The sequence below is a fragment of the Tachypleus tridentatus genome, chromosome 9, assembly GCF_004210375.1.
Source record: "Tachypleus tridentatus isolate NWPU-2018 chromosome 9, ASM421037v1, whole genome shotgun sequence".
NCBI lineage: Eukaryota > Metazoa > Arthropoda > Merostomata > Xiphosura > Limulidae > Tachypleus > Tachypleus tridentatus.
Genome location: NC_134833.1, coordinates 67,591,084 through 67,721,551, shown reverse-complemented (window position 1 = coordinate 67,721,551; position 130,468 = coordinate 67,591,084). Strand labels below are relative to the sequence as shown.

General features: G+C 33.9%; 4 protein-coding genes across 23 annotated transcripts; 2 read left to right on the top strand and 2 right to left on the bottom strand.

The window, feature by feature from the left end:
• Positions 1-10,147: 10,147 nt before the first annotated feature.
• LOC143227388 (uncharacterized) lies at positions 10,148-65,140 on the bottom strand. The gene is made up of 6 exons (XM_076458840.1): positions 65,049-65,140; positions 59,025-59,174; positions 52,470-52,546; positions 32,230-32,339; positions 20,712-20,791; positions 10,148-10,549 (listed from the first exon to the last, which is right to left on the bottom strand). The coding sequence occupies exons 5-6, from the start codon at positions 20,769-20,771 to the stop codon at positions 10,148-10,150; spliced, it is 462 nt and encodes a 153-aa protein (XP_076314955.1). The 5' UTR covers positions 20,772-20,791; positions 32,230-32,339; positions 52,470-52,546; positions 59,025-59,174; positions 65,049-65,140.
• Positions 34,679-61,067, top strand: LOC143225396 (protein shifted-like). 8 transcript variants are annotated; one of them, XM_076454722.1, is made up of 10 exons: positions 34,681-35,093; positions 40,644-40,783; positions 43,142-43,247; positions 45,203-45,346; positions 47,272-47,376; positions 50,330-50,422; positions 50,728-50,823; positions 52,455-52,580; positions 58,481-58,600; positions 60,623-61,067. In XM_076454722.1, exons 1-10 carry the CDS (start codon positions 34,961-34,963, stop codon positions 60,661-60,663), a joined length of 1,104 nt encoding a protein of 367 aa, XP_076310837.1. In that variant the 5' UTR covers positions 34,681-34,960; the 3' UTR covers positions 60,664-61,067. The 8 variants fall into 8 exon arrangements, with proteins under 8 accessions (XP_076310842.1, XP_076310837.1, XP_076310838.1 ...); XM_076454723.1 differs by having other exon boundaries at positions 34,682-35,093; positions 47,278-47,376; positions 50,330-50,425; XM_076454724.1 differs by having other exon boundaries at positions 34,683-35,093; positions 50,330-50,425; positions 58,481-58,573.
• On the top strand, positions 64,639-116,104 carry LOC143225394 (DNA-binding protein P3A2-like). 10 transcript variants are annotated; one of them, XR_013013824.1, is made up of 12 exons: positions 64,639-64,738; positions 65,035-65,206; positions 68,267-68,434; positions 80,557-80,671; positions 81,322-81,448; positions 88,650-88,799; positions 95,044-95,202; positions 98,774-98,953; positions 102,241-102,399; positions 109,818-110,019; positions 110,589-112,207; positions 112,252-116,104. XR_013013824.1 is itself a non-coding variant. In XM_076454712.1 (11 exons), exons 2-11 carry the CDS (start codon positions 65,089-65,091, stop codon positions 110,819-110,821), a joined length of 1,596 nt encoding a protein of 531 aa, XP_076310827.1. In that variant the 5' UTR covers positions 64,639-64,738; positions 65,035-65,088; the 3' UTR covers positions 110,822-116,104. The 10 variants fall into 10 exon arrangements, 9 of the variants coding, with proteins under 9 accessions (XP_076310827.1, XP_076310825.1, XP_076310834.1 ...); XM_076454712.1 differs by having other exon boundaries at positions 102,256-102,399; positions 110,589-116,104; XM_076454710.1 differs by having other exon boundaries at positions 110,589-116,104.
• A 4,510-nt stretch (positions 116,105-120,614) lies between these two features.
• LOC143225393 (whey acidic protein-like) lies at positions 120,615-125,001 on the bottom strand. Of its 4 annotated transcripts, none has more exons than XR_013013822.1 (2): positions 122,563-124,012; positions 120,615-121,207 (listed from the first exon to the last, which is right to left on the bottom strand). XR_013013822.1 is itself a non-coding variant. In XM_076454709.1 (2 exons), the coding sequence occupies exons 1-2, from the start codon at positions 124,427-124,429 to the stop codon at positions 121,002-121,004; spliced, it is 393 nt and encodes a 130-aa protein (XP_076310824.1). In that variant the 5' UTR covers positions 124,430-125,001; the 3' UTR covers positions 120,615-121,001. The 4 variants fall into 4 exon arrangements, 2 of the variants coding, with proteins under 2 accessions (XP_076310824.1, XP_076310823.1); XR_013013823.1 differs by having other exon boundaries at positions 120,615-121,204; XM_076454709.1 differs by lacking the exon at positions 122,563-124,012 and adding an exon at positions 124,240-125,001 and having other exon boundaries at positions 120,615-121,204.
• Between the last annotated feature and the right edge of the window lie 5,467 nt (positions 125,002-130,468).

The window sequence follows — 130,468 nt, the reverse complement described above, 5'->3', positions numbered from 1 at the left end:
CAACTAAAAATTAACTTTTTATAATTATGCAACTGAAACTGATTGGTTGTTACAAAATAAACATAACTATACACACGACATAAGGAAAATTTTAGTCAAATTAATAACCTACACTATAAGAAGAAATAATCATTTAATTTGCCGTTGAGCCACCTAGGGGCCAAAATTAGCCAGGGTAATCAACAATTTTGTCAGAAATTGTGTTCTTCCATTGTAGCGAGTAAGATAGTATAATTCTGACGAGTAAATAAACGTTAAATGTTTGGCTAGCTATAAGCATCAGGTAGTCCAACTAGTTCAGAATTTGATATTAAATTACTAATCACTGGATCGAACCAATGTTCTCTTATGTGAACTCACTTATTACCTTTATCATTAACTGCTGAATATCTTTAGTCTCACAACTGACGTCATAGAAACACAAACATCAATGGGAGTTTTAGGAACACCATAGTTTTCAATGATGCTTCACAGGCCTATAACCACAGTTTCACTTTATACAAATTAACATTTGAATAAATATCTTTTACATTACCATATGTGCTTATTTTACTTATTTCATTGGGTAGTTATCTCAACTTTACGCTTGGTAACAATTGTAATGTCACAAGTCACTTCCGCGAGCGATAGTTTGAAAGTCACACTTTTTAATAAAAGAGTTGTACAACTGAACTTTCTAATTTGGCATCAGGAACAAAATAACCACAGGCACACTTCACGTGAACTTAGGCCTTTTATCTTGATTTCTTTCAACTAGGTTTAGTATTCACATTTTTCACTACAAAACATATCAATACATACAGCGACCTATTGACATGAACCTGGTGATATAAATAGGGCTCACCGAATGGAATGGCTGCATTTTGTTTGGCCTGGCATGGCCAAGCGCGTAAGGCGTGCGACTCGTAATCCGAGGGTCGCGGGTTCGCGCCCGCGTTGCGCTAAACATGCTCGCCCTCCCAGCCGTGGGGGTGTATAATGTAACGGTCAATCCCAGTATTCGTTGGTAAAGAGTAGCCCAAGAGTTGGCTGCCTTCCCTCTAGTCTTACACTGCTAAATTAGGGACGGCTAGCACAGATAGCCCTCGAGTAGCTTTGTGCGAAATTTCAAAACAAACAAACAAAATGCTTTGTTTGTTTGTTTTAACATTAAATTAAAATTTGGTAGAAAAATTATTTATCTATTTCATTCTGTTATTGATAATATAAAGAAATAAAACGTGTCATAGTATTCAGCAGTTACATTCTAAAGAATTGTTGACTTTTCAGGCCTGGGACGTGGATTGTTTGTTTGTTTGTTTTGGAATTTCGCACAAAGCTACTCGAGGGCTATCTGTGCTAGCCGTCCCTAATTTAGCAGTGTAAGACTAGAGGGAAGGCAGCTAGTCATCACCACCCACCGCCAACTCTTGGGCTACTCTTTTACCAACGAATAGTGGGATTGACCGTCACATTATACACCCCCACGGCTGGGAGGGCGAGCATGTTTAGCGCGACGCGGGCGCGAACCCGCGACCCTCGGATTACGAGTCGCACGCCTTACGCGCTCGGGCCTGGGACGTGGAATTACGGTCGGTAACCCTGAAAAGGTACTAGAACCAACAAAGAGTAAATGCTCAACAATGAAATAATTGGTAGGCAAAAATAAAAGTAATAATATGTGGGCAAACAACGATTTATAAGCACAAGTAAATGTTTTATTGATCGGTATTAATGATACAAAATTTATTAAACAAACATCGCTGGTATGCGCATACCCACCATTTATATGTTTGAAACATTTATTTATAAGTCCATATTATCTGTGTTTGGTTAAATTATATTCAGGGTTACTGATGAGGAGTGGAATTCTTGGAAACTGGCATAACCCAATAACAAATGTTGATTAAAGTATAGTTTAGTGTTTTAAAGTATAGAAGTAACAACTTCTCGGAATATAAAGTTTATTAAAGATGTATGTATCGTTAAAAAGACAAAAGATACAAAAATTAAAAGTGAAGGAAACGATGCCAGCAGGAGACAGAATATAGATAAAGGTCAAGTTTGGTCAAATGTATGTACGATGAACAAACTTTGTCAAATACGGCTGACGATACCGGGGTTATCATCAAAGTGCATGGTTTAATACACCCATGACCACCAATCACTAAACTAGTACGATGCTGTATGGCCATCTATGGATCAATATACTTACTACAGTTGGCTTAAAAAATAAAAATAAACGTTAATAGCCAGAGCGAAACAGATCCCTCCTCAACACAAATTAATTTATAATCCATGCTGATTAAAAGTTTCCTCATTGCAAATGTGAATGAATCTCGTGCGCTTCAACGTGTATGGGACTTAAATTTGTATTTTTATTGATACAGATAGTTTTATCTGCTTTCAGTATAAAATTCTTGCAAAAGTTCAACATAAAATTCCACGTGTATTCAAAAAGACAGAATTGTCTCGTCTTTTCAGTCTTCAAATGCATTAAAAATCCTACCAATCGTCTTCAGCCGTACCAAGTGAAGCTATTTAAGGAAATCAATCTCATAATCCAAGTGAGTAGAACAGTACTCAGCTGTCTGCTCCACAGAACTTATGTTTTAATTCTTAACTTGATAATCAGGTGAAAATCACGAGATGTCACACAAAAAATACCATCGAAAATCGTTCAATAACTCAGAAAGTCACAACGCTTTTTAACCTTAGATTTTAATCTCCTAGAAACCTTGTCTTGTTGAATCAACTGTTAGTGTTTTATGAAGTACCATGGAACTTCTATGGACCTTGTTTGTTGAACCAACTGTTAGTGTTTTATAAGGTACCATGGAACTCCTAGCGACCATCTTTCGTTGTAACTACTGTTGCTGTTTTATAAGTTACCATGAAGGAGCTAGTGTGGGAATATACGTGTCAACTAAAAAAGACTTCAATTAATCTTCATATTATTGCAAATACTGCTCATATTTGCCAATAGAAAGCTGTATTTCTATGTAAGGTACGGGGTTTTTTTTAGGTTTTGGAATTTCGCACAAAGCTACTCGAGGGCTATCTGTGCTAGCCGTTCCTAATTTAGCAGTGTAAGACTAGAGGGAAGGCAGCTAGTCATCACCACCCACCGCCAACTCTTGGGCTACTCTTTTACCAACGAATAGTGGGATTCCTCTAGTCTTACACTGCAAAATTAGGGATGGCTAGCACAGATAGCCCTCGAGTAGCTTTGTGCGAAATTCCAAAACAACAACTTTAACCATGACCTCTTATATTGAAGAAATACAACACAATGAACTTGGCAAAAACATTTATACTGACCAGCACGTATCAATTAACTTGTTTCTAGGTACTGAAACTTTGTTGTAACACTGAGTTACAATTTACCTAGATACCGATACACTTGTACAAACACTGAGTTAGTATGTACCTAGTTACTGATATATTTGTTTTAACACTGAGTTAGAATGTACCTAGTTACTGATACACTTGTTGTTACACTGAGTTAGAATTTACTTAGTTACTGAAACCATTTTTGTAACACTGAGTTAGAATGCACCTGGTTACTTAAACCATTTTTGTAACACTGAGCTAGAATGTACCTAGTAACTCATACACTTGTTGTAACACTGAGTTAGAATGTACATAGTTACTAATACACTTGTTGTTGCCCTTACTTAGAATGTTATAATGTATGTCTCTAGTTATGAATGTTATAATGTTTATCCCTAGTTATCAATGTTAAATACGTCCTTGATTATGAATGTTGTAACGTATATTTTTAGTTTTCAATGTTATAATGTATGTCCCTAATTATGAATGTTGTAATGTATTTCCCTAGTTATCAATGTTATAATGTATATCCCTAGTTATAAACGTTGTAATGTATTTCCCTAGTTATCAATGTTAAAACGTATGTACTTAGTTATCAGTGTTATAATGTATATCCCTAATTATGAATGTTGTAATGTATGTCCCTAGTTATCAATGTTATAATGTATGTCTCTAATTATGAATGTTGTCACGCATGTCCCTGGTTATGAATGATCTTCTGATTGGTATGAACCCTTGTTCTTCTGTCTGAACGTTTACCTTTGGTTAATCTTCAAGCAGCTTGTTTACGTCATCCAACTCCGCCCTCTTCAGTGACTGTAGTTGAATATTTAATTGCTCGACTTTAATTTTTGGTTTCCATCTCCTTTACTTCGCCAGACAGTTCCTGTTCTTTACAGAAACCTGGATTACATTCCAATGTTATGACATGTTTTGGTGGGTGTTTTCGTGTTTCTTGTGTGTATTGTTTTTTATTGACGGTGTTATTATGGTCTACATTGTGTTTTTTGCATCAGATGTAAATCCATTGTTAACGACAGTGTGTTTTCTTATAGCAAAGCCACATCGAGCTATCTGCTGAGCCCACCGAGGGGAATCGAACCGCTGATTTCAGCGTTGTAAATCCATAGACTTACCGCTGTACTAGCGGAGGGCAAATCCATTGTTAACTATGATATTTGAGTTAATGTCTTGTATTGTGTTAACATCCGGTGTGATGGGTGTGTCTTTAATTAAAATGTATATTTGTTTTTAAAAACTTCAGAACGGGTGTTAATCGACATTTTGCTAAGACTATTGGTAGATCACGTAACCTTTATTCCTGTTTTTATTAGCTTAAGACTGCTTGTGGATCACTTAAACCTTTTTTTTCTGTTTTAATTACCTTAAGACTATTGGTAGATCACCTAACTTTTCTTCTGTTTTAATTATCTTAAGACTGCTGGTAGATCACCTAACCTTTTTTTATGTTTTAATTATCTTCATGGCTAGATGGTTAGGGCGTTCGATTTGCAACCTGAGGGTCACGTGGTCAAATCTTCGTCACACAAAACAAACTAGTCCTTTTAACTATGGGGGCGTTGTAAAGTCACGATCAATTTTACTATTGGTAAAAGAGTAGCCCAAACGTTGTCTGTGGATGATGATGACTAGCTGCCTTCCCTCTAGTCTTACACTGCTAAATTAGGGACGGCTAGTGCAGATAGCCCTCGAGAATCTAAGCGCGAAATTCAAAACAAACCTTTTAGCTACATGTACGAGATTTTGACTTGCGCGTGAGTTATTATATCACGTTCTTTATTTTACGTTGACAGGAATACTTTCGAACAAACCTCTGGTTTTTACGGTACTGGAAATGTTGAAATATTATTCAATAGAAACGAAAAACACTCCGCTATTTATTTTTCGGCCACAGATTACTCCCCAAGTGTCAGAAATAAAATAAATTATTAAAACTATTCTAACACTAACAACAAATCATTGTAATAACTAAGAAATCATCCGTCCAGTGAGAATATTATTCAGTTGTTTAACGTATTTTGGCAGTTTTTGAAAATACATACAACGTTATATTTACTTGTCAATTATGTTTGTCGTTTTGAAAATAAAAGAAAAAAGATTATGTCAATTTTTAGCTTCATAGTGATCAAATTACGGGTTTTGATTGAATTTATTTATCGCTAACTAAAAAAGCTATATAAAGTTGGTTACAGAAACTTGAAAAAGGATACAAACAACATATGGATGGAAGTGAACATATCACTTGAGTGGCTGACGGTCACATAACAGACTTAGCTGTCTAGACTTTGTGTATCGACACCTTGGTATTTGAATAGAATCTCAGACTTCATCACTATACCTTTCACTAAGTTAAACTTATAATAGTACTTTAAGACTGTTTTACAATAAAATAACATTTTAGTATTGTAAGTTATGTTTGTATTTGTTTTGCCAGTAATGTAGGTATTTTATTCTACATGTAAAGTCTAGATAGCTTAATCCGATATTTGATCTTTAGCCGGATCAAGTGATATGTCTACTTTCGTTTGGTTCTTCTTTTCACCAGTTCTACGTAGATTTTTATTTAACGATAAAATAGTTGTTTTTTACTTTTTTATAAGATGACCTATGTGAGTTACTGGATTATAGAGTGTGTTCTAAAGCTTCATAAATTTTGTATATAATAATAATATAGGAAGTAAAACATCGTGAAGACTATTTTTTTTCTAGAAAATGATGATAAATAAAATTATAGTTACTGCTAGAACAAAGTAGGCGCTAAGCCTCTTGTAAAAAGATGATGATGAAAAAATAAGAAATATCGGTTTGGGGAAGCTCTGAATAGCTGAAGAGCGGCATATACACCGGAGATAGAGCGACAATACCAGTTAACTATTCATATTTAGCTTCTGATGACCTGTGGAGAGAAAAAACCTTGGTGTATTTTGTATTGCATAAGCCTTTTACTGATTGGTGTTCAACTTGTGACTTTTTATTATAATTTTTTTGATGGTAACCAAATCTTTTCCAAGATCATATTAAAGTAAATGTTTGCACAGTGATTTGGAACAAAGCAACATGGAGTTCTTTACTTACCTCCTGCGGGGAATCGAACCTTGGATTTTAGCTTTGTAAATCCGTAGAATTATCGCCGTCCCATTGGGGAACGTTTACGTGAAAGAATGACTAATGTTGTTAATAATATTTATTGGGTTTTGGTTTCGTTTTTATTCACCGTATAATAACCCAAGGTAATTTAGGTGTGTCAATAACACTATGTAACAAAACTTTTACTTTTTCTTGTTCCTGGGCAGAAAGTGTTATTTCCCAATTGCTTACGCCTAAAGTAAATGAAAAAGACCTATTTTTCTCTTCAAACTTTACTTTTGTGACCTGGGAGCGTATGACGAAAACATGACGGGAGACTATATTTAGGGGCTGATACATGAATATGATTTGCATTACAGTCGCAAATCTCGAAAAACTATTCACTTCTAAACATTTTTGTTCATTTTAGTATAAATACATGTAAATCTTGATTTATTTGTTGTTTTATTCAGACCTTATGTAAAAGAAAATAGGTTAATTTTTAAATTTCATTATCCAGGTCACAAAAGCAAAGTTTGAAGGAAATAATGGCCATTTTCTGTACTTTTACAGCATAAGCAATTAAGAAATAACGCATACTATCCAGGAACATAATGTAATATTAAAGTATTACACAGCGGATCAACTTTTTACGTCTTGTATTATAGATTTTTTTTCCCTCGTGTTTTAGGTCTCGTATGGCATATTTAGTTTTTCTTTTGGTAGAAAGAAAATAAATCTGTAATCAAACAAGTACACAGGGGAGGTTCGAGAGAGACAAGTAGAACCCTCTTTGTTTGTGGGGTACACAGATGCACGCGCCCTCCGCTAGTACAGCGGTAAGTCTACGCATTTACAACGCTAAAATCAGGGGTTCGATTCCCCTCGGTGGACCCAGCTGATAGCTCGATGTGGCTTTGCTATAAAACACACACACAGATGCAGTTATTGTTAAGTTTATATTGATTGAATAATTACCTAAGGTGTAAACAAACCGAAGAAAGACTAAGCGATCTAGATTTAATACATAACCATTATGACACTGTTATCAACATTGAAACTATAAACAGGTTATTTATGGAAAAGAACACCATAAGAACAGAGCATGTTATTTCAGCAGAACATACCTGTACGGATATAACCAATGACTGAAAAAGCTAATATACTATTGTTGTAGAGGGTTGTTTAAACTAGTGATGTAAATGATCAATCTGTATATAGATAGTATAGTACTTAACTATATAACAAAACATCATATTTATGTTGATTTAAGCCTTGATTAACTTCCTTTGAGTGATGATTTGTTGACTTTTCACTGAATGTTTGTGGGTTTCACGTGAACAGTTATGCTGCTGTTATATTTCATGCGAAATTACTTCCACATTTGATCTCATTGCACCTATTTTTTTACAAATGGTCTGGGGGACGTGCTTCCAGATCAACGTTACGTAAGTATATTTTGAACGCTCATTGCCTGCAGCCTGCTAATATTATTACTGTTGCTTTAGTGAAAGCAACATAATGAAGACAAGTGCCATCTGTCCACCACAGGAACCACATTATGAAGTTGTAGGTTTGTAAACTTACCGTTCATTTATCGGGGGTTGAATGCACATTCATGACACAAAGTCAAGCTCACGACAAGGTGTATTCGAAAGACCCACGAGTCAATGTGAGAACACTATATATATACACATGTACATGTATATGTGATGGAGAAGAAATTTTAAAATAAAATACGGAATTTTGTGATACAATGAGGACCTACAACAAGATTTATTTGAAATAGCATAAAGCAAGCAGGCGTGTGTTTTCTTTTAGCAAAGCTACATCGAGCTATCTGCTGAACCCACCGAGGGGAATCCAACCCCTGATTTTAGCGTTGGAAATCATAGACTTACCGTTGTACCAGCGATGAGCAGCAAGCAGGCAACAGCAATAAAATCGACAACAGGCACTTTTAACTATAACAAAATCAACAGTCGATGTGAGACTGAGGGTCCTTCAGGATGGCGGGGGATCATTAGATCCTATGCCATGATGTGGGGGAAACGAGAGAACCCGAGAAAACCCACTTTCACTTTCCGGACGCCATATATTAAGGGCTTAGACTACCTCACTGTGTGCGTATTTTTCATCTACAACAATTCTTATGTTGTGAATCAGTCTAGTGAACTGTGATTATTATCAATTGTAATTAAGTCATTCATTAATCAATATTTTACAAAATAATTAACAACTTAATATTACATATTTTAACACTGATCGTTTATCTTGAAAACCTGATAGAGGTCACTATTTGCTTTTGTCGAACTTCCTCGTCACTTCATCTCTTATTATAGGTGATGAATATTAGAACGTAATTTGTTTTTTTTTTATATTTTATGATCAAGATTTGTATAAAAGTGGAATCACTCAGTTCTGTTTCCGGTTCCAGGACGTCTATCTAATACCAGTCAGCCTGAGAAAGGATTCGAATAAGTGGGTGAAAAGTTTTTCCGCGTGTACTGATACTGGAAATAGAAACACAACTGATCGATTGTTATTTTTATTATAGTTATTATATTAATTTCATGAATTTTATTCGGTTTTCTGACGTGGCTTGAGAGTTCTGAAATTCATTTCACAACCTATGAATTCAAATCCTGTCAGTAAACATATTTGTCATTTCAGCCATGGGATCATTATAATGTATCGATCAGTTCCAATATTCGTTAGTGCAGACTAGCCCAAGAGTTGAAGGTGAATGGTGGTATTTATTAACTGCCTTTGTTCTTCCAGTCTAGCCCTCTAATAAACTTGATTTACTCGTATTTCATATAAAACTTGCATAATTTTCAGTGAGACTTCCTTGGCTCTGTGAATTCTGGAACACCAACCACACATATTTGAATAAATTATATATATATATAGATACATTATTCCTTATATCAACAACTTTTTGAAATAAACTAAAAGTAAATAAACTAAATACTGTGTGTTTGTTTCTTCCACAAAAAGAATTCGAACACTTGATTTTAAAGTTGTAAACACATAGGTTTACCTCTGTCCAACTAAGAAACAAATTAAATATTTTCAGTGACTTAACATCGAAGAATGGAATTTTAGAAAACGGTTGAGTTACCAGAAGTTTTTAGTTCAATATAATAGCTTTAAAATATTTTCTATGTTTCGATAAGTTTAAAGATACATAAATGACTATAAAAAATATATAAATTTTGTGCCCAAATTTTTGCACCACGGAATTCTTTGACTTATATTTGATTTAGGTTTTATTAAGATAAAACCTTTTAGCCCTCTTTGTTAATAATATAACACTAACTTGTACGTGTTGAAGCGTGCGACTCGTAATCTGAGAGTCGCGGGTTCGCATCCCCGTCACGCCGAACATGCTCGCCCTTTCAGCCGTGGGGGCGTTATAATGTGACGATCAATCCCAATATTCGTTGGTAAAAGAGTAGCCCAAGAGTTGGCGGTGGGTGGTGATGACTAGCTGCCTTCCCTCTAGTCTTACACTGCTAAATTAGGGACGGCTAGCACAGATAGCCCTCGAGTAGCTTTGTGCGAAATTCAAAAAAACAAACAAACTAACTAACTTGTAGGCGTTCTATTGTTTCACATACTTAAAACTACAGTCAACAAGCAAAGACATTTAAGGAAATATTTTAATCAAAAAAAGTATTTTTCACTATAGTGGGTGAAACAGTAAAATTCAAATGTTGGTTGTAAATTCAAACATCTGAAATATTTAATTTGACGTACAAGTTTTAAGAAACGTATGCTTCCAAACACATCGTAGCTGAACTGCTTGGTCATAATTTTCTTGGATATATGGGTCGTTCTGTATGATTATCGTATTTTCAGACCACCAATCTCGATTCTCTGATAAAGTCTCTGTTTGAGCTTCACTTCCGCAGTCTGTTAACGGAACTTGAAAGGTAAAGATGGATTCGATAGGCCTAATGGCGGGGGATTTAACATAAAAGCAGTTATTATTGTCGAAGAAACCTTTAGAATAAATGACGCCAAGAAAAGGTTTGTTGAATTCTACCGTAACATTTATTTCGTCCGTTCCACAGGAACCATGGATTTTTTTTAAAACGGGTAATATATGTGAAGGTGTTAACTCTTCCATGGAAGTCAGCGACACCTGCATGAAAAACTAAACACATTATTATTATTCATTTTAAATAAGACATCTATATAAAAATTTTAAAGTTCAGCTCAGTAACAAGTTGACGTCATAAAATGATTTGTTCGAAAAACTAGTTACGATTTGGGCATAAAAATCATTTGATATTACATAATCATCGATATTGAGAAATATAGTTGTAAATAATTACTGTTTGACGTGTTCACTTGCAATTGTAAATAACTACTGTGTGATGTGTTCACCTGTAGTTGTAAATAAGTACTGTGTGAAGTGTCCACCTGCAGTTATAAAGAATTACAATGACTTGTCTACCTATAGTTTTAAACAATAAATGTGTGGCTTGTACAACTACAGCTTTGACAACTACTATTTGACTTATTCACCTTCAGTTTTAAACAAGTACTATGTGATTTATCCATCTACAGTTTGAAACATGTAATATGCTACTTACACAACAACAGTTTTAAACAACTGCTAAGTGACCTCACCATCTACAGTTTTAATCAACTACTATGTAATTTATTAATCTACCATTTTAAACAACTACTAGGTGACTTATCCATCTACAGTTTTAAACAACTATTATGTGAATTATTCACCTACAGTTTTAAACAACGACTATTTGACTTATTCATCGACAGTGTTATCTATCATGTGAATTATTCACCTATAGTTTTAAATAACTACTATGTGACTTATTGATCTACAGTTTTAAACAACTGCTAGATGAGTTATTCATCTATAGTTTTAAATAACTTTTACGTGACTTATTCTCTTACAGTTTTAAACAAGTACTAAGTGACCTCTCTATCTACAGTTTTAAACAATTGCTATCCGTCTTCGCCATCTACAGTTTTAAACAAGTATTAAGCGACTTATCCATCTACAGTTTTTAAGAACTGCTATGCGACTTATCCACCTACATATTTAAACAACTACTATGTGACTTATTCACTTACAGTTTTAAACAACTCCTATGTGACTTATTCACGTACAGTTTTCAACAACTACTCTGTGACTTATCCACCTACAGTTTTAAACAACTACTATGTAACTAATACAACTACAGTTTTAAGAAACTCCTATGTGAATTATTCACTTACAGTTTTAAACAACTTCTATGTGACTTATTCATCTACAGTTTTGAAACATGTAATATGTTACATACACAACAACAGTTTTAAACAACTGCTATGTGACTTATCCACCTACTGTTTTAAACAACTACTATGTGACTTAGCCACCTACAGTTTTAAACAACTACAATGTATTTTTTCATGTACAGTTTTAAACAACTACTATGTGACTTATCAACCTACAGTTTTAAACAACTGCTAAGGACCTCACCATCTACAGTTTTAATCAACTACTATGTAATTTATTAATCTACCATTTTAAACTACTAGGTGACTTATCCATCTACAGTTTCAAGAAGTCCTAGGTTATTTATTCACCTACAGTTTTAAACAACTACTATGTGACTTATTCACTTACAGTTTCAAACAATTACTGTGTGACTTATCTATCTAAAGTTTTAAACAACTATTATGTGACTTATCCACCTACAGTTTTGAACAACTACTATTTGACTTATTCATCGACAGTTTTATCTATCATGTGAATTATTCACCTATAGTTTTAAACAACTACTATGTGAGTTATTGACCTACAGTTTTAAACAACTGCTAGATGAGTTATTCATCTATAGTCTTAAACAACTTTTACGTGACTTATTCACTTACAGTTTTAAACAACTCCTATGCGACTTATCCATGTACAGTTTGAAACATGTAATATGTTACATACACAACAATAGTTTTAAACAACTGCTATGTGACTTATCCGCCTCCAATTTTAAACAACTACTATTTGACTTATTCACCTTCAATTTTAAACAAGTACTGTGTGATTTATCCATCTACAGTTTGAAACATGTAATATGCTACTTACACAACAACAGTTTTAAACAACTGCTAAGTGACCTCTCCATCTACAGTTTTAATCAACTACTATGTAATTTATTAATCTACCATTTTAAACAACTACTAGGTGACTTATCCATCTATAGTCTTAAGCAACTACTATGTGACTTATCCCCCTATAGTTTCAAGAAGTCCTAGGTTATTTATTCACCTACAGTTTTAAACAATTACTATGTGACTTATTCACTTACAGTTTCAAACAATTACTGTGTGACTTATCCACGTACAGTTTTAAACAACTATTATGTGACTTATTCACTTACAGTTTCAAACAATTACTGTGTGACTTATCTATCTAAAGTTTTAAACAACTATTATGTGACTTATCCACCTACAGTTTTGAACAACTACTATTTGACTTATTCTTAGACAGTTTTATCTATCATTTGAATTATTCACCTATACTTTTAAACAACTACTATGTGACTTATTGACCTACAGTTTTAAACAACTGCTATATGAGTTATTCATCTACAGTTTTAAATAACTTCTACGTAACTTATCCACGTACAGTTTTAAAAAAGTACTATGTGTCTTATCCATCTACATTTTTAAACACCTACTATGTGACTTATCCATGTATAGTTTTAAATATAAGGAGTTTTGTGAGAAAAGTAAATTATAGTCGCTTGAAATATTCCGATCAGGTGTAATTATTAAAGTAATACCTCTTTTGTTTAATTCTGGCAGACAAAGAGAAGAAAAGGTTCGATCTGCCAGTTCGCGATTCAGTTCCTCCTTGCCACAAAAATTTAGTTTATCAGTTTTGTAGGGCTCTAGGAAATGTTAAGGCAAATCAGGCTATGGCTTGACCATTTTCTTATGATATGTATAATTTCAGCTTGCTTTTTCGAATTCAATACATTACTCTGTGCGTAAGCAGTATTTGTATTTAAAATGACTCAAGATTCAGTCACATAAGGTTAACTTTTCATAACTTATTAAACTCCCCTTGAAGTGGCAATGTTTTAGTGGATTATGGGAACGGTTTAAGAGTAATTATAAAAACCACCAACTGATAGATAGGAGTACCCCGAGATTTGGCGGAGAGTTATGTTGACTAGCTTCCCTTTTCTTTAGTACGTCAGCTCAAAATTAGTGACGATTATATTGAGAAAGAATTTGTGTCTCAAAGATATAAAGATTTAATTTAAACAACACTACAAATTGTTTGTTTTATTAATATCAGATTATTGTATTCTTTTATTTTAGAGTTATCTACATAGTAACAGAAGTACGTTGTATCTAATGATGCTGATATATTCGTTTATAGCACTTAAGACATTATTCCTCTAAGCCTATCTCTAAATTTTTAGTTTTATCAATGACAAGTAATGCAATGTGTTTTTGTATGGCCTTATGTATTCATGCCTACCTTGTTTCTATACTTTCTGGTTTTGCCATCCCTACATTGTATTTAATCGTTGAATATTTTTATTACTTGTTCCCTTTTTTAAAAAAAAATACAAAAAACAATTTCACCGAAGTAGGTTGAGAAGTGAACGTTTGTTTTATTTTTATAATTTCATGGTAATATACATTGTTAATATCACGTCAGTTTTGTCAGTTTCTTCATTACACGTGTAAAATGACCTAAGACATTTATACCATTCCATACAACTGGTTTGTCTTTATTGCACGTGTAAAATGACCTAAGACATTTATACCATTCCATACAACTGGTTTGTCTTCATTGCACGTGTAAAATGACCTGAGATATTTATACCATTCCATACAATTGGCCTGTCTTCAGTGCTCGTGTAAAATGACCTGAGATGTTGATATTATTCCATACAACTGGTTTGTTTTCATTGCACGTGTAAAACGACCTGAGATAATGATACTATTCCATACAATTGGCCTGTCTTCAGTGCTCGTGTAAAATGACCAGAGATACTATTCCATACAACTGGCTCTTCTTCTTGAGACTTAATGTTAAGGTATTTATATGGAAAATGTGTAACTGCATCATTCCAAATCCATCTTTGAATTCTTTTTGACACTGACATGCCAACATTGCTTTAAATTTACAAAGTGTGATTTTTTATTCTTTTTTTTTACGTGTCTTCTCCTGACAAAAAGTTGGTATATTATACGAATGTGTATAATAAAATTTAATATTATGAGTATTGTTTTCTGTTTTATTTTTACTCTTTCATTTAATGCATAATATAAGGGTTGGCGCCCTAAAGATACTGATGGTATAGCGTATAAATCATTGGATATTTTACACGTTACGGTCATCTAATCTTCATTTATTATTGGCTGACATTTCCTGTTTCATCCTGTACTTAAACTTTTAAAGGAACTCGAAGTTTCAGTGAGAAACATAAATTTAAAAGATTGTAATAATATCGTTAACACGAAAATTATCATTTATTTTTTTGCCTTATGCTTAGCACAACCGTGCTTAGCAATAGCCTCTCCCCAAGTGAAGTGCTCCTAAAATTCCTTTCTGTCGTACTAAACCAACGCAAAATCTTCATACCATTTTACGCTAGCAAGAACTAATAATATTTTTGGCTCTTTAGCTATTTCCCAGCTCTTCACATTAGCAACAATTTTCATGATATCTCTAAAACACTCAGTAGTGACATCTGGTGCTCAATAATGCTATAATTCATTTTTAGCAGCTGTAGGCATCATAGAGTAATAAAGTGAATATGGTGTCCATTTGTTTCTTGGGCTATCCCTAAATACTAAGCACTACGGTGCCTAATTAATATACTGTAGTGATTATTCCACATCTAGTAATATTATGTACTCATTATTCCATGTCTAGTGATATTCTCTAGTGACTAGTCCATGCCTAGTGATATTATATAGTGACTAATTCATGTCTGGTGATATTCTATAATGATTATTCCATGTCTAGTGATATTCTATAATGATTATCCCATGTCTAGTGTATTCTGTAGTGATTATTCGATGCTTAGTTATATTCTGTAGTGATTATGCCATGTCTAGTGATATTCTATAATGATTATCTCATGTCTAGTGTATTCTGTAGTGATTATTCTATGTCTATGATATTCTGTAGTGATTACTCTATGTCTATGATATTCTGTTGTGATTATTCGATCTTTAGTGATATTCTGTAGTGATTATTCCATGTCTAGTGATATTCTTTAGTGACTATTCCACACCTAGAGACATTTTGTGATTACTAAATTATTCTGATCAAGTCTTTTAGTAGAGGCGTCACTGGACATTAACACAAGGGTTACGTTCCTCGACTCTATTTGATGTTGTCCCGAATCCCAAGTTGGTGTCTTGAAAATCAGAATAGAAAACCATGATCAATATAATACAGAAATGCCAAACATTTCCACGCCCGTGGGTCCGACCTCCAAATCTTTTAAGCACCTAATGACGCATCTATTTCTTAGAAAGAAAGAAAAAAATGTTTAAACAAGAGGATCATTTGCTTGTTTTTGAAGTTCGCGCCAAGCTACACGAGGTTTAATTCTTCTCAGGCTGACGAACTGTGAATCTTTATGTTGGCTATAATTTTTTCTAAAGCTGACATTGGTTGAATTCGTCGAACACATGTATCTGTATTAAGTAGTTTTTTCATAACGAATTATATTAGTTTATCTAGAATAATATAATAGTTTTAGTCAATCGTAATAAAGTTTTTCACGAATACAATATCTTTAATGGAAAATAGAGCAGTAACTTCACAAGCAGCAAAAGCATATCTGTCTTGTCTTGCGCATAAATATTTTTTGTTTTCTAAGCGGTTTTACCGACGGAAATTCCACACGTAACTCATGCGTAACAATCATATACAGAGCCCTGTAATCAAGGTACCGATATACATTTTGCTACTAAAGTCATATCATGCAATTAACTGAATGAAATATTGCCTTTCCTTACAAGATGAAACCAGGTTCTCTATATACGTTTTGTTCTTCATATTCGAGAAACTGTTAGAGCGTAGGCCTAACAAGCGACACTTGATAAACAGAGATGAGTATAGTTCACGCAACAAACACCTGGTTAATATTGTCATTGAAATTAAATAATAGGTTAAAATTTATCAAATTGTATATACATTTTTATTGAGAAAATGACATTTCATCGGATTGTACTACTTTTGAAGAAAGGCGCAAAATTTATTATATATGTGCATCTCGTTGACAAAATAAAACACTTATATGAAATATGATGCGTTTTTGTTCTAATCTGTACAATCTGACGAAAATCGCTCGAAACATCATCTTTTCAAAATAAAATAATGCACAACTTGGTGTTACATATCCTTTAAGTTCTATATATTTATTGCCTGTGCGATTAAAATTATATTAAGTGTTTTTATGTTGTTGTCTATGTAACAACATGTAATTGTTCTTAGAATTGTATCGATATAAACTTCCCATTTATATCATAAGTTGTTTTATACCAATACGCAAAGTTTACGGTACACATTCAACTTGCCTTAACCCTGATAGTAATTTACTGTGTTGTTAAAATAAAATTATAACTGTTTTTAAATGGCGTTTCTGCAAGTGAACCAGACAGTATTGTTAAGATTAAAATCATGTAGCCTCCTTATCAACAAATATTTTGTCAAAATATGTGGTTTAAGATTGTTTCGAAGTGCTTTAGACGATATAACTTTTATATTTCTATAATTATTAAAAACTGAATAACTATGAAACAATATCTTCTATCTGATATGCGACCATTCACCAACAATCTATGGTATGTATGTATATATATATATATCCTTTTATATAACTCAGGCTGTGAAACGTTTCTAGAAACGTATCCATGAGCTATTGGTCACCAACTAGCGCAAAGAGACATGTTGGGCTGGCGAATAAAAGTTAAATTTGATAGAAGGTATTATTGTCACTATTAAGACACTGGTTCCACAACAACATTTCTTATTAAGATATATTTCACACCTTCACACAGTCTAGTTTCTAACATCTATTTGTTTATCTCTAATTTACGTTTTCTTCTCTTTATTTAGTGTTTCTCTGTTCGAAATGTTTAATTAGAACATCATCAGAAGAAAGAGAATATTGCTTCCTTTAGGTATTAAATTTACAGATATTTCTACATGTATGTGTTTGTATTTATATATGAGAGTGTGCCAGTGTATAATTAGGATGCATTTAGTTCAATTATCAATCACATTTATCAGTTTAAAATGTACTCATTTATCATACTTGAGTACTTTCTCAAAATTGTTGAGCCACATAAAACTGTGTTAGACGCGTATTACATGATGTTCCGCACTGTAACGTACCAATTTACCACAAACTGCCAAGATATGTGACATTTTTTATATATATATATTTATAGTTGTATAATCATGAGTCATTTATTACACAGAGAAATTTATAGATACGAATATGTCACGTTGTATCAGTTTAATCTCTTGAAACTTTGAATGTAAAAAGCTGAAAGGAACCTAAGGTTAAAGAAATGTGCGCTACGTATGCCTCATTGGAGGAAAGTACAACGTTTCGTGTATCCACATAGTGGTAGATGTAGTGTTTCGTGTATCCACATAGTGATAGAAAAAAGTTTCCTTTACTATAGCAGGAACAGAGCTAGTCTCTACGTTATTCATGTATATTATATTTTTTCACTAACATTAGTAGAGACAAAAATAGGTAGTTAATCTACAGGCTAGTACGTTAAAGCATTTACAAAAATTAACTATTATTCATGTATCTGGAGTTATTAGTAAATAGTAAAGAACTCTACAATCCCTCCAAATAAGTATTGATGTTTAGATTTCAATTATTCATAATAATTTTCAAATGAGTTTTGTCCTGTTGCTGCAAAACGTCGCTTCGCTGTAACAGAACAGTCAATTCTACTGTTTGGTCGCACATGAGGCACCCAAGATTGATTGTTGGCGATGCCTTCCCTCGCACTAGATTTGTCGTTTTAACAAACCATAAATAACTATCTATATTTTTCATTTCAACAGTTCATAAGTAACTATCTATATTTGTCATTTAAACAATTCATATTTAATACAATATATCTATAATTTTAACAGTTCATAACTAACACAGTATATTTGTCATTTTAATCTATAACTAACGCAATACGTTCGTCTTTATAAGAATCCATAAGTAACACACTGGATTTGTCGTTTCAGTAACTGCAATTAACAAGCTAGATTAGATTTTGATAGTCTTATGTCTTAGTAGGAGTAAGATAGGGTTATACAATCTCATATAACAAACAGATATTAAGTATGTATAACACGTATTGCTTCAGCCAAGTATTTACAATATCATGAAAGATGTCTTACTGGATTTCAGCTTTCTTAATTTTACATAATGTTTGATATTCTGTATCGGACAGATTTTCTACCCATATCAAGAGTATTAAGGTATAAAAGGAAAAGTGTTACGAGTTTTGACTGAGGCTAAAACAATAAAATAACTTTATTTCTTTGTGTGATTCTAATATTAGGGTTTTTTTTTTTGGCTTTCGAACTTAATATCTGATTATAAATAAAACTTAAAATCAAAATACAAACAAAAAGGCTAATAAACGTCTTTAAATCAAGCAAATAAATAATGTCCACATAAATATATACGTTTTCTCATTTCATCTGTAATAATTTAAACTGAAAACCTTTCGGAAGCTCTCCTGCAATAGGATTTTTAACATTTAATAATAAGAATTCTTGAACCTACGTGTTACATCATGAATAGAACTTTTTCATATGGTCAATTGAAAACTTTACTAATACATCTTGTCCATATTATCAGTTAAAAACTCTACTAATACAGCTTGTCCATATTATCAATAAAAACTTTACAAATACATCTTGTCCATGTGGTTAATTGAAAACTCTACAAATACAGCTTGTCCATATGGTCAACTGAAAACTCTACTAATACATTTTGTTCATATGGTCATTGAAAACTCTAGTAATACATCTTCTCTATATAGTCATTTTAAAACTCTGCTAATACATCTTGTCCATATGGTAAATCGAAATATACACTAATATATCATGTCCATATGGTAAATTGAAAACTCTGCTAATGCATTTTGTTCATATGGTCATTGAAAACTCTAGTAATACATCTTCTCTATATAGTCATTTGAAATCTACATTAATATATCTTGTCCATATGGTAAATTGAAAACTCTGCTAATGCATCTTGTCCGTATTGAAAACTTTAGTAATATATCTTGTCTATATGGTCATTTGAAAACTCTGCTAGTATATCTTGTCAATATGGTAAATTAAAAACTACACCAATATATCTTGTCCATATTGTCAATTGAAAACTCTACTAATACATCTTGTCTATATGGTCATTTGAAAACTACACTAATATATCTTGTTCATATTGTCGTTAAAAACTACTGATACATCTTGTCCATATGGTCAATTTAAAACTCTACTAATACATCTTATCTATATTGTCATTAAAAACTCTACTAATACATCTTGTCCATATGGTCAATTGAAAACTGTAATTAAAATTTTGTATCTGAATCCCCAGTCGTCACAAACACAACAGTATTAATATTTTATCCAAGGTGGTTCGAGTAAAATAAAGTTAAATTAACTGTGGTGACTTCAACCAGTTCCAAAAAGTTTAATGGAATTTTTTGGGTCTCTCTCTGATAATAATTGGTTGCTGGTCAGTATTATTTCAAATAGGGTTAATAAAAGATTACAATAACATCACCATATATCTGAGGAAAAGATATAGCGACAAATGATGCAACTGCATACGTCAAAGAAATTAATAGAATCTTTCCTCTCATGAGCAATGGACTGTGTCTACCAGATCCTCACTAAAGTATAACAATTCTAAGGTTAAAAGGAGTAAAGTAATTTAATGTTTTCAAGTCAGTGAAATCTATTCCACACAACTAAACAAAATGAATTATATTATATATATTACGCTACTTTATTTAATTCTGTCTCAAATTACACTGTGGATATATATTTTTAAAACAATTATAAACTGTCATATTGGATAAACAATTTCAGGTGCTTGATAGCTTTAAGATCATATGTTTACGTAATCAGTTTATAAATAAGTATATTATTTTATTTTGTGGATATTTTACTTTCAAAATCATCAATCATATAAAAATATCATTAACTGATAAGAAATGAAAGATGTAGAAATGTTGATAATGATATTAACAAATCTACCTCAAATTCACCTTACCTCAGAGAGTAAATACCAGATGATACAAGGTATCAGGAAGCATGCTTTTAGTCCTGACATTTTGACGACTTCAGTCTAATCTGCAATATATTTAGTAAGACGTTACAATTTATAGGTTTTCTTTCACGATGTAGTATCTTTCACTAAATAACTTTTGGGCAAGTAAACTTTCAATTCTGTATTTACTGGCAGATCAGCTTGTATTCAGTTCCATATATAAGCCTTGTTGTGATTGGCGGATAATCCGAAAATGCGCCCTCCGGTGAATATTTTTGTTGAAAGACCATTCCCTTAAACCCAAAACTCTATGAAAGAGAACTCTTCATGTGTCGTAAATTACGCTTTTTAATGCCAAATAAAAAAACGTTTAAGGCAATATTCTTGTATGACGCATTTCGTGTTATAAACCAAGATGAAACCATATTCTTAAATCTAATATATTTAAACTTTCCTTCCAATGAATTATTGGTTGAAATCTGATAGCCATAATATGGATTTGAATGAGAATTTCTTGCTATAATGTCTAACTTACGTTCATACGCCATCCTAAAGGCTTCTTATACATAAAAAAAAATTCATTCACAGTTGTAAATAAACACCACTGACCATACATAACAGTAACACCTTCTTTACGATCTTGACTTATAAAGAGAAAATTTCAGCATAAAAAGCCATAGTATAGTGTAATATAATATTAATTATTTATTTGTAAGGTTTGCTCTATGCACACATCTTATGGTTTCTTAGTGGAGGCACAATATTAAAAATATTAAAATACTAATTTACTTTTAAAACAAGAAAGCCATTCTCAGTGTTCCTATTCACGTAATGATAAACAACCAAATATTTAAGTGGAAACACTTCACAGAACAAAAAGAAATAAGATTTTATGAATCATCATCAAAATTTTGAATCAAAGTTTGATGATGATTTGAATGGATAACGAAGAAACCTCAATTACAAGTTTAACATTGTAAGAAATGTACCAAGTTTTGTACCTGATTGCGAGAGGCTTATAGAAACTTTATAGGTTTATTGCTGTGTTAAACTTGCAGTAATTTTCTTTATTAGCCATTCAAGTTGTCATTAAATTAAATTAGGCTTAGCTCGTTCTACGCCTAACATAAGTTGATTAAATTGATATAATATTTTTGTGACACGATTGTTATGTATAATCTATCAAGGAAATAATTGCACGTCACAGAATTTCGTAAGTGTTGGAACAATATTAAACTACAATATCTTTTTCGGTGATTTTCTTTTCTTTTGGGTTCTTAGCTCGCGATCTTTCAAAAACAATAAAGCTACAACTCTATTAATTTAACTTTGATGTAATAATCAGTCATTTGATGTTTTGTTTGCTGGTTTATTTCCAAATACAAAGCTATAAGTCCGAAAGCTTACAACATTGAAAACCACTGTGAGAAGTCATAAGATGAATTGTGTTAGATAATGTTATTTAACTGTACACTGTAGTGACATTCTTTAATTATAAAGAGTAATTTGTGTAGCCGAGTTTTCAAGCTAGATCGAAAATTAATTATAACTTTCATCCAGAAATGAAAACGTTCGTTTTAGAATTTCGCACAAAGCTACTCGAGGGCTATCTGTGCTAGCCGTCCCTAATTTAGCAGTGTAAGACTAGAGGGAAGGCAGCTAGTCATCACCACCCACCGCCAACTCTTGGGCTACTCTTTTACCAACGAATAGTGGGATTGACCGTAACATTATACACCCCCACGGCTGGGAGGGCGAGCATGTTTAGCGCGACGCGGGCGCGAACCCGCGACCCTCGGATTACGAGTCGCACGCCTTACGCGCTTGGCCATGCCAGGCCGAAATGAAAACAACAACGATTGTTTACAGCATTAACTATTGAACTATTGTTTTAGGAATTTATGTCAATGCGTTTGGTATCGAACTGTATACTATAGCTCAAATTTTAATATTATGTATTAGGCACTTTCTTAATTTAAAAGGGCTCGGCATGGCCAGGTGGTTAAGGCATTCGATTCGCATTTGAGAGTCGCAGGTTCAAATTCCCGTCACATCAAACATGCTCACCCTTTCAGCCATAGGGTAGTTATAATGTTACGGTCAACAACACTATTCGTTGGTAAAAGAGTAGCCCAAGAGTTGGCGTTTGGTGGTGATGACTAGCTGCCTTCTCTTATACTGTTAAATTAGGGACGACTAGCGCAGATATCTCTCGTGTAACTTTGCGCAAAATTCAAACTAAACAAATAATTAAAAGTAAATATTTTTTAAAAAGCCTATATATCGATTTTTGTGTGTTAGTGCTATGTTGAATGCAGCATTGGTTGAAATTACATGTTTTTGATGTTCAAGTAAAAAGAATATAGTTTCTTACGAATTACATACTCAAATAACCTATATTTACAAACTAAAATATAAAATAAGAATCACCCATCTTTGCTGTTTTCTGAAATATTAATATATTTATTAAATCAGCCTAAGGTTGCCTCAATCACTACTTTCATTTTTGAAAATACTTGCATACGCACACCTACTTTTCACGATAACGTGTGTGAAATGAATCGAATGCTTAGAATGTTCACCTGGTGGTTTTCTCAGCCTCTGTGAGATATCTATGCGTAAAACTCTTTATTTTGATGTTTGATTCCAATTAATAAGGTAAAACATTAATAAACTAGAAAAAATCATATTTTTAAAGACACAAATACAGCTTAGTTACTAAGCTTGATAAGTTAAAGTTATGTGACATTGGTATAGTGATTTATGATTGTCTGTTATTTCAAAATACACAATAAATCTAAAAAAAATTCATTTTCATCCTCAAGGTGCGAAATTTAACACAGTATAATGTTTTGAGACAAAATGGGACCTACTGGTCGATCTCACCTCTTCCAGTCTCTAAACAAAATTAAAGCTATTAATAAATATTTTTTTAAATCTTAAATCCAGCCCTTTTGATTCATATAGTTATAAAGATTTCATCTTAAATTCACTTAAATCTTTTGCCTCCACAACATCTAAAAGCAACCTATTCCAAAGGCTGACCACCCTCTTAGAAAAATATAACTGTTTTACTTAAACATTTCTCCTACCCTGCCAAACTTTATACTTATATCCTCTAGTCCTATTATTTTCACTGTTTAATAAGAAATGTGTGTGTTTTCTCATAGCAAAGCCACATCAGGTTGTCTGCTGATAAATAAGAAATAAGATAATGCATGAACACTGTATATTTTATTTACAATTCCTAAACGCATCAATTAGGTCTTCCCTTAATCTTCTTATTTCAAGAGGAAACAATTTTAGAGAATTCAACCTCTTCTTGTACGACAACCCCTCCATCCCAGACACCATTCTAGTAACCCTTCTCCGACCCATTTCTAACAGCTCAATGTCTTTCTTAAGGTAAGGAACCCAAGACCAAACAGAATATTTCAAATGTAGCTTAACCAGCCACAAATACAATGAACTTATAACCTTTTTAGACTTATATTCAATGTTTCTGTAGATACCAACTAAAATCCTATTTGCCCTACCACTAGCAACAACACACTGCTTGAATAGCTTTAGAGACTAATCGATTATTACAAAAATATCCTTTTCTTTCAGGACACTATTAAAGCTCTTCCAATCCAAATTATACTGATAATTCAAATTATGATAACCCATATTTGTTATCTTGCATTTATTATAATTCAAACCCATCTGCCATTTATTTTCCCAACTCACTAAATGGTCTAAATCATTTTGTAAATCAGCAGCATCCTCTTCACAGCCAGTAACACCCAAAAACTTGATAGCATCTGTAAATTTAAGTAATATATTGACCATTCCTTCATATATGTCATTGATGTAAATCAAAAACAGCAAAGGTTCTAACACTGAGTCCTGAGGTACCCCACTTCTGATATTAATCCAGTTTGGCTAAACTCCATTTACAACAACCCTCTACTTTTTTCCATCCATCCACTCTTCTATTTAATTTGCAAACTTATCCTCCACACCAATACAAACAATATTTATAATCCTTTTATGTGACACCTTGTTAAATGCTTTCTGAAAATTTAAATAACCAAATCTACACCCTTACACTTATCTACATAAGCAGTAACCTTTTCATATAATATCAAAATATTTACTAAGGAAAAAACATGCTGGCTATCTAATAAGATTTAAAAAATTTACAAAGCATATTTTGTCACACTTTCCAAAACTTTTTCCAAAGCTGGTATAAGACTAATTGGTATATGTTTACTGAGACAATTTAAAAAGAGGAATTACATTAGCTAGCTTCCATTAGTTCATTTAACGTCATTCAAAACACTTGGTGAAACACAGGGTGTTCGGAAAGTCACTGTGCACTTATATATTTATTAACAGACATGTTTCAATATAGAATATAGGAGGTAAATATGAATGACAATTATAAACAATGTTGAAAGTGACCCCCGTTGGCATCAATACAGGCTTGGATCCTTCTTATTTTGTTTCTAAACACCGCTATTAGTTGCTGGCTTAAAATAGACTGAATAGACATATGATTACAAAACTGCACAGTGACTTTCCGAACACCCTGTATTATCTGGCCCAGTAGCCTATCGTTTTTTAAACTTCTCAACTTTTTCTTAACTAGCTCAGCATTAATGCAGTCAACTTGTTTGATTTTGTTTCAATTTATCAATCTGTTCAAGATGTGAAATACTGCTTAAATTTTTATTAGTAAAAACTGAAAAAAAGCAAAATTTAGTAACTCAGCCATCTTATAATAATTAGATGTTAGCCTTCCTTTATGATGCCTCAAGGGTCCTACCCCATCCTAACATTTTGTTTACCTTTAATGTATTTAAAGAAATCCTTATTGTTAATTTTTACATTTTCAGCCAACCTTTTTATACATCCTTTTTGGTGTCCTAATTTCCTGTTTCGCCAGCTTTCTTGATACTTTATAATCTTTTAAGTTTCCTGTCCTAACAGTTAATTTACATTTCTTAAAATTATGATGCTTTTCTTTAATTTTATCTCTTAAAATCTTTGTGAGGTAATCTGTTTTTTCTCTTACAGCTACTCTTTTTTTTTCGATAATGAAAATGTTTACCTTAAATATTTAAAAATGTTTCACATCTAATCAGTGTCTCCAAATAATTCAGAGCAGGTAATTCTTGTCTCACCTTTTAAACGTTTGGTAGGGATTAACAACTTACGACAAGCAGAGAACAAATACAAAGTTCGTAACAAGAATACATAATTGTTTTCTATATTTATTTATGTGCCGTTATGTGTATTAAGTAAAGTAACTAAAACTTCAGACTTATCTGTAAATATTAATAATGTGTGTATGAATAAAAAGTGTTATAACCGAAATTTGATTGTATTTTATAAAATACTAGTCCACTAGAACACAGCCAAGACAGATCACTTTGTAAAGAATGAATAACAGTTTTATATTAATGGATAAGATAACACGGGCACTGCGTCATTTCAGCTTCTGTAATGTTAGCCAGGGACAACTAAAATATGAATAAATACAAATAATAAATATATATAGATTTATAATGTTGTGAGACTTAAGCTATTTAGACGAAATATTTGTGTTTTTGTGTTATAATCTTTAGTCATTCAAGAACAAATAAAAAACATAATTTACATCTATTTTTAATTTTTGGTGGTTACGAGGTCGGTCATATTGACAAAATCCGTAAAACATACAACAGTGAAAATAAAATATAAAATCTAATTTTTTTGCGAAGAAAAAGTTTGATAATTGCCTGGAAGTTATAGAAACTTAACATATAAAATTTGAAATGCTTCCGATGCATTAAACGTATTTTAAATTAAAATTAAAATTACTTTGCATGTTGGATAGTCAAGATTGGAAAAGTGTGTGTTTGTGTGTGTTTTCTTATAGCAAAGCCACAAAGGGCTATCTACTCAGCCCACCGAGGGGAATCGAACCCCTGATTTTAGCGTTGTAAATCCGGAGACATACCGCTGTACTAGCGGAGGGCGATTGGAAAAGAAAAATGCAAGAAAAAACACAATTTAAACAATCTTAAAACTTAATAACATAAATCTCATATCTTGCATACAAAAGCCTTCTACGTTTACTGATACACTTATTGCATTCGAGGTTATAGCATGAAAACTACAACAAGCACAAAATTGTTATGAGATCGGTCTGTGATTAATCTAAAAAAGATGCCACTTATATGGAACCGAATGTAATTTTGTAAGCAAAGTTTGATTTATTTATCAATTTTGCAAATATAATTACACTTTTCCATCAAATTTAAAACAGCAAAAATGTACATATACCTCACGTGGTAAGCGTACCTAGCTGATTGCAATATATTTAATTTGAATATCTGGATTAAGTTTTTCTAGAAATCTGGAAAAAATTCATATTTAAATTAATCTTCATATACTTGAAAATTAGACCTTCTACGATAGGTTTAACTTGTAGGTGATTTTTCTTCCTTTTGGCTCAGGTAGATGGACCAAACATTTCCATACTTTTCGCATTCACGCACACAAATTTGACAAGAAAACAAAGGCTAATGAATTAGGTGTTGTTCTTTTCATCCACGTCATTCACCTATGGTGTTGCTCAACGCTCCCACAAGATGTGTCGCTGTTTCGTATTATGTATATTCTTCAGTGAAATCAACCGAGTTCAGGTTGAGATATATTTGATGGATGATTCCTTGAAATATTTATTGATAGAATGAGTAAATGACATAAGTAACTAATTCACCTCAGGAGAAATGATCCCAATATGATTTATATATACTATATAACTCTTTCAGTATTTTTCATTGTTCCTTCTGGTAACAATTTGATAATTTTAGAGCAGTGATGTCCAGAAAATCATGCCCTCATCACATTTGACTTACATTTTAAGTAAATAAAACATTTTTTATACTGTATTGAGTCTCATTGCTTCCATTCATTCGACTCTGCTTTAATTTAGTACGTATAATGTTTCTAGCGGTTCCTCCTACCACATCTGTTGGAATTCTTAACTCTCAGGTAATCTATGAATTTAAGAATACTTTATTTGTCCAAGTAGTGGTGTTTTGGGATATTTGACATATAAACATTCATCTTTATCCAAAATATTGACGAAATAAGTAATATCACACTCACAAACTTCACCGTGAATAATGATTATACTTTGTAAGCGAAAGAACAACCATACTTGTTTACCTTAAATATAACGTTGTTCTTACATACCACATAAGACTTTTAAAAACTGGTTTCGGATATTTCTTATACTTCCTAATACATCCACATTGGTACGTTATTACCCCACCCTTGGATTCGATATATTTCTTACACAATAATATAATAAACAATGTTACAATATATTCACTTAGTCTCCTAACTTCTGGCAAAGAAAATAACTCGTTACTGATTGATTCATGTCAAGTTTTTCTCCTAGCATCATCAGTTTATTTTCCTTGACAAATTCATTTAAAATTGGTTACTAATTCTAAGATATCACTTGTGTAAAAGATAACGTTACTGTTGTGTATTAAGTAGTATTTTTACCAAACTGGTGGAACTTGGAAGTATTTTCTTTTAAAGCGTGTGTGTGTTTTTCTAATAGCAAAGCCACATCAAACTATCTGCTGAGCCAACCGCGGGGAACCGAAGCGCTGATTTCAGAATTGAAAATCTGTAGACTTACCGTTGAAGTAGCGGAGGTCCGTTTCAAAGCAGAAGACAAAATGTGAACTCTGTCGTTAATTCATTAGATGGCGCCACAGAAAAAATTTCTTTTGCTTGTAGGTACATAAGAATGTACTAACTAAATTTATAGATTTGCCACTATGTAGCACGGTACGCAAATTTTTGTTTTGGGAAATTTATAAATACACTTTTTCAGGTTCTTGAAAATTCACCCGCCATGGGTATGAAAACCCGATTTTTAGTGTCGTAAGCTATATAAAAGAAATATGTTGTCCATCGCAAAACATACTGAATCATGAATCAGGCTTTGTTAATGTTCTCAACCAACTCAGCAACAAGTCTCAGACTTTACAACCCTAAAGTTCTGGTTTCGATACTCACTAAGAGCAGAACACAAATAGCACATTGTGTAACTGTGTGCTTGATAACAAATAAGTTAAGAATTGTTCATTTTTTAACTTTCATGTTAGATCTTTAATCAACTTAAATATATTCATATTTATTAACTGTTTTTTATGTTGTTAAATAAAGAAAATATCATATTTAAGAACGTTATACGTGCAATATGCACTTTTGTTTTAAGTGGCTTGGCGTCACACGAAGGAGGGGTATGACATGTAATTTTACCTGGTACAATAGTTTACCATAAATATTACAAAACAAAACGTGCATTAATGAATTATATTCTTTCTTAACATCACGTAAGAAGAAAACGTTTTAATTGTTTAAGTAAAATTACAACAAAATACTACATGATTTTTCTTTATTGAATCTTCTGGGTTTCCTCAGAATAGTGTCGCTTTAGGACGCCATTTTAAGCTTCAAAATATCATATTCTTGTATACAGTATTTTCTTAATACAAACCTTAACATACTAGTACTATGCACCTTTTAATTCATATGAAGAAACAGTTATCATAGAAGCTAGAGCTAAAATAATATAGTTATAAAGACTATACTTTCGAAACTTCAAATATAAATTATTAATTGCATTAATGATTGAAATGTGCATCGGATCACAAACAGCAAAAGAAGAAACTCTTCAGACGTTAAAGATGACCCCAAGTTTCAATTGTTCAGGAACAATACACAAGACTGTTCTTGTAATGCAGAACGATATCACAGTCAATAAGCAACATGTATTGAAAAGTCTGGAGATTAACCAAACGAGTACGAGGCTGCATCTCACTCAGTTATGTTGGTGATCTACCCAAAACTGGTGGCATCCTGACTTCTAATTGGTACAGGCAGATTCTAATCTATCATGGTATTTTCTCAAACATACTACAACTGTGGTTAAACTGTAACAAATAAGCATTGTAAAACACTTCTAGTTGTGCTCGGCCTACAGGTACTACCGATATGAACATTCTTGATACTGTATGGGCCTAAGCTGGAACTCAAAATGTAACCAAGCAACTTAGTGGAGCGGAGCAATACGAAGTATTTGGAACAGAAATTGATCCCATATAAACATATTTAGTTTTGAAAATGAAAGTAGGTGCGGATAGTACAGGGAAAAAGTTCTAGCTATATTAATATTTGTATGGAAATGTAAGACCTGCCTACTTTTAATCTCTTGAGGACTTAATTATATTAAAGACAGTAAGGTTTGTTTAAATTTCAACATAACTCTGTTTGCTATAGACGAAATATTCATATTAAGCTTTATAAATATAGCTTAAAAATATGAAATATGGTAAAAATACTAAAAATTTGTTGTTGTTCTTAATACAACAGGTTTTTTTTTAGAAAACAGAACACTTGAACAAAATATGGTTGTGGTCATTGTTGTTAATGCAACAGTATGTTGAAGTAATAAACTGTTCTGTATAGGTTCAGTCGCAAAATTCCCACAGTTTATATTTACAGAAACTACAGTGATTCCGTTATGTAAAGAAAAGCTGTCAAGAGATAAACGTTTAAACAGAAAACATGAGCAATAAAGGAAATTTGATATACTGACTGATTCAAACACATAGCAACTTAAAGTAATTATTAACAAAACCAAATAAGATATAGCATATTAATTCATTTTATTATTTCAATATTAATAAGATATTCAAATAATTATTTTAAAACTTCATAGTACTCTCCCTCTTTCGCCTTACGAAAAATTCTCAGTTTCTACTCTATGTCGTAAAAAAAAACGCTTTAAAGTCTTGGTTGAGCGATATCTTGGCTTTCTTTAGAGATGGCGCCAACCAACGCGTTCTATACGAACTGATGGCGAAGATTTCTGGGAAATGTTTGTATATGTAATGATAGTATGTTTCATCGGAGCTCTGCATAATTAATCATTGATTAGGAGTTCGAGCCATGTGATGAGTGAAAACCTGCTTTAACAACTTGTCATAGTGGATTTTTTTTACTCTGGTTAAATTAACGACTTCTAGTACCAAGAAATACCTAACTCAGTTAATTTGGTTATTTGAATACTATGTTTCCGTTCGAGATCACTAAACTGTGAAGTTGTAACTTGTTGTTTTATTGTTCCTGTTATATTATAGTCTTAACTTTATTCACGGTGTAACAAGTGTTTAAAATAAGAAATGCAATTCCAATAATAATTATTTTTACCATAGATGAGGCCTCTTATCTCGTTACTTCTCTCTTGTTGTAGATAGACTATATTAAATTGTAGCAAACGTAAAAAAAGATAGCTATTGTATAGATTTGGTCTTAACAAAAACCATAAATACTTTACACTTACCGTTGAGCCATCTAGAGGAAAAGTCATAAGTTAATTAATGTGCAATATATATTTTCATGAATCATACATACACTGCTGGCCAAAATCTTAAGGCCAATGAACATAAAGAAAAAATATGCATTTTGCGTTGTTAGACTCAACAACTTATTTGAGTCGAGCTTTGAAAGATGAAAATAAGAGAAGGGAAAATAATAAAAAAAACACTTTTTTAAATGCTAAAAAAATGCTAAACAATGTAACACAGGAAATGTCAGTGGGAGATATTGACAACGCTATTGTTTGAACACAAATGTCGTGACGTGTTTAAAAACATGGCAAAGGCTAAAAAGTTGACAGAGTTTAAACGTGGCAGAATTGTTCAGCTGCAAAAGCAAGGTCTCTCTCAACGTGCCAACGATGGTGAGATTGGGCGTAGTAAAACTGCTGTTGCAAATTTTTTAAAGGACCCTGAGGGATACGGAAAGAGAATTTCAAGTGGTCGGCCCAAGAAAATTTCACCGGTGTTGAGCAGGAGGATTCGACGGGTTGTCCGGCAAGGCACCACCTGATCGTCGAACCAGATTAAGGCCATTACAGACTCAGAAGGAAGTCTATAGAAATGGACGTCAATTCCAAACAGTGCATAATCTTCGTGAGGACATCTTCGCCACTTGGAATAACATAACAGCCAGCCTTCTGCAAATGCTTATATCGACCATGCCAAAGCGAAGTTATTTGCAATGACGGCCGTGCAACTCACTACTGAGACCTCTTGTTGGGCATTTCCTAACCTGTTTTGGACTTCTTTTTGGTGTGGTCTTAAACATTTCACCAGCTAGCATTTAGGCCAATTTCATAGTGTTCACATTTTCCCTATTAAATGCAATTTTTTATTTATTTTATCTTTTCTTATTTTCATCTTTCGAAGCTCCACTCAAATAAGTGGTTGAGTCTAACAACGCAAAATGCATATTTTTAATTTATGTTTATTGGTTTTAAGATTTTGGCCAGCAGTGTATTTGATATAATATCACAATACCGAACAGAAAATATGAAAAATGGGTGAAATTTGATATACTGATTGATTCGAACACATAGCAACATATTCAAATAATTATTTTAAAACTTCGTAGTACTTACGAAAAACTTCTCAGTTTCTACTCTTTGTCATAAAAAATGCTTTGAAGTCTTGGTTGAGTGATATCTTGGCTTTCTTTAGAGATGGCGCCAACCAACGCGTTCTAAACAAACTGATGGCGAGATTTACACAAACATTGTAATTTATACAAATTTTTCAAAGTCAATTTTATGACAAAATCATTTCTTCGCGAAGAAATCGTGAGTAAAAACTTATTTTAATCTCTATTATTTTAATCCTCTATACCAGCATGGCTAGGTGGTTGAGACACTCGACTCGTAACCCTAGGGTCGCGGGTTTGAATACCCTCTCACGCCAAACATGCTCGCCATTTCAACCGTGAAGGCGTTATAATATAACGGTTAATCCCACTATATTCGTTGGTAAAAGAATAGCCCAAGAGTTGGTGGTGAGTGGTGATGACTAGCTACCTTCCCTCTACTCTTATACTGCTCAATTAGGGACGGCTAGCGCAGACACTCCTCGAGCAGCTTTGCATGAAATTAAAAACAAATAAAATCACAATAGAAACTAATGTTGCTTTAGTCATGACTCGCAAATCTTGCAAGATAACATTTCATACATAACCCAGCTTAACTATCAGACTGAAGATAATATAGTACAGGTCTTTACCAAACCATCAGAATAAATACAGTATAGTATAGTACAAATTTTCACTAAACCATCAACATAAAAATAATATAACGCAGGTCTTTACTAAATCCTTGCAATAAATATAATATAGTACATGTCTTTAAGAAACCATCACAATAAATAAAATATAGTACAGGTCTTCAACAAACCATCACAATAATTATAATATAGTACATGTCTTCAACAAACCATCACAATAAATATAATATAGTACATGTCTTCAATGTACAATATGCTACAGATCTTCATCCTCACCAAACCATCACAATAAATATAATATAGTATATGTCTTCAACAAACCATCACAATAAATATAATACAGTACACGTCTTCACTAAACCATCATAATAAATATAATATAGCACATGTCTTCAACAAACCATCACAATAATTATAATATAGTACATGTCTTCAACAAACCATCACAATAAATATAATATAGCACATGTCTTCAACAAACCATCACAATAATTATAATATAGTACATGTCTTCAACAAACCATCACAATAAATATAATATAGTACATGTCTTCAATGTACAATATGCTACAGATCTTCATCCTCACCAAACCATCACAATAAATATAATATAGTACATGTCTTCAACAAACCATCACAATAAATATAATATAGTACGGGTCTTCAGCAAACCATCACAACAAATATAATATAGTAAAGATCTACAGCAAACTATCACAATAAATATAATATAGTACAGATCTTCATCAAACCATCACAATAAATATAATATAGTACAGATCTTCATCAAACCATCACAATAAATATAATATGCTACAGATCTTCATCCTCACCAAACTATCACAATAAATATAATATAGTACAGACCTTCATTAAACTATCACAATAAATATAATACAGTACATGTCTTCTCCAAACCATCACAATAAATATAATATAGTACGGGTCTTCAACAAACCATCACAATAAATATAATATAATACATGTCTTCAACAAACCATCACAATAAATATAATACAGTACATGTCTTCACCAAACTATCAAATTGAGATTAATATAATACATGGTATAAATGACACATGAGTACCGTATTTAAGTAATTTACCTTAATGAAAATGACTGATTAGTATGAACACCTCGGTCTGAATGACACATCAGTGAACATATCGTTGTTTATTTCAAAAGCACTAAAGGTGGATGTTGGCCGAGACTGTACAACAGTTTGATAGTTTTAATGGTATACAGACATGTCGTGAAATGAATACCATCTTGAGAATAACACGTTATTTTGTTTATGGATATGAACTTAGTGATATGTGTGTATATTTAGATACATTTTACGTTTGACCTACAAGTCAACAAATAACAACATACGTATCAGTTATTTTAATTCGTCTCTGCTTGTTTTGTTATTAAGCACAAACCTCCACAATGAGCTACGTGTGCTGTGCCCATCATGCGTATAGCAATCCGATTTTTAACATTTTAAGCTGAGCCACCGATTTAAACAATATTATAGTTAATTTTTAGTTTCGATGTTAACTTGGCTTATTTACTTAGTTGATAAAACGGTCCAGTACCATCTGTACCTTGACATTTAAGCAGTTTCAGTAATAGAGTTACTTCCTCTATCTCTCCTTGTATTTTTGACTTTAAAAAATGTCAGTATCAGATCGGTATCTAATGCTTCGTACTAACTTCAAATAATTTTTTTGACACGTGCGTCACTCGCAATTCCACGTGACTATTTTTCCAACCGATTGGCTACAGGAAATTACGAAGTAATAAAAAGTAGCACACATATAATGTGCTTCAAGTTTTGTTGAAATATAAGTGAATTACTATAAAGGTTGACACTTATATATGTTTTATCTCTTCCACAGCAGGAAGCAACGATAAAAATATATAGGACCAAAGAAATCAGAAGCAGAGTTCACAGACTCAACTTTCAAAGTAACAAAGAATATTCAGTTACGTAAGTCATATTAGGAATTCACTGGAGTTACTTACAGAAAAGAGTTGACAACAATTTAACCAGTAGACTGACCTGACAGACAGAAGTGAAGAAAGGCTCGAAGGATACCATTGCTCAGACTGACCATGTCCAGGTGGTTGTATGGACAAATCCTCACACTTGTCTGGTGGAGAGTAGCTGTTATGGGTGATATGGACATGCCCACTTTGTATGATATGTCGTTGTGGATCGACGAGACACAAGTGAAGGAGTTTAGTGGTAAGTACATATTGTAATGACCTTCACAAATGTATCCTTTGATTCGTGTTACTAAAAGCTCACAATTAGTTATATACAGTTTCAAAAGTGACTAATTCGGTGTATTTAGTGTTCAGTGTCGACTGTCAGTAGTAGTAAATAAAAATGTATTTATATGTAGCTTGTGGAATGTGTCACACATTCTGGTACAATAAAAGAAACAGTAGCCTTCATCAGTAAAACTTAAAAAATTTTCTTAACTGTTATTTTTCAAATGATTACGTTTAACATTTTCATCGTAGGAAATGTTGATATAATTCTGTTGCAATGGTAATAGTTCAACGTCTTATCTGTAGCCTAAAAAGTTTTAAAACAGAAAATATCATAAAATTCAGCCAAGCTAAGCATCATATTTTATTTTTAGGAGTTTATTGTTCCATTTTTGTACCTATATTACGAAAAGCTTTGAGTGCATTTAGTGTGGTACTGAACGCCTTTGGCTAAGCAGTGGAACTGTTAGCGTCAGGAACCCCATGGTGCATGTTGAACATGTGGTTAAGCTGAAATCATATGAAACCTCTAGAGTACCGCATGATCATCAGTCACAGATGATAACAATAAAGTGTTAAATGTACCAACTCAAAACGTCTAGACCATCAGCAAGACCATGAGTCACAGATAATAACAATAAAGTGTTAAATGTACCAACTTCACTCGAAACGTCTAGACCATCAACAAGACCATGAGTCACAGATAATAACAATAAAGTGTTAAATGTACCAACTTCACTCGAAACGTCTAGACCATCAACAAGACCATGAGTCGCAGATAATAACAATAAAGTGTTAAATGTACCAACTTCACTCGAAACGTCTAGACCATCAACAAGACCATGAGTCACAGATAATAACAATAAAGTGTTAAATGTACCAACTTTACTTAAAACGTCTCAACCACCAAAAAGACCATGTGTCACAGATGATAACAAGGAAGTGTTGAGTGTACCAACTATAGTCAAAGTCACAGTGACAAGTACAACAACAGTACTTCCCTGCTTGTTCATGGAAAGCATAGTGAAGATTAGAAGCATTGGATAACTAAGGAAAGTGGATATGTTGGAAACACTGGCTGCCACCAGCTATTGCTCTGATTAGCAACGAGGATAACGGGCGATAGTGAGTCAAGGGATATTTTCAACTCTTGTTTTCAGAGCTTTGTGATAGACTCAGTAAGCGTCAATTAGCAACTCATCTAAAACTGTGTTTCATTTATTACTAGTTGGAGTACAGCCCCCTGCATTGGAAATATATAAATTATTGATTAATGAAAGGTTATCTTAATACATGAAATGTTGTTTTTCTTATATGTAATTGTCAAAAGCGCAAAATGTGAAACTGTAAAGTTGTATTTATTTCCGCATAGCCCCAACACACCTTCGTATCAAACGTGGTGAAAATCCATCACTGGGGGGGAAGGGGGGCAAAGTAATTGGGAAAAAGCAAAAACTCCCATAAAAACAGCAAAACTGAAAAGTTGTGTGTTCCCCCACAAGAACTTGATGAACCTCCATACCAATTGTGATGAAGATCCTGTAACGTCGACATATAACAGAGAGTAGTATTATATTTATATAAAGGTAATGTTTGTTTGTTTTTTAATTTCGCGCAAAGCTACACGAAGGCTATCTTCTCTTACCGTCTCTAATTCAGCAGTGTAAGGCTAGAGGAAAGGCAGCCAGTTATCACAACTCACTGCCAGCTCTTGGGCTACTCTTGTACCAACGAATAGTGGGATTTACTGTCACAATATAACGCCTCCATGGCTGAAAGAGCGAGCATCTTTGATGTGATGGAGATTCGACCTGCTACCCTCAGATTACGAGTCGAAAGTTCTAACCACCTGGCCTATGTATAGTTGCAACAAACAATACTATTACATTTGTACATATGTGTGGATGTACAACATGTAGTTTGGATATTTCAGATGGCAAACAGTACTATTACATTTGTACAGATGTAAGTACAACATGTAGTTTGAATCTTTCAAATGTAACAAACAGTACTATTCCTATATTCTCTCAGTATTGTTAAAATTGAGATTAAATATCTATATATCCAAAAATGTTACAAGAATACCCAAGCTTTCATGGGGTGTCCTAACTTTTTCACATGACTGTAGTTTGAATCTTTCAGATGTAACAAACAGTACTATTACATTTGTACAGATGTGTGTATGTACATGTAATTTGAATCTTTCACATGTAACGAACAGTACTATTACATATGTACAGAAGTGTTTCAAAAAAACTTATCGAAACAAGTTACAAAACAGACATTTTAGAATTTGTGGTAGTTATAATGGTAATGTTTGGTCAATTGGAGAAAAGATGGCAGCACGGTAGAGAAATGGCGTGGCTGTAAATGTTACTAGCTGAGACAGGATATTTCTTTATTTCTATTTTTCTGCGTCGCCTGTGTTTGATATTCATGGTGTTAAATGTTTTCTCTCTACTTCTGTTTAATAAAAACGAATGTCTTCTTATTAAAAGATATTTTCTCATCCCTCTGCTTCGGCCATGTCAGTTACATCAAAATTTCTGCTACCAAACCCTCTAGAGTCTAGATCTTTGTATTATGTAAATCTGTTTAATTCTGGGCACATATTCTGAATCGAACTCTACGTAATCAGTTCTATATTCATCAATATTGCTACAAAATTCAGATTACCAATTACCAGCTGTTCCTACATCAGTAGAAACTTATTTTTATACGTTTCAGTTAACTTTATTATTATAATTGCTTATTATGAAACTCAGGACGTAGATCTCAGATTATAAATAATCATAGATCTACAATCAGAGATCATTTTATAAGGACTGAAAAAATATCCAATCCTTTTCGACTTTCTTTCATTTTATAAACCCGCGTGTTTCTCTCGCAGAATTAAAGGTTGTTGTTTTATATTTATTTATTTATATCATTCTGAGGGTCGCGGGTTAGAATCTCCGTCGCATCAAACATGCTTGGGGTTCAGCCGTGGGGGCGTTATAAAGTTACAGTCAATCACACTATTCGTTTGCAAAAGAGTAGTCCAAGTGTTGGCGGTGGGTCGTGAGGACTATCTGCCTTCCCTCTAGCTTTACGCTACTAAATTAGGGAAAGCTAGCGCAGATAGCACTCGTGTAGCTTTGCGCAAAATTTAAAAAAAAAGAAAATTTATTTCACATGTTGGGGCTGAAATTGTTACAGTAATTTTAAGTGGCTATCCGTTTACGTCGGTTATTTATAAATATGTTTTATGTTATCTGTGTAGGTGTGAAATATAATTCAAAGAGCAACGAATGTAAGAATACTCTTTAAAAATACACAAAGAAACAACAGCGAAACTGACTTTAGAGTTACATTACTGTTTGCGAAGGCTGGTAAACCAATGGAAACCAATAGGCCTAAAATTCATAATAAAAGAGATGCTAGATTACATCTCTTTACAGTACGCCTCTTACATTGTCATTTCAAACCAGAAATGTATAAGAATTAATATTTATTTTTGTTATCCTCATTTCGCTGTTTGGATATTTTTTTATTCGTCAGACAAAGTGTACTAGATTGTTTTGTTTTTTTAGGGGGAGGTGGTTGTCTGTTGTTTTTGTTATGCGCAAAAATACACAATGGTCTATCTGTGCTCTGCCTACCGCAGGTATCGAAACCCAGTTTATAGTACTATAAGTCTTCAGATTTACCGCTGAGCTACAAAGAGACGAAATTAACTGGAATCGCCAAAATTATATCCGAAATACTTATTATATATATATATATATACAGGACTGACGTTGACTGAAGAAATATGACAAAGCTTCGTGAACCAAAAAGTATAGCATTCGTTATAAACCATATTTTGTCGTAGTAACAAAGAACTTGGAACAACCTCATAGTAAATTTCAATAAGCAACTAAATTATATATTCGAAAGTACTTTACACTGAAAACATTGTAGTGTTCTTGAAATGGGCGCGAATAAAGATGAATCATTTATTTATTTATATTAATTTAAGAACTTAAATTACTCAGATTAGTCCAGTTTCTTTCTTTAGATAAAACGTTAAATCTTATCACATGCTAAGCGAAGGTTCAAACGATTTGACCTCGTGCATCGTTTGGCCTCAATGTAAATAAAAATTATGATTTTTTTTTCATAAATATGAAAGTGCTAGTGTTTTCTGACAGATAGTTTGTTTTTTTACATCACATGTTTTTGTCAGTTTGATAAACGGGCTTGGAGCCCTTTAGCCTCATTACAGCAAAGGAATATTAAATAAACATTATCACAAACCGAATGGCGCCACTAAACGAGCATGGGAGATATTTAACTAGCGATAAGTGTCAAACAGCAGCCTTAGATGATGGATTTACGTTGTCGCCTCATATAAGCTATCATCATTTTCCACATGAGTGAATATAGTTCATTTTCACTAGCTTCTGTGGCGCGTGTCACGTATAGATGTTCTATAGCTCTGGTGAAGTGTAAATTTAGTCATTAAATCTTCCTCGCTGTTGATAAATAAGAGTCATAACTTCATTAAAAGAGTCAATACTCAACTGAGCAGCATGGACGTTAAATCAAATAAACATGATCAAACATGTTAACAATCTTACTGATATGTTTTCGGCCCGGCATGGCCAGGTGGTTAAGGAACTTGACTCGTATTCCAAGGGTTGCGGGTTCGAATCCCCATCACACCAAACATGCTCGCCCTTTCAGCCGTGAAGGTGTTATAATGTGCGGTCAATCTCACTATTCGTTGGTAAAAGAGTAGCCCAAGAGTTGGCGGCGGGTGGTGATGACTAGCTGTCTTCCCTCTAGTCTTACACTGCTAAATTAGGGACGGCTAGCACAGATAGCCCTCGAGTAGCTTTGGGCGAAATTCAAGACAAAGTGACATGTTTTTATCTCTAAATGATTTTAATTCGATGAATGAATACAGGAAGCGAATGAGTCCGTTTTGGATATACAGAAAAATAGCTCGAATACAGGCCCGGCATGGCCAGGTGGTTAAGGCACTCGACTCGTAATCAGAGGGTAGCGGCTTCGAACCCCCCGTCTACCGCGTAAGAGTGTTATAATGTGACGGTCAATCCCATTATTCGTTGGCAAAAGAGAAGCCCAAGAGTTGGGGGTGGGTAGTGATGACTAGCTGCCTTCCCTCTTGTCTTACACTGCTAAATCAGGGACGGCTAGCACATAGATAGCCCTCGAGTAGCTTTGTGCGAAATTCAGAAACAAAAAAAAACTATCTTGCAGTAAATCCCTTTTTTTTAATACATTTTCTTGTCTACGTCTGTATAAATCATTCTATAAATATTTTGAGTAATCGCTATCCTTATTTTGACACCTGGTAACAGTAGTTTGTACTCTCGTTTCATAGTTTGATAAAATAAAGATTCTTATCATGAAATCTATGTTTGCTACTTCAGAAATTAATGTATTGCAGTGGAATGGGTTAAGCAGTTTAAAGCCTGTTTATTAGTGAAATTAAATTTTGTATTTGTAATAATTTATACCGTATTTTCTGTAGGGTATCCCATGGAAATATATGCAATTGTAGATGGCACTGTTTTATCGTATATACTGGACCCAAACTTTGAAAAATATCTGCCTGTGATTCCATCGGAAATCAATTCATTTAATTTCACGTGGACTTCAGGAGAAAATAAGGTATGAGCTTTGAACAGTTTTTTAATTAGACGACATAAAAGCATTTCTGATTAAATTTGAGTTTATTGGCAATGAGTTTAAGTAATTATCCATCTAAACCAAACCACTAAAACATTATGTATAACGAAAACGTATTTATGAATCTACACTTATTGCTACACTTATTATTAAGTGAATGCGTTACATATATTGTTGTAATAAGTCAAGTTTCGCAAATTTATAAATGACGACAATAAATAAACGACTTAATACACTGGTTGAATAGTAAAAATTATTAGCAAATACAGTTGCTGGTACGTAAATGTAAGTTAGAAAGTGTGAGAAAAAAATATTTAATTCTTGTTATTATAATCTCACTCGTAAAACATCATTCACAGACCAATGCTTGAAGTAGGTATTTACTCAGACTTTATAAAATTCGGAAGAAATTTTTAAAAAGATCACACTTTTTAAGATGCAGAAGAAAAAACTGAATCTCAAAGGGAACACTCGGTATCAGAAGTATAAGAGCCAAACGATTACTGGAAGAGTAGTACACGTCTGCAGTAACTCATGCTTTAATTCTAAGTGATTTATACACAAAATACTAGTGCGATAGAAATTGAAAAAGTAATTCAGCTTGTCAGCTAAAATTATAAAGCAATTGATTACGCCTAAGTGGACTTTTGACAAGAGGAAGAGTACTATGCATATATATATATATATATATATATATGTATGTATATATAAAGTGTTTATGATTTCTATATTGTAAATCATTTGTTGCACGTAAGTTTAACTAACACATGTTTATATATTATTTTGAAAACAAGTGGAGTGTGTACTGTTCGTCTATTTTCGACTTTATCTCTAACAAGTTACAGACACCTACTGAAGAATTCTTAGCTCAGTACCTCCCTTATTTAAGCCCCTTGCTAAATACCACTATATATATAGTATTATAGGTGAATTTTACAGAAAAAAGAAAACTTTTCAGTCAAAAGAACTACTCATACTGATTAATTTTGCAGGTTCACATTTTTTATAAAAAATATGTGCTAATAAATGAAACATAGAACTTGATGCAGAAAGAGCCCTTTCCGAGCGGCAATCCGAACGTTTTAGTTTTTACGTTTGCCGCTAGGAAAAGTGCTGTGACGTAATAGTTGCCAAACAAACCGCCAGTGCGTTAAATGTAAATAAATATTGCCAGTGCATACGGAGAAACAGAGGTGGAGTCTGTGTTGACTTTGTGTTCTGAACAGTGTCGAGTAGCGCCATGACAATTCGAACTTACTCTGAACGAACCTAGAACAGTTACTTTTGACACAGATCTGACAAGTTCTAGTGATGAGGGCAGTTCCACGAGCAAAAGTAGCGTAACTGTAAGTGATACTGATGGCGCCCAGGCCGGTTGCGAGTCGGTCATACCTCCAGTGGAAGAATAGTAAGCCTAAGTCATGACAACAAATATGATCTGTATTATTTCTCGTGCAATTTTAAGCATCTCGAAACCTGTCTGGTGTTTATAAATTATTGGTATCACAGACTGGGTTTTATTTGTTTATACTTTGCCGACTATTGTAACTAATACTCGGCCCTTCCACAATCATTGTACCGGGTATTTATGACTCGTAACAAAATGAATTTCAATTATACGTCATAATTCTGTCTATAAAATCAACCTAGATGTAGCAGTCTGAATAGTTAATTTATCTTGAAATGTTAAATTTGAAAAATGGAATTCTTCAAAATTTATCATATTTAAAAATGATACAAAAACATACACAGAATGATCTACCAGCTTTTAAACTTGGAATATATTCTATTTGGGATAGATTTGTCCACTTGTCTAGACTAGGAAATCAAGGTTTCACTGACTTTCAGGTGCCACAAATGCAAAACACGCTCATGAATGTGAAATGTGTATGTCTCGTTACATTTTTCAAAAACTTGTACTTTTTAAATTGTTGTATTATACTAGTTATTGTTTATCGCTTTATACTGCAAACATACCTTTAAGTTTGTTCTGTTCGTGATGGCAAGGGATGGCTTTAGAAAGATGGAACCTGTACACTGCAAGCCGAAATCAGTCCTCAGCTCTACACGAGGAAAAATAGTGGGGACGATCCTGTCTACTGCCGATGGTTTTTCAGTCTCAACATGTTTTTACTCAAAAACTAAAGTGTTTAAAAATATGGCAACCACACAGGAATTATACCTAACCAAAGTATAGTTTCTAAGGCAATTATTAAATTTGTTGAAAATTCACCTTTAAGAAAAATACGCCTCAATTACTTGACAAATAGCAATAACATGCTTTTTTGTTTTAATTATGAATCTGCTACAAATATGTCTGTATTTTTTTTATTAATGTAGCAATACTATTACGCCTTTGAGCATCTTTTGTCATATAACAAAGAAATATTGAACAATCCTACAATCTCCATCGAAACGAAGGGGAAAGTGCCAAAGAAACCTGGAGGTATATGTAACAGATTTTTTGTATATTACATTAACGAAGAAAGAAATTCAAAACTTCAGATAATTAAGCTTTTGTTTATGTTTTTGTACAATATTAACAACGTTTGTTTGTTTTTGAATTTTGCGTAAAGCTAAATGACGGCTATCTGCGCTAGTCATCTCTAATTCAGCAGTGTAAGGCTAGATAGAAGGCAGCTAATCATCACCACCCACCGCTAACTCTTAGGCTACTATTTTACCAATGAATAGTGGGATTGACCTTTACTTTATGACGTCCCCACGGCTGAAAGGGCGAGCATATTTCGTGTGATGTGGATTCAAATCCGCAACCCTCAGATTACGAGCCAAGTGCCCTAACCACCTGGCCATGCCGGGCCATATTAATAGTTACTTGAATCATTCAGTTAATTTAATGTAACTCATTATTTTAGTCAGTGCAAAAATTTGCTCTTTTTTTCTAAAAAGCCTAAAATTGTTTCACTGTTGGCATATGTAAGAATGTAAAGGTCTACAATAACACGCCACTACAACCACGGTTCAAAAACAAGAAATATTTATTAAACTGTAAAAACACTTCGAATAATATTTAACATTTACCAGGAACAGTTAATAACCTCGTGCCTGGCCAGGAGTTAATACTAATGTCTATGAATAATAAAACATAGATACCAATATTAATTATTTAAAATAATGGAATCAGAAAAACGAATCCAAATCCTACCCAAAAATAAACAGCATTCCCAACTCACCTTTCTATATTAATAATAATATCGTGTGACAAGAAGCATTAATTCACTAACTGTATCGTGATCCAGTTTATGAAGCTAATGTCAGAGTACTTATTCACTTCGTTAGGTCACGAGAGTACATCTCACGTGATCATACATTTGCATAACCCTTTTCTATATTAATAGTACCTGTATGTCACCGCTAAGAACTCTTGTATCAGTTTCATAATACATACATATTTACTCACAATAAGCGTGATGAAATAGAAAACAAGTTAGTGTTTTAATGTAACTAAAAATTCATAGATAAAATAAATGATAGAATAATAAATTAATCACAAACAAATACTGTAACCAAAAAATTCACTCTCTCACAAGTAAAGAAACTACATTTTCTAAGACAACAACCTTCTCTTGAACCTTGAAGCCTCACCTTGCTGTTTCTTCTGGAAGTTAACAGATAACACCTAACGAGCTGTAATCATCTAAATATTTAATTCCAGAGAATTGTATTATTTTACTATTTGTTGATTATATCTTGAGATACAAGTTCAATCAGGTTTGTAAACCTAAGATGCATTTGTGTAGAAGTATTGCAAATTATAAAATATATATATTTGAAAAACACTTAGGACACCTTGTATATAATGCTTAGGTAAGAACAAGTACAGCAACCCGATAACATCCATGCAGCCTTCTTTTATACAGAATGGACTAGCTTATAAACATACGTTTTACTCTTACTTTAGGGCATGTGGAGTGTAAAGGTTACGTTGATGACCTTCGTGTGGGTTAGTTTTTAAACTTCTATTTATTTCTAAAATTAATGTTATTTAATATTTTACCTTTTTCACTGATATCTAAACGTTTTGCAGTTTTACCGATCAAATTGTTATTTAATTTTCATAGTGATAGAAAAGTTGACTCAATCTTTTGTAAAACCTGCATAGTACAGATGTTTGATAGAAATAAATTCACTACACGCGCAGGTGGTGAATATATCGAGCTGTTTAAGACGAGAAGTTCTAAGTACACAAGTATTATCTAAGCTACTACAAACGACGAAACATTGTGATAAAACAAACACACGACAAAATACAAAGTGTTGTAAAAATTATATTAAGAATACTGTAAACACAAATTAAGTGTTAAAAACAACTGCAGCTGTCATGTGTGTATAGATAACTGTTGTACAAAAACACTGATAACTTAATTATTTATTTTCTAGTGTTTCAGGTATTCTTACCTTGTAATGGGAACAATAGTGGAACAGCTAGATTCAGTATCGGCCTGAAAATACAGAACGAACATGGAGTTTACCTGAGAGGCACTCCACTGCACTTACATCTTCAAAAACAATGTGCACAGCATGGCAAGTATAAACAGTCACTGACTTTAGTGTATTTTATTTCAGCGTTAGATAGTTTTTAAGTGTTTTTCTTCTAACCATGATGTAGTTACAAACAAAAACCAACGGACCATACAACAAATAAGTTTGTTTTTTGTTCAGTACAAATGAGGTATTCGTGCTGTGCATACCACAGGTATCGAAATCCGATTATTGGCATAAGAAGTCCACACATTTACCCGTGAACCACTAGAGGGCCAACATGTAATGAGAATGTCGAACTTAGATAAAACGAAAATGGAAAAGTAAAATTTAAAGCTTGGTCAAAATTTTGTTTTATGGCAAGTACGTTTATTGTATGTCTTTATCTAACATAGTTATAAGTATCGAAATATCCATATCTAATGACGATTTTGCCATCTGAAGAATACAAAATACACTATCGGGCTAACGTTTACAACGATGTTTGTTTTCAATTTCGCCTAAAGCTTCACGAGGGCTATCTGCACTAGAGATTGAGTGAAATACACAAAAATGTTTATTTAATCCCTAGCGTTTTGACTTACGGTCTTTTGTCAGAGATTAGAAAGTTCACTTTGTTTCTTTTATAACCTCTGACCGCTGATGATAGACTTTCTATCAGTTAGGAAGTTGTAAACCAAATAGGGCGTTTCAGTACTAGAAATAAACGACCTTATAACACCAGAATTTGTTATTTTTCTTTAAGTTGACACTCAACGTTTCGTTTTACCACTTCTTAAAGCTTCGTTTTAAGTTATTTACTGTCAGTTATGGTTCGTGTTTCAGTGTAGCTCTCCTGAAGAAGCTAAGAAAAAACAAATTTGTTTTCTAAGGTCGTTTACTTCTAGCAATAAATTATCTTTTATACACAGATATAAATTGCATGAAGGAAGTGCTGTATAGACATCCGGACAGATTTCCTACTATCTTGTAGATGTCAAGCAATTTGACGTACGAATCGAATGAACAAGTTGTTAAAGATAAAACCCGTTATCGCTGACTTTCCGCCTAGTGGTCGGAAGGAATAACTAGTCGCAGCAAGACTCCAGCTTGTCAAAAGTTTTATTACACAACTTTCTCTCGCTCTCCCTCTCTGTCTCTCTCTCTTTCTTGTAGGGGGAAACGCTCCCCCTGTATTTGAGCGCTTAAGGCATTATTGACTTTGCTCTTGGTAGCAAGATTCTCCAGTGCTTGTCGGGAACATTATTTTGAATATGTTATCACTCTTTGTATCTTTCTGGTTTTACATGATTAAACTGGACCATCTTTTTTAACCCTGCTTTAACTTTTTAATTTTTTCCACAAAAATCAGTATATTTATATTATAGTTTTGTTCTGTACTCTTATCTTTTCATTATTGATTTATTTTATATAATATAGTCATTGTACAGATATACACATAAAAAAACAATAAACGTTTGATGGCGAGCGAGGATTTGCCTAATATTGCTATAAAATAAACTGTAGTAGAATATGTGCATCCTCACCTGATTATGATTACCATATTATGAATATGCGCATGCTCACCTAATTGTGATATCGTATTTTCGTACTCCATTAGTAAGTTATAGTATATTAAAAATCATGAAAATATTAATATTTTGTTCATTGTTAAGCGCAAAGCTAAACACTGGGTTATCTATGCTGTGCTCAGTACTGGTATCGAAACCCAGTTTTTAGCATTACAAACCTTCAGACTGAGCCATTAGGAAAAGAGTAAGAATTATTAAGTAATATGCGAGTGTAATCAAGAAATGCGCGAGTGTCAAATGACGTGTATATTATAATGAAACATGTAAGTATTAAGACATTTCTGTTAAATTCAGTCTGAAAAAAAAGTTATGGAACCAAAACTGAGAACTAACTTCCTGTCAAACCTTACGAAACATTTCTGCATTGTAACGATAAGAGATCTTGTTTGCGCCTAGTTACAGATCCTGAATGCGACAAGAAGTGTGCCAACGGAGGGCGCTGTAACCAGCAGAAAGTTTGTGAGTGCCAGAATGGGTTCGTGGGTCAACACTGTCGGACAGGTGAGACGTATAAATATTAACTGTCATATTAAACATAACTGTATAATCTCGTAATGAGTTATTTTATCTCATGTCTCTTTTTGTTTTTGTTGTCGTATTACAGATTAAGTTGTAGAGAAAAAATTAAACACGACAAAAATATGCGTTTCTTCATTCACGAAAACAACAAATTTGTGAGGATACCAGAATAATTTTAATTATTTTTAGTTCAATTTTTACTTAAGGAATAGTTCTACTTACTACGATAAGACTATTGTATTTAAGGAGCAAAGACCTTAGTAACAAAATCAATATTATATAAACATATATTGTTTCCTTGTTTAAGGTAAAAACATGCACCTAATACTAGAAACCTATGATTTTGAAGAAAACACTTTTGTTTCAACTTTTAGTGCGGTAATTGTTAGTAATTAAATGCAGTCACAAACACCAGGGAAGAGAAATTGTCCCCACACGTGAATGTTTTAAACAACCCCCAAACGTTTTTTGAACGTCTCGAAGAAAATAATGTTAAAATCTTTGGAAGAGAACCAGACGTCAACAGAAAAAACATAACTGAAGCACTAGTAATAAAGTCAACCTTAAATAAATATCCAGAAACCTTCCTTTATCTGTATCATTTCATCCACCTCATATTACAAAAAACTAATTTAATGCCATCTACAAACTTGTCCTTATGATCACAGGCGTGTAACGTTTTCTGTATTTCAATTACCTTACGAAAGGGTTAAAAACCCATCTCTTAACAAATAATGGATGACCTGGTATGACAGGACGAAACGTAACAATTATGAAAATTAAAATTTGATTGTAAAGGTTGCTCTTATTGTATTAATTATTCGTTCAAACTTCTAATTAAAGACAGAGTTGTTCATACGTTTAATTTCCCTTTTCTATGTAATGTTCTCTTAACAATATGATTAAAAACACAGATTTTATTGTACATTATATTATATTATTACCGTTTAAATCTGTTCTTTCTCAACTTTATATTATATAAGGTGTCTACATTGAACCTGACCCTCCCAAGGCCTGCCATTGCTCCTTTTGGCTTTTGTATCCAAGCGCAGTTGGATGAATTGGGTTTGTCCTTGGATAACATTGCTGTATCCACTGGTCAGCCCACCCCACCATGGCTTCTTACGGTCCCCAAATGTGACCTATCTTTAAGTCATCTGAAAAAAGCAGACACTCCTGATTGGAAATACTGTCTCTTACTTGCTGAACATCTTTCAAACCATCCTTCCATTCCTATTTATACAGATGGTTCAAAATCAGGTGACTGTGTGAGCTCTGCCATGGTTTGTTGTAGCTCGATGGTTATGCACAGAATCCCCTCTACAGCTTCTGTGTTCACTGCTGAACTGTATGTCATTTCTCTTGCCCTGGATCACAAAAAAGCTAAGCAGTATTCGAACTGCACTACTTATACTGACTCGCTTAGTTCTCTACTGGCCCCGGAATAGCTTCACATTAGTTTGCACCCTGTTCTCGCCGATATCCAAAACCGACTGGCCCATTTCTCTTTAACATCTACTTCTAGCCAGTGTTTTTGTTGTTTTTTTGGATACCAAACCACGTTGGTATTCGTGGGAACAAGCTCGCCGACCCCGCAACAAAATCCATCTGCTCTGGCACTATCACCATCGTGCTTGTTCCATACATGAACTATGGTCCTGTATTCAAGGCTTGGCTCCGTGCCAGTTGGCAGTCGACTTGGAATGAGCAACGTGACAACAAGCTTTTCCAAATAAAACTCTATATTGGACTTTGGTCGTCTTGCTTCCGTAAGGATCAGAGAGAGGAAATTGTTCTAACTAGACTACTCATTGGTCACAGTTTTTTAACTCATCATTTTCTTTTATCTGGAACTGATGCACCAATGTGTAGTTTGTGTGATACTCAGGTCACAGTAAACCATATTTTACTTTCTTGCTGTCGTTATGACTCTCAACGACGGCGCCATTTTCACCATATTCTGTCCCAAGATTTGTCCATAACGTTAGACAGTGTTATTGGTGATGATGACACTGTCCACCTTGGTAATGTTTTTAGTTTTTTAAAGGCCATCGATCTTTTTAATGCCATTTAAGCCTTTTAATTTATACATTAGACCTTTTTAAATGAGATTTACTTTTAAGAATCACAATCCATCTAGTTCGATTTGAAATTATAAAATGGCCGTAAAGTCAAATAATTCGGAACCAGGACTGGAAAGGCCAACTTCAGGTGACTAACGCTGGTGTTCGAACTACCTGTTAGTCATCCTGGTGAGTTATTATTAAAATTTTGCTACAAGTCTTTTAAAATTTTTATTACTTTCCTTTTTGAAAATGGCCATAATGTCAAATAACCCGGAACCAGGACAGGAAAGGCCAACTTCAGGTGACTGACGGTGGTTTTTTTTTACTTACCTGTTAGTCTTCCTGGCGAGTTATGATAATTATAGTAATGCTACAGAAAGTCCTCTACAACTTGAATCACTATAGTTTTTTTCTTAATGCTGTAGATATAGATTTTCTGCCTTTTTTTTACTTTGTTTTATTTTATCTTACTTTCCTTTTATAAATTTCCTAATTTTACTTTAATTTTAACTTTTTACTGGATGTTTGGTATAAATAGCCTAGCTGCTTTGTGCCATAAAACACCAAATCAACTAACCAACCAACCGTGCACATACACCCAAAGTCTAGAGGTATAATAAAACTATTCACTCAAAAGTTTATGCTTTTTTGTAGTTAGAATACTGTGAACTAACTTTGAGTTTTAACACTGATGGCTGGATTTGAAACAATACCAAAGTTCTGTAATTAAAGATATTTTTGATATAACTGTGTTTTTAATAACTGATACCTTCGTTTTACACTTGATGAATACGTTTCAGGTATCTACATATGGACACATTTAGTATAACAGTTATCCAGCTAAACGTACTTTTTATTTCTGTGTTCAGCTCTCTGTTACCCTCAGTGTATGAACGGAGGAACGTGTGTATCAACAGGAGTATGCAAGTGTGCTGATGGTTACCAGGGTCCTCACTGTGAAGGTGGTGAGTTTTTGTTAGTGGTAATGTCAAACTGGTGATTACTGAGGTCCAAACTGTGAGGGTGGTAAGTACTGTTAGTGGTAATATTCAGCTGAACATTACCACTAACAGTACTTAACATTCTCACAGTGAGGACCTTAATAGCCATCAGCTGAATTAAACAGTAATTTGTTATGTCGATTGTAATGATATACAGAACACACGATCACAGTTTAATCGAGTTCCCAGTTTCAATATTATTCACAATTACACGTAGGAATATGTCGGGAGATATGTCTCCTAACTTTATTTTGTTCTGATCACAGGGATATGTCGTAAGAAATGTTTGAATAGAGGGAAATGCGTTCAGAAGGACAAGTGCAAGTGCAGAAAAGGTTATTATGGTCGTCGTTGTGAATACAGTAAGTTTGGTTTGTTTGTTTGTTTTGAATTTCGCACAAAGCTACACGAGGGCTATCTGCGCTAGCCGTCCCTAATTTAGCAGTGTAAGACTAGAGGGAAGGCAGCTAGTCATCACCACCCACCGCCAACTCTTGGGCTACTCTTTTACCAACGAATAGTAAAGTTGATTGTACCATTATAACGCCCCCATGGCTGAAAGGGTGAGCATGTTTAGAGTGACAGGAATTCGAACCAGCGACACTCAGGTTACGAGTCGAGTACTTTATTTGTTTGTTGTGGGGTATTTCTTGTGTACCCACAACAGGTATCGAAACCTGATTTTAACCTCGTAGGTTTAGATACTTACCGTTGAGCCACTGTGAGGCTTCAAAATGTTTTTTTTTTAACTTTAATCTGAATTGTATCAAAAGTCATATATTGACCAGATAGAGGGCAGTCAGTAGCAGTATCTTTAGCCACAAGATCTCTGTCTGGCTCTTTAAACCAAATAATGGAATCGTCTTGCATTGTCTTAACACCTCTAATTTGAACATATGGAATGTATTCAGCAAAAACTCATCCCGTTGCTTGATAGCTAACATGCAAGGCCTGGGATGAGGTTTTGCTGAATGCATTCCACATGTTCAAATTAGGGGTGTTACGGCAGTGCAAGACAATTATATTTTATAGAACTGTAATTTAATGATTCGATCGTCATCAAAAGAGCACTGTAGGTGCTGAGCACGCAAGAGAAAGAAAAATATTGTTGTGAACATAACATTATTATTACCACAGTTCTGGTAATTCAGCTGTGACTTTCCAGGGTTGATTCCCTGCGATGAACAGAGTGCAGATAGCTCATTTGGTAGCTCTGTGCCACTGAACCAACAACAGTTTTTAGAATTATACACGTACTTTTATATACATTAAAATTATTTTATTTACGAGCTTTTGGCCCCCTTATTGTAGTCCTCTGCTGGTACAGCAGTAGGTCTACGGATTTACAACGCTAAAATCAGAGGTTCGATCCTCCTCAGTGGACGCCGCAAATAGCTCGATGTGGCTTTGCTATAAGAAAAGCACACACACCTCTTATTGTAGCATTTATCGTGTAATAATATACTAAGGTAATAATTGGTAAGAGGCACGAAAGCTTGTAAATAAAAGTATTTTAATGCATATAAACATCATCAGCAAATATTGTTCGCTTTTTAAATGAATAAATAGCTTAAAGTTTAAGTTATTCATTTATCAACATAAAAATTCAAAAATCGCATGTTTAAAAGTTTAATATTGAGAATAAGTCACTGCGAAAAGAAAAGTAGAAAAATTCTTAATTTAAGTTTTTGAATGTTTATACAACCTTCCTCTGATGATTTTCTCAAATGAATCTTAAAGCGCCCTCTATACTGCTTACAGAAAATTATGATATTCATCCGTTAAAATAATTATTGAATACTTCAAACTATTACGAAAAAGGAAGTTACTTAAAAGTTATATCTGATAAAAACTATTTTAAAGTATCCAGTTTTTACATACGTTACGAAAAACTTAGTTTTGATGCTTATTACAAAGTGTAAAAAAAGTGACTTCGATTCTTATTTCTGTTATTTTCTCTCTGTTAAGTAATATATTAAAACTGTCGTTACAGGTAAATGTACTATACCTTGTTTGAACGGAGGAAAGTGTATTGGAGTCAACCAGTGTCGGTGTAAAAGGGGATATTCTGGAGCTCAATGTGATCTGGAAAGTAAGGAGAAAGGAATAAGAAAGCGAAGTAAGTATAGTAACTGGTTGAGAGGGATTGTCCCTCTTGTAGCAGTTAAACAATCATTAACGCAAGTAAAAATGACGGATGGTATAGTAGAAACAAATATGTTTTATTTTGCGTAAAGATTTTGTAGCCGTGTATTTAAAGCTTAAAATTGCTAACTATCTTTTAAGATATAAATTATAAATTGGGTATTAGCTTTAATTTTTTTATTCATAAGGTTTAGATAGTGCTGAATTAGCCCTTTAAAATAATGTAAGTTGAGAGTAATAGCTTCAAGGGCTAATTCAGCATTGTCTAAACCTTATAAATAAATAAAGCTAACACCCAACTTATAATTCAGTTTACCCTGAAGACCTTTAACACTTAGTGGGTGGACATTTCATGGTATATGGCCTTTTCTACATAATATACAAATTAGTATGTTTGCCAATTTTTTTTACCTTATTCAAACCACCCTTTCACACCTACCATATGCGCAAACTTCCAAACTGGAAAAGTTGAGTTCTAGATTGTCTGTAAATAAGTGTACATATCTGTAGATAAGTATACATATATTTTTTGGTGGAACACGATCCATCTGTTAAAAAATGCTGTTGTTATTGTAGACAAACTGTTTTCTGTATCTCATCAGGCATCTGGTATATAAACTGGATTTGTGAAATCTGTTTCTAGCCATCTGTACATTGACATGACCCAGTTACGGCTGGGAACATCTGATTCAATTTCGGAGCAGATACTCCCGACAGCAGCAAGCTACAACCAACAGATAGTTTTTGTCTGCGTGTATTGTGGATGATGATTTGCCTTTTTCAGATGTTTGAATAACCATACTGTTGGTTTGGAATCAAGCCTACATTCTATTAAATAACGGTACTGTTAGTTTGGAATCAGGCCTACATTCTATTAAATACCCATAGTGTTGGTTTGGAATCAGGCCTACATTCTATTAAATAATCATAGTGTTGGTTTGGAATCAGGCCTACATTCTATTAAATAACGGTACTGTTAGTTTGGAATCAGGCCTACATTCTATTAAATACCCATAGTGTTGGTTTGGAATCAGGCCTACATTCTATTAAATAATCATACTGTTGGTTTGGAATCAGGCCTACATTCTGTTAAACACTCATAGTGTTGGTCTGGAATCAGGCTTACATTCTATTAAATAATCATACCGTTGGTTTGGAAGCAGCCCTACATTCTATTAAATACTCACAGCTAGTTTACAGCATCCTTCTGTGATTTATTGGCTTCCATCTATGACTTTCCATGACGATAAAGTACGTATCCTCTGAGGACTAGCCATGACTGATGAACAATACAGAGTACTTCTCATTCCGTCATTCACTTCAAAGGACAAATAAAATAATACAACTTGAGATAACTAGATACATACAGTGGTTAAGCTTGTTATATTAAAACGATTTTAGGGCCTCCTTATATGGTTTCTGTTATAAAAGGTCCTGTCGTGAGACTTTCATGCCCAAAACACGCCTCTTCTCCATACATGCTTTTTATGAACCATCTTTTGTGCGAGAACAAAAACAGTTTTTCAACGGCCGTTTTAACACTTGAGTTGTTTTAGAATCCAAAGGTACCATGTCTGATTATTTGTGGTGTGCATACCAAGTTAGTTTTTGAGCTTCTTAAGATGTTTGATGGTTGAAATCTTTATATGGGTGAACCCCTACACTGTTGGCATCGTTTTCAGACAGATGTTCTTCATCTTGGATTACGTGGACGGCTCTTGCTACAAACCATGTGTTCTTGTTTGTTACAGGTGAGATTTACTGCAAGTGTCTTTCTGAATCGTACCGATTTTCCAAGTTGATTCATATTCCTCTGTTCTTCAGGTCAGTTAACTAGAAGGGTTATCCCCGTCTAGGACATTTTAAATCATCAATCTTTATGACACGAGTGTATGAAAAGTTTGCAAATGAGAGACCTCTGACGTAACTTTTCTCAAAGTGACCACTTTTTGAGGTATCACGCCACCAAAGTACTTCTGGTACATTAAATTTCACCGACCACCGTGACTACCTGTCTGTGATTCTCGCGTGTTTGATTTATATATTAAAAACCGTTTTAATGCTGAACTGTAGTCTGAATGTCCAGGCTCTTACATTTTATATCACATGTTGTATCGTCAGTCGTCTGATTAGCATAAATATTAAATAAGGAAAGTGAGTGACTGATATTATTTTAAAACAGTCACGTCGTGACAGATACAATATTTGAAATTGCAGTTATTCTTTAACGATTACAAGTACACAATGCTGCTTGTTTAATACCACAAAACACAAGAAACATTCAAACTTTTCTACAGTAAAAGGCACAGGAAAGGCAATTTTAAATTAAAACTTCACCTTTCTTCTTAGGCAAAAGATCTACATTTTAAATGATACAAGTTAAGTGTATGTAGGCATAAATGAAATAAAAGATTCTTTGTTCCAGCAACAAACAATACTGAGGTAATAATATAAGTTAAAACAGCAGAGTTTAAATTAGTTAAGGAGTAAAATCAAAAAATATTTAGTTTTGTCTTTAAAAGTGTCATCTAATGCAGTCTTGCTTTTCACAAGAGAAGATAATTGACATAAACAGTCATAACTGTCAATAAATTTTGAGCGTGTTGGACTAAACAAACCATTTCTTCCCGTGTTATCAGCCTCTTTGACATGAATGTAAAAACCGATTTCTTCAAATTTAATAGCGTGGAAAAAAATTTGAGTAATTTTTCTTACTGCTTACATACTAATGAAATTGATAGAGGTCATAAAGTACTTTAAAAACCATAGGCGAATATTATGATAATGTGGGAAACAATAGTGTTGGTTATTATTTAATTTTGGGAACAGTTTGATTCAATCAAAATACACTCATTAAACTTACGTCCATCGGCTTCAAGTGACGAGTTGTTTCCAAAAGAGATTGCAATAAATTATGTTGAAAGTCACAGTTAAAAACATTACGACAAAACTACAGGACCGGTAAGAAATATTAAAGTATGGATTCTGTTAGGGAAACATGAAACAATAAAAAGCTTGGTGGAACAAAAGAGAAATTATGTTTCAACATAGCTTGTTGTTTGTTTATAAATATATACTCAAAAAAAGAAACGTAAAAGGCAAAATATGAGACAAATTGTTAACAAGTTTATTCCGGGTAGTTCTGTATGACATGTGTTAAACTTTGCACATTCACTGCTGAACATCCAAAGTCTGCAAAGGCGAAGTCCACGCTCACTAGGTGAAGTTTAATGTCACTCAACGTCAATAACGAGTATGCCCCCCTGTGAGCATCAATAACTGCTTGGTATCTCCTGCCCATGGAAGCGATGAGATGACGACTCACATCCTGTGGAATGGCTGTCCACTCAGCCTGCCAAGCTGCTGCAAGCTGAGGTAGAGTCTGCGGTTGAGGTTGTCGCCGTCGCAGACGTCGGTCCAACTCGTCCCAAAGATGTTCGATGGGGTTTAAATCTGGTGATCTGGAGGGCCAGGGAAGAACGTTGATGTTGTGGTGTCTCAAGAAGACAGTGGTGAGTCGGGCTGTGCGAGGACGGGCGTTGTCATGTTGAAAAACGTCGTTGACGTTCACCATGATGGGTTGCACATGGGGCCTAAAAATCTCGTCGACGGTTGCGTAGGTCTGATCAGAAATCCTACGCAGCCCTGGTATGGTTGAGGCAGTAGACGTCGCAGTGGTGGTCCTATCCCGAAGGTGACGTAACCGGATGTTGCGATCTTGTGCGGGCGTGATCACACGAGGTCTGCCAGATCGTGGACGGTCACGAGTTGATCCATGTTGTTGGTGACGATTCCATAGCCTTGTGATGGTGCTTGGGTGGACATTCACAGCTCTGGCAACATCTGATCGAGATTCGCCTGCTTCCAAGCGACCAATGGCGTTGTTGCGTTGTGCTTCAGTCAGTCTTGGCATAACTGTATTGCGTGTCGGTGGCTTAACACTGAGCTATGAAAACCGAGAACCCGTCACTTTTATAGGGATTTTGCACATGTTGCACTTGCAGAACATGCAGATCTCTCAAACAAATTTATTGGACACGCAGGCGTTTTGGCGAAAAATCCGATGCTTTCCTCCGTCTTCAAAGTGCACAACTTTTATTGTCATTTTGGTCTGACAATCAGTGCCTAAACACGTGTAACATCACATACTCTGAGCTTGTATCGTTATTACATATATTTCTCTTTAAAATAACAAAAATATCCCTTTTGCGTTTCTTGTTTTGAAGAGTATATATACTGTTCGATTAGTTTGTATATTATTAGAATATGGTATAGAGTGTATTCCATACTGAGTTAGTGGTTTCGTAATACATGTATCGCAGAATTAGCTTGTACATTATTAGAATATGGTATAGAGTATATTTCATACTGAGTTTGGTGGTTTCTTCATACATGTATTATATTGGATTAGCTTGTACATTATTATAATATGGTATAGAGTATATTTCATACTGAGTTTGGCGGTTTCCTGATACATATATTGTTGGATTAGCCTCTCCATTATTAGAACATGGTACAGAGTATATTTCATACCGAGATTCATCGTTTCCTAATACATGTATTGTTGGATTAGCTTCTACATTATTAGAATATGGTATAAATTATATTTAATAGCGAGTTTGGTGGTTTTCTAATACATGTATTCTTGAATTAGTTTGTACATTATTAGAATGTTGTATACAGTATATTGCATATTGTCTTTGATGGTTTCCTAATGCATGACTTTTTGCATATAAGCTTTTACGTTATTAGAATATGGTATAAAATATATTTCATACTGAGTTTGGTGGTTTCACAATACATGTATATTTGGATTAGCTTCTAAATTATTAGAATATGGTATAAAGCATCACCGAGTTTGGTGATTTCCTAATACATGTATTGTTGGATTAGCCACTCCATTATTAGAACATGGTACAGAGTATATTTCATACTGAGTTTGGTGGTTTCACAATACATGTATATTTGGATTAGCTTCTAAATTATTAGAATATGGTATCAAGCATCACCGAGTTTGGTGATTTCCTAATACATGTATTGTTGGATTAGCCACTCCATTATTAGAACATGGTACAGAGTATATTTCATACCGAGATTCGCCATTTCCTAATACATGTATTGTTGGATTAGCTTGTATATTATTAGAATATGGTTTAGAGTATATTTCATACTGTCTTTGGTGGTTTCCCAATGTATGTGTTGTTAAATTAGCTTCTACTTTATTAGAATATGGTACAGAGTATATTTCATACCCAGTTTCGTAGTTTCCTGATACATCTATTGTTGGATTAGCTTCTACATTATTAGAGTATGGTACACTGTATATTTCGTACTGAGTTTTGAGGTTGCCAATACATGTGTTGGATTAGCTTCTACATTATTGCAATATGGTACAGAGTATATTTCATACTGAGTATTGTTGGATTAGCTTCTACATTATTACATTATTAGGAAACCACCAAAAAAATGTATTCTTAGATTAGCTTGTACATTATTAGAATATGGTATAGAGTATATTTCATAATCAGTTTGGTGGTTTCCTAATACATGTATTGATGCATTAGCTTGTACATTATTAGAATATGGTATAGAGTATATTTCATAATCAGTTTGGTGGTTTCCTAATACATGTATTGATGCATTAGCTTGTACATTATTAGAATATGGTATAGAGTATATTTCATACTGTGTTCTGTAATGTAATAGTATCTGATGTTAACTTTGTTGATTTACTTCTAACAGTTGTATAAATAAAATTTTGAGTAAACTTACGACCAGTAAATCAAACTGAGACATAAGAAGAGAAAATGAATCCTGGGTAGGTTAAATAGGATCATAAAATTAATGCTTTTCCCCTGCTCTCTGTAATTTCAGAGCCATGCGTACCTCGTCGCTGTAAACAAAGGTTTTGTGTGGGGAATGACTGCCGGTGTGAGAAGGGGTGGCATGGCAGGAAATGTAACAGAAGTATGTACTTTACAATGGTAAAATTCGGTAAATATGACTTTTAATTATGTTGTAAATATTACATATACTATAGGAGTCGATTTTAAAGTTTATATCTCACATATTACCATGTTTGATGGGAACGGAACGTGACTATTTCAACAAGCCCCTAGCTACTTTAATTTGTTTTCTATTCGTTCAGTTTGTAGGGAATAAATAGCAACGCGAGTTTTGCAGATATTTTAAGGTTCATTAAAACATCGTTTAGATAGAACAATGGTTTAGTTTTACGTTTTGTTATGGTTATAATTAATTATACTTGTCATAAAACATTATTATTAGGCCTATTATACGTTTTAACACTACATTATTTTTCTGGTCCCTTAGAGAGTTTCAAGAATTAAAAGAACTGTTACATGTAACAACTGTTGTTTTAACAGACAATTTGTATAAATAGTGTTCCGCAACCTACCACTATGTTTGTTGTATCCCATCTGGCTTGATGAGCTCTGAACTAAGGAAAACGAGCCGTTTCAGAAGTTATGGTTTACATGATGTAGTTGAAATACTACGGGGATGAAATTTGCAAAACCGTAGAGGTAGTTAGCTGAATAAAGTGGGCCTGTTTTTGGAACAAGAAAACAAATTACATAAGCATAAAAAATGAAAAAGCAGTTCAAATAAGTCACTGCACTACTCAAGCTTAAGGAATAAATTACGGTATTCAGTGTCGGTAAGTACCAACAAAATTTCACCCCTGAAATATTATTATTATAATACGTCCTACTAAATCTTAGCCAACAGCAACATATCTGTAGACTAACAACACTAGAAACCAGGTTTTGTTACCCACGGTGGTCAGAGTACTAATAGACCGTTGTGTTGCTTTGTACTTGACTATAAATAAAATCTAAACCTTAAAATACTTATAGGACGAGAAAAAATGTAGTATTAAAAGTTTAATAGGCTTTATACTAATGTCTCATGACAAGTATGGTTATTTAAAATCAATGTATTATAGCAGACCCTCAGAATGTGACAGTATGAAGCGAGAGCATAAAAAAAACAACTTTGAAAGTTGGGAAAAGTGAAACGATAATTTCATGCATTAGTAAAAATTAGTTACAATATAGAATCCTCTAAACATGAAAATATTAATGTCTAAATAAGAACCTTCATGACATAATTCATGACTTAACATTTTTAGTCTCACACTCCACTTGCTCTGACCTTAAACCTCCATTGCGATTGTTCTGAAAGCTTCTCAGATGGTTTGACAAGACTTAACCTCAGGAATGTCTCCATGTACTGTAATATCTTGTGATCACATTGGAGCTGAAGGTATATGGTATTTCTGTAGTCCAAGAACTCGGAGTGTCCTTTGATTAGAACTCTTACTGTTGCTTTGTTTTTTCTCGTCATCTGTGTAGGTCACAGTCGTTGGTGTTGGTCGGCATTCTCCTTTTCTGATCTATCACAACATGGGTTGACGATGCTGATACAAAATGGCCTGGTTCTGAAGTACCCATGTCTGCTTGACGGTTAAGCTCAAAAGTAGTACAAACAACAGCTGCAGTAGAAAGTCCAGTTACATACACAAGATGAAGATCATTCTAAACTTTAAGATCTCCCGGTATATTAGACAACTCGTCAAAGTTCCAACCAAACACAGCGCTTCTTAATGATTTAACAAAGTTATACGAAACAGTCAAGTATAGACAAGTTACTCGGGCCGTCAGCAACAACATGTTACTTTCCACTATACCACTGTTAAAGCAAAAGTACATGAACCATAGAACATTACAGATCTCGTGAAATACAAGTCGAACAAACTGGGGCTATTACTGGGGTTGCATGGCCCTAACCTTAATAGGCGTCGCTACTTTTCGAGAATTGTAAATAATTTTAATCATGGAAGATAATTTTACTATTTAATTGCTAAAAAATAAACGTTTTAATTACTAGGTTATTTCACGTAATCTGGTTCTTTCGAAGGAAGAAATCAATAAAACAAACTATACATACATGTAAAAATGAGATAATTTAATTACAATCAATTCTTACTTTAAGGTCATCCACGCCAGAGAAGAATGAAACAGATGTACGTTTGATTGCTCGAACAACGAACAAACTGTGCGTGTTATTATTATCAAATCTGATAGTAGCCGCAGAAGTACGTATTAAACAACGCTATAGCCACACATCAGGATTACCACTTTAGTCGACAACTAGTTTGTTCCGAGTTGTCAATATTCCCTTGTAATTTAAGCCTGATCTGTCTTGCATGGAGAAGATATCCTGTTGTTTATTTTGTATAACGAAATGTGAACTGCAATTAATATACCTATTTTAATTTTACTTTTTTATTCATTGTTTCGATAATTAAATTCTGTTGTTTATAGTACTCATGCCTAATTTTTGCAGTACACGACGATGTAACTGTAATTTAAAAATCACTCGCATATTCCACAAATATTATATTAATACGTGAAATAAAATTCCTTTTTGTAATTCATTTTTGAAGTGAAGTTTTTATAGTTTACGTGGCGTGACTCAAGTAAAAGAAACTACTATTAACGAGAGTCGTATGAAATTTACATCACGTCGTTGTTTTTCTATTTTCTCTTCACGAAATCTCAGACACTTTTTAAAAAAGCATTGAAATCTCCTACATACGTTATGTTTCCAGTGAACGAGAAATAAGTATTAAAAACTGTTTAAATATAATTATTTCTACATTATCACAGAGTATCTACAAAGTCTGTTTTAATGCGAATAGTGTGTGTGTTTTTCTTATTGCAAATCCACATTGAGCTATTTAATGAGTCAACCGAGGGGAATCGAACCCATCATTGTAGCATCGTAAATCCGTAGACAACACGAAGAGTAGTGATGTAGTGATGTTCGTAGGTCTAAAGTATATTGTATAATATATTCCTGACTTTCTACCGATATTCTTAACAGGCAACCATTATTAACATGAAACTTAGTATAACCTTCCTACGAGGCCTCATTTCTTCGTTGTTAAATATTGAATAAGTAAGATAATCTAAATCATTTTAAAACCTGATTTTCATCAGCACAAGTACTCTTCTATTAAACAAAAAAATTAAGAGTAGAAGATATGCGTGCTCAAATGTTTCATGAATTAGCCTTGAAACTGCTACACATTAATTTTAATTTTCTTAAAGTTGTAAACTGAGGTTACAGAACTAATAAAATACGCCGAATTACAAAAAAACAAAACAAATCTTAATATAGAAATTATCTCGGGGTAGTATTAAGATAGAAATTACCTCGTGCGACACTCGAGGAGTTATTTTAAGGCGAATATCGTGCTGGTATTATCGGTCAATTAAAATATATACTATATTATATATAAGTGTGCTAATATTCCAAAGCTTTGTTATTTTAACTAGTAGACTCAGAGTTTGGAATAACTAGGCCCAATCCTTGCCAAGTGACATTAATTTCACCAGTTGAAATACTCCTACAACGCGAATTTTTCTGTTTTTCATCACGAAATAAATTTACGTTTCTGTTATTTACATATCTAAACTTAAAAGTAAACAACAGCTATTTTCTAATTTATCTATAAGCTGAACTTGAATCGAAAGTACCTTATATAAATGCTAATACAGTAACAATGTTAAATACTTTCAATATTATCTTTGGTGCACAAATTTTCTGCAAAGCAATATGTCAGTCCGTCAAAATAAGGTTCGAAAAATATTAAACAACATTTAGATTTGTCTTTTTTTCGACCTCTAAAGTTATTCATCAACAAAGGAAGCAGCAGGTAAAGTGTTGAGCACAACAATTTTAATTTTCAGAACACAAACAGAATACATGGATACAAAACAAGTATTTTTTTGGCTTGGGAGAAATCTGCTCCATTATCTTTGGCCACTTAGTGTAAAGGGACATTTCTACAATTTCATGCAAGAGAACCACAGCTAGGAACTTCCAGAATTACTAACTATGAACTTCACAGCTGTGGTTCTCTTGCATGAAATTGTAGAAATGTCCCTTTACACTAAGTGGCCAAAGACAATGGAACAGATTTCTCCCAAGCTATGCTACATTGTCACCTCCGTCTTTTGTTTTCCTACTTATTTTGAGAATTCAAATTCCTGATCTTGCTCAGAAGTCCTTGATTAAAAAGATGTATTTTCTTACTATAACTCAAAATTTTTGTTCCACGAAAGTATAAAAGAAGCATAGAAAAGAATACTGATAAAAACATAAAATCCCACAAACTGAAATTCCGTGCTATGTCACCAAGACAACACCACAAACTGAAATTCCGTGCTATGGCACCAGGACAACCCCACAAACTGAAATCCTGTGCTATGTCACCAAGACAACACCACAAATTGAAATCCCGTGCCATGTTACCAAGACAACATCACAAACTGAAATCCCGTGCTATGGCACCAGGACAACCCCACAAACTGAACTCCCGTGCTATAGCACCAGGACTTTAACCTTACTACTTTACTCTGTGCTATTCTGACCGATTTTTCAAAGTTGTTATTAATTTTGGACACAAATCTACAGTTTAACTCCAAACACCAGCTATTCAACTTTTTGAAGTAGGCTGAAAAGAAAAAAACTGATATGTGAAGTACATCATAATATCAACAAACACAGAATATTAAACTATAGAAAACCCAAGTCCAGTTCCAAAGTCGTGCAGTAAGTTCAACCAAAGTTATAAACAAGTAACGATAAATACATCAGGATTGTTTTAATTATCAATGCAGGATGCAAATAATATTTTGCGTTTCCTGTCTTTAGTTTTATAATGTTCACCAAGACATTTCAATATTTTCTTTACTTGTACATGTTTCTAGTTGTTCTTGTAGTTCTAATTAACAGTAAAGGACTGGGCAATGAATGTAGCAAAGGTTTCACAAGGTATTTATTGTTTTGGATCATTCCCATATAGCGTTGCGTGTGCTTTCCCATAATAGAGAAAAATATTGTACAGTAGAATATACTGTGTAAATATGGACATTGGCCTTTTCCACTGGCATACACGATGGACGCGTTCAGGATATATCCTCTTTATTTGCTACTGAAATGACCAACATTGACGTCGGTGGCGAGTGCGCACCGATATGGATGTAATTTATAGAATCCATGTATCCAATGTTATGTTCTCTTACTCCGCGGTAGGTTCAACAAGTTAGTTAATAACCCTTAACCTTCAGTGCGCTCAACACTTTGTTTTTGTCAGTAAATGTCGTTTTCATTTTGTTTATCGTGTGTCAATCTTTTCCCTGCTTGGTTTGAACCCATAATTCAAATTTACTCAGTAAAATATTTCCTCTTATAATTCACAAATACTATCTGAAGGATAAAGCAGTGCATCCGAAAGCATCACATCTGTATTTGAATAAAGTGAAAATGCTGAAATACCAACATTTTAAACTTTATCAAAGTTGTTGTTAATTAATGTACAGTAGTTTTAGTACCGGGTAATTAACTTTATTAAAGATGAAAACGAAAAACAATTACATATATTTCAAACTCTAAATCACAGTTTATATCCTTTATTGTGCCAGTTCTCTCATATTTTCGGATTTACAACGCTAAAATCAGGGGTTCGATTCCCCTCGGTGGGCTGAGCAGATAGCCCTTTGTGGCTTTTGCTATACGAAAACACACACTCTCATATTTTACTGGTCCCTGTTATTACCTATGGCAAAGCCTAAAAAATAGTAACGTACCCGTATAACGCCGATACTTGTATTATATCCAACAGACAAAGCAACTGACAAGTTACGATATAGCTAAATATAGACTAACTTTAGTAAGTAAAACGTTGAAATTGTGCTTTGGAATTTTTTTGGATGTTATACTGAATTATTCTGTCAGGAAGAAATGTCTGCTTTTTCTAGCAAGTTAATTTCATCATGTACAAGTTGTTGTCTTTTATAATCGCATCCTTTATTTCAATCATACAATTCAATTTTTAAAATTCAACATTAAACTCTTTGTTACCGTAACTCTACACATAACTACGTTTAAATGTCTTATCACAAGTTATTATAGCAGGTGGCACTGGTATATAACAACAAATTATAGTTCTACTTCCTAACGCAAGGTCGTTTTCTCCATTGGCTTTGCCATTGTGTGTATGGTGCGCATATTCTTTGTCCTTGTCATAGCTTTTTTACGGTGAGTTGTGAAATGAAATTCTCAAAGGACTGAATAACAGCAACTTTGATAATTTATAGACCACTTTTAAAGCACTCTAAAGTATTTGAAGTTCAATATCACAGAATGTTTAATTAATTTATCTATTACATCTGCGCAGACGCAAAATGGCGACCTTATTATTATTATCATTAATTCTAAATTTATCTTCTATAATATTAGGTTTAACTTCAAAGTAACCGTTTTATTTCAAAAAGTGATTGTGTATGCTACTTATATTACTGTTTATGTTAAGGCAATACTGTAATCTTTGATAGCCAAAATTTCTTACATCGTTCATCCGTAATGCATGCTTCAACTGTTGAAGTTTGATGTCTAGCGTAGAGCTACCGTTTGGTGTGGTTATTTCCAGAAACGTCAGATTGTGGGACATACTGTGGCGCAGTCGCACATGGGACCGTTACGGATTTGTTCAGTTTCCAAATTTAGGTACGTTACCCATGTCCTTTTTGCGCATGGGCTGTTATTATGTATGTGATCACCTGAATTAAATATACTAGTTGAAAAAATAATATACAGTTTAAAAAACAAAATATACAGCTGATACGAGAGGAAGAGGTTTTGCGAGGAACGTGATAATAGATTTATTGACTTTTAACGTGTGTTTTTTGTTGCAAAATTTTTAACTAACTGAGTTTTATTTTATGAGTATTATTACGCATACACACATATATGTGTGTGCCTATGTTTATATTTATCAAGTGAAAGCTAACACACGAACATGTTGTAAAAGTGTTTTTGTTACTTTCTTACAGCTCAAACACCAAGGAAACCGGAGTTACGCTTATCTGTTTCGCATGTTTTAAATTACTAGTTTTAGAATTTTGTTCAGTATTGATTTTGTTATTAACCTTTCAGTTAAATTTTTACATTTACTAGTAAAATTTAGTAATGTGTAAACTTTTGTCAACGTTGTAATATAAGTAATTGTTCTACCACTTTGAAAACTAATGTATTAATAAAACGTGTGGGGCAGGGTCATGCTAAAATTTATGGTGGGACAGGAGTAGCACATGGGGGAGCCCCCAAGGCAAATAAATTTTGAATCTCTTATGCACTTGTGTTTGTTAGGGGAGTGCCCCACATGATAGTCTACTGTTTCAGACCCTAATCAACCTAAATCTGCCTCTGGTTTGAATTAGGTATTAGATAAATTTATAAAGGAAATTTTGTGTAAGAGAAACATTACTATTGTGAAAAGAAAATTATATTGTTGGAAATGTAGAAGCCATCTGGTAAGTGTTAAACTGGGATGGAAACCACTGAATATAGCAAATGGAGATGGTTTTACAGATAGCCAACAAGAACGTTATATTTTTTGGAGCTAATACCTTTTAGTCTGTTGACTATTCATTAAAATCCATGGTGTGTTGATCTAACTTTTGAAAATTTTATTGTTCAAGTAATTAGACTGGTTAATTTTATCTCTAACAAAGTACTTACTATTTATTTTGTTGGTCAAGTTTTATTTGTGGAATCTATAACAATTATTGCATGTATTTTTACAAATGGAATTTATAAAAATATTGTCTGTTTAATTATCTCTTTACTTGTAAAATCTCTGGGACTGTTAGATTTCAGTTATGTTTATTTTCTCCTTAACAAGGAACTAATTATTCCTGTCTCATTGACCATGTGATACAAAAACAAAACTATCAGGAATCATTCGAGAAATCTCTTGACCCCATACAGATCTAATTATCATGTTTGAAAATAAAAGTTGTCATGGTTATTGCATCAGTATCCTTTCTTAGTAATATTGTCTGAATGTGTGGGCTGATAGTACTACAGGTTATTATTTATAGCCTATCTAAATGTGGGCTCATACTGGTCCACAATTAACTAAAGAGTACTGCATCTTTCCTCATAAATTAGTCTTTCCTGAAAACATTGCTAATTTGTCTACTGTTAACTAAATTATGTAAGTAAAACATACTGTATTTTTCCAAGCCTTTTGATGGCTAAAAGCTCACAATTCTCAAACATAACCCAATCCTAATGTAATATCCCAAGTCTTTTTCATCTTCCTGGAGAATTTAAACTTCAGATCTCCCTCACACTAGACAGGTGTTTTACCATCTAAGCTGTAGGGTAACCCACTAAAACTTTCCTATAACACTTTTTAACAACTACATTTTTCTACTCTCACCACCGAGGCCTGTACTTGAGTTTACGGGATGCCAACTTGTACAGCTTATATTTTCTATGGTAAACAAGTACTATAAGGAAAAGTTGAAAATGAGTTCAAGAGTACATGAAACCATTTGGAAGTGAATGGATGGATTCTAGTTAGTCAACGGAAGGGAAATTCAGCACCCAGTAGGTGAGGAGATGGATGGAATTCTGGACCTATCCAACATTAAGAATGAGCTTAATTTTAGAATTAGAGTAAGGTTTTTGGGGAAGGTTAAAGGAAAGATGTTTTCTGATTTGTCTTGAGTTTACAAAAGTATTTTGATTAGTTCGCGAATTGGACAAACATACGGCGATAGATGTGAGTTATTATAATTTAAATTATAATTTTGATGGTAATTGCATCAGCAGTATTGTGGAAGAAAAATATCTTGATGTAATAGTAATTAGTCTCTAAAGCCATTCAAACAATGTGTTGTTACCAGTGGAGGGAAAACAGGATTTTAGGTTGTATCTACAGAAGTATTGAATGCAAGTCTAGAGAGGTTGATATTTTGTCTTATAGGTCAGTGGTTTAGCCACATTTAGAGTATCGTCTGTAATCCCTTGTGCTCTTTATGTTAAGGAAAATATTGAATGGATGTTATTTACCAGTATGAACAATTGTTCTATTGAACTTGTGAGTGAAGGACATCCCTCCTGTTTATGCTAACCAAAGTTGAACCTGTAAATAATAAAAAGTTTTAATTCTGCCTGGTTTGTAACCCAGGATTTTAGCTTACCAAGCAACTGTTTGTGCTTCTAGACAATACATGAAATAATTAATATTAAAAGTAACCAGTATATTTGAATTAAATCTATAAAATAGTTCCAACGTGCAAACTGTTTCTGAAAACAAATTTTACTTGTACTGTACAAATTACTTAACATCAATAGTGTATGCCTGTGACAAGTTTGATACATAAAAAAATTTTATAAAATAAATGGACTTATAAACTTGATAACTTTGATTTATAGCTGTTATAAAATAGAAAAATTTTAAATGCTTTTATAGCATTTTATTAATAAAAACTGTTCAATTACATTCTGTAAAAAAAACAAATGGTGTCAGTTATCAAAATAATTTTTCACACTGTTGGTAGTTATAAGTAAAACTGTTTTACACGTTTGGCTAGTAATATTGGGAACCAGCATTACTCTCAAAGTTTTAAATTAATTGCATAAAAGAAACATCTTTTGCTTTGTAAGTTTTGTTGAATTCTTAGCTGTCAGATGGATTTGTTTTTCTCTGCCAGCATCTGAGACAGCTTTAACTACTTTTTCAGACACATTTCTAAGGATTATTTTTTCTGCCAGCATTGATCATGACAGCCAATCTTGGCTCTACCATTAACCATAGCATGATTAGGAGTGAATCACTGAACTCTGGATCCTCCTCCCCCGAAAGCCATTCCTTTGATGATTCTGACCTCCTCTCTTCTTCCACTGTAGGTGATGATGTCACTGCTCAGTTGGCAGCTGCAGGTAAGTACTCCTGATAAAAGTAAATTTTTTTAGTGCAGAACACTTTTGTTAATTAGTTTTATATAATAATTTCATATCTAGTTAGTATATAACTGTAAACAGAAGTGTTGATTTCAAAAACTGGAATATTTTATAAGCAAGAAATATGTAATTCAAACTGGGTAGACATGTCTAATTCACATCAGGTTCACTACTCTCTGAAATACTAAAATCATTTTCCTCTTTAATTGTTCTCTCCTCTAATGCTGTCAACAACTGACTTCAAATTCAGGAAAGTCCTTAACTTACCCAGACTTCTCCAGTATAAATTCCTCAATCTGATGTTAATATACACAGACTTCTCCAGTATGAAGTCCTTAATGTGATGCTAACTTATCCAGAATTCTCCAGTATAAAATCCTTAATTTGATGTTTACTTACTTAGACTTCTCCAGAATAAACTTTTTAATGTGATGCTAACTTATCCAGAACTCTCCAGTATAAAATCCTTAATTTGATGTTTGCTTACCCAGACCTCTCCAGTATAAAGATCTTAATGTGATGTAATTTACCCAGACTTCTCCAGTATAAAGTCTTTTGCCATGTTAACATACCAAAACTTCTTCAGTGTAAAGTCCTTAATGTGATGTAACTTATCCAGACTTCTCCAGTAGAAAGTGTTTAATGTGATGTAACTTATCCAGACTTCTCCAGTAGAAAGTGTTTAATGTGATGTAACTTACCCAGAACTCTCCAGTATAAAGATCTTAATGTGATGTTAACTTGCCCAGACTTCTCCAGTGTAAAGTCCTTAATGTGATGTTAACTTACCCAGACTTCTCCAGTGTAAAGTCCTTAATGTGATGTAACTTATCCAGACTTCTCCAGTAGAAAGTGTTTAATGTGATGTAACTTATCCAGACTTCTCCAGTAGAAAGTGTTTAATGTGATGTAACTTACCCAGACTTCTCCAGTATAAAGCCCTTAATGTGATGTAACTTACCCAAACTTCTCCAGTATAAAGCCCTTAATGTAATGTAACTTACACAGACTTCTCCAGTATAAAGCCCTTAATGTAATGTAACTTACCCAGACTTCTCCAGTATAAAGTCCTTAATGTGATGTTTACTTACACAAACCTCTCCAATGTAAAGCCCTTCATGTGATGTAACTTACCCAGACTTCTCCAGTATAAAGTGTTTTAATGTGATGTAACTTACCCAGACTTCTCCGGTATTAAGTTTTTAATGTGATGTAACTTACCCAAACTTATCCAGTATAAAGTCCTTAATGTTATGTAATTTACCCAGACGTCTCCAGTATAAAGTCCTTAATTTGATGTTTACTTATCCAGACTTCTCCAGTATAAAGTCTTTAATGTGATGTTAACATACCATGACTTCTTCAGTGTAAAGTCCTTAATGTGATGTAACTCACCCAGACTACTCGGATATAAATTCTTTAATGTAATGTAAGTTACCCAGACTTCTCCAGTGTAAAGTCCTTCATATGATGTAACTTACCCAGACTTTCCAGTATAAAGTCTTTAATGTGACGTTAACATACCATGACTTCTTCAGTGTAAAGACCTTAATGTGATGTAACTCACCCAGACTTCTCGAGTATAAAGTTCTTAATGTGATGTTACCTTACTCAAACTTCTCAAGTATTATGCATTTCAACTGTGATTCTACTGTTTCTATATTTTCCTTGTTGAAGTTTGTACTATTACTGTCACTCAGTTTGAATTTTGAAGCCAGTGTTAACTGTGGTTGCTATTGTTTCTCTGATTCCTTGTTGACATTTGTACTATTACTGTCATTTGATGTGAATTTTGAAGCCACTATTAACTGTGGTTCTACTGTTTCCATGATTTCCTTGTTGACATTTGTATTATTACACTCACTTTGTATGAATTTTGAATCCAGTGTTAAGTGTGATTCTACTGTTTCTACCATCAATGAACATTTTGCAACTTTTGTGGATCTTATTCACGTTGTCCATGTGTAACATGCAGAAATATCCTGCAGCTGTAGGCCATTAAAAAGAATTGTTATGGTTTTGCTGTTTTTTCTGGTTTGTTAATTGTTGTAAGTAACAGGTTTTATGTTCTTTTCAATGCTTAATTGCAAAAGATCTGCCCTTTTCTCATTTTGGTAATCATAAACTATCTTAGGCTTTTTCATTTTCATTTTGTGAAGAGCAGAATTTATCTGCCAATCTTAATTCCAAAGGAGTTTTTGCTGATCTGATATCTTGTATCCTTACGTATTTTTTTATTTTAGACCTTGAACTAACTTTTGTCGTACCGTAGGGCACTTGTGTCATGTTTGGTAAATTTGTTCTAGAATCTTTATGTTTTCCAACTTCTGCAATATGAGTTATTTCTGATGCTTTAAGAAACAGCTAAATGTTGGAAGGTTCTTATCAAGGTTAACTTCCCCTACTCTGGATTGAACCCATTCCCCTAGATCATTTCTTTTTGACCTTTAACCTTGAACTGTTGTAAATTTTTTACCTATATCTTGCCACAAACTTTGTCACATTGGTTTAGTTTCTGTTTTTTCCTGTTGATACTTTAGCTTTTTAAGCTTTGTTACACTGTGACAGTCCCCCCCCTATACTTTTGGCTGATTTTGAAAGTCTTTTTCCTGTGTGTCTATTTTTGCAAATTCACTTCTCTTTTGTTATGAATGAATCTTCCATCCGGATTTTTGAAAGATATCTTGTATCACTGGCTCTCCTATGGAGTACTTGGGTTTGACATATCCTTCCATCTGATTTTAATATATTTCCTTATACATCTAATCCAGTCAAACATTCTGAATCAAGAAGTCTCTAATCTCATTCCAAAAGGAAAAGAAGAAATCTTTTACTATACTTCCCCAGTTTTTTTACTCACATTTCCTTGTGGCTCAAAAGATATTGGGTGTCTTGACTCATCTTTTTCATGGAAATACATCCTTTTGAGATGAAACACAAGATTCTTATGGAGGTCTTTCTGTTATTCAGGATTGAAGAAAGGAATTTTGGATTGTTCAGGCAACTCAGAATTGTGATATTATTAGGGGGGTCTGTTTTGAAAACAGGTGTTCTGAGATTAACGTTTGTGCTAATTTTACAATAATTTATTAAAAATATATTATACATATTTAAAGTATTAATAATTTATGAGTACTTCTTGATGATTCCCAAAACGTTGTTGTTCACTGGCACATATACTAACCACAGCTATATGTATGTAAGCTTGCAGATTATGCATGTGGTTTATTTTGCTGCTTCATACATACTATTGCAAGTTTTTTTTGGTTTTTTATCTATAAATAATTTTGAAGTGTAAGTCTAAGTTTAAAAACCCATATGATTATCGTGACAAAATGTTAGTCCAGCTGTTACATGATCATATATCACTGCCTTTGGATGATGGTGGTTGATATATTCTTTTCTTTGTATCATCATTCAACTGTCATTCTCTGATCTTTTGCCATTGAGGTTAGTTTTTCTGTTCTCTTCCATTCTTTTGGCTGTGTATGTTTTCTTCTAAGTAAAGTAACCTAGTTTTGGTGGTTTTTATGTCAACTTTAAACACCAATTACTTTGACAACTTGTTGAATTGCTCTTTCATGAAGATAAACCGAGAATTTTGTAACATCATGAGAATTCCAATCATTCTTTGCACTGATTGGATAATAGATCTGTGAATTGGAGGCCAAATCTCAATGTTGCAAGGTGATTCAAATTTGTTAATTTAAAAAGGGGTAATGTGGATCTTCAAAAAAATTAAAGAAACAAGATAGGTATCAAAGGTAATCACAAAAAAGTAAACAAACAAGCTCAAGGTTTAAAACAGTTTTAGACACAGACTCAAATTATGTGTTTGTAGCTTGAAGAAATAAAGTCAACACTAAGTTTCAAACATTGAGTTTCCTTTTTCACCTTTTTGTGATTACATTTGCTACCTACCTGCCTTGTTTCTGTAATTGTTTGAAGATCCTTTTAATTATATTTTTTCTTTAGGTTTTTATGTCCATCATGGACATAAATCTGTACATTAAGAATACTGTCCTGTTTGAAACATTCTTGGTATATGATGCTTTCTCAGGATGGAATGACAACCTTTGGATTGGCTTCCTGCAGATGGGATGGCTATTGCTACTATACATATATTACCACTATGGCATATGGGGATTAACGTACCATGTGTTATTTAGATATGATGTTTATACCTTGTTGGTGTATCAGGAGTCTGTTTATGCTGGATTGGTGGGTGTATTGAACTATGCTTGAATGATGCTTGGACCGATGTTTGCAGCTGCATGAGTCTTATGCATGCATATTGGTTATTTATATTCATAATCATAAAAGAGGAGTGTCAGTCAGTCACATTTCATTTTTTCTGAATTTTGTGAGAAACATGACTACAATTCCATCTCTTCCTCCTGTGGTACTTCCGTTTTTTTTCTTACCCATTTCCATTTTAATTTAATTCAATCATTAACATAAAAGTAAATAGCTTCTAGATTTTGGCACTTTTTCTGCTATGTAAAAGCCTGTGAAGAAAGGAGTTTTTATACCAAGAATTTATTTAATACCAAATTAAATTAATTTGACATATAATATGAAGAGAAGTTTTTGAATGATGATGGAGTATTCATAAGAATTGTGGTTTTAAGAGAATTATTGTAATAATACAACTGATGTGATGAAAAGATAACCATGATCAGTGAATGCTGACATAAGCATTGATGTTGGGAAGAGGCACTCTATAAGAGATTTTACCCATGATAGGCTTTGGTTTTCCTTGGAGTTAGAAGACCATTTATTTTTCTTATGTCTATTTATGGGTGAAAAAGTTGTAAATACATACTGAAAGATTCAGATTTGGTAAGCTTTGGTTTCCTGTTATTTTTGACATGGTTTTATGCTAGTCTGTATATATAAATGTGCAGACTTTATAGTTTTTTTAAGTTGCAAATCTTTATATATAGATAGTCATATAAATTTTTAAAGTTATAGAGATATATACATATATATTCAGCATGTCATAATATAATAGAATATGTGTACACATATTTTTAATATTTCGTATAGTTGTTATATTTTCTCTTTTTCTCCATTGGCTATAATAAGACCAGGTATGGTTTTGTAGCAGCTGGAAAGGTTTTCTCTTAGAGTGACATACTGCACATTGTACAAGGTTGGTAATATTAGTTAACAATTATGAATTCATTATATTAATACATCTCTACCCACTGACTTTCAGATGGAATTTAGGTCATGACACTTTTAAGGCCCTTTTCTATTATGTTGGCCCTAAGTTATGGTGGACTGTCACTGCTACATACTTTATCTGAAACTAAATATTTTCTAAACAAAACATAAGACTACAGGATTTCTGCCTCACTTTTACCTAGGTTTGCCATCTCCTGTTTGCATGATTCTTGCTACTCCTTTAAGAATGGCTATTCCATCTTCACTGTTTGTAAAATTTGCAATCACACAGTGTTGGCTATAATTCAATGCTTACCATCAGCCATAAACAAGATTGCTGGTCCAATACTTACCATTGGCCATTACCAAAATTGCCGATCCAATACTTATAAGTGAACTTGGTGTTATTTTTTAAAGTACAGCTTAAACATTTCTGTTATCAGAGACAGCCTAGGTGTTTGTGTAATATGGCTAAAATCTATCATGTATGCTAAAAAAATCTGTCATCAGCATTGTATCTGAAATGGAAGGAACAACTGATATGCAACATAAGTACAGTAAAAACAGTAATTTAGTAATTGCTGTAGTATATGTCATGCCTGCCATATGTACATTAAATTACATACATGGCCTGCATGCTGCTGTATGTGGTAGACTATGACGCTCCATATAAACCACAGACTACATTAAAACAGTTTGGTGTCAACAATTGTACAGCTGCTGTTATTTGCTAGATAACCAAATAAACTTCAAATTAACGTACACAACGATGTGTTTAGCAATATTGCCCTTGTTTTATTACAAAACTCGTAGCCATTTTTGCTGTAGGCTGATGTAACAGTATGAAATAATAATAATAACATGTAGGCTAGTGGTGCATGATTAACAGAGGTGAGGAGATACCTGCTGACAAAAATGCCTTTCTTTACTACAGTATCCCTAAGGCAGGTTAACTGCCTTTGGTTATTTCATTAATCCAGGCCATTGACCTTTATTTTGGTTCTACTTCACCATTAAATTTATATTTTGTAGATCTAGTTTCTCACCCTCCTACCTAGAAGCCATATTTTTATAGAACACGTGTTTCTTATGACACACACTGTTTCCCTCCATCATTTCAGTTTGTGTATTTCAGAGATAAGTCTTCCTGACTTTAATTTTACATGTTTAGAATTACAATTAACTTAAATCAGACATCTCTAATAAACATTCCCACTCGCCTTCCCACATCCAGGAGGAATATATCAGGACTACAAACAAAGAAATCTGACTTACAGCAGAGTAGCAAAACTTAGTACTTTCTCCTGTTGCATGTAAAGTAAGTCACATAGGGGAGTGAAGAATTCTGGATAAGTTACATATTCTCTGCATGGAATCAAAGATTTAAAATCACAAGGTTGTTAGCAGTATGAAAACAACTCAACAAGAAATGGATTTTAGTATTTCAAAGGTAAATATCTGTTTCTAAAAGGGAATAGTGTTCTTACATTCAGTTAAATAAACATAACATTATATTACATTTCCTTTTGGGAAAACTTTTGTGAAACAGTTGCATGTTAACATTGTCAAAATTAAATTTCTCTAGCATGTAGACAGTAATTGGACATTTAATCTTTCAAGGGTGTTTATGTAGTCCTTCACTCAGAATAAATACAAATATAAATTCTAACTTTACTTTTGAGGAAGTTATCAGTCAGTTCCAGTCTTAAACTCCTGTAAAATGCTTGCCTCTGATATTGGGGATCACAGTTCATTTCAGAATTTGGTCACCTTAAAGAAAAAAAATTTTTAACAACAGCCTATTCTGACTCATTCCATAACATAACAACCTGTCGTGATTCATTCTATAATTTACAACAGCTTAGCCTAACTCATTCCATAATTTAACAACAACCTAGCCCAACCCATTCTACAAACTAACAAGAGCCTAGCCTTCAGTAGGGAAGGTCAAAGCATCACAATAGTCAACAGTAGGATAAGTAGACAGGAACACTTTGAAAGCAGCTACATGCATAATATTGTACTCGGTTTACTGCACAATATCAAACAAGGTAGTTCTAAATGGTTCCAGAATACCATTACAGATATTACCATGTTTCATATATTTGATTGTTAAGTATATAATGAGCTGTTCTTCTCTCCCAATATCCTCAGCCTTTGGATTATTATTTCACATTTCCTCTTTCCCTGATTACTATGGTTCGTGCAAGTCATCTTGTGGAGCATTCACATTTGAGGGTCATGATGCCTCAACCCCCATGTAATAAGAATAAGTATACTTTTGGTTATTGATGTCCCAACTGCCCTTCTAATGGTGGATGGTTTGAAACAATCCTGCCACAGAGTTCCTGTTCCTACTGGTTGTTTTGAAACAATCCTGCCACAGAGTTCCTGTTCCTACTGGTTGTTTTGAAACAATTCTGCCACAGAGTTCCTGTCCTACTGGTTGTTCAGAATGTCCCATTTTACCAATGCTTCTCTTTCCGGTTTGGAGGTGTTCTCAATGCTCATGAGGTTTTGGAGCAATGGTTTCTTTCCAAGTTCTCTCTTCATGTCAATCTCTAGGAATTTCTGTCTGTTTTTCAAGCTTTCCTTCACTTCCTGTAGGCTATTTGGGGCCAGTTAGTGAAGGTACTGAAGGTACACTAACAGTTCAGTGGTAGCTTCTTACATTAATGGGCAAGGGACACTTGAGTGACAGACTTCTGTTTTCAGACATTGGATCTTTTGAATTTTCTTACTGTTATCACATCATTTTGTTGGCATGTCATCATCCAGATGCCCTGAATCTGGTTGTGAATTGGTTATCCCATCTCAACAAGATTCTCCCTATGGAATGGTTTTTGGATCCTTATGTTTTTCAGGTTTTGTATCCTCTGTGGGCTGTTCCAGATTTGGTGCTTTTGCCACTCTTCTAAATACATGACTTCCCAATTTTTTGTCTCCTGTTCCTCATCCTCTGGTGAGAGCAATGAGTGCTCAAAGTCAGGATTGGTCAGTTGGTACCTATATGCATATCCTCCTATTTTGTATCCTCCCCATACTTCAGACCACTGCATTTAGTTTTATGCTGGTGACTCCTTATTGACTTGTTAACACAATATTTCAACTGCAGTGTCAATTTTTGGCTTTGCCACCTCTTCCTCTTAAGTAATCTCAGATACTCTGGCGTGCATCACTCATCCTTTTTTGTAACCTTTTTTTCCTATTACACTTACAGATTGAATTTGCCAGTTTCTTTGCTTTACATTTACTTCCTGTTCTCCAGACGTTTCTTGACATTAGATCCATCACTTTACCATGTCCCTGACAACACACACTCATCTTTTAGAGGACTTTTTCAGTACCATATCAGTTTATCTGTGGTTGGTGAGTACTCCATTCATTTTCTTCTCTGCAAGCGCCATTATCACATGTTTAGATCCCACTCTATGCCAAGTGTTGCCTAACCAGGTATACTTTTTCTTAACCTCACACTCTACAATCAGAAATCATATAGCATGCTAGATTAGATTATTAAGGCTCTTTCTGCTATGAACCTGATGTGCAGTTCCAGATGCTGCCAGAGTTTGGTTGATGGACTCCATCAGTATGTTCTTTTTCCTTTCAAGATACTGTCATAACACCTAGCCAGGTTATATTACTCCCACTGTTGAGACGGAGTGTTCCATAAGACAGTTTGTAGATGTACCTCATGGTTTTTTTGCCTCATAAATATGTTTATCCCAGACTACACATTTGCAGGCTAACATTAGTGAAGCAAACAGGGATTCATGCCAGTCTCTAATGATTTGAAATTTATCTTACTGCAGTCCTGATGTACAGATCGAGACACAGCTAGACGTTGGGTGATGTACTCCATCAGTATGATTGCTCTGTTTTCAGAATTGGGTATCTCGGTCATCCATTACATTGTCTCTGGTGCTGCTATCCTCCAGACTCTCCAGTGCATTATTTCCCTCCTTCTAGTAGAGTATGGGAGTCCTTGCCACTTTACAGTTCCTAGCTTCTGGGGTGGTAACCATGGAGGCCAATTCTCTTGAGTAGATACAGTAATACTCGGTTAAGAATAGGGAAGTGGCATCCTGCAAGTTTTGATGGCATGATGGCCCTACTACTGTGGACCTAATGTATTATTTCACGTGCCACCAGGTATTGGATGTAACACTCCACCATATATTGCAATTTGCTCCTCTGGCTGAGTCACTCTCCTTCCTACCATCCACCGGATGTTGGTTCCCAGGAATCGGGTGTTGACTGTAGCCAGACCAACCACATAAGTCTACACATGTGTTTGGGTGATTACTCTTTTTCTACTTCAGATTGGATGGTAAATTCCTAATACTTCCAAGTTTTGGGCTGAAGATGCATCCCCACCCATATAATCATCTTTCTTTCTACCATTTCACTGAATGTTGGTTTCCAGTAAAGCTGGTGATGGTTGTAGTTGTACAAGACATGAATTTCTGCAGGATTGGGCATAAACACCCAATGCCACCAGGTTTTGACCTGGGCTCTCCAGTGTCCTGTTGTCCATCAAGCGTCGGTTCTTGGTGAATGTTGTGTTGGGGGTGCACAACTGTGGAGGTGCATTCTTGGTAGGAAGTTCCACTTCCTTGCCAGTTCCTGTTCTTGAGATGGAAGGTAGAGGACCTCTTCCTACTGTGGAACTCATGTATGATTTCAGATGCCATCAGTTGTTGGTTAAGATAAAACTCCCCTTTACAGTTTGTCGTACTATAGCCACTTTGCACCAAGGGGTTCCACCCCTTTGTAACATGCTAGTAGTGGTCAAAGAGTACACCTGACTCAGAAGTGGTGCAGTCTCCTACAGGTGTGTTGTTTTTAGTAGTTACTTTTTCTCCTCATGGTTTTCGTTGAACTTCCTCAAAAGGAATCATCTTCTCACTTACCATCCACTTGTTTAACATGGGAAGCTAGCTTTTGTGAGAAGGAGTAAGATTTATATCAGAAGTTAACATTTTCTTCAACTGAAAATGTATTTTCACTAGTTACTTCCTCACTTCCAGTGTGGTTCAGTGTAATTGGACCATTCTTGAAGCTCCTAAAAGCTGCAGGATTACAAGGGCACAAGTTACAGTAAAGATAGTGTTGTACTTTTATTGGTAGAGGGTTACTGCATAATTATTTGGATCTTTGTATGTGAAGATAAGTGGAAGCATCAAGTCTATTAGTGAGCAACCATATTCACCAACAGAGGGCAGTTAAGTCAAAAGTTTTTTTTTTATTGGAGGAAGTAAGTATCTGTCGGAAATACATTTTCAATTTATAAAATGTTAACATATATTAATTTTACTGACGCTGACTTGTTGAACAGATTTACAAAACAACAAATATATGTGGGTATATTAACCATTGAGCATGTGATAGACTGACATTTGTGATATGTTCATGAAAAAAAAACATAACTTTATGCAGAATATATAAAAGCATAAAATCTTCTGGTAGGTTGTCCAATCTGTAAATATGATGAAATCAAAACAACAACTTAGTAATTTACTATTCAAAATGCCTTGCTCTTTTCCATTGTACCTTGGGAAAGAAAAAAAAAACCTTGAGCTCAAAATTTCTTTGATACCACTAAAATCTTGTATTAAATATGATTGCAATCCCAGCAAAAATTGTCACAGAGATTAGAAAACATTGTAGAAACTAGAAAATTAGACATTTTAATTCTCTAGCTAGTAATTTAATGACACAGCATAGCTCAGTGGCTTCTCACTTTGTATTCATGGTTGGATTGTTGTTCTTCATCACACTGTTGTGTCCTTTAGTTAAACACTTTACCTCACTCGTTCTGGTCTACTCAGTTGTATAACAGGGGGTGGTGTGATAGATTGATATCCAGTCCAGTGAGAATGGACAACCATTTGAAAGTCTTGACAGGAACTTAACTAAGCCAGACACATGTTTTGTATGTTAGGTTTAAATTGGACTAGCCCATCATTAATAAACAGATTCCTAGTCTTATAGAACTTTCAGTGACAGTAAATATTTAACAATTTGAAAAAAACACAAAAAAACAATAGATGATAATTTTGATATATTTGAACAATTAAATATGAAGTTAGATTTTGTACATATGTATACTTTTTATGGAAGCAGAACCACACTAATGGCCTTGAGTTAGTATGTGTATATGGAAATCATAGTACCCCAAACACACAATTTGTGTCTTACACTACTGTACTTTTATGTCATTAAATTTTTCATTTACTGTGAGATATGCATGTATGTGTATTTCATGTATTTTCAAATGTCTAGTCACATTATTATTTCCATGTTTGTAATACTTTTTTTTATGTGTGAATCCTAAAATAGCAGCCTTGTGAGTAGTAATATTGAACTGTTCACCTGCTTAAATAGTTCATGTAACAAAGGAAGTGCCAAAGGAAGGTTTAATTATAAGCTTTTGGTGTATATCATTTCATGATGTGTTTCTTCAGTTTGTTTGAATAAATTTTTATAGGAGAGGTATTTAAAGGGACATTTGTATACATATGTGTAAATGGAATGGGACAAATGTTGTGTTACCTCGTATTTGAGAAAAATCGTAAGTATTTGATTATAGAAATGTACTACACTAAAGCTATATAGGTAGTATGGGACAGCAAAGAATATGATGGTTGAAAACAAAGTAAGTGATGCTAAGCCTGCCTAACAGTTTCATGCTTTTTTTGTGATGTTTGTTACATAATCATAGGTGCAAAAACTGTGTAGTTCATGCAAAAAAAATTATTTTGTAAATTGAACATAAGAATGTTTCATTCTCATTCTTGATTAGTTTTGTTTTATTTTTGTGCTATTTCTGCCAACAAAAATTCCTTGAGATTAATTTGTGGTTAAAAGAATATAATAATTTAAAGTATTATGTATTAAAGACTTTTTCTTTTCTTTTCTTTTTTTTTTAGGTCCTGTAGGTGTTGCTGCAGCAGCTGCTATAGCCTCAGGAAAAAAACGTCACAGATCCCATTCATTCGAGATGAATCCATCTCTACGAAAGCGTCAACAAACAAGGCTCATAAGGTTGGTAGGAAGAAAGTAAATAAACTTTAACTAAACTGATTACCTGGGATAAGCTCAGTTGCTGTTTTAGTAATGTATATTTTACTACAGAAAGTATTACTTGTTTTGATAAAATAAAAATAATTTGATTTAACGTACTAATTTTAGTAAAATGAGATTCTTCTTTTAACACATATAAGTTTGGATCCTCTGGATTCTGCAATTTCATTTTCATATTTGTATGGGTAAACTTTTAAAAGAGTTGTGCAGTATAGACATCATTGTTACTCTTTGTTAGCATGTCATGGATTATAATGGTGTTGGTTCGATACAAAATTGTTAATGTTCCTTTTAGATATATATTTTAAAACATAAAAAACACATCAAGGACTAAAATAGAATGTTTCAAACTTACTGTAGTCCAGCTTACTTCCTATTGTAACCATAAATAGGTTAAAAATTCTTGCTAGATGCTTGTAACTGAAAAACATAATTAAAAATTGAAACTAATGGCAAAAATAAAACTAACCTATATAATAAGTTCTCATAGTTAATTGACTACAGTGATTTAATTACCCAACTATAAACACTAATCCATATAATTGGTTCTCATAGTTAATTGACTATATTTTCCAATGGAGAGATATTTTTGAAAAGACATATCTTTCCAGGAAATTGAAAACTACAATTGATGAGTACAGCACACGAGTGGGACAGCAGGCTGTAGCTCTGATTGTTACTCCAGGAAAACCCCATAATAATTTCAAAGTGTTTGGTGCACATCCATTAGAGAATGTGGTATGTAAAAAAGAAAAAAGTTACACTAGTTTAATGTTTTTTGGGTTTTTTTCTAGTTCATTAATACGTTATGTTTTCTAAACTTTGATGTCATTGTAAAGTTTGGAAGAAGAAATGTTTTTGCAAATAAAATTAAATAATTGCATTAAATTAATAATCAAATTTATTGGATACAGTAACAATAAAGATTAAATTCTGTGATTGGAGGTCGACAAGTATTCTCACTTAACGTTAAGTAGTGTGGTTGATGTATTATAATATATTCTCCTGTACTTTCATTCATGTATCTGTAGAGTTAGATTTATCAAACAGACTAACTTTACAGTTAAGGCAATAAAAACTCAGGAAACTTTCCAGGTAAAGGAGTGCAGTAGTTTATAAAACCTTATTAGCCTCAAACTAATCAAATAGTGATATACTGCAGATGACAGTATGATTGAAACTGTAACACATCTGTTAAATAGTTTATTAAATTACATGTCAGAAAACCTTTACTAAATGACATACTTCACAACTTCACAATGATATTTTTATGAATTTGCAACTTTGTAGGTTTTAATTACTGACCTGTATGCCTTATTATGTTATTTTAACATTCTCCTATAAAGTTTTCAATTTATAAAACTGTAAAATTTATCTTTGGTTGATTTGCAAAATACTACAGATTTTTGACACCTTATGATCACTACTATGCAATAAAAATAAATTTTTTAACATACCCTAGTTATAAGTAAAGCAAATTTCTTTTTAAATTTATACTAAAAGTTTCTTGCAAGTTTATAATAAACTTTAACCCATTTTATATTCATTTATAGATTTTTTTACATTTATTTTAGGTGAGTTTCTATGCTCATTCAAACAGTTCCTTAGATTGGTTATGGCCTAATGAGAGCATAGACTACAACATTGTAACCTAACCTACAAAATAAACATGATATGGTTGAATGCAAAGTAATTTGACAAAACATACTTCATTTTGTTGCACAGAGGAAAAAAAATACATTCATTAAACAATCATAATTAAACTATAGATCAGTGAAGTACAAAAAGAATTAAAAAACATGATTGTAACGTACTTAAAGATGTTCACTCTTATAGCAGTATATTACCAAGTTAAACATTTATCCATTTGTTCTAATATCTTTGTGAAACCTTCCAACTGAAGGCCTTTTTGTCTGATACAGTTGGAGAAAAAAAAAGAGCTTCCATGACATGTTTAGAAATCTAGCTTATGAATTCTTGAAGCTGAGATATATCACACCATGACAACCAACACTTTTATTCAAGTTAGAAAGACAAATTAGTGCTATTTTGTTCAAAACCTTCGTGACTTTTTTCCTAGGGAGCTATAAGTGTCATATTATACTGACAGAAAAATTCAAGAAAAACACATCTGATTCTATCAAGTGTAAGAAACAAAAATGATGTATTTATTTTTTGATATAGTGAAAGATAGAATTTTTTAATATGCCAATTGACTAGTTTCTGTTCTGAGTTACTATCATCAAAGACAGTGACTACAGTGCCAGTAACTTGCCCTATATTAAACTCTATCTGTAAGTTCATTTTTAAACCAAGGTCAGAATACAGTAATAAGAAACAGGTATGTATATATGTATAAATAGAAACAGTGGATCAATAAATGTGTCCTCCAGAATAATTGTGTGTTTTAAGTTTGTTTATCTGTCTTCTTCTCTTTTTCTCCTGACCTTGTTATAAAAACTTACCTCTTCATGGTTGGTGTTTAATATAGGCCAAGCTAAAACTGTAGTCATTAGCCCTAATGGTAGTAATATAATTACAAGAATTAGTTGGATGAAATACGTAATAAAAATTATATTTCATTGTTCTAAAAAACCTCCTTTTCATTTAATATAGTAGTACGTTGTTTTTGAGTTTTTGCTGGGAGCATTCCAAAATCAACTTAAAATCTAAATTTTCTATATTTTTTTTAGCACAGTAAGTAAAATTTTTTTTATTAAATAAATAACTTTCAACTCTAAAGTAATTTATAAATTTCAGTTTATAGAAAAACAACTTTAGATTTTTTTCTCTGTGATTCCTTTATTTTAATGGTATAATTTTGCACTCTTAGCAGACTGCAATAGTGTGAACAAGCTAGAATTCTTCACTCTGAATCCATCTGAGTGTGAAAGAGAATTTTTTATACTCTATCCAGTGGCATATGTGAGAGTTAAGATCAGTCTAAAGGGTCAGGAATTTCATTCAGAGGTTCATCTAGTTACATCACCTTTTATATTGTTCATAGTTCAACTTTGATGTTCCTTTATTTCTATTCACAGTTTCTCAAATAGGGTCTTGTATCTTTATATGATCGACTCCTCAGTGTGGAGTCCTGTACGTGATGAGGGGACCTCCCAGGGAAGGTTCTGTTCTTTCAGTTTACCTCCTCTGGGATCTGAACATCCACCCACGTGTTTGCTGTGCATGGTAACCTGTTAGGGTGAGGAGAGGATCCTAGTGGTTGAGGGGGTCAAACCGTAACACACCACTTTGGCCTTAAATTCCTGTAGATGGCCAGCCTTGGGGTGGCCCCTCTAGGGTCAGTAGGCTGGTCCACTCAGGCTAGGGTCAATTAAGTACCAGTGTTGGATGTTCTCAACAGGTGTTTTGGACATTGTATCTGATGTTGGTGTTTGGGTATAGTGCTCACAAAACCCTGGCATTGCTGCAGTGTCCTTATTTGGCATTATAGTGCGTCCCCACGTAGGGCTCCATGGTGGGTGGGGTCAGTGGGCATCAAAATGTCCCTTTCTTTATTGTGGATACTCCAATTAAAAATCTTGATAAAATAGTGAAAAAACAGTCTATAGGTAAATGACCATGTTTTGAAGATTCTGAGTAGCAATCCTCACCATCAATACCACCTGTTGTATATCATTTTCTTATATTGCATTCACTTTCAGACAAACCTTTAGGGAAAATATCTCACTTTTTCATTCAGAAGAGACTAGAGGGACTTGCTGGCTCTCCAAAGTCATTAAAAAGGCTTCAATCTGGTGACATATTAGTGGAAACATCCACATCTCAACACAGTGAACTCCTCTTGCACTTAAAGGCAATTAGGGATGTACCTATTGAGGTTACACCTCATGCTACTTTGAATTAATCACAAGGAGTTATTGTTGAGAGGAATCTGAAGAACATCCCATAGTCTGAGATTTTTGCTGGTTTCTCCACCCAAGGAGTTTCTGCAGTGCAGCATATATCCACTTGCAAAGATGGAATTATGATGCTGACCAATATCTTCATTCTGACTTGTACATCACCACATCCACCTGCCACCATCAAGGCAGGTTATCTTAATTGCAGAGTACGGTCATACATTCCAAACCCTCCGATGTTTTCAGTGTCAGCGGTTTGGTCACTCAAAGACGTCATGTCGTGGTTCCTTGACGTGTGCTCAATGCAGTGGTAAGGACCATGATGCCTACGAGTGTGAAATGGACCCTCATTGTGTCAGTTGCGATGGCTTTCACCCATCCTACTTTTGCTATTGCCCTAAATGGTTAGAAGAAAAAGAGGTGCAGCATTTGAAAATGATTCATAACATTACTTATCCTGAGACTCAAAAATTGCTGTCCACCACCTTATCTTGAGTGTATACTGCTGCACTTCATTCCACAACTACAGTGGGAGTGCAGACCGATCTCTCTGTGCCTCCAAAAGAATTATTCTCCAAACAAATGAAAAGTCTTTTGACCTCCATGGTTAAAATGGTTGATGAATCAACTTCAACACTTATCTCTGTCCCTTACATACATTCCAACAAACCCCAAGATCCACATCCTTTGGTTGCAAGTACAGGCATTTCCTCGGATACATTTTCTTCTCCCACTCCAAGATGCAAAACAATAATTCGTTCATGTCCTATGTCACTGGAATCCCCTTCCAACAGCAAAGACCTGCCCAATTGACCCAGGGCAGGATTCATGGAGGTTGATAAACCTCCCTCGAATAAGGACAGTAAGGAAAAAAGACATGGTCGTAAACAGAAGGATTTTCCTCACAGTACAATGGAACTGTCGAGGTTTACATTCTAATCTGGATTACATCAAACACTGATTGCTTCCAACCATCCTGTATGCCTTTCCTTACAGGAAACATTTCTGAAACCTGCTGATTCCTTCAAACTACTGTCCAACTGCTTTGATGAGCTGTCTCTGCAACACCTTAGAGAGGATGGTTAATGCTCATCTTGTTTGGTTCCTTGAATCAAACAGCCTCCTCTCGCCCACCCAGTGTGGGTTCCGACGACAGCACTCCACCATGGACCACCTTATTTGACTTGAAACGTCAATCAGAGAAGCCTTTGTCAAATGACAACATCTTGTATCAATATTCTTTCACATTGAGAAGGCTTATGATACAACATGTATGTTTGGCATTTTGTGAGACCTCCATATGTATGGGTTACATGGCCATTTGCCCATTTTCATTAAAAAAATTTTAAAGGACAGGAGATTCCAATTTTGCATGGGTTTGACACTTTTCCTTTCTTTTCTACAGGAACATGGAATCCCTCAGGTCACACTTTTCAGTATAAAAATTAATGCCATCACTGAACAACTCCCTCTCACTATTGCAAACGGGCTCTATGTCGACAACTTTCACATCTCGTATCAGTCTTCAAACATGAGGTATATTGAGTGGCAGCTATAGACTGCCCTCAATCATTTACTGAAGTGGACCATAGCAAACGGCTTTAACTTCTCTCTCTCTCTAAAACCGTTTGCATGCACTTTTGCTGCCAATGAAGTATTTACCCTGATCCTAAACTCTGTATCAGTAAAGTTGTGCTGCCTGTGGTCCCTGAGACAAAGTTCTTGGGACTTATCTTTGACCTAAGCTGACCTGTATACCACACATCAAGCAGCTACGGGTCAAATGTACATGAGCACTGAACATCCTCCATGTCCTCTCCTCCACCACTTGGGGAGCAGATCGACATTCTATGCTAAAGATATATCGTGCTCTTCTTTGATCAAAGCTCAATTATGGATCACTGGTCTATGGCTCTGCACTGGGACGTTCTGCAATTCCCCAGTTCAGAGCTTATACATAGTCTCATGAACCATCTTTGCACCTCTGCCATTTGCAACTGTCTTTACTATATGCTTCGAAACTTCATTCCTTACCAAAGCATCCCACCTGGGGTTGTGTTTTCCTTCCTCAGTGGGCTATACTTTTTAGGACAGACAATCTGCCATTGCTCCTTTTGACCTTCGTATCCAGGTGCAGTTGGATGAATTGAGTTTGTCCTTGGATAACATTGCTGTATCTACTGGTCAGCCCATTCCACCATGGCTTCTTACAGTCCCCAATTGTGATGTATCTTTAAGTCATCTGAGAAAAGTAGACACTCCTGATTGGAAATACTGTCTGCTATTTGCTGGACATCTTTCAAACCATCCTCCTATTTATACAGAACTGTACGCCATTTCTCTTGCCCTGGATCACATAGAATCTAAGCAGTACTCAAACTGCACTATTTATACTGACTTGCTTAGTTCTCTACTGGCCCTGGAATCACTTCACATTGGTTCACACTCTGGTTTCCCCGGTATTCAAAACTGACTGGCCCATTTCTCTTTAACATCTACTTCTATCCAGTTTTTCTGGATACCAAGCCACATTGGTATTTGAGGGAATGAGCTAACCGACACTGCAGCTTAGTCTATCTGCTCTGGCACTATCATCGCTTTGCCTGTTCCATACATGGACTATGTCTTGCTTTTCTAAGGATTGGAAAGAGGAAGTTGTTCTAACTAGACTACGCATTGGTCACAGTTTTTAACTCATCATTTTTTTTTATCTGGAAGTGATGCACCAGTGTGTATTTTGTGTAACATTCAGATCACAATAAGCCACATTTTACTTTCTTTAAACATTTTAAACAGGTTCTGTCCCAAGGTATGTCCATAACATTAGACAGTGATGGTGACACTGTCCACCTTGGTAATGTTTTTAGTTTTTTAAAGGCCATTAATCTTTTTAATGCCATTTAAGTTTTTTTAATTTATACATTACACCTTTTTAAATGTGGTTCCCTTTTAAAAATCATAGTTCATCTAGTTTGATTTGAAATTAGAAACTGGCCGTAACATTAAATAACTCAAAACCAGGACTGGAAAAGCCAACTTCAGATGACTGACGCTAGTGTTTGAACTACATGTTAATCATCCTGGCGAGTTATTGACTCATAACTTAATGCAAAACCAGTTGCTATGCATCACGCTATTAATTGTAACTATTTTTAATTATTCTAACTGTACTGTTTCACACAGACGTTACTATCCCTAAACAAATAAAACAATTTAACATTGTTTTGAATTTTACACTTGATTTAGTGTTCTTTTTTTTCTGAGATGTCAAATCTTTTATTATCTAGTTTTAATTAATATCATTTGTTGTTACTTCCACTTGTAGATCTAGAACTTCTGACAAGTTTTATTGTATAGTTTTAATTAATATCATTTGTTATTCCTTCCATTTGTAGATCCAAAACTGTCAACATGTTTTATTATCCAGGTTTAATTAATATCATTTGTTGTTACTTCCTCTTGTAGATCCCAAACTGTCAACACGTTTTATCTAGTTTTAATTAATATCATTTGTTGTTACTTCTACTTGTAGATCCAGAACTTCTGACAAGTTTTATAGTTTAAATTAATATCATTTGTTATTACTTCCACTTGTAGATCCAAAACTATCAACATGTTTTATTATCCAGTTTTAATTAATATCATTTGTTGTTTCTTTCACTTGTAGATCCAAAACTGTCAACAATTTTATTATCCAGGTTTAATTAATATCATTTGTTGTTACTTCCTCTTGTAGATCCCAAACTGTCAACACGTTTTATCTAGTTTTAATTAATATCATTTGTTGTTACTTCCACTTGTAGATCCAGAACTTCTGACAAGTTTTATAGTTTAAATTAATATCATTTGTTATTACTTCCACTTGTAGATCCAAAACTATCAACATGTTTTATTATCCAGTTTTAATTAATATCATTTGTTGTTTCTTTCACTTGTAGATCCAAAACTGTCAACAATTTTATTATCCAGTTTTAATTAATATCATTTGTTGTTTCTTTCACTTGTAGATCCAAAACTGTCAACAATTTTATTATCTAGTTTTAATTAATATCAATTGTTGTTACTTCCACTTGTAGATCCGAAACTGTCGACAAGTTGTGATGCAGGAACTAGATACTGCTTTGGCTCAGCAAGCTCCTCCTCAGAACTCAAGTGACCCCACCCTCCATGAATTACCTCCTCTTGTTGTAGATGGGATCCCCACACCAGTTGAAAAAATGACACAGGTACAAAAAGAGAAATTAATGTCTTTACAAACACAAATAAAACATAATTGATTCAGATTCCAGAGCTCATTGAGATTTTTCTTGAGGAAAACTATGTATGGAATATTTACATTAAATCTATGATCTATATTGTAACAAGTTTCCATGTTTTGTGTTTTACTTCATTTCTTAATAAAGAATATCTACATATAATTTATAATCTACATTGTAATAAGTCTCCAGTGGAATGTGTCACATGTTTTGTTTTTTAGTTCCTTTTTTAATAAGGTTATCTACATATAATGTGTGATCTATATTGTAACAAGTCTCCACTAGAACATGGAACTTGCATGTTTTGTGTCTTGGTTCATTTCTTTATAAGGAATATCTACATATAATCTACAGTCTATGTTGTAATAAGTTTCCAGTAGAATGTGTTACATGTTTACCATCTCAGTTTCTTCTTGTAATACAGAAAATCTAGATATAGTCTACTGTGTATGGTGTAGCTAATTCTCAGTAGAATGTTTTATGTCATAATTCCATGTAAGATAGTAGATATGTACAAGAAATTTAAATTCCAATGTGATATCTTACCCTTTTCTCAAAATAGTTCTTTTCAATTAGTACTGCCCTCTATTGACACATATTTTCTACACTCACCACTAGCCTTACACCTCCTACTTCTGCATATCCATATGTAAATGATTATGCAAAAGGTCTACCTCAATAGGAATGTGACACAACTCCAATCTTAACCAGTGCATAAATTAAATACTTCTTGGTTGGCAATAATATTACTGTACAGACATGCTGCTTTTAACTAACAAATTTGTTGATGTTTTCCTTGATAGTATACATTTCACTTTTCTTTAATATTTCTTGAATTTTCCATGTTTTTGAATTGTGAAAGGTTGCTTTTTCCAACTTTTCTTTCTTTTTTTTTTTCTGCAACTTTGGAACTGTCACAATTTCAGGTAGTTACAACTACTATACTAACTACAGTGGAGCATTATTAAGCCGCTGACCAGTAAACCACAAAATCGCTTAAGCTGCTGTAGCAAGTCTTGTGAGCGAGGATTATCGTGGCTCACTGCTAATTTAAGAACGTGTAAAAATGCAGCTTACGAATTTAATCCTGGCTTTATAACTTCAAGGGGATATTTAAAAAGGATTTGCTTTAATTTGGGAAATAAATAAAATATATTACAACAGAAATCGACCATTAATCTACCTTATCTGCTCTCTGTATCAGCTTTATGGAGGCCGCCATTGTTACCGAATCACACCTCTCCATACATTAAAGTTAATCCTTGGTAAATCCATGAAAAAAGTGATCAATAATTAAAGTATTATTTTTAATTCGATAATCCGATATAATGATCACTCAATGGCCCGGATGAGGCTCCTCGGCGGAGCTGTTGGCGACTTCGGCTTTTCAGTCACAAAGGTTTAAGCCGCTGTTAAGCAGGTTGACCCTCCAAATACCGCGGCTTAACGGCGCTCCACTGTACTCAGTTGTCAGCCAAGGACATGATAACAATTGTTTGACAAGAAATGTCCACATTCATGCAACCTTCACCACTACATGAAAAATAACCTATCATGCCTGCTCTGGAGAGTAAAAGAATTTGGACTACCTGTTTCTTCCCTCCCTTGGATATGCTTCTTAGTCACAAGAATATCAGATTTACCCAGACCTCTCTCACCCTTTGTGGAATTAATTGATCAGATTTGTGTTGTATCCTTATCTCCTGGTTCCTGTGATTCTCAACCTGCCCTCCTTGGTGAAGTATCTGTGAGCCAATATTTAGTTTTCCCTCCCTCACCTGATGTTGGGGCTTGTGCCCAGTGTTTTGGAGATCAACTCCAGTTGGGAGTCATGCTGATCCATTTCCTAGATCTCCCTTCCCTTATCTTGATTCCCAACATTTGAAATCTTTCATTCCATTATGGGACTCAAACCCTAATGTATCAGTAAATTCTATACAATCTCAATTTTCCCATATCTAACTGATGTTGTCTGCAATACTTATTATTGGTGTCAACTATGCATTTGCTGGCTCGGGCAATTCACTTATCTCCTGAAGGGTTTTCAAATAGTATTCACAGTTTTCTCTATACTACAATGGTTTTTCAGGCATGGCTGATATGGTATTGGGACATCCTGGTTCTGGAAGCCATTCTTTCTTGTTTACATTTACTCACTACCTCCCTGTGCAACTTGCACATGATACCTTGATTTATATGAAGAGATGTGTTGTTAATTTTTCAACTTTTTGGAGGTCAAAAATGAATCTGCTCTTCTTCTTAGTTCATTATCCTTATTAGTTTCCCATTTATCCAAATTTATCTTTGAAATTTAGAATGGAATATCAAAGGATTGAAAGTGCTTGAAATGGGACATTGTTTTGTAAAAGTACTTGAATATATTAGAATAACAAAATATATCATTATATCTAACTTCCTACTGTTTTTTGTGTCTTGCCCTCCCCCTTCATTTTTCATCTCTTCACAGTCAAGTTGTTCCTCATTTTAGATTATTACAGTATCAATGATTCAGGACCAGTGGGGGACCACAGGGTTTTCTATTTCTGTCTTATATGGACACCATTTACAATGGATTCTTGGGTTTTACAGGTTCAATCAGAAAGTCTGGCCCTTCATTTCCATTCCTCTCCCCCATTATTTCCTCAAAGATCCTATTTCTCACTGCATCTACAGGAGGTGGTTTGGGACTTTCTTCAGAAATAGGCTATAGAACTTGTGGAACCTTCTTATTAAGGATTTTACTTTTGTCTGTTCATTGGGACCACTTAGAGATTTGTCATCCCTGAACTGTTTCCTGTTCATACCAAAAACCTGATGGAGTCTTGCTTAATCCCATATGTTGGTTTTCACTCGCAGGTTGTGGATGGTGAAAGTCAAAAGGTCAGATGCCTACCTACACATTCCCATCTCACAGGAATCCCAGTATTTCAACTATTTTGTTCATCAGGAGCATGTTTATCAGTTTCAGGCTCTACCATTTGGCCTGGCCTCAGCTCCTTATGCTTTCTGCTAAGTAGCCAAGTTGTTTGTTCAACTGCTTCTTGCCCGAGGCTTTCATTTCCACCATTACATGAACTACTGGTTGTCTTTGAGTTCCTCTCAGATCGATTCTGCTGTTCATACTCAGCCTCTTCTTCAAGAGGCTGCCAGAGTGGGTTGGCTCTTCAAGTTGGAGAAGTCTCTTCTCACACCTACACAATATCTGATTCATCTGGATATGTTTTTATCAATCTCTCTGTCAGTGTGGCCTAGCCTTGTCCCCTTTGTTTACAAGCTATGGAACACCTTTGTTTGCAGTCTGTTGACTTCTCTTGCTGCATGAGAGACCCCATCTCTTTTGAAGACATGAACTTTTCTTGTAGATGGATCATGGACACTTGTCATCCTGAGTAATCATACCACTCAGTTAAGCATAGGACAGTGGCACTCTGTGGGTATCAATAGAATATACCACTTTTTACTGCAAACCTGTTCCAGATACCACTAAGTTTTGGTTGTACCACTGTGCCTTTTCCCACCATTGCATTCCTCCTTCCTGTCATCTTCTGGATGTACATTCTTGTTGAGTCTGGTATTGGTTGGAGACAGTCTTGTCATAATTAGAATCATGAGTCAATGGCATAATGTTCTTCCTGCCATGGACCCGATGTATAATTCCAGGTACTGCCAGGTTTTGAATGAGGTATTCCACCACATTACAACTATATTATCAGGCCACAATTATTTACAGTAAATGTCTGTGACTTGTTGGTGAAAATTGTCAACAATAAATAGACAGCACACAATCCACTTCAAAAACTTGTTATTGTTTATCATAGTCATATCTAAAGTTTTAAGTAATTTTCTTTCTTTTCAAAAGTCCATACAGACTAGTTCAGTTTCTACAAAATTCAGTTTTCTTGACTCTGTTTCTTACTGAACAATCTGCAATAAATTCAAAAACATTACACTTTGTTTTACTACAGTTGTATCCATAATTTTAAATAATTGTCTCCATTTCATCAAAGTCAACACAAATGGGTTCAATTACATTAGAACAACCTTTGACTAGACAAATTATTCTCCATATATTTGTTAAACTGTGAAACTCACTTTAAAATATCCACCATTACAAATACAAGGTCTAACTTCATTTTTACTAACCTTTTTTCTAACTTCTTTAGAAATTGCCCCTCATGGTTAAAGTGTCAACAATTCAGTCCTGATCTGTTTAATTAGCTTTCTTCTATAAGTATGTATTTATAATGCATGACAGAATAATCCAGAAATCTGTAGCCCTATAGTGACAACAATATAACTCCAAACTAGAAAACATTTAGAAACCTTGAGTAAGATGGCATCTCAGTAATGTTACTAAAACCTATTACAAAATGAAACTACTTGCACAATGTGCAACTCATGCAGTTACATAATGGAACTTGTCACATATCTCGCTTTCAAAATAGTTAACTTTTAACACTTGTTATGAAAACTGAATAATAACTCTTATTCAGCTTTCAAAATAATTAACTTTTAAAACTTGCTATGAAAACTGAATAATAACTCTTACACTAAAGTCTTGTGTATCCAACAATAAGCCCTCTTCAAGAAAAATATTTACAATATCTTTTTTTCATTTTATAGAAAGACTGTTCTCAGTACATACACTAAGTTTCCTCATAATTTGCATCAACATCTGTAGTTTCTTTGTTGGTCTCTCTTCACACAGAGCCTCTGGTTAGGTACCACCTTGACAAGATCCATTGTTTTTGTCTTTATCTTGTGTTGCCTGAGGTCTGGATCTATCTTTATTCTAACTAGCACAGTAGCTCTTCTTGTCAGTCAGTTACAATGATACCTTTGTAGATTTCATCTCCATCCAGAAGTTTAGTGTTTAGCACGTCTTCAATTCTCCATAAGAAATTCACTGTCTTAAGATTCTGCATCTATGACTTACATACTGCAGTTTACCCCTTAGGCTGAGGCATTCCTCTTACCTTCCATCATTCAGAAACAGTTCTAAGCAGTCAGGTGCTAGTTGGAGGTGGTTCAGTTAATTAAGTCCTCACATGTGTTCTGGCAGATACTACTGCATACTGAATGAAAAAATGTCCAATACTGCCAGATTTTGGACTGAAGATGCACCTCATGTTTGTGGTCACATGTCCTACCATCTGCTGGATGTCAGTCTTTAACAGCCAGTGTCCTAACCCCTACTGGATGTGAATTCCCAACAGACAGGGTCCAACACCTGGTAGAATCTGAAATTGTATATAAGTTCCATGATAAGCAGAGGCCTGTTCACTACAAAATGGGAATTTATAGGGAAGACAAACTTCCATACCAAAATCTGTTCACACTTGTATGCATTTCCTACCAATTAACACCAGATTCACCATGAAGTGACAACTATCAGATTTTAGGTAGGTGGATAACCCTGGTAGGATGTTATCTGTGGTCCAAAACCTGGCAGCATTGGGTATGTTTCTTCCAATCCTCAGTAGAAGGAGAATGCCTAATTACACACAAGTGGGAATGTACATGTTGCATCCAGCACCAGATATGTTGGGAATAGCAGATGGTGGGACACTGTCTATTGGGAACTTTACATCCAGCAAGAATTTTGTAATATCCTAGTCACTCAACACCTAGTGGTCTCATTAATCAGTGTTATGTATTATCCACGTTTTTCCACTCTTTTTGTTCATGACACAGTCATTAAAAAGTTTGAAGTGTACCAGAAACAGTGGTGCAGTCTCTCACTGAGGTATGAAATTTTGTTTTATTGGTTCCACACCTCTTGATCTCTCTCTGTGTGCCTTGTAAAGGAAAGTCACTTTTTCACTCACCTTAAAACCATTCAGTGTAGGATTCCAACTATTTTTTAAGTGGAGCTAAGATATTGCATTGGAAGTTAACGTTTTCTTAAACTGAAAATGTACCTGTTATTGGTGAGATAATTCTTAGTATTAACAGTGATGGGACTACCAGCCTTCAATCATTGTTGCTTTTGACTTTTGGATATATCATTCTATATCAACACTGATGCCAGCCTCAAGAGCTGTACTTACTTTTCATTTAAATATGTAGATTTTTTGGACTAAAACTATTTTTAAGATTCACATAAAGGTTTGTATTTTTAAGAAAATGTAGAAATTTATCAATTTATAAAATGTACTCTGGTAACTTTTTTTAAATTTCTAATAACAAAAAGTTTTGGTTCTGTGACTATAAGGCTCAGCTTCGGGCCTTTGTTCCATTGATGTTAAAGTATTCTACTGGAAGAGGAAAGCCAGGTTGGGGCAAGGATTCCACTCGTCCTGTCTGGTGGCCAAAAGACCTACCCTGGGCTAATGTACGGAGTGATGCTCGATCAGAAGAAGAAAAACAAAAGGTACGTATATAATAATAGAGTGTAGCACTGAACTGAAGAACTCTATGTCAGCTGTTTAATACTTTTCTTGTTATTTTATGTTCAACCGATAACTGTCACCAGTAGCTTGTTGTTTTATTCTTCTTGTTTTAAGAATTAAAGAAAAAAAAATTTTGAATTTGGCATTGAATGTTCGACATTTTTTAGCTTTTACAGTAGTGTAGAGAGAAGACTGTGAAAGAGGGTTTGATAGAGAGAAGTGTAGACTGTGAAAGAGCATTTGATAGAGAAAAGTGTAGACTGTGAAAGAGCGTTTGATAGAGAAAAGTGTAGACTGTGAAAGAGCATTTGATAGAGAGAGGAGTGTAGACTGTGAAAGAGCATTTGATAGAGAGAAGTGTAGACTGTGAAAGAGCGATTGACAGAGAGGAGTGTAGACTGTGAAAAGCGTTGATAGAGACTATGGAGTGAAAAGACTAATAATGAAAAAAAGAAGAGTTGACAGAGAGGAGTGTAGACTAATGAAAGAACATTTGATAGAGAGAAGTGTAGAGAAAGAATGAAAAGAAGCGTTGACAGAAGAAGAGAGACTATGAAACGTTTAGAGAGAAGAGTGTAGACCGTGAAAAAAAGAAAGCGACTTGACAGAGAGAGTGTAGACTATAAGCAGAACAGTAATGAAAGACGTTTAACAGAAGAGATAGACTAATGAGAAGTGTAGACAGAATGAAAAGAAAGCTTTGACAGAGGAGATATGAGCGTTGTAGACTGTGAAAGAGCGTTTGACAGAGAGGAGTGTAGACTGTGAAAGAGCGTTTGACAGAGAGGAGTGTAGACTGTGAAAGAGCGTTTGACAGAGAGGAGTGTAGACTGTGAAAGAGCGTTCGACAGAGAGGAGTGTAGACTGTGAAAGAGCGTTCGACAGAGAGGAGTGTAGACTGTGAAAGAGCGTTCGACAGAGAGGAGTGTACTATGAAAACGACAGAAGGAGAAATGAAAGCGTTCGACAGAGAGGAGTGTAGACTAATGAAAAAGCGTTCGACAGAGAGGAGACCGTGACAAGAGAGGAGTGTAGACTGAAAAGCGTTCAGAAGGAGTGTAGAACTATGAAAAGCGTTCGACAGAGAGGAGTGTAGACTATGAAAGAGCTCAAACAGAAAGATGAACTATGAAAGAGCGTTCGACAGAGAGGAGTGCAGAGACTCGACAGAAGGAGTGATGAAAGAGCGTTCGACAGAGAGGAGTGTAGACTGTGAAAGAGCGTTTGACAGAGAGGAGTGTAGACTGTGAAAGACGTTAACAGAGAGAGTATGATGAAAAACGTTGACAGAAGGAGTGTAGACTATGAAAAGCGTTGACAGAGAGAGGAGACTATGAAAAGCGTTGACAAGAAGGTGAAACTAGAAAAAGCGTTTGACACAGAGACTATGAAAGTGTAGAGACTGTGAAAGAGCATTTGACAGAGAGGAGTGTAGATTGTAGAACAGTGTTTAACAGAGAGGAGTGTAGACTGTGGAACAGTGTTTGACAGAGGGGAGTGTAGACTGTGGAACAGTATTTGACAGAATAATAATCCTTGAGAACGAGAAAACCCACTTGTAGAGAAAAATATACATCTAAAAATGGCTGGTATGGGTAGAGAAAACTCTATGTAGAGGAGTGAATGATGTTTTGACTTTCAGTGTTTGACAGAGAGGAGTGTAGACTGTGGAACAGTATTTGATGATTCAGAGGAGTGTAGACTGTGGAACAGTATTTGATGATAGAGAGGTGTAGACTGGAAAATGACAGCAGGATTTCAGAAGGAACTTATACCTACAAGAAACACATCAGCGTACAATAGTGTTCAGGAAGTTAGAGTTGTATTAGGATGAATTGAGTTATAATGGGCCTATTGTGTCGAGCAACAAATTTAACCCCATGGCTTCTGCAGATTAGGAACTGTTAGAGGGAAATAAAACAGAAAAGAATGTGGGTGATAAGGAGGTTATAGTTAATGGTGGTTCATTGACAATGTGTATGTCGATAGAATAACTTGGGGGGTAACTAAGGAGAATAGAATCAGATTATGTTACCTTGGGACACAGTTGGAGGATATAACTGACAGGGAAGTAGCAGAGATGCACTTTTAGGGGTGCACGTGGTGGCTAATGATGTAGGTCAGAGAAGGTAATTAATAAGTACTATGGGTTGATAAAGGTATTTAATGCAAAGGTAATAATATAATTTTGTCAGGGGTACTGCCCAGAATTAACTGTGGAGATGATGTTATACTGTATCACTAGAGCTAAATGTTAGGCTTAGGTTAGTATGTAAGGATAAGCAGATTGGCTGGTTATACCATCAGTTCATTGGAAGAAGGGAGCTTTTTGAAATGGATGGTTTGCATTTAAATAAGATAGGGGCAGGCTTGTTTGCTACAGTTAATTCAGCTGTAAGGGAAGTTTTAAACTAGGACTAAACATTGGTGAGAACCAGGAAAAACTAAATGCATAAAGAATGAAAAGAAACATTTAGCATGGGAAATTAGTGCAGAAGTAGTAATAATGATAGGCTTAATTGTTATCAAGGTAACTAGAAGTATAAGAAAAAATGCAGATGACTTATAGGAATAGAGGATTTTGATATAATTGGAGTAACTAAAATATGGTTAAATGTAGATGATTTTGATGATAGAAATCTCTTTGAAAAACAAAGTTACAACCTGTTTAATAAGAATAGAGTATTAAAGAGTGGGTGGGTAGCTTTATATGTAAAATGTGAGTTACATCCTGTTGAAGTTGATGATATCAAAGATAATATTTGGGATATTGAATCCATTTGTATTTCAGTTAGTGGATATAAGAGTTTTGAAAAAGCTTATAGTATGAATTTGTTATAGACCACCAAGTGATAGTAATAATGTAACAATGAGATTAAGATTTCAGCTGTTAATGAAGTTATAATTATGGGTGATTTTCATTTCAGACATATTAAGAGAAAGCCATGAGAGAGAGAGGTTTTTGGAAACTGTTCAGGATGGTTTTCTTCACCAACTAGTCAAAGAACCTACTAGAAACAATGTTATTTTAGATTTATTGTTAACTTCAAATATAGAAATGATTAAGAGGGTGGAAATTAAAGAACATCTGGATGAAAATGGTAATTGTTGCTCCATTAGGTTCAGTGTTTTGCTCATTTTGATTTACATCATTGATATATATGAAGGAATAGCCAATAAGTTAGCTAAATTTACAGATGATATCAAGTTCTTGGATGTTACTGGCTGTGAAGAGGATGTTACTGATTTACAGAAGGGTTCAGATCATTTACTGAGTTGGGTAAATAAATGGAAGACGGGTTTGAATTATAATAAATGCAAGATAACAAATGTGGGTTATCATAATTTTATAGGATAGAGCAGTAGGTCCCGTATTGTCCCAGTAATGTATGGTGTAAAATATTTTATAATGATAATAAGGCTTAAATTCTTATTAAGTTTATTTTAGGTGCATTATGATTTCAACACTTTGAAATATTAGTACTTTTTTTTTTAACTTCTTGACCGTGTTTTTAAGTAACAAAGTTTAGATAGAATGTTTTTATGGCCAAGGTATCGTGGACTCATGCTCTAAGACAAATAGTCATCAACTGTTATAAGTATCATGGTCGAGAAGATCTTTTACCAACTTTCACTGAGGAAGTAGATAATAAGAAAATAATCGATGAAAGTCAGAAAACTTCGCAGGCTCCTGCCATGTCTGTGGATAGGTCACTAACTGGATCAGCTAGGGTGAGTTTAACTCTTCTTTCAGCAGCATTTTCTGCTCATTTGTAACATACAAATGTCATCTTTTATCTTTTCTAAAAATGTTGTTATCATTGATACAAATATTTTATGTAACTGTTTATTTTAATAAAGAAAATCAATAATAATATTTGAAAACTTGTAAGGATAAATGTATTGTTTTTAAAAAAATAATTCAAGTGGCTTACAAAACCTGGGTGGCTGTTTTACTCTGAATATCAAGAAGAAATATAGTAGAGTATACAAAAATAAATGTGGTGTGAGTGTAATGATTGGTTGACCTGATTACATGCTTTACTCTTATAGACTTCATTACCCATTTGATATTTAGCAAGAGAGTGTTTTTAATATAATTGTAATAGCTTTCATCTGTTGAGGCTTGTTTTCTATTGAATGTTTACATAGTGTCATCAGAACTTTCTTTGTGTAATATTTTTATTGATTACACTTCAAGGAAGTATTTTGTTGAAACCTTGTTTCAAAAATATAATTTGTAGTGAGTCATGAAAGGTTTGGGGCCTAATTAGGGTTTATTATCTTCACAATGCTGTAAGTTGTAGGTTGTGCAGCACTGTATGTGTCTTTGCTTTAGAAATGTTCACACTAAATTATTACTGCCAACAACTGTCTTTAATAACAAGTAAGTATTTAGATCACTTGATTTGGGGGCCAATTGAAAGTGCACATGTTATGTGTAATGATATTTCTCGTGGTATGATGAAACTTTTAAAAAAATCAAGTTATTGCTTACTAGATTTTTTTGGATTACACTTTTATCAGGACATCATATTCATACCATATCGATTGATAAGTTATTACCATTTATCTTTTAAATAAGTGTTGTCTCAGCTTGCACTAAGCTGATGGCCTACTTTGTATTCAGTGAGAAGTACATAAGCACTTTTAATAATTACCAGTGCTTCACTATGTTTGATTTACTTTCGACTATTTGAATATGTTCTCTGCTATTTCTTGATTAGGGTTCATTACTTTCACCAAATTACTGTTTAGTTATAACCACAGTGCAATCTGTTGAATTGAGTAAGTTACATGTGCAGTTCTCTGCCATGTTACATTTCTTACTTAAAAAGAATACATTTTGTTTAACTTAATCATTTGATTTTTGAATTGGCATGTAAGACTGTGGGGATTGTAAGCTTGCATGTGTTTCCTGGATCATGGTAAAGGAAAGGTATTTGATCACAGAAAACTGAAGGAATATTACAAAAATGAATCAAAAGCACAAAAAAGTGTTAGCATGGTTATATGTAAATATAGAGAAAGTGTCATCTAGTGGACAAATTAGGAAATATATATTATTTTCATTTCTAATTAGTCCATGAAGGGATATGTTCGGGTAGAAAGTTAAAAAAACATAAACAGAAATATCACACTATTTTAAACATACAAAACAATATTTCTTCCCACATTATACACATACACACAAACATTATAGAAAATTAACTCTTAACGATAGAATTTATGCTTTTTGGACAGATGGGGTGCAGGCAGACAGTTAGTGCGTTTCAAAAGCTGCTGAAAATAATACATCTGTATTGAAAAGTATACATGAGTAATTTATAACTGAAGGAAATAAACTAAGCACAATATATTCTGTGGTGGGCTATTTAATGGTTACAGTCAATTACTTCATGTCTTGTAAACTAGTGAAAACATATTTTTAGTATTTCCTCTTTTTTTGTTGTTTTTGTTTAATCCAATAATTTATTAATATAAGTTCTGGTAATTTCTGTTGTCACAGAAATAATCAATTGATAGAAAATACCATTTCTAATTATTTATGTGTTTGATTATTCCAACAGTTGATTAGTTAATGAAAATTACAATTCATAGTTACTCCACCTATTCAAGTAACTTCAATATTATTGCCAAACTCACTTCTCCTGTTCAATAAAGCTCCGTTCTCACTTTCCAGTGTCTTTTATTCTTCTTCTCTTTCTTGTATGTATGTATGAAGCTTTGAGGAACATAATACTCATCAATTAAAGAAATACCACTATCATCCAGGTATACATACTATGTTATATCAGTTAACTTTCTCTTCAATTTTCAAAAATAAGACAAAAAAAACCTTAATTTTAATGTTGTTATGAGGTTGTGTGCTATAAGTTTGACCTGTCTTTGCCAGCAGTAAATTTGAGTTCATAAATAAATGAAGTACCTACAAGACTCCATATGACATGATCTTTAAATTATGAATGCAGTAGTGTCCTAATAATACTGTGGTGATATTTACAAGCCCCAGGTATTGGTGTTACTGGCTACAATAGTTGGTAGAAGTTGGTGTTTACTATCTATAATAGTTGGTAGAAGGTAGTGTTTGCTATCTACAGTAGTTGGTAGAAGGTAGTGTTTGCTACCTACAGTAGTTGGTAGAATGTAGTGTTTGCTATCTGCAGTAGTTGGTAGAATGTAGTGTTTGCTATCTGCAGTAGTTGGTAGAAGGTAGTGTTTGCTATCTACAGTAGTTGGTAGAAGGTAGTGTCTGCTAGATACCTTCCTTCTAGCCTGTCACTTAAATAATAAAGCTAACATAAATAATGCTCATATAATTTTATTCAAAACCATAAATATCCATTTTTGTGTGTTTGTGTTATCCTGGGGGAATTCAACATGGGATGTAGAAAAGTACATTCAAGTGTAGAATACTAAAACCTTTTACCACTAACCTAAGAAAACCAGCTTTTTATCTGGAATGTGAGTGTACGATCTTTACATATATTCAGTTGAGAAAACTGAAAAAACCGAACACAAGCTTTGTGGTTCAATACAAGATGGCCTAAAACCTGTAATGAACAAATCTTACTGAACCTACCATTATTATAGGTTATTAACTTGTATGTATTTGTGATTTTTAGTATAGCATAGAAATAATACTTTAGTGTAAACACTCAACATAAAATGTGTAATCCTTAGAAAGACAAACCAGTTTAGGTTTATTTATAATTTAAGTTATATTTATCAGAGACAATGTTGAATTAAATTTTCTCAGTATCAAAGACTTTTTTTGTGTTGTCAACTGAAAGATCTGTATAAGTGATAAGGAGGTAAATATCTGGTATAAGATGTTCCTTTTTACTGAAATCTAAACCCATGGTGAAAAACTAAAAGATTTTGTTGGACTAACTGTCAGTGAGAACTTTCAATACTATGGTTTTTTTGCAGCTGTGAAGTATTGATAACTGTCTGGACTCTGTTACTTTTAGAGTATTGTTTTAATAGTGTGTGGTGTTTTGTGCGTGACTTTTTAGAGTTTATACACACAGTCTTTGGCAGCCCACTACACTCCAGCAGTGGTTCAGACTATTAGCAACCCTGATGGAACAGTTTCAATTATACATATTGATCCAGGTAGTGCTGTCATTACTTTACCAGATGGAACACAAGCTCAGGTTCGGACTGTTAATGAAGTAAGTTCTTTTCTTATTTCATTTTGAAAAAACAACAGCATTTAAAGAAAGAATAACCATAATTATAAATTATTTTTCTCGTATAATATCCTAGAGTTAGAGTTCCTCAAAATTAAATTTTGTTTCAGATCTTATGAGGCCATGAATATATTATACAAGTAACAATCAAACCTTCCTATTCAGTCTGAAAAGAGTTAGTGACATTGGTTATCTGCCTTCCTTCTGACTTCTCCCAAAGGTGTACAGCTAGTGCAGGTAGCCCTTGTGTAATTTTGTGGAAATTAAAACAAATGCACTTTGCAATTAGTATAAAGTAGACAATGGCATTTAGGTCTAGATAACATGTAACATTTCAAACACTTTTAATGGTTTTCTTTACATCATACTGAAATGTGTGTTGTACTTTGGCTTTGCTTTTGAATATAAAATTTCTTTACAGAAAGAATTATAATGTGTTTGTATGTTAATTCTTTCATTTCAGTTCTTTCCTTACATTTTGTTGCTTTTGAGACAGTTCTTTTTATATGTTTACTTCTGTATTTTATGTTCAGCAGAATAACATTATTTGTTATTATTATTACGTAAACACAGAGGAATGTATGTTCATACTTAGTGTCAGTTATTTATTTTGTCTCAACTCATAAATACAAATTTTCTACTCAGTTGATAACACAGAAACTATTCTCTTTACAGCATGTTTAGGATTTTTTTGCACCTTGTTTTAGTAATTAATATGAGTAAAGAATTTCATTAAACAGTATTTGTACATATTTATAAATTTTCTAGCAAGAATACATAAGTGATTTGAATATTTTTCCATGCACTTTAAGTGTTTTTAAATTACAGAAAAGGTTTTACGTCGGGGGGAGGGGAGCCTTGCAGAATTTCTTAATAAAGGTGTTTAAGAATTTAAAAAACAACAAGAAATAAAAAATATATAATTTTTTCATAATAGTTTGCAAAGTTTTGAATTTTTGTTCTGAGTTTTGTATGAGTGGTATAAAAACATTTAAGATCAATGTTTTCATTAAGTACTGTAAATTATTTTTCAACTTTTAAAAGCATGGGAAATTACTTTCATAAGACACGATACTGGAAAGCCATTCTGATAAGAGATCAAGGAAGAGTTGTTATTTTTTTTCTTATGCAAAAAGTTTGATTTATCAACAAATTTATCTGTTTGAAATCTAAAGTCCATTCATATTTTTGGTATGGTTATCTCTCCTATACAGTGGTTTTTAATAGCTACAAATTCATTGAAGACACTTTGAGCTAATGTGTGTTTTACTCACTGGGATAACTTTCTCATACATGCTTACGGCTAGCTCATTGGCAAGATCTCTACCATAGTGTCGTGTATCACTTAAAAATGCAAATTCTAAATTGGTACTTAACAGCAGTTTTGAAGAGTTTGGACTTTCTACATTAACTGTTCTAGTTACCGTTCAGTTCTCACTGAAACATGGAATTTCATTTCAGTCCTTCACATTGACAATGTTTTTGAAGTTTTTACTGTTTAAATGACACCTTGAGTTGTACTGTTTTTCATATTGAAAATTTTCACTAAGGGTGTGTATTTAGTTAATGGAAAAGCACTGTGTATCGCTACTTATTGTTACATTAAACACCTTGTTACAATCCTACAACACCTCATGAGTTTCCAGTGTAGTCTGTTGGATTTGGCTCATCAGATGTAAATTAACTGTCTTCAACCTGAAACATCATAGGTGGATACATCACTAGCACAGGTAAGTTAACACAGTAAGTAGTACATAAGATGTTCTACTGTTACCAACCTAGAACATCATGGGTGGATACATCACTAGCACATGGATGTTAACAGAGTAAGTATTAATTTAGATGTTCTTGTGGGTTATGTAATAATAGCAGAATAATTTGTTGTGTAATTTATTATTTATCAGTGATACAAGTCATGCTACAAGGGATTTTATCCTTTAGGCACTTTGTTTTATGAATAGTCTTACTGTAATGAGCTGTAAAAAACAGTCTTGCATGTAGTCTGCAGTATACTATTTTCAAGGTGAAACACTTGAAAAAAAGACGACATTTCCATGGTCTCAGTGAAGCACAGTAACCTGTTCCAACTACAATTTTGATTTCTACAAGTTTATCAAAAAGCATTTATGTCCTTGAAGCAACAAGTGCATTTGCTACACTACTGCTGGGAATAGTATGACGTAATGTATTTTTATAGGCCTTCTTGATATTATACTTTCTCATTGGCTGCACAACAGCCAACTATGTGTCTAGACTCCTGATTTAGTTGATTTTCTTAGGAATGAGGGGAAGATGAATCTCAACTTATTTTCATTTTAATTCACTGTTTCTGTAATAATGCCACTAATATTAATTAAAGTGTTTTACTGACCCAGTACAAAACTATAATAATGAGCACTTCAACCATACCTCATATGTCACTGCTGTTGGTCCAATGAGCTAAGGCAACATGCAAAAGGCCCCATCAGTAACTTGAAATATTAAAAGTTTTATGCTAATAACCTATATTGTGTTAGGCTAGAGACTTATGTGGTTTAATATCAAAATAACATTGATCACAAAACTGTTAGAATTTCTATATAATCTAGGATACATTGATTTATAATGGACACAAAAGTCCATTTAATATATTCCAGAATGCCTTGAAAGTAAAAGAAGTTTATGTTGGGTTTTATTTTCACACATGATCAAACATTTGCTGTTTTCTTTCTTTCTTTTTGTAGTAGTGTATGTTGGTTTTTGTTTTCACACAGAATAAACATTTTGTTTTGTTTTTTTCTTCCTTTTTGTAGTAGTTTGTGTTGGTTTTTGGTTTTACACAGGATCAAAAATGTGTCGTTGTTTCCTTCTGGGATTGGATTTTAGATCTTCTTAGAAAGACGGGAGTATTGTCAATTTTACCCCCATTGTGATGTGGATCAACTATATAAATTATTTTTCATTTTCTCAGCAGTATCGCTAACTCTAGCTGTGTAAAATCATGCATATTTAAAGATCTTGTTTAATATTAAGGAATGTAAATATGCACATGGTTTTTTGATATGCACAATTTCACATCTTTTTTTTTTTCACTTATAATCAGTGATGACGAGAAACCCACTTGTTGAGAAATTTATATGCAAAAACGGCTCGTTTGGGCTGAGAAAACACTTTTACATAGAAGAGCGAACAACGTTTCGACCTTCTTCGGTCATCGTCAGGTTCACAAAGAAAGAGGTAACTGACCGGAAGCTGACCACATGTTTGAAAGGGGTTGTGTAACTGTGTGTCGAAATGTAGAGGGCGGTATTAGATGTTTGAATATATAATTTTATTTATTTTATTTTATTAATATAGGTATAAAGGCATTCCTTTATATTGGTTTATTTTGGGTTTAAGTTGTTGTATAAGTAAGGCTTCTTTAATTTTGCGTTTGTTTATGTTTGTTTCTTTATTTAGTATTTGAGTGTTTTCTATGGTTATGTTGTGTTTATTTGACTTGCAGTGTTCGAAAACGTGTGAAGGTGACTTTTTATGTTCTTTGAATCTGGTTTCCATTTTTCTACTTGTTTCTCCAATATAGAAGTCGTGGCAGTTATCACATTGTATTTTATAAATAATGTTGGTGTGATGTTTGTCAGTGTAGTTTTTACATAGTATAGACCTTAGTTTTGTGCCGGGTTTTGAATAAATTTGGTATTAATTGGAATGTCATATTTTGTTACTAATTTTTGCCAAATGTTGGTTATTTGTTTGCTGATGTCAGGAATATATGGTATACAGCAGTATATGGTTTCGTGGTTTTTTGATTCGTGAGCTGTATTTACTTTAGTTGGTTGATTTTGCTTTCTGTCTAGATGTGTGCGTATAATGTTTTCTACGGTTTGTGGAGGAAACTTATTGATGTTGGTGAAGTATTGTTTTATTTTGTCTAATTCATCGTTAATTTTATCTGGTGAGCATAGTTTTATGGCTGTGTTTATTTGGTTTCTTAGTATGTTGAGTTTTTGTTTTGTTTCATGTGCTGAGTCCCAAGGAATGTATAGTCCAGTATGGGTGATTTTTCGGTGGATTTCTGTTTGAAATTGTGTATCAGTTCTTGTAATTTTGAGGTTAAGAAATGATATTTGATTGTTTTCTTCCTGTTCACATGTGAAGTTGATGTTGGGATGTATAGAGTTAATGTGATTGAAAAAATTTAGTATGTGTTCTGTAGATTTGAATCCCGCAACCGTGTCATCTACATATCTGTACCAGTATAGTGGTGGATGTAATGCTGTGTTAATTGCTTGTGTTTCAACTTGTGTCATAAAAATATTGGCTAGAACTGGTGATACTGGGTTGCCCATGCTTAGGCCATTTGTTTGTATATAGTTTTGGTTGTTGAACGTGAAGTTTGTCTTTATCGTGGTGAATTCTTTGAGGGTTGCTAACTGGTTACTGTGAATTTCTATAGTTGGTTTAGGATCTCGGATATAGAGTTGTAAGGCTATCTTGCAGGCTTCAGTGGTTGGAACTTCTGTAAAGAGGGATATAACATCGAAACTGGCCATTAAGGCTTTATGATTAAGTTGATTTAGATTAGACTTGAAATTAAAAGAGTCTTTGATAAATGAGCTGGCTGATGTTACATATTTGGAGAATGCCCATGCTATGTATTTACCAAGGTTGTAATTAAACGATTCATATGTGGACATTATTGGTCGTAATGGACAATCTGGTTTATGAGGTTTGGGGATGCCGTATATTTGCGGTGTGCGTGAGTCGGTTTTACGTAGGTAGGAATAAAGTGTTTGTGAAATTGTGTTGCCTTTTTTTATTTGTAGTAGTAATTTGTTCAGTTGCGTCTCGTGTGTCGTTGTTGGATTTGTGTGTATTGGTTTAAATTTGTTCTTGTCTGATAGGATGTTATTCATTTTTTGGATGTATTCATTCGTGTTCATTATGACTATAGCGTTACCCTTATCTGCTTTTAGAATTTTTATGTTTTTGTCTTGTTTTAGGTTTTTAATGCAATTAATGTCTCTTTTTGTAAGGTTGTTTTTCAGTTTTCTGTTTTGTGAAATTATGTTGATGGTTTTGTGAGAAAATTCTTTGAAAAAATCGTTTAAGATGTTGTTTTTAGGTGTTTCTGGAAAATATAAATTTGTAATTTTACCTAGGAAGTTTGGCTGTTGGATGTCAATAAAATTATCTAAGTTGTCTTCTTTCTGTTGGTTGTTTTTGGTTGTTTCCTTGTTTTTGTTCTCTGTAGAAAGTATCACAAGTCTCCTGGCTAGGTCTTCTAAACATGTTTTGATTTCTATGGTTGGAATGTACCTAGGTGCTATAGCGAAGTTGATTCTTTTGTTAAGTAGTTGTTTCTTGTCTGTGTTTAATTGACGGTCGGATCTGTTAATTATGAGGTTAGTCAACGGTTTGTCGTTTTGGTGTCTTTTCTGTTGTTTGCATCTTAGTTTTTCTAGTTTTTTGTTGTGGCAGATCTTTTTGTCTCTGTCGTTTTTAGTATTGATTTGGTTTATGTTTCGTTGTATAAGTCCGTAAATCTCTGGTTTAATGCAGCATGCCAGTTGATGGTCTAGATTCATTTTTTGTTTTTGTAAGTCATGTAGTTCTTTGTATTTTGTGTTCAACATGGCTTTCAGTAGTTTTTTCTGTAAATTTTGGATAATGTTTGTGTATGTATTAAAATTTTTTGAAAGTTTTACCTTTACAAAATTAGGGGTTAGTTGTTCTTTTCTACATTGTTGAATAAAATAAATGTCATTTCTTCTATTAATAATTCGTTGGTTTAAATTCCTTAGTTTCTTAACGATCGTGTGAGCGTGTACTGTTAATAGTGGTGTACGGTATGCTAGTTCAGACATAATGGTAACAGGTAAGTACAAATACACTGAGAAAAACACAAAAACTTACACTTCTCGTACAGTCGCCGTGATGAAATAATAATCATACCTATATTATGTGCCTTTATACCTATATTAATAAAATAAAATAAATAAAATTATATATTCAAACATCTAATACCGCCCTCTACATTTCGACACACAGTTACACAACCCCTTTCAAACATGTGGTCAGCTTCCGGTCAGTTACCTCTTTCTTTGTGAACCTGACGATGACCGAAGAATGTCGAAACGTTGTTCGCTCTTCTATGTAAAGTGTTTTCTCAGCCCAAACGAGCCGTTTTTGCATATAAATTTTCACTTATAGTTTATTTTTATTTTCCTTTCCTGTTCTTTGTCTCTTGTTATTTGTGCCAGTCTCTCAACTGGTGCCTGCAGGACTTTATTATTATTATTATAATATGGCAACTCCCATACAGACTTGTTTAACTAACCATTTGCACATCCAAATGATGCCACCTTATTTATATATTTTCACAATTCAGGCAACAACAGTTTAAACTTATAAAAATCATCAAACCTTCCCAACTGTGATTTTTTAAAACACAGACAGTATATAATTAACTAAAATATAAAAGTAAGACCTAAATGCAGTTTAGCTGTCTTTCTACCTGCAGCATTTTTAGGTAAAATATAATGTAAATACAGTAGACAACAATGTTAATTACAGTTACTTGTATACTGTGAGGAAAATTGTATACCAATTTCAAGTCAAACTTGATGGATTATGCTGTAAACTGAGCTCTTTATAACAATTATATACTCTTTTATTTACTAACTACATGTACAGTGCTAGCTTATATGGCTAAGAGTGAATTGCTGCTAAGGTCAAGATGTTTCATGTACAGTGCTAGCTCATATAGCTAAGAGTGAATCGCTGGTAAGGTCAAGATGTTTCATGGTGCAAGAATTACATGACGTGAAAACTGTAGTTTTAAGATTTTTTAACGTTTTTTTAAACAAAGGAATTCTGGTGTATTTAACATAAAAATACAAATTATAATATACATTATAATATTTATTTCACTGACTTATATTGTTAATAAATTGGTTTAATTAAATTTTGAATATAATGCAATACCATACACATAAAGGAATTGTAAAACGGTGCCAGAGGACATAGGGTTAATTATATGTAGAAATCTTCCTTCCTTTGTTCTCATGTTGTTTGCATTATATTATTATAACATTATTAAATTTTTTAAATAGTCTTCTCACATATGATAGGCAATTTGCAGGTATATCAATATTACAAAGCATTGTATGTTTGAATTTTTATAGTGTTGTTATTTCAGTTTATACAAAATACAAGTGCTGTGTGTGTGTGTTTTTTCTTATAACAAAGCCATATTAGGCCATCTTCTATGTCCACCAAGGGAATTCAATCCTTTATTTTAGTATTGTAATTCTGAAGACATATCACTGTTCTGCTGGGGGACACAAGTACACTGTGATATTTTAAGATTTTGTTTCTGCACTGTGATCTGTATGTGTTACTTTTACACTGAATTACAGATTCAGGGCTCCTCATCTGAAGAGAACCAGAATGTTCAGTCCCTAACAGAGATTGCAGCAGCATCACATCCCGAAGTGACTAATCAGCACTTCTTACCACTTAATGTCAGTCTTCATGGTGACATGCTAGCAACATTAACTGAAGCAACATTGAACCAAGATGGCCAGATTATTTTTACTGGTGAAGACGGCACTCAAAATGGTAAACTTTATTGGATTCTGTTTCATTAGCATTTGTGACCACTAATGGGGAATACAGATTTTAAAAGATTATCCAAACAACAGTGCTTAAGTTACAATTGGGTAGCCTCAAAACTACATACTCTGGTCAAAGATTAAGAAAAAAAATATTTAATAAATCAGTTTTAATTTGATGGTGGAAAAGCAAGTTGGTCTTAGTGTTTATCAAGTAACTGAATGATAAATACAAAGTTACAATAATAGTAAATTTTACAGTAGTTAAGCTATGCTTTTGATGATTAAGATGGTTTGACCCTAGTGTCAAGTGACCACCAAGTAAGTGTTATGTTCAGGGAAAAAGAAAAATGTAACTTTTACCTAATGATGCTGAGATAATTTGGGTTGAATTATTATATTTATTAAAACTACAACTTTAGGAAATGGGTTTAGTTTAGAACAAGAACATCATATCAGAAATAAGATGGTGTCATGAAATAATGAATATGAAACTGTATAGTTTACTTTTAATTGTGTGTTAATATTACATCTTTATATTATTTTAGTATCGTTATAATTTGCTCTTTTCTGCAGCATTTCCTGTGTCTGGTGTTGTTACCATTCCTGTGTCCATGTACCGAACAGTTGTTTCTAGCATGTCTAATCTAACTGATGGTCAGGTATCGCACCCGGGGTTACACGTTCGAATGGCTAACTTAGGAACAGCAGAGTGCACAGAAACTCAGTCTCTTGGGATTGTTAATACTTCAGAAAGGGCAGAACCTGTTACAGTAACAACGCCAGCAAGTTTAGAAAACAACAATTAAAATTAGTGTTTACAGTTTTTATCCCTTAAAATCTTAGTGTGAGATCTGAGTACAAAACCTTTTTTTGTTAATTTTGAGATGAGCATCATTTATTGGGTTTTCAAAAAATTTGTAAAAATTAACTTGGATTTGAAATAATTTAGAATTTTGAAAACAGAGTTGTCATGCAGGTTTAAATTTGTAAAGTTTTATTTAAACCTTTTACAAAAAGTAGTTTTTTTAACTCTATGTTATGATTACAATATTTAATTCCAGAAGCATTTTTGTTGTACATATCTATACAGATTTTCTGCTTCTATATATTTGTGAAGTTATTTCATTTTGTATACAACAGGAGAACATTTATTTTTAATATTGGAAGGACATTTTATTTGTTTTATGCCAAAAAGTGTTTGGCTTTTTCTTCAGCTCCAAAATAACTTGTTATTACAAGACTGTTGCATTAAGTCTGTGAAATCCTTTCATCACATGCATTATCTTTCATACTTCTTGCATCTCTGAACCAAAAAACGTTTTATTGTTTATCAGTTAGGTTAACTAGAATGCTGCTTGTGTTAGATAAAGACGTTTGTATCTCGCACATAGCTCCATGCACAGATCTCAAACAGACATGTGTTGATAACAAGAAGAGTAACTCTCACATAATGTGTAGCTTTTTTCACAAGCATCTTTTGTTGGCAGTTGTAAAGTTGCTACTAAAGAAATAATTGTTTCACCCCCCGTAATTTATCTTTAGGTGTGACACATGGTCCCCCAATAGTGATTCAAAATAGTCATAGAATTTATATTAATTTAAGACATAACTCTTTCACATAGGTTCCCACCTTGCTATCTGTAATACTGCAGTATATAACTTATATACAGGCCTTGACATCTGTAATACTATGGTATGTTACTTATGTACAGGTTCCCACCTTGACGTCTGTAACACTATGGTATATTACTTACGTACAGGTTCCTACGTTGACGTCTGTAACACTATGGTATATTACTTACGTACAGGTTCCCATGTTGACGTCTGTAACACAATGGTATATTACTTACGTACAGGTTCCCACCTTGACGTCTGTAACACAATGGTATATTACTTACGTACAGGTTCCCACATTGACGTCTGTAACACTATGGTATATTACTTACGTACAGGTTCCTACGTTGACGTCTGTAACACTATGGTATATTACTTACGTACAGGTTCCCACCTTGACGTCTGTAACACAATGGTATATTACTTACATACAGGTTCCCCCATTGACGTCTGTAACACTATGGCATATTACCTACGTATAGGTTTCCACCTTGACGTCCGTAATACTGTGGCATATTACTTACGTACAGGTTCCCACCTTGACGTCCGTAATACTGTGGCATATTACTTACGTACAGGTTCCCACCCTAACGTCCGTAATACTGTGGCATATTACTTACAGGTTCCCACCTTGACGTTTGTAATACTCTGGTATATTACTTATGTACAGGTTCCCACCTTGACGTCTGTAACACTATGGTATATTACTTACGTACAGGTTCCCACGTTGACGTCTGTAACACTATGGTATATTACTTATGTACAGGTTCCCACATTGACGTCTGTAACACTATGGCATATTACTTACGTACAGGTTCCCACCTTGACGTCCGTAATACTGTGGCATATTACTTACATACAGGTTCCCACCTTGACATTTGTAATACTCTGGTATATTACTTATGTACAGGTTCCCACCTTGACGTCTGTAACACTATGGTATATTACTTACGTACAGGTTCCCACCTTGACGTCCGTAATGCTGTGGCATATTACTTACGTACAGGTTCCCACCTTAATGTTTGTAATACTCTGGTATATTACTTATATACAGGTTCCCACCTTGACGTTACTTATTATTGCTGATACTGGACTTTAACACATCTTGAAATTCTTCTTATGTACAGCTTCATTACGTTTATCTTTAAAGGAACATGATTACGAGAAATGTGATTTCTTTAGTTCACGTATTGTCTGACCTCTGTGGCTATGTTATTTATAAGTCGATTGGTACATATGTCAGTAAAGAATTGTTGTATGCAAAGCTGAAATGAAGGGTACATAACATGTTACAACAGTACTTATAATAAAATGAGTTTGTGATTGATATTTTTAATTAACTACCTATTAGCACCAATTAGTGTCACAAAAGTAATGAAATCATTTAAACCAGTATATTTTTATTATTATTACTATTTACCATTATGTCTTCTGAAACATATTTAAAGGGAAAGTTTACAGGCTTATAGCACTAAAATCCAGGGATTCAGTTCCCAGTGGTAGTAGAGAGCACTGTTTGGCTTTTTGCCAAAATTAACAAACACAACTTAACCATCTACTAATGAGTAATGTTTAATCCACCTTTGGGTAAATATATGAGCATACATAATGTAAATAAAAATATACAGATTCACAATAATAATGTGTTAGTGAGCATGATGACAAAGATCCATATTCATTAGTTAAACCTTTAAAGAAACCAAAACATTTTCTTTGATTTGAATTTTCTTTAACCTTAAACAACATGGACCAAATTTATGAGTTTCTGTAATTATTTAGTGTTGAGATGAGGTTTTAGGTTTTATGGACCAGGCAGCAGTTTCTTATAAGTCCAAATGTAAGCAAGAGAAGCCCATTAAACACAGTTAACATGATAATTGCACTGCCTAAATCTAACTTAACACAAGTTACAATATTTTATATGTTGTTGGATAAACTACACACATGATAACTTATATTCTGGATAGCACTTACAAAGGAAGCATGTTTCCTAAGAGGGATTCTTTTTTCCTATCAGATTTGTGTAAGTGTGATTCATAAAAGTTGGAACGAGTTCACAAAAAGTGATACGTTGGATTGTTTTGAATCACTATTAGTTCTTTTACAACTAGTAGACAACCCCGAGTGTTGGACATACATTCTTTTATAACTAATAGACAAACCCCAAGTGTTGGACATAATTATTTTATAACTAATAGACAAACCCCAAGTGTTGGACATACATCTTTTATAACTAGTAAACAACCCCCAAGTGTGGAATGTTCATATTTGTTCACACCATAAAAATGTGAAGTTAAAGGCGGAAACTACATATTCTGCTAGATTACATTTTTAACTGGGTGTGCTTGAGTTCCATCTGACCCTGTAGTGAAGAAACAACGTTACTTTAAGTTCACAAAATGTAACAAGCCTTTAGTAAACTGTACAAATCTGTTGTATATTAAAAAAACCAAATCATTGACAAGGTCGCATTTGCTTGGACTCTTACAAATCAGAGAACAATGTGACGAATAAAATTATCTTTGTCCATCATACACTTTGCATATTGCATTTAGAAAACCTCTGAAATGCACACCTACAGTTTCTTCAGTATTTCTTATGCTGTATCTCATATTCACTCTCCTACCATGACCTGTTCCTGACTGAAATGTTAAGAAATGTGACATTAAATGCAGTTTACCATGCATATTACCACATTCATTTGCACTCTATGAAAGGTTATGGCATATACACTTGGACCCAACCCAAGTATATAGGGTTAAAATAAAAAAATTCTTATTCTTACAACACACACACATCTGACTTTAATATGCAGATAAATTATGTGTGGTGTGAAAACTTGTTATTTTTAATATATTGTTACTCTTATCCTACGTTTATATATACATATATATTACTGTTGCTATTGGTTTGATAGGCCCATCGAACTTTTAACACTTTGAGGGTGCACTATTCATTCAATATATCATTGCTTTAATTACATTTCAGGAACTCTTTGATACAAGTTATATTAAAAAATAACTGTTTACAGTCTCAAACACAGTTCAGAAAGTTTTATTAAATTAACTTCAAATGTTGTAAGAATTATTTTGTTTCAAACTGTCACACTTCATAGTTTCATTAAGTTATTTTTGTTACATGAAAGAAATAACTCAAAAAGAATTAAAACCTAATGAAATTTCCTGTTATTTCACTGATAGTAATATCAGAGAGATGCTGAAGAAACCTAAAAGTTAAAGTTTGATGTACTTAAGGAATTATTAACAACAGTGTTACCACAAATATGAAAATGTTTAATTTCAGCCCTTGAAAATAAAGTGTATGTGAAAGAAAAATGTAAAAGAAGAAATTATATTTTAAGTATATTATCCACAAACAAAAAGTATAAATTCACACCTTTGTTTTGTGGACATGGTTCTCTACTATTTATAAAAGAAAGTAATCCTAGGGAAGGTTTAGACAAAGAGTAATATTTATACCTTTTAAAGCAACTTCAGTGGAACTGAAATTGAAGAGAGTTTAGTGATTGGTGACTCAAAGCAAGTATGAACTACTGTAATCCTGCAAAATCACCTTTGTTGTAAATCTTTCGTAATGTCTTGTAGATGTTTGCTTGTGTGGTCATGTTGTTCTGTTTACTTCAGATATTAAAGAACAAACATTTTACATAAGGTAACTGTATAAGTGAGTAACAGATGTATATTTGTACTTAGAAGTAAAACCCATGTAAGTGTATTTGTATATATTTTCCTTTTTCTTAAATATTTTGTTTTTAAATATAAAATCAAATTATTTTAAAGAAGATATACATATAGATTTAATTTATTCTAAGGTTGAAGACCATGAGTAGATATTTATTTAACAACTTACATCTTTTCATGCACAGTTCCCTACTCATCAGTTTCATTTTTTACTTCATGAAGTGCATGTTTCTAAAATCTACGAGACTGAATTTGTTTGCTCGTATTTCCCAAGGATCATTTGGATAAGAGGGAAAGAAAAGCTTTTTTTTTTTAATTTTGTCAAAAGTAGAACTTCTAAATTTTCCTGTCAAATTTATCTTGAAATATGAAAGGAATTTTCTTTAGTAGTTACATGTTAGTACCACTGTTGTATTCAATGTTTGTGAATACATTTAGTTGATAGACTACCTTGATTTGTTTGTTAATGTTGCAAATAGAATGATGAATAAGTTTTTCAGAATGAAGTTCTGTAGGTAACACAAAAAATTGTTGGTATATAGTCTATGTGTGCATGTTATAAAAAGAAAAATGTTCTTTCCCCATTCTGTTATCAGTAGCCAAAGACTTCATATAAATCCTTATTCCTCAAACTCGGGGCATTAATCATTGGTAACTTGATAAATCTATATTAATAATTATAAATCTGTAAATTGAAGAAATTCAACAGTGTTTCTAATGTTTTCACTTAGATAAGATGTGACAACTGGTAAATAAAAGTTAATATTGGTAATGGAGTGGTGATTTAGTTATTCTTTATTCCATGAAACAAGTTAATAACAAATGTTCACCAACAGAAAGAAGATAAAAACTTAGTTTACCCACATAATACTTTATAAAAAAAAATAATAGTGTAATGTACATTTTCCTCACTCTTTCTGAACTTACGTAAGTTGTGATCTAAACAAACAAAGTTCAGTTCTAATAATAAAACATTCTTCACTCGACACTATTTTTTTTCAGTTTAGTTCTCTCTCTCTTGATGTTTCTAGGACTGCATTTAGTTTACTGTGGAAATCTCACTTTCTTGTTTTGAAAAAAATTAGTTGTTACTCATTGGTTTTGTGAAAAATGTTATGTACAATACAAGAAGTATTGAAAAAGTCATTTTATATCTCCAAGGAAAGGTGGCATTTGTTGTCATCAGTTGAATGTATTAATATGTTTAGAATTAATAAACTTGCACAGTGTTTGAAACAACATCAACAACTATAAATACTTATAAACAGAGGAACATGACTGCCATTGTACACAGGTAAAAGAAATTATACTCAACACATTAAAGAAACTGCAACTGGTCTGGTGGTCAGGACACTTGAAAATATGTGATGTGAAAATTCCTTACCCTCATTCTGACATGACATAATCTAATCTGGTTCACAATGTAATAGTTGTTGTTTTACTAATACAGATATCATTTGAAGCATTATTAAGTATGTCATTATCCCAGTCAGCCCTCACTGGTACTGGATACAGTGGTATTTACTTTCACTCAGTCTATCTTATTAAAAGTTCAACCAACAACTGGAATGACCAGTGTAATTTAACTTAGTATCATGATATAGATGCTGGGAGTTTTTTATGTCGTTATACAGTCACAATCACTTGGAGCATCAGAGATGTTGTGGTAACTGTAACATGTCAAAGTTGTTTGTGGATTTCATACAGGTAAACATGGTAATATGTATCCATGTGGATTTCAAGCAGGTAAACATGGTAATGTGTATCTGTGTTGACTTCAGACAAGTAACTGATGGGTTACCCAGAAAGTAAAGCATGCATATTCATCCTGGCTGAACGGTGGTCAAGAGAGTGTCTCTCAGCTAGTTGTTCATCAAATCACCTACTGTTCATAAGTGGGCCTGACGTATGGTCTGTTACCTCGTGTTGCACTCACTATACTATTTACTAGAATAGGTTGGTGTACATTAGTTGATGTTTATACATCAACAGGAGAAGGTAGTTAAAATGTATTTATATACTAAGGTTAGGTATGCTTGTGGACTATGTGACCAACTCATTTTTGGCTGGACATAGGAAGATTGACCTGTAAACTATCACTTTAAGAGGTCATTTTCATGTGAAAGCCCATTAAATGACATATAGACAAGAGAAATATCTTACCAATGGACTTAAAGTACAGTATTTGGACCTGTAAACAGGTTGTGGATGTTAATAAGTCGAAGGATGACACAGTGATTAAGCTCATTAAGAGAAGATGTTGTCCAAACCTGTGGTAAGTTGCATGACCTTCATTGGCTTTTCAATATCGCTGAAGCTACACGTGGGCTATCTGTCCCTAATTTAGCAGTATAAGACTATAGGGAAGGTAGCTAGTCATTACCACCCACTGCCAACTCTTGAGCTACTCTTACCAACAAATAGGGATTGACTGTCACATTATAACGCCCCCACGGCTGAAAGGGCGAGCATGTTCGGCGCGACGGGGATGCGAACCCGCGACTCTCAGATTGCGAATCAAGCACTCTGACCACCTGCAGTTTACTTGATTTTTAACACTAATGTTAGGCCTATTGGTTGCCAATGCTTGGTCAGCCTCCAGCGACTAAACTAATTTTTAAAAATATTACACTGACAGTTTGTTTGGAATTAAGCACAAAGGCTATCTGTGCTTGCTCACTCACCACAGGTATCGAAACCCGATTTTTAGCATTGTAAGTCAAACAGCATGCCGCTGTTCTGCCGAGAGACAGTATTATATTACATTATACAAATAGGATTTTAAAAAATATTTGGTCTCTAATAGTCCGACGTAAATGACGAGTTCTAGTACTACGAAAAGCCTCTTGACAAGCAATCTTTAAACATCTCCGAATTGGAACTTAAAATGGACAGATGAAAGGGATGTGAAATATGTGAATTTCAGCTCTCCAGTGGCACCCGCTAAAAACTGGGTTTCGATACTCGTGGTGAGCAGAGCACAGATAGCCCATTTTGTAGCTTTGTGCTTAATTCCAAACAAACATACATTTTACGTTACAAATGTTGCCTATTAGTTAAAGGTTTGGCATTAAACAGTAACTTTTAAACTATTGTGCTACATAAATGTAAATAAGTTTCAGGAAATCTATTTTTTCATTTGACATCTCACCGTTCGACTGTCAAGTTTCGATATTAAACAAAAGGCCCCTTGGACAGTGAATTAAGTGTTGGGTTTAGAACATATCGGTAGAGTATTTGGTTTTTTTAATCAAAAATGTCAATCCTAATATAGTAATTTATAATCTACTTGTAGCAATATTTTGAGAAATAAACATAGAATATTAAGCTGCATACCCAAATTCTAATCGAATACACTATGTAGCATGCTTCATTCGTCAAGAAAGGCTCTGCTTCTGCCACAATGTATCCGGTCTGTGCGAGGCAATTGGAATTGCCTTAACCCGAACGAGTGGCGCCTTTTCATTGGCAGCTCATCCAGACGCCTCAAAGCTGTGCTGCTCCATAACAGGAATAAGTATCCGTCTCTCCCCCTGTCTCATTTGGTGCACCTCAAAGAGGAATATAACAGACCTTGCTAGAAGCCTTGAAATATGATGAGTATGGCAGGGAAATTATCAGAGATTTCAAAATTGTAGTATTCCTGATGGGTATCCAAGGAGGCTTTATCAAGTTTCCCTGTTATCTTTGCCTTTGGGGCAGCAGGGACACTGCAGCGCACTGCAATAGAAAGCACTGGCCATAACGGACCGAGTTCTCTGTGGGGAGGCACAATGTCAAGGGTGAGCCACTAGTGGACCTCCAGAAAGTGTTGTTCCCATCATTGTACATAAAATTGGGTTTTATGAAACAATTTGTCACAGCTCTTGATAAGGAGTTTGCAACCTTCAAGACTTCTTCCCTAAGCTGTCTGAGGCAAAGGTCAAAGCTGGTGTCTTCGTTGGACCACAAATAAAGAAGATTCTGGAGTGCACAGAATTCCCAAAGAAGTTCAGTAGGAAGGGAAAAAAAAAGCTTGGGGCAGCTTTGTCGCAGTGGTTCGGGGCTTCTTGGGCAATCACAAGGCCAAATATTATGTGGAACTGGTTAAGGCTCTGGTAAATCCCGAGACTATATCTGGGGGCTGATACGTGAAAGTGATTTACATTATAGTCGCAAATATCTAAAAAGTACTCACTTCTAAACATTTTTGTTCATTTTTGTATAACTTGAGTATAAATACATGTAAGTCTTCATCCATATGCTGTTTTATTCAGACCTTATGTAAATGAAAATGTACAAATTTGCCCGTTTTTATAGAGAATAGGTTAATTTCTAAATTTCATTATCCAGGTCATAAAAGCACAGTTTGAAGTGCATAATGGCTACTTTTGTACTTTTAGAACATAAGCAATTAAGAAATAACACATACTGTCTAGGAACAAAATTTGTGTTACGAGTAAGTTAGACAGACATACAACAAGTGATACTTTGACGATAACAGTACTTTGAGCTAGTTTTACACTAGATCAAAGTTCACACATTTTTCGAACTGTCTGAAATATTTCGTTTGAAATTCATAATATGAGCATATTAGCGTCAAGAACATGGAAAAAGATGAATTCTTTTTACCATTATTATTCGATGTAAGTAAATTATTTCTTATCTTCTATGATAGGCGATGCATTACTATTTTAAACGTTCACGACCATTCACTCCATTTTTTTGTGGGGATAAATGTATGAGGGTAATTGAAGGATTACACAAAATCATTCAATGTACAGATAAAAATCCAGTTGATTAATAATTATTTTTTATCACTGTTGAATCCTGTGTTACAGTTTTTATCAGAATTTTACCACCCTTTTTTAAATAGAAAATTTGTATAATTTTCAGTAGGTTATCCGTACGGTTTGGACTCAAGAACAATCACCCCATTTACCCAGTCTATTCTTGTGCTCTATTACTTTTCTTATATACTTGTGGGGCCTGGCATGGCCTAGCGCGTTAAGGCGTGCGCTTCGTAATCTGAGGGTCGCGGGTTCGCGCCAGAGTCGCGCAAACATGCTCGCCCTCCCAGCCGTGAGGGCGTTATAATGTAACGGTCAATCCCATTATTCGTTGGTAAAAGAGTAGCCCAAGAGTTTGCGGCGGGTGGTGATGACTAGCTGCCTTCCCTCTAGTGTTACACTGCTAAATTAGGGACGGCTTGCACAGATAGCCCTCGAGTAGCTTTGTGCAAAATTCCAAAAACAAAAAAAACAAACATATACTTGTGATTTTTTTTTACATATACTTCAGTATATTTTTTCGTTTAGCTGTTGTTTATTTAAAACAAACACAAAATTATTACAAATATCACATCTTCCACTCACAAGTTTCTTTCAGAAATTTAGTGAAATTTATCGTAATAATTTGTTAAACAGTTTGAAATATAACTGTGCTAATATTTCATTATGAAACATTTTTGTTTTTTAACATATTTTTAAGATACAAAACACTCATGTACTTTCAGTGCCTATTCCAACATTTCAAAGATAGTTACAAGAAAGCCGGTAATCTTTGGTTGGTATTATCAGTAATATAATTTGTACATAAAGGTTATAAAATCGTATCTAAAATAAAAATTACCAAAATGCTTCCAAAATATCCCAACAGATGTCACCGGCTACTGTCAAAGCTGTGAAGGTATTTAAAATAGCGTTGAATAATTGTTGTACTTCCGAGATCGTTTGGTTTGTGATGGAGGCCGAGGGAGAGCGTTGACGCAGACCATGGTACAACCACTTTTACAACATTTCTTGGTTCCAGGACAGTCATTGTCACTTTCACAGACATTTAGGGCAGGTATTGGAGAACATTCTTTAGGGCGAAGATCACCTATGGGGCAGAATCCTTCTGAAAAAAAAAAAAAGAGGGGGAGAGAGAAAACTGTTGGAGTAACTTTCTATTTTCAGCAGACTCATATATTTATATCTTTTTTTCTCTTTCTATCCATACTAGATCTGGCTTGGCCTCGTGGTTAGGACGCTTAAGCCACAGGTTCTAATTCTCGTCACACTGAACATGCTTTCTCTTTCAGCTATTGGGGCATTATAATGTACGGTCAATCGTTGGTATGACAGTAGCCCAAGTGCTAGCGATAAATGGTGTTGACTATCTACCTGCCATTTAGTCTATCACTGCTATTTTAGGGACTGTTACTGCAGACCTAGAACATATTTGCGAGAACTTCAAAAGTGACCACACGCTCCAGCCTTTACAAAATTGTTTAATGATAAAGTTGTGTAGTTGATAAAATTGCGTGTTTTTATTTCTTTTTAACATTAAAATACGAATACAATTTATTTTTTTTACCTTTATTATTTTGTACTGTGTTTTTGCTTGTATTTACTGATAGACTATAAATAAACTTATTGCTTTTAGCTCGATATTCTTTATATAAACAATCAAGACAGTTATTTTTAGGTTTATGTATATACTTTTGAAAATATGATATAATTTTTCTACGTAACATAAGAAATAATTTCACAATGACAAATGATTTACAGGTGAATTCTTGTTTACTGAAGGCTTTATGATAAACAAATTATATTTAATGAACAAAAACATGAAGTTGGGAGAAATAATATGGACAAAATCATAATGTTAAAATAACATTAAATAGCATCATTTCATAAAACAACTATTAACTACAAATAATTTGTTTGTTATTAAACGAAAAGGTACACAATGAGCTATCTGTGCTCTGCCTACCATGGGTATCACAACCTAATTTTTTGGATGCAAGATCTTGATCTTATCATTAAGCCACCGGAGAGCGTTTAAAACACGATGCAACGTATTAAAGATCGATTAATTTTATCATAATCGTGTTTCCCAGAAATTGAAACCTATACTAATTTTTCAGGAAAATCCTTACATACAATTTCCACTTTTAAAGCAAGGTTTTAAACATGGAAAAAATGGTAGCTTAAACAACGTGTAAGTTGACTTTTGTTAATTTCTAATACACATCCTGTATCTTAAGGCAGAAATGTCACACCTTAGGAAAACAAATTAAGCAGTTTTATAAGATACCATCACGTTCAGTAGTCACTTTAACTGTAATATTTTAGCATATACTACAAGTAACTTTCGTTATTTTTGCTTCTTTTTTTTTTTGTTCTCCAATGAGGTAGAATTTATAGATAACATTGGAGCTAACAAATAATTATTAATGCTGAGAAAGGAAGAGGTTCGAGAGTACTTACTTCCAGACAGATAAATCTATTGCGAACATCACGGAGAGTGGAACTAAAATATGGACACAAAATCTGTTTATCGACATAAGCACTAACGTGCCTTTATTTCATGTTTAGAGTAACATAGTTTCAGGTCACGCAGTTCTAGTACGGTATCCCACAATCCTTGATTGCTTCCTCGATGATCACTCATTATGTAAAACGAGCTTAACTCCAAGCTAATATTACCTTTTAAAAACATTTGCACCTCTTCTTCCCTTGGTCAAACGAGTACTAGTTATTTTGAATGCCTACTATAATATGTAACCTAAGCCTTACATTCTGCGTTAGCTTAAGCGTAAAATTAAACGCCTGAAGGAACTATTTGGATAAGATATTAATGAATACATTTGAATAAATATATTTTATTTTGTTGTTAAATTTAACAGTTTCTATGAAATACATATTATTTGCATAAACACTTTATAAAGGCCTGTATAATTGGATGTACGACACTCGTCTGATAATAAATATTAACATAACACCACACCAATTGGCATTCATCCAAAACAAGTCAAACCTTTACTCATTCCTAGCGGATAGAAACAAAGTTAATAAAATTGCTAAAAATGTAATTAAGGCTCCAAATTTCATTTGCATTAGTTTTATTAGAAACGTTTTCCGAGGAAGTAAGAATGTAATTTTATTTATTATTTAAAAGATTCAGCTACAAAAGTTTAATTTAAAATTTACTGTCAGAAGTCACAGCGTTTATTAATGAAACATCTTCTAACCGGTCACAAGGTAGGATATGGGGAGTCATTACTGTCTCAACACTACATTTCTGCGGTACAAAGAGGTCGTAAAGACAATTCACTTTCTTCAAGTATTCACCATGTAGCAGTCTAATTCAGGCCCGGTATGGTCAGGTGGTTAGGACGCTCGACTCGTAATCTGAGGGTTACGGCTTAGAATCCCCATCACACTATATATGCTCGTCCTTTCAGCTGTGGGGGTATTATAACGTTATAATCAATTCCACTATTCGTTGGTAAAAGAGTAGCCTAAGAGTTGACGGTGGGTGGTGATAACTAGCTGCCTTCCCTCTAGTCTTACACTGCTAAATTAGAGATGGATAGCGCAAATAGCCCTCGTGTAACTTTGTCCTTAAAACAAACTAGCCCTTTAAATAAATTTTCTGAAATCTGTGATATACGTTACAGCATAGACAACCCATGTAATGTAGTAAAGAATATTTATAACCTGTTAAATAAACGAATGTGGTATCAATTTAAGGGTGAAGTTAACCCTAGGTTCGTTTCTTCTGTTTAGAAGAAACTTGTCACTCGTGTTTCTAAACGGCCGAAATCCCACTATTATAATATCGACGCCATTGCTGACTGTCGTTTCTATGAGCAAAGTTCGAGTCTATCATATGAGGTTGATTGTATTATATGTGAATAAACGTATTACGTAACATTAAAATCATAACCTGTTAAGCCATCAGTTATCTAAAAACTACAGTAAAACCAAGAATATTTATTGCTCACTTCAACGACATAAGAGTTGAAAATATGAAAAATGTAATAGACGACTAACAAGTTAACACTGCAGTTATGAAGTTTAACGTCTAACTTTGAACAACTACAAGTTGTTCCATTACTTCAGAATTTCATATAATGAGATTCAACAAAATGTCTGGCTAACCTTTGACCTTAGAAACTGAACAGTCGTGCTCTATCAAACAATGTTGAACACATTGTTTCAGCTTGGCCACACAGTCTACGCACCCCCCTCCTGGGAACATTCGACGGCGTGAGGCAAATGGAAAAGTCAGTTTCTGTGGGTAGGAGTTATGAATTAAGATGAAAACGAACACTATAACGATGAGACGCATATCTGTGAAGATTTGTGGTAGATATTCCTTTAGGTGCGATGTTCACAAAATGTGGTTCTTTCAGTGTAATATAATCGTTATAAGAACGAGAAAAACGAGTGAGGTTTAAAAAAAAATCTTGCCCAACGAACTCGCTACGGGTTTAAGTAGGACACATGAAGAAATATGGTTCGGTTGCAGACCCGAAGGGTAAAGGTGTTACATTGTCAGGACTCAGTAGCAGGTTTGATTTTACTCGCGGCTGTAAACTCTTTCTCACAGTGAATGTTTTTGTTTTGGTTTGTTTTTGATTACAACAAAAGACAGTAGTTCGCTAAGTGTAGACGGGAGTTGTATTCCTACAACTTATCAAAACAGAAATTCTGGACACACAACCATAAATCCGATGTTCCTGGCGCTTGTTGGCATAGCTCTCATAGTGACAGTCTATAAAGACCTATGAGTAAGTTTCCACAATAATAAATCCAGTTTTCTTGGTGTTTATTCAAGTAGCACTTGCAGAGACAGTCTATAAATAACTGTCTCCCTCGTGTTGGCCAGGTTAGTACATGAATTAGAAATCACAGTAACATCACCAGCCTGTTTATAGATCAATTGAAAAAGAAAACATTATAGTTCAGAATAAACTTTCGAGAGTTTCTTCACTAATAATAATAATATGATTATTTTCAGTGCACTATAAGCTAAAACATTAATTCCAAAGAAAATGTGATCGGTAGCTATTACAGACTAAACCTCTTCTATAACAAATAATCAAATTAATATACCTTTATTCAGATAAATATTTCAAAACTCTTACTACAGGATACCGCACTTAGTTAAGATTGCTGTGGAATATGTATTTCCAGTCTTCAACTCTTTTAAGCACAGCCCTAGGAACCTACACGTGCAATGTGGATCTAATCCAAGGACATTCACTTTCAACATGTCAATGTTATGTTTGGTAATCTCTTACTCTAGCCTGGATAATCAAAAGACCCACTTTCAACATTTCATTGTTATGTTTGGTAATCTCATACTCTAGCCTGGATTATCCAAAAACACTTTCATACCTGGATGTTTGATCCTTTCCTTAGAATATTAAACTGTAAAGGTATCTCTTGTTTTACCGGGTGTCCTCAGATTATTGTTCGTAACGGCCAGATGAGTGTAAGGATATATCTTGTTTTATCAGCTGTCTCAGACTATTGTTATTGGTAACCACCAGATAAGTGTAAGGGTGTTTCTTGTTATATCAATTATCATCTGGCTATTACTGTTGCTAATGGCTAGATGAGTGTAAAGATATCTTTTCTTTTATCAAATGTCCTTTGGCTATTTTTGTTGCTAACGACCACATGAGTTTTACGTAAGGTTATCTCTTGCTTTATCAAGTGTCCTCTGACTACTCTTGTTGGGAACGACCAGAGAAGTGTAAGGATATATCTTGCTTTCTCAATTGCCCTCTGGCTATTCTTGTTGGTAATGACCAGATGAGTATAAGGATATCTCTTCTTTTATTGAGTGTCTCCTGACTATTCTTGTTGGTAACAACAAAGGAGGCTAAGAATGTCTCTTGTTTTATCGAGTGTCCAATGATTATTTTTGTTGGTAACGACCAGATGAGTGTAAAGATGCACCTTGTTTTACCAATTGTCCTCTGATCATTCGTGTTTGTAAACACTAGATGAGTTTTACGTAAGAATACCTCTTGTTATATCAATGTCCTATGATTATTCTTATTGGTAACGACCAGATTTGTGTAGACATATCTCTTTTTCTATTGTCCTCTGATTATTCTTCTCGGTAATGACCAGATGAGTGTAAGCATATCTCTTGTTTCATCGACTGTCCTCAGACTATTCTTGTTGGTAATGGCCAGATGATTGTAAATATATATCTTATTTTATCAGTTGTCTCTCACTATTCTTGTTGGTAACTACCAGATGAGTTTTACGCAAAGATATATCTTGTTATATCAAGTGTCCTCTTACTACTCTTGTTGCTAACGGCCAGATGAGTGTAAAGATATATCTTGTTACATCAAGTGTCCTCTTACTACTCTTGTTGCTAACGGCCAGATGAGTGTAAGGATATATCTTGTTTTATCGATTGTCTCTGACTATTCTTGATCGTAACGACAAGATAAGTGTAAGGATATATTTTGTTTTATAAGTTGTCTCTGAGTATTCTTCTTGGTAACGACCAGATGAGTGAAAGGATATATTTTGTTTTATCAGTTTTATAGGGCTAATCCTATTGGAAACGACCACATGAGTTTAAGAATATCCGTTGGTTTGTCAGTTTTCCTATGGCTATTCTTGTTGGGAGCGACCAGATAATGGTAAAGATATATCTTTATTTGTAGATTTTCCTCAGACTATTCTTGTTGGGAACGACCAGATGAGTTTAAGAGTATTTCTTTTTATATCGAGTGTCCTCTGACTATTCTTGTTGATAACGACCAGATAAGTGTAAGGATATATCATATTTTATCAGTTGTCTCCGACTATTCTTGTTGGGAACGACAAGATGAATGTAATAATATATATTGCTTTATGAATTCTCCTGTAACTATTCCTGTTGATAACGACCAAATGAGGGTAAAGCTACATCTTGTTTTATCAAGGGCCCGGCATGGCCAAGCGTGTTAAGGCGTGCGACTCGTATTCTGAGGGTCGCGGGTTCGCATCCCCGTCGCGCCAAACATGCTCGCCCTTTCAGCCGTGAGGGCGTTATAATGTGACGGTCAATCCCATTATTCGTTAGTAAAAGAGTAGCCCAAGAGTTGGCGGTGGGTGGTGATGACTAGCTGCCTTCTCTCTAGTCTTACACTGCTAAATTAGGGACGGCTAGCACAGGTAGCCCTCGAGTAGCTTTGTGCGAAATTCAAAAACAAACAAACAAACAAACAAATGTTTTATCAATTGTTATTTGACTAGTCTTATTGGTAACCACCAGATAAGTTTGACGTAAGTATATCTCTTCTTTTATCGAGTGTCTTCTGAATATTCTTGTTGGTAACGTCCAGATGAGTGTAAGGATATACCTTGTTATATCAGTTGTCAAGGACTATTTTTGTTGGGAACGGCCAGATCAGTATAAGGATATCTCTTGTTTTATCGAGTGTATTCAGAATGTTCTTGTTGGGAACGACCAGATGAGTGTAAGAATATCTCTTGTTTTATCGAGTGTCCTCTAACTATTCTTACTGGTAAAAAACAGATTAGTGTAAAGATATCTTTTTTGTCAATTGTGCTTTGACTATTCTTGTTGATAATAAACAGATGAGTGTAAGGATATCTCTTCTATTATCAAGTGTCCTCTCTCTATTCTTGTTCGTAATGTCCTGATGAGAGTAACGATATATCTTGTTTTAACAGCTCTGACTATTCTTGTTGGTAGCTACCAAACGAATTTCACGTAAGAATATTTCTTGTTTTATCGAGTGTTCTCTGACTACTCTTATTCGTAACGACCAGATGAGTTTAAGAAGATCTTGTTTTCTTATCAGTTCTCCTATGATTATTTTTGTTGGTAACAGCTAGATGAGTGGCTAAGGATATTTCTTGTTTTATCAATTGTCCTATGGTTGTTCTTGTTGGTAATGGCCAGATGAATGTAATAAAATCTGTTGTTTTATCAGTTGTCCAATGACTGTTTTTGTTGGTAACGACCACATGAATGAATGAATATATCTTCTTTTATCAATTGTCTCTGAATTTTCTTCTTGGTAACGACCAGAGGAATGTAAGAATATTCCTTGTTTTATCAGGTGTCCTATGACTATTCTTGTTGGTAACGTCCAGAGTAGTGTAAGTATATCTCTTGTTTTATTAATTGCTCTGTGACTGTTCTTGTTGGTAACGACCAGATGATTATAAAAATATCTCTTGTTTTTCTAGTGTCCTCTGACTATTCTTGTTGGTAATGGCCAGATGAGTGTAAGGATGTATCTTGTTTTAACAGTTGTCTCTGACTATTTTTGTTGGTAACGACCAGATGAGAATAAGGCTATCTCTTGTTTTATCAACTATCCTATGGCTGTTTTTGTTGGTAACGACCACGATTGTATGAATATATATTCTTTTATCAGTTGTCTCTGACTATTCTAGTTGATAACTACCAGATGAGTGTAAGAATATCTCTTGTTTTTTCAGTTGTCCTATGACTATTCTTGTTGGTTACGACCAGATGAGTGTAAGAATATCTATTTTCTATCAAATGTTCTTTGGCTATTCTTGTTGGTAACAACCATATCTGTGTAACGATATCTCTTGTTTCATCAACTGTCCTATGTCTATTCTTGTTGGGAACGACTAGATGAGTTTAAGGATATCTCTATTTTTATCGAGGATCCTCAGATTATTCTTGTGGATAACGACCAGATGAGTGTAAGAACATCTCTCGTTTTATCAATTGTCCTATGACTGTTCTTGTTGGTAAATACCTGATGAGTGTAAGGATATCTCTTGTTTAATTAATTGTACTCTGGCGATTCTTGTTGGTAACGACCCGATCATTGTATGGATATCTCTTGTTTTATCAATTTTTCTACAACTATTTTTGTTGGTAATAACCAGATGAGTGCAAGGATATCACGTTTTTTATCAGTTGTCCTCCTACTATACTTATTGGTAACAACAAGATGAGTGCAAAAATATATCTTGTTTTATCGAGTGTCTTCTCACTATTCATGTTGTTAACGACAGGGGAGTTTAAGAACATCTCTTGTTTTATCGAGTGTCTTGAAACTATTCTTGCTAGTAACAAACATATGAGAGTAAAGATATCTCTTGTTTTATCGAGGGTTCTCATACTATTCTTGTTGCGAACAACCAGATGATTTTAAGGATATCTCTTGTTTTTTGGAGGGTCCTCTGGCTATTCTTGTTGGTAACGACCAGATGAGTGCAAGGATATCTCGTGTTTTATCAGTTGTCGTCCTACTATCCTTGTTGGTAACGACCAGATGAGTGTAAGGATATATCTTGTTTTATCAGTTGTTTCTGGCTATTCTTGTTGGTAACTTGTTGGCGACGAGGTGAGTGCAAAATTATCTCTTGGTTTATCAGTTGTCCTTCAACTATTCTTCTTGGTAACGACCAGATGAGTATAAAATTTCTTCTTTTATCGAGTATCTTATTATTATTCTTATTAATGACAGGGAATTTTAAGAATATCTCTTGTTTTATAGAGTGTCCTCAGACTATTTTTGTTGGTAACGACCAGATGAGTGTAAAGATACATCTTGTTTTATCAACTGTACAATGACTATTCTTGTTCACAACGACCAGGTGAGTGTAAGAATATCTTTTTCTTATCAGTTCTCCTATGACTCTTTTTGTTGGTAACAACCAGATAAGTGGCTAAGGATATTTCTTGTTTTATCAATTGTATTATGACTATTCTTGATGGGAACGACCAGATGGGTGTAAGGATACCTTTTCTTTTATCAATTGTGCTATGACTGTTCTTGTTCGTAACGGCCAGATGAGTGTAAAGAAATCTCTTGTTTTATCAACTGTACAATGACTGTTCTTGTTCGTAACGACCACATCAGTATATGAATATATCTTCTTTTGTCAGTTGCCTCTGATTATTCTTGTTTGTAACGATCAGAGAGTGTAAGAATATCTTTTGTTTTATCAGTTGTCCTATAACTATTCTTGTTGGTAACGGCCAGATGAGTATAAGAATATTTTTTGTTTTATCAATTATCCTTTGACTAGTCTTGTGGTAACCACCAGATAAGTTTTTCGTAAGTATATCTCTTGTTTTGTCAAGTGTCTTCTGACTATTCTTCTTGATAACGTCCATGTGAGTGTAAGGATATATCTTGTTTTATCAGTTGTCTCTGGCTATACTCGTTTGTAACGACCAGATGAGTATAACGATATATCTTGGTATATCAGTTTTCTAGGACAGTTCTTGTTGGGAACGACCAGATGAATATAAGGATATATCTTCTTTTATCCAAGAACCTCAGACTGTACTTGTTGGGAACGACCAAATGAATGTGAGGATATCTCTTTTTATCGAGTGTCCTCTGATTATTCT

What these genes read in the sequence shown, in the direction of transcription:
- LOC143227388 (XM_076458840.1), bottom strand. Translation starts at nt 20,771, where the DNA reads ATGTCAGGACTAAAAGCATGCTTCCTGATACCTTGTATCATCTGGTAT. An exon ending in TCTGGTATTTACTCTCTGAG is followed by an intron (nt 10,550 to 20,711) that starts GTAAGGTGAATT and finishes TTTTTCATGCAG; the next exon opens with GTGTCGCTGACTTCCATGGA.
- LOC143225396 (XM_076454720.1), top strand. Translation starts at nt 34,961, where the DNA reads ATGTCCAGGTGGTTGTATGGACAAATCCTCACACTTGTCTGGTGGAGA. An exon ending in GGGTCAACACTGTCGGACAG is followed by an intron (nt 47,377 to 50,329) that starts GTGAGACGTATA and finishes TTCTGTGTTCAG; the next exon opens with CTCTCTGTTACCCTCAGTGT. An exon ending in GAAAGGAATAAGAAAGCGAA is followed by an intron (nt 52,581 to 58,480) that starts GTAAGTATAGTA and finishes CTGTAATTTCAG; the next exon opens with AGCCATGCGTACCTCGTCGC.
- LOC143225394 (XM_076454710.1), top strand. Translation starts at nt 65,089, where the DNA reads ATGTCTAGCGTAGAGCTACCGTTTGGTGTGGTTATTTCCAGAAACGTC. An exon ending in CAGTTGAAAAAATGACACAG is followed by an intron (nt 88,800 to 95,043) that starts GTACAAAAAGAG and finishes TGTGACTATAAG; the next exon opens with GCTCAGCTTCGGGCCTTTGT. An exon ending in CAGAAGAAGAAAAACAAAAG is followed by an intron (nt 95,203 to 98,773) that starts GTACGTATATAA and finishes TTTATGGCCAAG; the next exon opens with GTATCGTGGACTCATGCTCT.
- LOC143225393 (XM_076454708.1), bottom strand. Translation starts at nt 124,429, where the DNA reads ATGCGTCTCATCGTTATAGTGTTCGTTTTCATCTTAATTCATAACTCC. An exon ending in TTCAGTTTCTAAGGTCAAAG is followed by an intron (nt 121,208 to 124,239) that starts GTTAGCCAGACA and finishes TTTTTTTTTCAG; the next exon opens with AAGGATTCTGCCCCATAGGT.